We start from the raw sequence: 144,179 nt of genomic DNA on the forward strand, positions 1-144,179 counted from the left end.
TTTCATCTGCTATTATTTTTTAAAAACTAAAATTCTGCATAAATAGTGATGTTTGCACTATAGAATAATCCTTTCTTTTCACTACTTGGAAGCAAAGAGGTGGAGTGTGAATGGAGCTGAGGCAGGCTTATTATGACCCAACTGCTAAGGTCAGCTGGTTGCAAAAAAATAACCAGATAAAATTAGCGAAGTAAAGCAATTCATTATTCAGTGACAAAAATAGCAAAAGTGGTCAAACAAAGACAAATAGGGCTGAAGAATGTTACTATAGCAAAGGACCAAATAAAACCAAGCTAAGGCTAACAAGGATCTTAAATTAACTCAACAAAAACAACACAACTAACCTCCTTAGCCAAACCTAAACACAGTAGCAACACTCACTACAAACAACAGAAACGGGTGCCTCAAAACACACATTTCCAAACAGGAAATTCATGTTGTGTGACTTTCAGCTTTTAGTACGATTTCCTTGAGTGAGTTACATTCAAATTCACCTCTGTAAAGTTATGATAACTCGGAAATTAGTCATAGAGATCAAAATTGTTGTTGTGCCAGGCTGTAAACATGTTTATTTTTGCTGTACAGCTGGTGAGTTTTAACATGGGGATCTATGGGTACTGATTCATTTTTGGAGTCAGCCTCAAGTGGCCATTTGTGGAACTGCAGTTGGCTTAATTTGTCCGTTTCATAGTTTGCCATTTGATACCAACCAAGGATTGGTTTGTCAGAGATGAAGAGTACCATCACAAACTTCAGGGGAAGAATTCCAGTCTCAAAAAGAAAGTGATGCATGATGAGGCCTATGTCATAAGCACGCATCAACAATGTTGATGTAAACTGTCGCTGCCAGTAGGGGGAGACCGAAGGTCCGTACTGCAGGTTTAAATAAATGTCAAAATTCTTCCATCACTTTTCTTTGGTGACAAGTCACAGGACACACACACGTACCTCAGGCAGCTGCAGATTTGGTTTCTGCAAATAAAGCCACCATGTCCATGTCTCTTATCTCTTATTGTGTGATTTCTTGCTAAAAATGCACACGTCACACCTTCCTGACTGAATGCTATATGACAGCTGGTATTTTTACAGTGAAGTCTGCCTCCACTGCCCTGAAAAACCGATTAGTCATGTTGAATCTAAAGTATTTGTCAAGGTTATATCAGGTGAATGTATGTGGAGACTTTCATAGTGCTCAGTCTTTGGAGGTAGTTGGTCCTGTCTGTACAATATATGAATATATGTCTCTTTCTTTGTCTCCCTCATTTCGTCCTATCTTGCTCATTACACAGCATGAAGAGGGTTTATTCTTCTTCTTTCGGAACTCAGCGTACCCACAGTGGGACAAACCAGATTTAATAATAAAAAAAGAAAAATAGATAAGAGGAATAAAGATTAATAGACACAGTGGGGTAAGTAGAGTGGAGGAGGAAGCAACTCATGCCAACTCAGAGTGGTCCACTCTTTCATTTGCTTCAACTCGCCTTTTCCGGCCTGAAATATACTGATTGCAGAAGGATTTAGACCCATCACAAGTGTCACTGAAAGCCAAATATTAGCATTTATGGCTGCATTACATGAGCGCCCTGATTATGGGCAGAACATTATCCAAAATCTCAGAGGGACATTAACATTTGATTGCAGCACACCATTAATGAGGACAAGGTCAGGCAGAGTCCAGAGCAGAGCAGGGTCCTGTCGTAATCTTTACTTTAGAAGAAGTCCTCCGACATCTGCTAATTAGCACGCTCCTGCACACGAGTGAAAAACGGCACCACCTCCCTTTCCGGACGAGTGGGTGGTTAATCAGCCTTAGCTGCAGATGTGTTATTTCTGATAGGTACAGGAATGAAACTATATGATTTTACGGAGGCCTTGGGGCCGTCCCTCCGCCAGCTGGCCCCTGCCCACTGGAACACTCTCCTCCTCCTCCCCTGATCCTCCCTCTCTCCCAGCAGCAAACTGTGTGCTGCTACTGACCCTAATCCCAAACCGCTGCTGTCACTTCTGCTTAGCCACTGCTTCTGATTACTCTACAGGGGTATGCCATAAAAACCCACTTTCTCCATGTTCCTCAGCTTAACCCATGGAGCAGCTACTGCCAACGAAATGTGATCTCGCCTTTTGCGCCATGTTCGCTGGCAATTTTACCAGCGTCTGTGGAGCAACAAAGACAGCATGTGAATTCCACAGGTGTGGAGTTGCTTTCTGTGTTCTTCCAGCCTTTAGGCATTTCATACCTTTCTGTGTCTCACATAGGAAGCCATTTTGAGAGGTTCCACATATTAAGAGCTACACATGCACGAAGGATGCTGCGGCTCACCTTGAGTAACCTTAAATATTTGATGAATTTGAGCTTACCGGCAAAAGACTTCATAATGAAAATACAGCTCTCTTAAAGTGCTTCATCTTCTCTTTGACATAATATCTCACTAGTACAGTTTCCATGTACGCAAAAAAAACAAAAAAACAGGAAAAATGCCATCTTTGACAGGACACTCAGTTTTCCCAGAGAATGAAGAAGAAACCCAAATCGAGGCTGATCAAAAACCATCCAACCATTATGAGCATCCTTTGAAATGTGTGCCTTTTTCCTCGAGTCTTTAGAAGGATCTTCTTAGCTAAACATTTCAGTTTGATGATGCTTGGGGATCAAACAGATGAGGATCTATTCGGTAAACACTTGAGAGGAAGTTACTTCAGACTGAAAGCTGGTTCCTCTGGAGACACTCAACTCTGTGGGCTGTTTTTCTCCCTCAGTTTGCTTCTTCTCAGTCATGAAAAAACCATTTAGAGGTGGAAAATGCAAGTCAGAGACTATATGTTTTATGGCATGTACTTGTCTGTGTGTGTTGAATGTGTTTCAACTACAAAAATATTCATATTTAGTTAATTCATTATTTGATACATAGAGATAATATACACTGCCTTAATTCCTGTCCAGAGTTGCATTAATTTTCTAACAAGATCTTATATTGACGATGGGAAAGTCGGACCACTGTGCAAAATCTTCTCCAGCACATCCCGAACAGTGAGGCTGAGGTCTGGGCTCTGTGGAGGTCAATCCACGTGTGAAAATGATGTCTCATGTTCTCTGATCAACTCATCCACAATGTGAGCCCCATGAATCCTGGCATGGTCATCTTGGAACATGCCCATGCCGTCAGGGAAGAAAAACTCCACTGATGTAAAGACCTGGTCGTTCAGTCTATTCAGATAGTCAGCTGACCTCATTCTTTGGAAACATAACGCTGTTGAACCTGACCAACCCCAGATCATAACCTTAACTCCCACAGGTTTGTAGGCACTAGTCATGATGAGTGCATCACTTCATCCACTTCTCTTCTCACCCTGATGCAACCATCACTTTGGAACAGGGTAAATCTGGACTCATCAGATCACATGACCTTCTTCAATTGCTTCAGAGTCCAATCCATATGCTCCCTAGCAAATTAAAGCCTTTTTTTTCTGATTAGCCTTGTGGATCCCTGATTTTCTTAGAGCTACACAGCTGTTTAGTCCCAATCCTTTGAGCTCTCTTCCCATTGTGCATGTAGAAATGCTCTTCCTTTCACTATTAAGTCGTGAGTTCTACTGCTGATTTCCTATTATAATCAAAGAGTTTGTTTGGACCGCATTTGTTCCTCAAAGATGATGGTTCTCCACTATCCTTCAGGTTTTAATAATCCGTTGGATGAGTTTTAACCCAATTTTTGTAGTTTCATCTCTGTAGTTCTTTTCTTTGCTTGATACAGGACAATAATGTGACCCTTCTGAGACAGGTTAACATCGCTTCCATGACCACAGGATATGTCTTCCAACACGGTTGTTTCAGAAATGAGAAGCTCCTCACTGCATCAGCTAGGGTTAAATAAGTTATTGCCTGCTGAAACGTATTCATCACTGCAGTAATTAACCAATGCAATGGAAAGCTCGTACTTATTTGCTTAGTTAAATCCAAGAAGCACCTTTTTTTGTACAGTCAGTGTATCATTAAAGTGAGTTCAAGATTGCTCTTAAATCAATTAACTTGATGATAAATGAATACTGTTGTCTTAGAAATCTTCAATACCTCTGTGTATACAAAACTAGCTTTTGCAGTCAGCTAATCAGTGCCTCTACTCCTTCCAGCTTGTAGAACTGGTGCTATTAAGCCCCAGAAGGAGTCACTGAAGATTGGGCATCTGACCAGCGTGTCTCCTGTGGCTGAATGCATCCCACTGGAAATTATTATCCCACTCTGAAGAGACTCTGGGGGCCACCCAAATCACGGAAACATGATGCAGAAATTGCGTAGTTTTTGTCCATCTGACAGATGCTGCTAAGAGAAAGCTGTGGAGGCTACTTTTCTTTGCCAGCTGTGACCACAGCTTTTGCTGATAAGAGACAGAAAAAGGTACATCGGTCAACAATATTATTTTGAGCGAAAATATACAGGGTGACCCAAAAGTTTGGAAACAAAGTTTAACTGCAGTGTCTATTTGAGTTGGGGTGCATGAATTCACTCTTATTTTACCCATTTTTGTTATAGCATAATAAAATAACTTAAAAGCATAGTATTTGCCGAGTGCAATAACTCGGAAGAAAATTAATAGAACCATAAGGTCCAGGTATGCTGGAGCATAACTTCAAAATGCAGGCCATCAGTGTCAGATTTCAAAACTCTTGATGGTAAAGTATCTGACAGTTTAAATTTTTTTAAACATCCAAAAGTACTATGAGGCAACATTTACTGGCCAGTTTGAGGAACCTTCATAAGCATGAATGAAGATACATTCCAGAAGATACCAGTGTAACCAGTGTAACCAGTTGGTGGAAACGTTGTATAAGAAACAAACATGAACATGTCGAAATATGTTTGTTTTACACTAATCTGTTACTCTTCTGAATATATCTGTGTTACTGATTTATTGAAATAACATTATATTATTTGGATTATAGACTTTTCATTTGTTTCCAAACTTTTGGGTCACCCTGTATGGGAAAATATGCAACCAAAGAAGAATAACAAGCAGGGCAAACAGGCAGTTGGGGAAGTCAAAGGTTCTCTCTCGCCATTGATTCAATGCCTAAAAACTCATCTCTGCTCATCACAACTACATATTTAGCAGTTGGGGTTTTTTTTTACACGAAAATAACCCCTTCATGCTTACACGGTGTAACGCTACACTGTTGTTTCATTTGCAGTAGATAGATCTATAAATATACAAATCAGTCCACACTTCCTTCTCCACCCATCCCTCCACCTCACCTGCCCATGTCTGCTCACCTTCACCTTTGCTCAAACACTGTAAAACCATGAATGCTACACAAAGGAAAGGTATGACAATGGAGTAATTCAGCAATCATCCTTGTTATGCTATCCTACTCTGACATCTGTTCTCTCATACACTATTAGTAGGCATCTGCAGAAGCAAGTTAACTTTGCTCTTTAAAAGTGGCAGAGAGATTCAGCTAACCTAGCCAAAGCTAACAAAATCCATAAAACAGCACCTCTAAAGCTCACAAATTAATATAAATGGTTTGTTTAATCTTTAAAAAGCTGAAGTGTAAAATGGATGATTACACAGACATTTGTGCTACAAGCTGGTATCTAGGAATTTGAGAGAAGTGGGAATTCACTAATCACAAAGGCTCTACGGAGAAGACACTGTTGTTGCATGATGGGAGTCCAATGTTTTGGATATCTTGGCATCTGTTGCATCAATTTTGACTCTTCCTTCGTAAATTTGTCTCATCCAAAACCAACCTCTTTATGAAAGCCCAATACAAAGGTGCTACAGCACATCCTTAAATCTAAAATCATTGTAACTTGGTCTGCAGGTCTGTCAGTGTTCATAAGCTAAAACAGGCACACACTGAAAGCCAAAGAGGTAAAAGCTCATTGCTTTTCTTTCCTCCCCTGTGCAGTCATATTGCAGAGGTACAGTGAGATCATAAGGCAGTGTTAGGTTCAGCAGCAGCAGAGGTTCTCAGAGTCCAAATGCACCTGATTGGTTTTGTAAATGAGAGCAGGCTGGCTGGCATTACTCACACATTCATCCTGTTTCTGCAGGACATGTGGCTTATTTCCATGAGCCAAAATACGTCTCAACAATGACTCATAGCTTTACTTACGGCAGGCCAAATGCATTCAAACTCCTAGTGGGGCTCACCTGGGTAAACTGAAAACAGTTCTCCTCTGTGCACTTCTTTATTCACCTCTGATGTGTCGTATCACGAAGCTCAAACCCAAGTCATTGATCAGGGGAGCGGGGGAAACTTGTTTAAGATTAACAAAAAAAAAAGTGCTTTGCCAATGCAGGAGCTCCCTAGCTAAAAATTTTCCAGGGTCGATGTCACGACTGCATAACCGTCACTACAACACAGAGAATAGAAAGAGTGGGGGAAAGCAAAAGAGGGGGTTTAAGATAGGGTTTGCTGAAGAAAGTAGCTGAAATATACATCACAGGATGCTGCTCTTTTGAGATCTCGCTGCAGTCTCGGGAGGTGCAGGGGTGGGAGAATGGAAAACACGCTCTTTAGTCATAGAGAGATGAAACTCAAATACTGAGCAGCGAGAGATGGCAGGGATACAACAGCGGAAACTGTCTTAATGTAGCGGTGTGTTAGGTGGTAGCGTGAATTTCAATCACGGCGCAGAGTGAAATTAATCAGGGACGTGGAGGGCTCTTGACGATTCCAGCAAAAGTGAATAAGATCACAGGAACGTCACAGTGCTGCATATTACAGGATCAGGGGTAGACAATAAGATAATCTGCTGCCGGGGATGAGGCATTATTATGAATAACAACGTCTGTGGGTGCGTGTGCATGTGTGTGTCCATGAATATTCTCTTTTTGTTAATTGGAAGGTACAGCTCATGAGCTCACACCTTGTCAGAGGTGTTCACCTTCGAAAACTCTCCTGTTTCTGCAGTGTCTCACGCACACACACACATACACTTTTCTGACACTTTCTCTGCGTATATTTGCACACACACACATACATGCACGGTCATGTTACTTGAGCATCCCTGTTCCCTGTCAATTCATCTGCTCCCCTGTGTGCTTGTGCGCTTTTATGCATGTGCAAATGTGTGTTTCTGAGTGTGCATTTGTGTGCTTTGGTAAAACGCTGGAGCTGCTCTGTATTCCTTACTCCCCACTGCGATGCAGAGGCTCCAGACTGAGCTATGACTCATCACGGGCTCTCGGCGAGATCTCCGAGTTCAGACACAAAAGAATATAGGCCGATGGAGCGGTACAGAGACGTACTGAGAGGAACGGGCTTAGCGAACACATGATCACTGGCCTGAAATTCACGGCCAGGTTGTGGCCATTCCACTAAGATAACCCTCTAAATAACACAACGAGCAGAAAAGGAGGCTGAGACGCTCTGCAAAATAGGTTAAATAAGGTCGTAACGCTTTAAATCCACCTGCCGCAGATTGAAAGGTCAAAGCCACGTGATCACACAACCTTGCAGTCTAACTTGCTGCTTGTCAGACAGCACAACATATCAAAGGGCTTTATTTGGCCACCACTGAAAGCGTGTCCACTGCTGCCTCCCAAGAGCTTTGGAGGCAAGTCTGCAGAGAAAAGGGGCCGACAGTCAAACGGACAGACAGCACAGTGGCGTTATCACACAAAACGCGTGTTACATAAACAAGCTCAGATCCTGCTTCCAATTTGAGCCCAATTACATGGTGCTCACAGGCCATAGGGAGAAACACAGATCTCAGGGCAGATTAGGGATCACTCCTGCACACCCAGCACGGGGCTCTCAGTAGAGGCTAAACGCTGCCATTCTGAAGTGAGCTCACAGATGGGCAAAGTGGGAAGCAGATAGAGGTGGATGTGTGTGTGTGTGTGTGTGTGTGTGTGTGTGTGTGTGCTGGTGATGAGGGAGGCAGTGAATCTATGAGGGGTCGTTCATGTGTTGCAGCTGCATATGACAAGGAGCGGTAAAGCATGTTCGATAAGGTTTGCGCTATAAAGCCCCATCCGATGAGACTGTTGTGGTCGATTATGTACACTACCTTTCAAAAATTTCAGGTAAGCCAGACAATTTCATGTTTTCCATGAAAACTCACACTGGATCATTTGAACATTTAGTTAGGCGAAGCCACATAAGACAGTTTAGAGAAGACAATTCACTATTTGAAGACTCTGTTAACGCTTCCTGACTACTTACACAGCTTTTCCCTCCTATTCCCATATCTGGGTGTTACTTTATTCAAAATCCACTTCACTATGGGAAGCAACAACAGCAGCGACCTCTGAGCAGCAACTTTCATGGTGAAACTGACTGTTTTTGCAGATAAGGGACATCATGCAATACGGTACGTCTGCCCGGTTCTTTTGGTAAATTCGCCTTTTAATGACAGCGCTTGCCTCACTACATGCAAAAGTTCCACTAAAAGAATTTCCTCCCACACTATTTTGTGGAGCCATTATCACTGCACTCTGGACTTAGCACCAACCAAGACGTTATTGGTGAAAGAAATACAAAGAAAAAATTTTTTTTCCCCCCATACAGCAGACAAGTACGGAGCCCCTAAGGTGCCACGGAGGAAAAAAATTATAAATCATGCTTACGAGATACGTATTCATGCGCACGCGATACTAAAGCGTGCGCACGAATAAATATCTCGAGCCCATGCTTTAGTATGGCGTGCGCACGAATACGTATCTCGTGAGCACGATTTATATTTTTTTTCCTCCGTGGCACCTTAGGGGCTCCGTAGACAAGCAATGAGGTGCAGTCAGACCATTCTCCACAGCACTGTGGCTTTGGGGAATGACCTGATTGTGCACTGTTTCTTTGCAAGACATCAGAAGTCAAAAAGGTCCTGAATGACTCTATTAATCTTCAGCATTAGGCTGTTCAAAGCTTTTCATAAATGGCATACCTAACTCAAAATGTCAAATAAATGTAGCAGTAAAAAAATAACACAATTCCCTCCGAAATATAGTGGAATGGAAGTACAAGGTACAAGTATAATAGAAAGACTGGAATGAAGACCAGGTACTTCAAAACTGTGCTTAACTACAGTACTTCTACTTCGCTTCCCACCATTTCTGACGACTACTCTACATTTTTGTCGTGACTCCATGATATAGCAAAGCAAGTGGATAATGTGCAAAAGCAGGTTTTTTTACAGTACAATCTCCTTGCTAAAAAGAAACTAGTGCTGTTTGATGTGATGTAACAAACACAGTCCCAGCTACAGTTTTACAGGATGTACTGTATTAATCTTTACAGCCGTATAAATTTTTAGCAGCTGGTAAAAGAAACTGCAAAATATCAGTAGAGGATTGGACACTGACTTCTTTTCAGCCCTGCCAGATTATTCTGTCACTATTTACGGGTGCCTCTGTTTCTTTCATGTGTTCCATTGTGAGACAATAGACCTCTTTTCACATCAGACATTTTAATTGTCCTGGCAGGTAAAGCACTGGTGTAATTAATTAACCTTAACAATGGCTTTGTTCCATTAAGTGTCACAGCAAGCTATTCCAGCATGAACAATACCAGCACCTCCCCTAAGTGGTATGCAGTCATCGCTAATGTCATTACAGAGACGCGTGTTTCACCACCTATAGCATGTTAGAATGTCTCCATGAAAAGGTCAATAGTCTGCATGTCTTCCAGCGTGAACTCACTGCAGTGTCATAGGTGTGTTGCTGTGCCTTAAATATGATCATTAGCCAGTCTTTACATTGTCTCTGTAACACAGTGCTGACTTCTTTCACTGTACTGTACCATTACCAATATGAAAACCCCTGCACATAGTTCGCCCACATAAGTGTTTTCACTTAACTAACTAGATGTCCTCTCATGACCTCCTCATACACGCCCCACACACACCTCTAGCTTCTGTTAACTTTATGCTTTGGTATCCTAAGGCTAAAAATTCAAGTCCATCCGCTATCTATACACCGCTTAATCCTCACTCGGGTCAAGAAAGTCACAGTGTCTTATTTTATGATGATCAAATCTTTTCTTTTTTCCCATCAAATCTGAAAAATCTTGTCAAGCCCCTAGTGCACTCAGTTATTTGTCTTGTTTCAATGTAACCAGTCTTGTCTGTCTCATAGAGGTATTCAATCTGTTTTTCAGCTTGAGTTGAGGAGAAATAAGTTGCCGTTTTACCTCAAATTCTCAACAGTTCGATGCATATGTAAAGCTGCAACACAGGCTTAAATCGAGCAAATTTAAAGATTTTTTTGTCTGGAGCTGGAGTCTGGTACATTTAGGCACAAGTTTTTATTCTTTCATACATTCAAGCCCACTCAATGAAGATTAAATCTATCAGCACCAAAAGGTCTGTGCAGGTTTAAAGTCATTTTTTTTAAGTGGATAGATGCATATTTGAAGAAAACTTCTCTACTACTTGGAGTTGTGTCTAGTCAGAGACTTTCAGTTCAATTCAATTGTATTTCTATAGAGCCAGTTACAATTCAAACTGTCTCAAGACGCTTTACAGAATCCATATGCCTGAACCTGAAATTTGACACTGCACTTTCATTACCACAGTGTCAGAGATTCTCACACAGTGTCCTACAGCATCTGTGCCACCTGCATTATCGTTCTCATTTCTTTCTTTCTTTAAATTAGTCAAGATAGATAGATTAGATAGATATACAACATTTTTTTTCCATTTTATGGAGTCTGGAAGTGCGGCAGTTGTGTTAGTCACAGGAGTTTCCTCAGGTGACCTCAGGTAGTTTGTCACTTCAGTCTCATTTTTTGCATGATGTGCTTACATTTTGGACCAAAACTGATTGAATGGGCTCAGATACAGATAGCGTTAAAATACACTCACAGAATTGATTACATCTTACGAGGCAGATTCCTCACTGAAAAGTCTCACAGTCTCACGGTGTTGAGTTTTTTACACTGAAGGATTTTTATGGAGCTATCAGATGACCTGTGAACTGAAATATGATGCTAAAGGGTTTGAGTTTGGATTGAAACCAGATTTGATCTAAAAGTTAATTTCCAAAACAAATATATTAAATTACACGATCGACATTTCAATGCGAGATGAGGTTTATGGCAAAGCTGCCTTCCATATTACATGTAACCGTTTTTTAAAGCTCGATTGCTGATTTGAGTAAAGGCCCTTTTCTTGTCAGTGAGTTTTTCAATACTGCAGAAAAAAAAAAAAGAAGTTACCAAAAGTATTTATAGCAACTGCATCAGTTGTGCATGCTGGCATAGCGGCAGGACTTATTCAGACTCCTAGATGTAAAACATGATCACTGATTTTATGAATCACACCCAAGCCTTTTTTGCTATAATGTGTTTACACAGATTTGGTGTTGGCTGCAGTTATAAAAAGAAACAAACAGGTGGTTGTTTGGAGCTACAGTTTTACCTATCAACAGTGGAAACAGACAGAAAATGTTGATGTCAGATGTTACAACACATTTTTCTGAATATTTAAAGTATGTGCTAGTTTGGACTAAATTTAGGGTATGCTGGGGTCCTGGTCATATTCTGAATGCTTTGGAAGTGTGGTCAGACACAATGAAACACCAGAAGTATCCTGTTCAGTTGTGGTTTATTGTAGACATATTGCAGGGCACTGAAGGCTGGCAGAGATCGATGTTGGTTTTATATCTAAACATGTACCATGTGTTATCCTATGCAATACATTATCATCTTACAATAAACCAAGCCTGCTTGTCTGTTACTGATAACAAAGCAACAACAACAACAACTACAATTGTTCCAACCTAAATAACTCAAGCAATAAGCCGCTGCAAATAAATGTAGTAAGACCAAAAGAACTTGTGTTTTCACTCAGACAAAATGCTGGTGCTGATAGAGAGTTCAGAGCTCTGCTGCAGGTATGTGCAAAGGGGCCACGCTTGGAATAAATCTTGATCAGTCACAACATTTGAACCACTGACAGCTAACGTGAATAACATTGATCATCTTGTTACAATCCAGTGTTCTGCTGGGAAACTTTGGATCCTGTTGGTTTGACACATACCATCTACCAAAACATTGCTGCAGATACTACTACTACTACTACTACTACTACTAATAATAATAATAATAACTCAAAAAACACTCAGAGAGCGCAGTACTCAAGGCTATTCATTCCTCCATATGGCATTGTCAGAAATTCAGCATTGTTTTTGTAGAAATGTAGCATTTATTCAATAGTTATTGAAGATCAGAAATCATGGTGACATGGAATGTGGCCATTTAATATAGATGTACCCACAAACAACATGACCTTGTGCTCAGTAGAGGCATGTGCTATGCATGTGTATGCTATGTACAGATACCGAATCGCATGACCTAAACATGTAGCAGGCGGATGGAATTGATGGGACTCGGAAACAATTCCAAAATTTAAACAATTGTTCCTTTTATCATTTCCCGATGGATAAGACCCAATAAGTCCACAGCGGTGGATTTGTCATAGGATCACAGTCATGTCATCGTCAGCAGGCAGCTCACGTAGTGTTCACTTGTTGCCAAAGTTACAGTGACGCTGCATCGCTATCTCGCAATGATACAGAAATCTAAAACAAATCCATGGATCCAGACTATAAGTCGCATGACTGCCAAAATTTAATCAATTGGTCCTTGTGTCATTTTTGACCTTGACTGAAAATTTCATGCAAATCTGTTAGTCCATTTTTGAGTAATGTTGCCAACAGATAGAAAAACAGACAGACAAACCAATGCCGATTGTCACATAACTCCCCTGTGTTCCTTGGTGAAGTAATAATAATGATGATGATAATAATAATAATAATAATAATCAAAATCATAATAATAATAATAATAATAATAGATTTTATTTGTAACACATTTTAGATTGATGACACACTGAAAATCACTCCAGCGTGTCATCAGAACTGCAGAGACAGTTGCTGGCTCTGGCCTCCCGTATATGGAACCCATATACACACATCTGTGCCGGCGGAAAGTGCAGAACATTCTGAAGGACAAACTCCATCTAGCTCATGGCCTGTTTCGGTGGGGGAACTCAGCCTACAGCCTGAGACAGAGCAGACTAGTGAGCATCAGAGCCCATACAGCACGTTTTTAAAACAGCTTTTTTCCAGCCACCATCAGACAAGTGGCATCAGACATCAGAGAGGGGAGGCACTGTAACACGGACAAATACGCAAAACCCTCAGAATGTGCAATAAATACCTTTGCAGACAAGTGTTTTATTGATTTTTGTGTTTTTATTTTATCTATTTATGCTCATATTTGCACTGATAATGTGCTTTAGTGTGATTTATTTCACAAAATTTTTTTAATTGTTGCTAACGTACAAGAATTCCAATGTACCTGTACTGTGATGTACCTGTGCAAATAACAATAAACTCTATTCTATTCTATTCTATTCTATTCTATTCTATTCTATTCTATTCTATTCTTCATTGTAAAACAATCTCAAAGTGCCAATTATTGCCAAGCACACTTGGACGGATGCAAAACTACTCAGGAACACAACAAAGAGCTCAGGGTGATGATCCAGCCACCAAACACGATTCCATTCTGATCAAGCATTAAAAAGGCACTTGAACAAGCCCGACCCTCGATGGCCCCATCTTGCAACACACCGGACCTTAAAGATCTGCTGCTGGCATTCCAGTGCCACACACCACAGGACACTTCCGGATGTTTTAATGTTGTGGCTGATTGGCATATTCAGTACATACTCCATTTCCTTTTGAAATCGGTGTTAACTCACTCTCCAAACTCTCCAGATGCAAACCGAATGAACATCCACAGGATGCACCACAACACCTCCAATCCAGAGATCCCATCCCACAGGATGCAAAGGATCTGCTGCCAGCGTCCCAGTGCCAGACACCACAGGACACCCCCATGGGCCCCATGATGAGTTAGAGTTGTTTTGACACAGGACAAACCTACCCAGTATTAGGCAGATGGCTTTAATGCTGTGGCTGCTTGGTGTATGCAGACTCTAATCAAGCCAGAGTCCTCCTCCTTTCTGTTCTCCTCAGACAGCTCCTCCTTCAGACCTGCTCTTCACAACACAGTCGAATGAGGAGCAGTGACTCTCAGGTGCAGCAGGATAGCAGCTGTGCTCTTCTCACCGAGCACATTCTGACATGTCACAGTAGGAAAGGTATATGTGTGCACAACATAATGAATATCAACTGGATTCTGTTTAGCTGCTGCAGGTCCAGGGACCCGGTATTGTGCATGCTGGCTCACTGTCACACTGTCATGGCTTAGCGAAGAGAACAAAGTCATTGTTAATGTGATTAGTAACACCTGTGCTTTTCGAGCCTGGTCTCATTCCCAACACGTCACATTCTGCTGCTTTGTCAGGAGGCCTTGGCATTTCATTCGAATGCTCCGGATACCCATTAGCTTCGATTTTCAGTGCACAGTCTAGTCTGATACATCCACAAAGATCTGTGAATTTCAGAATACAGAAATAGACGCCATCAGTCTGTAGTCAAATGTTGTCCTCACTGTCTCTGCCTATCATCTTGTGAAAGAGTGTATATTAACCAAAACCATGCTCTTTTTCTAAACTCAATCAAGCAGTTTGGTGCCTAAATATATCCAAACAGTGAGTGAAAACAAAATTGAGCCACAAAATGAAACAAAAACTCAGTGATAAAAGTAATGGTCCAAACATAAACCTCAGTCTCCTGAGTGAATGTCCTGTGACTTACACCTCCTCCGCCCATGCGACCTCTTTCTGAGGCAGACACCTAAGGACACTTTGTGTGTATCTCTCAGACGCAAGCAGCTTTGCCAAGCATTTGGCAGCATTTGATGCCCTTGGAATGAAAACAGGATGACTTCTCCCACTATGACAAGTCAAAATGCGTGCTGTAGAAAACAAGGGCCCCATATGGTTCTCAACTGTGTCCTTTTATCAAGGCTATTTCAATTTGACAGGTGAGCCACGTAACACATTTCCTCCACTTGTAAACAGATGATAACTCATAAACAATGAATATTCAGCACCCAGAGAATACCTTAAAACAGAAGATCACTGCAAAACAGGTTTCTGTAGTCTTCACACTGTTTCAATAGAGCTTAAATATTTACGGTACTGTTCAAAACTTTGGGGTCAGCCAGGCAATTACATGAAAGCTCACACTTTTATTTATGTTAACATAGTTGCACAGGGGTTTTCTAATCATCAGTTAGCCTTTCAAGAGCATTAGCTAACACAATGTAGCATTAGAACACAGGAGTGATGTTTTCTGGAAATGTTCCTCTGTACCTCTATGTAGACATTCCATTAAAAATCAGCCATTTCCAGCTAGAATAGTCATTTACCACATTAACAATGTCTAGACTGTATTTTTGATAAATTTAACGTTATCTTCATTGAAAAAAATGCTTTTCTTTAAAAAAAAAAAAAAAGTACATTTCTCAGTAGCCCCAAACTTTCTAACAGTACTATATATGCATCAACCCAAATTTAGGTTATAGAAAGCATATGTTTAATATGAATATCCTTTGAAAGCCTTACAAGTGAGCTGTGGAGGTTCTCAGACCCCAGTTTGGAGAAGTAGTGTCTTAGTCCAAGCACTTCGTGAAAAACTGGGGAGTATGTTAAACATAGTGAGCTAAATGGCTTGTGCTTAGAAGGTTTGATTGAAATTCAATTTGCTGGGTAATGGTCCCGATGGTCCAAATTTGCAAATTACAAGGAAATCTGATTGACATGGAATGGGCCATAAGAAGTGGATGGAGTTATTTTTAGTTCAAGCGCAGCAGCACAGCGGAGAGCAGTTTGCAGGTACTTGTGTTTAAGCTATTCAGTGCTGACTTCTTTGCAGTTTTACTCCATAATAATTATACATAGTTTTATTCAAACTTTTTTCACTCTATTTTGTCAATTAAAAAGCTTCCTCTCCTTGTCATTCTTTACCAGTTTCAGCCACTTGGTTCTGCACTATCACTTCGTATTTTCGTGAAATTATTGATTGCATGATTTAAAAAATTAAACAAACAAATAAAAAAAAAAACATTATTTCCACTGATTGTACATACTTGATAGTGTCAAATCAAATTCATCTAAAGATGTATTTCCCAAGGAAAACTGATGGGATGTATTTCAAATTTTCTTTTTTTTGTTACAATGTTGACTGTGTTGGAGTGGATTCTCACTTATAGGCTTTTATGTATTATAGTAAAAGCAAAAAAAGCTGCATTAATGATCATAATTTATTCTACATACGGTAATTTTCTGTAGTATGTTGCATGATGGTAATATATGAATGCAAAGAGAGTAATTTGATTGGCACTAACATTAAGTCATAATAAACGATACATGTAATCAGCTTATTGCTGGTTTATCATTGTGCACATTCAAATGGAGTTTTTTTTCCAGTATATCAGTGCTGAGTCATAATTATAGCTGTGGTGAACGAGCCCTCACAGACATCATTGCATTATATAAGCCACACATGTTGCTGTAATGAGAATATTAACAGTTGATCACTGTCTAATACTGAGCATTAAAACTTTAATGGAGTATATACTGAACACACCACTCAGAAAATTAAAACTACCGTTCTAATATTGTGTCGATCCACCCTTGTCTATAGGGTCATGGACATGGGACCTCTGGTGGTGCCTGTGCTACTGAGATGTTGGCAGCAGATCTTTTGGGTCCTGTCAGCTGCAAGATGTGGCCTTTGTGGCTTGTTCAAAAAACATTTTGGATGCTTGATTGGACTACTGTCTTGTTTGGTAGTCAGATCATCGCCTTGACCTCTTGGTCATGTTCACTGAGCCTGTCCTGAGCCGTTTGTGTGTTGTGATGGGGAGCTTTGTCCTGCTGTAGGAGCCGTTGCAGTAGAGTGTGTGCTTGGTTTGTAATGTTAGTGCAGGTTGTAGGTGTCAAAATAACATCCATAATGCCATAACCCAAGGTTTCCTAGCAGGACATTGCATTGTAATAAGCATAATCAGTGTTATTCACTTCACCTGCCTGTGTCACATCTGCTATTGTTGTGACTTTGGTGTGCAGGTGCTTAATAAGCTTCCATAGATTGCATTATAAAACTCCAAATGACAATCAGCTTAGGTTCAGTTGATCAGTGTCGGACTGTACGTTTTCAGTGGCTTACAATGGCTGATATATAAAAACAAGGCATCCTAATAGGAATGATTTCAACGTAGTCATTCAAACTCTGCAGTGAATATCAAAAATGTCCAAAAGATTGCACAGTGTTTTAAATGTGAAGCAAAAGCACCTTCGTGTTCTTCAGGGATTACTTGATTAATATGCAGATTTATGCACATCTATTGGAAACGCAGCAACTAGCGTCAAATTACACGTCTATTGATACATAAATGGTTTTGAGCCGCGGATGAGCCAAAAAAGGGGGGGAAATGGCAACATGAGTGTGATTGCTGCTGCACAGCAATCAGCAATCACACCATTGAGAATGCTTATTATGGCTATTTTACATGTGATCAGTTCATTAATGGGATGCAGTCTTATCAATCTCATAGCAGAAGAGGTTTTTAGCAATCGTTTCATTTTTATATATCAGAATATATTCAAGAGCAAAGTCAACCAACCAATCAGTCTTATCAATTTATTAAGTTTCTTATTAACACTGCAGTCACATTTTCAGCTCTATAATTTACTGAAAGCGTTCCATCACCCACGCTGAACCTGATTTTAATGAGCCTCATGTCTGTTCCTGTGACTGTAACCTGCCACTCCCTGAGGACAGGAGCACTGAAATTAAACAACACGTTTCCAACGCTGGGGGGGGGTTCAATAAATCCCGACAACAGCTGATTTGTCAGTGCATCAACATGTGAGGGAATCTCATCATGTTTTGTAGCTCAGTGCAGCTCCTTCGCTCTGCAGTGGATTTGGTGGTGAAACATGGTTCCATACTGCCATCTTGTGTTGACGCGAAGCCGCACATGTTGGAGTTTTCTCTGGCCGTGTGAGGAAAACATTGCTGTGCTTTTACGAGTTTAAGTGGTGTGACTGTTTCCAGAATTAGCTGGCTATGGACACGTCACACCCTTTACTCTGGAATACCAAAAGCAGCCATGTGGATCTTTACCTTGTCACAAGCTTGAGAGACAGATAAAATGAGAATCCAGTGTGGTAGAGCTCAAGATAAACAGACATCCTCATAGATAGAGCCACAGAAATCCTTCAAATCAATTCACTACATGCTTTTGAAAAGGCCTCATCAATTCTTGGCCAGTAACCTCAATGACTTCGAACATTTAGCTGCCCAGCTGGACCGTGGCGTCCTCCTCCCGCTGCCATCCGTTTGATTGGACCACTATTGATATTCCATGAACTGTGAGGAAAAAAATGATTGCACACATTATTTCTCATTCCTGTGTGACTCTTCTGCCGAGACAAATGGTGTATTGTCTCACTCACGCTGCTACCCCCTCAGATCTGCCACCCTGAGATCAGTTTTGATGCTGTCATAACTTTCCCCTTCTGCGCTCCTTCAAACCTGATTCATGCACGATGTCCTGCAGGGAGGGTAACAGGCGCCGCAACATGACTCATCTTATCAGTTTTTACACTGATGTATCTGATTTTGCAAAAAAAATAAATAAATCATGCAGCCATGGTGCATAAACACGCTGACTTCAACAAAAAAATGTCAGAGGTGCTGTTGATGTATATAAAAAAAAGACCACTGGTTATTTGACTGGGGTTGTTGTGGGCTGTTTTTTGTAAGTGTGGGCTTTAAAGATGCCAGCTTTTGTATATAAAGTGGTTTGATCCTCAAGTCAAGAAAAATGACAAATGAGAGTGCACGGAGTAATGCAAATCAGATGAGTCACAAGCAGCCGGTTACAGTATTTTGCCATTACTTTGGCTCAGATCAGTTCCGGTATGCAAATCTCTTGCTGAATTCTTGCCTTGAAACACAAACTCGTGCCCCTGCATCCATAGTGCAAAACATCAAATCCAATGCTCAGTACTCAGAATGGTACTGGCACATTAAATGAACATTTCTCCTTATTTCAAACCCAGATACACACCAATGGAGCAAAACAGTGAATTTCACTATAACTGAGTAATGTATTCTAGCATCTTAGACCACAGTATATGCTTACTGCAAACATATATGTAATGTAATTATCTAAATTATGTCTTGAATAGGAATAGACTTTGCAGTGAAGAATGGTCCTAATTATTATTTTGCTCTGAATGAGTGTAGGATTTATTACAGTGTATATTCAGACTTCACAGGTCAGCCGTGATGCAAATGGTAAAGCATGCATTATTATTTTAATTTATGTTGGCATTTTAAACCCCTTCTTTTGTTAATGTGTCCTTGGGCAAGACATTGAATCTCAAGTTGCTCCTGAAGGCAGGCAAGTCTGCTTCATGGTAGATATGCCACCGTTGCTGTATGTGAATGGGTGAATAAGAAACGCACTGTAAAAATGCTTTATTGAATCTAATGTTATAAGGCGCTATATAAGTGCAGACCATTAATCACATAGCATAAATTGATCTCTTTGTTTTTACTTCTACTTGTATAAAGTTGATTAAATTACTAACCTCATGCATACTCTGTTTTCAATACTGTTACTGTTTCACAGCATTATTTGGATTTTTAAGGACTAATTGACGTGAACTTTAAAATTCAAAGAAGATGTACTGTAAATGCATTGACTAATTTAATAGGGATATATTATTTAAATAGGGATGCACAGTGGCTTGGTGCTCAGGGTTTTTGCCTTGTGGCTACAAGATCCCCGGTACGGGTCACAGGATCTTTCTGCATGGAGTTTGCATGTTCTTCCTGTGCGTGCGTCGTCTTCACCGGGTACTCCGACTTCCTCCCACAGTCCAAAAACATGTTGAGGTTAATTGTTCATTCTGGTGTGAATGTGAGTTTGGTTCTTTGTCTGTGTATGCAGCCCTGTGATAAACTGGTGACCTGTCCAGGGTGTCCCTTCCTTCAACCTAGGTCAGCTGGGATAAACTCCAGCAACCCTAATGAGGCTTAAGCGGTGTATAGATAATGAATAGATGGATGGATGGATATATCATTTAAATATACTGTGTGATGTTGTGACCTGTTTCTAACCAGAGGGGAACCATTCCTTTCCTGGGAACCTCGTGAGGACATGAGGGTCAGTTTCATCACATTCAAATTTCTGAACTGATTAACTTTCATGTCCTAAAGTAATGATGAGCTGAGACATATTAAAATGGCAAGTAGAACTACCAGTTAACTTTTGACAAGACTCATTTGCAAACTAAATATAATTTCAGGTGATGACCTCATGAAATTGGTTAATAAACTGACAATAGCATGCAAAGCTGTCATCCACAGAGGCTACTTTGAAGAATCTAACTTAGGAATGTATTTTGAGTTGTTTAACACTATTGTGATTACTATATAATACTGTACATGTTATGTTCCAGCTTTGATGTCTTTAGTTACGTCCTACAATGGAAAAAAATAGTAAAATTAAAAACAAAACAAAACATTTTTTAAAGATGTGCCCAAAACTGTGAGTGGTACTGCATACATTGGTGCATTTTCTGTATATGTATGGAAGCCGATACGGGCATGTATTAAAATGATAATGTAATTCCACAATAGCATTATCATCTTTTACATATGTATGTATGTAAGTATAAAGTGCATGCACTGTTTGAGTACACTTAAAATGGAATGTAATAATTCAAATTGCATTTCTGTTTTTACATAGTTCTGTTTTATTTTTACATAATGTATGGAGATTCCATGACCCTGAGGTGAAAATGAAAAAGCTGTTTGTCAGTTCTTTAAATGCAATTTACATTTTCCATTTATGCAACCAATATTCAAGTCTATTCAAGATTTTTTCAATGAAGATAACATTAGATTAATCAGAAAAACAGTCTAGACATTGTGAATGTGGTAAATGACTATTTCAGCTGGAAACGGCTGATTTTTAATGGAATATCTACATAGGGGTACAGAGGAACATTTCCAGCAACCATCACTCCTGTCTACTACATTGTGTTGGCTAGTGGCACTGAAAGGCTAATTGATGGTTAGAAAACCCTTTTATTATATTAGTACAAGAATAAAAGTGTGAGTTTTTATGGAAAACATGACATTGCCTGGGTTATCCCAAATTTTGGAACGGTAGTATAAAACCTAAAGGCTGTCTTGCCATTGGGCAGCCCATTTATGATCAAAGAGTCTGAACATAAAACACTGACAGCAAGTACTCGACAAGGTCAAAACCTGCACTTTTGATATGCATTACATCCCTCTCATGATCTGGAAGCAGACATGGTTGAACAGAGGATCAGGATTTATAGTATGAGGATTATGAACACACAGCACTAATATTGTTTTCAGCTTGGTCGCGCAAAAGTATTGACTCAAGGTAACACTGTCAGCCTTTTTGATCCTTATAATCTGTGCTGTTACTCATCCAGAGAGGAGGATATAGTCACACTACATGATAAAATATTTAAATGAATATGTAGGCAGTGGTTATATAACACTGCTGCGGTGCTTGATGGAAAAACTGTACTGTTATATATCTGTGTTTGAATCTCGTTTATGTATTTATTATGTTATGTAAGTTGTTTAGTTTTAGGAATGTAGTAGCGTTAAAACAGTACAGGAAACACTGCGCATCACTCGTGTGAGGTGAATCAAGCAGACTAAGAATACAAACAGCTACACAAAGTTAGTCCCGTCAGAGCCAGAATCAGATGCAAAAACTTTCCTTTTCATCATAGTTTAATTTCTGGGTAATAAAATGATATTAAAACTGTTATCTTTGCCTCGCCTTGGAACCGCCAAAGAGCAAAGTTGTAAATTTTTAAAAGAAAGCGTCTTTCGGAAATCACCCATTAAAGGTAATTGTGTGTGTGCAGGCGAGTGTGGGGATCTCAGATCATCTTCTCACTCTGCATACTGCTGACTCAGAGCTAATAGAGCTGCAGGGAATTAAGACTCACGTTCTCCCCCCACCCACCCACTGGGACACTGATACCCTAACATCTGCAACACACAAATGCATACATTAGCATGACTGCAGGCAAGCTATTCTATCCCACTGTGCTCCTAATTTAAATGATGCGGTTTTTCAAGCTACCTTGTTACATAATGAAGCCATTTTCATATACAAATGTTACAAGCAATGGCCAAAATGTATAAAGAATGTCAACAATACACACGTCAAACCTCTTTTATTGCTATCTTTCATATTCATACACCAAATAAACATGCATAGTGTTACTATTTATTTACAACAGGTTAAGCAAACATGGGCCTATATTAACATGGTACTACAGCATATAAATACATTTCACGTTAAGATGTGCCAGGAACTGTGAGGTTGGTAGCCACTGTCACCTGGAAGATAAAATTGACGAGTCCCACAACAGGAAAAGAAAGGGCAATCCAATGGTAGCCATTTCCCCAGTTTTTCTGTTGCGGGAAAGTTACTCCAAATATGTCCTGGCAATTCTGCCCATATTGTCTTGTTCGCTCCTTCCTTGGGTATTTATAACCGTCCAAAATGCTGTCCATTTGGAGCAAAACTCACGCTGATAATGTAGTTGCAATCGAGGAGCCATACCGTGCTGATACTCTAGTGCTTGGCGCTCTATATGCATCCACACCTACAGGAAGCTTTACTGGTTGCTCTTGTGCTTCTTTGGCTCCATATTGGCATTCATTTATTGTACTAGTCACTGAGAAGAATACTATCAAAACTTCAACGGTGGTGCTATATTGTAAAAAACCTGACAATCTGTGTTTTATCACGTTGGCCTTTTCAACGTGTCAGTGCTCACTGACTTCCACAGCAGAGACACAGCTCAGCTGGAGGCAAGACAACATCGTCACTGGTCACTTGTTCTTTCAAAAGTTCAAAAAACGGAAAATGAGAACAGAAGTCTGAGCACTTTTGGAACCAGATGAGACCCCAAATCAAACAAACTATACATCTAATCCTCACAATAGCCTCAGTTTAGCATTGAATGGTGATTCTCCTCCATCATGATAAACCAAAGTGAAATCAAACAAAGCAGAAGAAACAAAGTTGTACTTGATAATCATGCAGAAGGAACATGAACTAAAAAATTCCTAGTTTTATTATTATCAGGCAAAGAGAACAATCAAAAAGTTTGATAACTGATGGTATATTCAAAAATATATTCAAACATGGAAAGCAATGGAGCTAAAATAAGTCCATGAAGCATAAATATATAGTGACGGTATAGCTTGTCTTTACACACAGACAGGTAGTTCTTCAAAATGGATCCTTGAGACTTGCATTCCAGCTAAATGGTCTAATAAACTGCTTTCATTTAAATGAGTGAGAGTATGTCACAGCAATATTGAATACAGCAAGAAATAGACATGCATCTCTGTCGTTCAACAGAATCCTGTCTGGAATATGAAGTGTTATGTTTATCTGCTCACTGACTGCATGCTATTTGAGAATTCTCTGATGAATAACAAACATGATATTAACATTTGAAAATGCACTTAAAGTCTCGTAGGAACTAAAGGGAAACCAAGAAGAACGGTGAAATTAAATTGGAATCTTTGGTTCTTTGGTTCACGTCACTGGTATCACCCGAACTGAAACGCTCAATTCTCGTAACGTGGAAGGTGACAATAGCTTTAAAAACTGAGAAGAGGAGTTACATCTCAAGCATAGCATGTCCAGGCAGATTGCCATGTGGATAATATGTAGATGACGACATCCTCTTGAAATATTTTGTCCGTTTCATTCATATTCAAATCACTCTACAACGTCTAACACATCAAGCTGTGGCTTTATCTATTACAAAAGCACACTGAGAAACACTACCAGGAGTCCATAAAGAGAGAAATACTGCGCACATATATATATATATATATATATATATATATATAGTCAGTTATTATATGTATATATATATATATATATATATATATATATATATATATATATATATATATATATATAGTCAGTTATTACGGAGACCCAAGTGTTGCAAAAAAACATATATTGAAATAAATATTCATGTGAATAAACAGAGATCTATACATGATCCAATAAGCTGCAACAGTACATTATCAATATGTTATTTTATCTCTTAATGATTATGAGATACAATTTTACTGCATCAAAATGTTTTTTTTCAAACAGTCACTTTTTGTTTCTCATGGTATTTTTCATTACGACAATTTAATTTTATGTTAAGTTTAGTATTTTTTTTAAAAATATTTCTCATCTTACTTCAAATGCTGCAGTGGATGGATTTTTTTCTTAGATTAAAGCAAGTAGCAACTTTTCATATTTTAAACCAAATCTCTAGTCACATATGCCGACAAAGTGTCAAGGCAGGCTCGCCAGCTATTTGCTTAACTCTTGATGGCTAGAACAACCAACAACAAAGGCTGTCTTTAGCTCATGATAGAATTTTAAATCTTTCTTTTGATATCACAACACTGACAAGGTAAGTAATTCGTCAGCTAGCTAAAATGGCTAATCCTTGAACTCAGTTTGATAGTGGTCAGAGCTATTGTAGTCACAAGCAGCAGCTTCTTAAATTAATTTTATTTTTGAGACTATGGGCATTTGATCACCTAAACGGTAAGGGGGCATGCTCTGGTCACAAGTAAAGTGACACATCTTAGAACAATTAATCTGGTTTTGAAAAGAATAAGTTCTAAAAATAAGAAAGTAGGAATAACATTTCTTAATTAATAATGCATTGACTTTTTATAATTTCTGACATTTATTAGCACATGTATATTGTTCTCTCTATTTAATTACAAAAAATATTTTATAATATGCTAGTCATTTATGAAATATGGACTCTTTTTTGCATTTCATATGTCAATGGCTCCTGGTGCCTCCTTTGTGAAAAAGATTTGTATAATAACAAGTGCCATAAAGTTGCTCTTGGTGGCCAGATTTCCAGAAGACAACTGAAGGGATCAAAGGCCACTACATTTATAGTGTCAGTGAAAAGATGGTAAAACACAGGCAAAGAGAAACAGCACTGTTTGGTGAATAAAAAAACAACTAAAAACTAACGAAGGGACAATGAAAGGAGAGATTTCAACAGTGAGCAAATGATTATCCGTGAGAGACTACTATTTAATTTTTAACACACTCTCCTCAGAGTTAGTTCTCCACCTCCCTTGTCTGTCTTTTTCATCCATCTTCTGCCATCTATTATTTTTTCTATTTCTCTCTAAAAGTTGTACCTGCAGGCAGAGATGGAAGATGAAGTTGTAAAATATCAGTGATCAATCCATCACAACAGAGAATCCAAGTGGAAGGGGAATTTGCTCTCACTCAACAGTGCTGACGAATTCTGTCATCAAGCCTTAAATTACAGCTCCATCTTAAAATGAATATACTACAAGGAAGATAGTCTGGCCATTCTTATCTTAGAAAGCCATTCTCATCTTCAAGCAGATCAACATTTATCAAATCTCACTTTGTCAGGGACAGCTAGGTCCTATTTTTAGCAAAACCAACTCTATGAAATTTAAAGCAGTAGCTCAGTTTAAGTACATATTAATATTTAAAATGGAGCTGCAATCACTCGCATTCCTTATTCACCAAAAACAACCCTGCATGAGTATGCTACTTCACTCATGAATCCAAATGTAGAAAGTGTACACACTCATGTCAGAACACACTTAAATAACACTTACTGTACATACATACAGTAAAATACACGTCTTGTCTACGTACACTCTCCGTTTCACACTTTCTGGGACACATGTTGCACTCGAGCGAATGCTAAAAGTACAGATAATATGTCCAGTAGAGCAGGTTGACCATGACGAAAGACAGGGGGAATGTGACTCTGGAGTAGTTGTCTATGTGGTGGGGGTTCTCGACGTGACAGCAATTTATGGAGCGGAGAATTTTGCGGAGGGTGGCCAGAACAGTGAGGCACCAGTTGGTGGGCTCTGGAGGCGACGCCTCGGGCTTCGGCTCGCTGCCCGAGGGGCTGGAGGGCCTGACGGCAAGTTCTGTCGAGGCAGGAGCTGAGGAAGGAGTGGCGGCGGGTTCCTTGCGTCTCTTGGCTCTGTTGTGAGTGGAGATGGTGGTGAGGATGCCGTTCATTTCGTCGTCGAAGTCGTGCATGTGGTGGCCATACTACAAGAGAGCAAGAGCCAAAGGAAGAGTGAGCGTTGAGAGGAAACTAAAACTACATGTGAGAACTCGCAGGGGCTGTTCAACTTACCCCAAAGGGCTCATGATGACATGATGGTGGTGATGATGATGGATGACAGCAAGTACCACGATGAACACGATGACTGTGAGCACAACCACAACAACTACCAGTAATGAAAAATAATCAGGAGGGTCTCACCATGAGCATGTGTGCATCGCTGTGGGTTAGGGTGCAGAAATGTGCCACGGCATATTCAATGAGCGCTCCAAAGATAAAGCTAAAGCAGATTCCCAAGTAGACATCTATGGCCTTGATGAAGCAGTTGGCATTAGGCAGTGATGTGCGGGCTCCCATCATCAGCGTGGTCATGGTCAGTACTGTGGTCACTCCTGGGTCAGAAAACACACACAGGCACTGGTCAAGTATGGATTCTATTGATCAAATATGGAAAACAAAGTGTGCTAGATTATCTTTTGAGGATCAAAATCTTTGTCAGTCTCAGCAAATATTAGCCTTGTTACAGGGTAAGACACAAAGTTTGAAACAAAAATATTCAGGGGCTTCAAAGATCCTTTGCCTCAGTGTTGAGAATGTCTTAATAGTTATGTGGAGACAGTAGCGGTCTATGGGCCTCTGGTGTCAGCTATAATGAGGATTTGACTACATAGGAGATACAGTTCAATAGGATAAAGTCATGAGGTCAGTTTCCATTCAGCTGTTTTTCTGTGCACTTTCAGCTTGAACCACCAAAAGTTCAAAAAAGAAACTTGCTTTTTGCTCGTGTTTTTTTGCCCGAGGTGAAAGAGAAACTGTGTCGATGAAAGGAAAACTTAAACATCCATTGAAGCTTCCACTCCACTGCAGAGACTTAAAGTAGCACCATTATGTTTTCTCCAGCATTTCCAACCACTTTAGGCTTAACTGGAGCTCTTTAAACTGAGATCTTGTGTGTCCTGGTTTTCTACAATCCCCTATAGAAGCAGCACCATCAGCTGTGTGTATCAATGACTGACCCAACTTCTAATATTTGCATAACAGGAGAGGATGGAAACAAGCCACTATTTATTTAACAGATTTTCTGATAATTTGTTCAAAATCTGTGCATGAAAACACACCTACTGTTCATTTTGGTGTGGCTTTGTTGATATTATTCTCTTTGGAAAATCACACAGACACAATGTGTGTAAATGTATTAAAAAAGAAAAAGACACAGAAGCCAAGGGACTTAAACAGTGAGAGCTGCTGACAGCCCGACTCATAAGAAGAAAAATTCAAGACCTAAACTCTGTGTTGCACATCCTCTCAATAATTCCATTTCAGACTTAAATACTGCACTTCTGTTAGTGACCTTACTGTGCAACGAATATGAGCAGCACATAATGTTCCCTTCAATTTTAACATATAGCATACTTGGGCAATTAGATCAAAGGAAAAAAGAGCAGCAACAGCACAAGGAACAAACAAGGTCAACCAATATTTTCATTAACCTCATCAAACATTCCTTTTACATCCTGTATGCCATGAAGTGGAATATTTTGTTTTGTGAACTTAGTGTTGAGCCCCTAGGAGAGGTATGGTGGAGCTAACGCAACAAAATATTGATGTTTGAATGTTCTCTCTAGACAACACAAGTGTCAGAGATGCTCTCTTCAAGCCTTTACCATCTAAAATTGAACCCAAAAAAGCTTATGTTCACTGACTGGGAGCAAAAGTTCAACTTAAAGTAAACATTTACTGATGACTGACATTTGTGGACAGTAGTTGCTCAAGACAACACATCCCATGGAAACTGTTGACTTTTTGACATATTTGGAAAAGCAAGTATTTGATTCTCTTTGAAACAGTTCCATGAATAAAAATGATCTTCTCCAAGAAATGATGCACAAAACTGACATTTGTAAATTTTTTATTAGATAAAACATAAGTCGGGTGGAAAAAGTTAGTACATCTATAACACCAAATCCATAGGATCAGGGGCATTTAGGATTAGAGAAGGAACCAGTCTTATGTAAGCCTCTCACATTAAAGCTGTGCTCTTCTTTTTCTACTTAAGTGTGGGGTGTCAAAGATATCTCAGGTCTTCAGAAAAAAAATGGTTGTGAGTGTGGCAAGGGATTTGAAATGATCCCCAAATGATTTGAAATTCATAATTTTACTCTAGTGGGGTGGTTTCCTTGGGAGTTTCAGGATCTGCTTGGTGGATTTTCCTCGAAGCAATATTCTCGGAGCTGAAGAATCTCCTGACCATCCATTTGCCTTTGATTATTCCTTTTGAAAGGTGATTCATAATTCCACATTTGGTCACAGTGGTATTGTTGTTGATTATGTCTTGCCCTTTGGGGAGTTTCTGATGGTTGATCACCCTTGAAGTCCCTGTTATGGTCTCGTTGATGACTGGACTTCAGTCTTTCTGAGTTTTGTCTGTTTTTCCAACAGCCTTGTTGAAAACTTTGTTGCTTGTAGTTTCTAAGACCATGGTCACGGCGATGGGTTAGTCTTCTTTATATTTCATCATACTTGCAAGCTTGTAAAGGCAGTTGGATGCCTGAGCTTGCATCATCAAAGGTCAAGTCTGAGTCATGTTTTGCCTTGCATAAGACTGTTGTCTCAGCTTGTTTCATGTTTCTCAGACATCCTCTTGTTTTGATTATGAGCCTTTATGGCCTGGTGATGAAGTTGCTGGCTTGTCATGGTTTAAATGCAGGGTGTCACATCCAGGTCGTGGCTCTGGGATGGATAGAGGTTTTGTAGAAACAGGATCTTGTAGTCTTTGTCTTCTTCTATCTCTGGTTTATTTCTGGCCCCAAAGTAGGATTTACGAAGATGTTCATAGTATGTTTGAGGAGTTTCTTTTCTGCCCTGCTTGATATTCAGTGCGGCCATCAAGCCATGCTCTGATTTGGGATCATCAAATTCTTTCATTAGTGCTCCACGTAGAAGCTTGTAGTTGGCCTTGACCTTGTTTGATTGGCAGTCCATGAAGCTACGGACCTCAGGATTAGAGGTTGATTAGATAGAGAACATCATGGCTGGTTGTCTGGTTCAGCGTTCTCAGGTGAAAGTCAGCGTCTCGTAGATAAGCGTGGATGTCATGGCCACCTAAAGGACTTCAGCAGTCTCATAATCAAGAGTCATAAACTCTGATTTCATTGACCTCCAGTTCCCCAAACACAGAAATACATGGTAGAACCAACAATAATTATACATAAACATTTATAAACTAATACTACGAACAAAAAAAATAAACAACAAAGAAGTAACAACAACAGACAGTGAATAAATGAATGAATAAATGCAGATAAACAAACTGACTGTGATCATCACTGGAAGCAGTTGGTAGAAAGGTGATGAATTTAGAATCACTCTGGAATTGGAAAACTAGGTGTAATTTGTATATTCATCTGTTTAGCAGAAGGAAAATGATACTTGTATAGCCTTTAGGAGGAGGGGGGAGGCTGCAGCAGGATGTGTAGGTGTAATGATCTGCTGAATGAGTTGGTTCAGGAACGCACAGACAAGGAGGCCCTTTGGAATGTTTGCACTGTCAAAGTGTGTCGAAGTAAAAACATGCAGGAAATACCCACACCATTGCATTATTAAAGTTAACCTAAGAAGACCAACTTTATGTAAAACATAAGAAAACAAATCCCTAGTTTAAAGTTAAGCCACATGTTTCTGGAAGCCATCAGAAAACAACCCAGTTTTAAGCCTTTGTTTTAGTCTATGTTTTCATGAAAGAGTCTATTTCAAAAGCCTTTCTTTCTCTGAGTGAGCCCATGCCCTTCTTATGCATTCCAGTGACTTTTAATTATACAGAAATTTTTGGAGCCTAATTCAAATCAGCATCTAATCAAACGTGGATGTGCTCCTCCCAAGGGATGATGTTGAGCTTCACTGTACAGAAGAGGTCAGAGGCCTTTAGAAACCACATTTTAGTTAATTTCTTAAATGTTCAATATTTATGATGATCACAGATCTAAAATAACACAGAATAGGTGATTAGAATGACACCAAACATTATATATTTTTTTTTATCTCATATGGTTCCTGAGATAATAAAAGGCATAAACCCAAAAAGTAAACTTGCAAATTGTAGACTTACAGATGCTGCATTTCCTTAATGTTCTGATGTAAACTGTTCAATTCCTTTCTACATAACAAGTTCTGTCTGCTATGTAGGGTGATTAAAGGTCACTGTGAAGAATGCAAATCCTCTTTTCCAGAGGTGTGGTTTTCCTCACAGTTGACACTTTATGGCCCTTATCAGACTCTGGGGAAAGTAGGAGACATCCTATTGTCTCCAAGAGAGCTGTCAGTGGTATTTTGATAGTAAAAATCCAATCTGCAAATATTCCATTTGGATGTGAGTTTTGGCTTAGCTGTCTTCTGAAATGGTTTCTCACCAACTTTACAACTATGGGAAAGTTATTCTGGATTCTCGGTGTGTTGCTCTGGAATATTCTGCTCCCCAGTCTGCTACACTACAGAAAATCATTTACAAATTGTCTGCCAATTTCCATTGTTCAGGACTGGCCAACCGAGCAAATTCAGCACAGAGGAGACTATTTGGCACTACAAAAGTCTTCAAGAAGCCCCAAAAAGTCCATGACAGCATGTGAAGGAAACTCTTGCAACTGTTAAGTCTAAGTGCTGAATCTACAATTGGAAAGAGATCCCTCAAATTGAACCTGCATGGGACGATTGCCAGGCAAAATCCATTGCTGTTTAAAGAGCTCAACTACAGTTTGGCAGTAAAGATACTGATCTTTGGAATACTGGGTTCTGGAAAGATGAATCAAAAAGAGAGTTGTCCGGTCACAGTAACAGTGGAAATGTTTGGTGCAGAACAAAGACAGGTTTCCAAGAGAAGAACCTCACACCAACTGTGAAACATGCTGTTGGAAATGTTTGGAGTTGCTTCACTGCCGCAGGGACTGGGCAGCTTGCAGCCACTGATTCAACTATGAATTCTGCAACATATCAGAGAGCGCTTGAAGATAATGTTAGGCCATCTGTCTGAAAGTTGATGCTGAACCAAAAGTGGACCTTTCGACAGGAAAATCAGCACATTAAGAATCCAGCAAGGAATTGTGCAAAAAAAAGAAGAAGAAATGAAGAGTTATGGAACTGCCCAGTCAAGAAAAAAATCTGAATCTCATTTAAACATTGTTTGGGTTTGAAATGGGCAGTACATGCTGATTTCTTCTTGTAACTGAAATTCCAGTAAGTCAGGGTCAGAGACTGATGTACAATTATGCAAAATGCCTTCATCTAGTTATTTCAGCTAAAAGGGGCAATAATGACATCTGATGCCAAGATTATACTGAGTATTTCCACAGAAAAAATATTCCATCTGTTGATACTTTGGTTGAATTAATAATTGAGAAAGCGAATTTCTAATGTTGTGCTGTATTTAATCTAAATCTACAGTCAATGGAATAAATGTTTGCTCGCACAAATACGCCTGTGCTTATTTTTTTTCACATTACAGTACATAGGGTTTGGTGCAGTGTCAAAGTATGACATTTCCCCAAGTGCAAACATTTCTACATTTGAGTAGACAAAAAGAGTTTTTACTTTTCACTTTACCTATGCAAATTCGTGCTGGAACAGAGGACAGGGAAATCCAGAAGGAAACCCAAGAGAGGACAACCAGCAGGCTGGAGGGGACGTAAGTCTCCAGGATGAAGTAGAGAATGCTCCTCTTCAGCTCAAAGTGGAAAACCAGCTTGGGGTAATGGCCTATGCGTAAATAGACAAAAATATCTATTAATGCAGTTGTGGTGTGAAGAAGAAAACAGTGCCAATAAATATTTAACATCATGTCAATGCTGCTTAAACATTAGTATGGCTATGAGAGTAAAATTAAGCTTTGAACATCACTGATACCAGTTTCATAGATGGCCTCTGACACAGATGTGTAGTGATCTTCTACTGTGTACTGAGCCAGCTGGAGAGAGTCTAAACCACTAACAGACTCGTTTCCTCTGGTCCAGTAGAACATCACATCATTGATGTTGTAGCCCCCTGTAAAAGAAGGAAGAGATTTTTTTTTTAAATGAAAGCTGCACCAATCAGTGTTTCTATACTAGCAGTGGGCTACAAGAAATGATTTTTCTTGAGTTTACTGAAGCTCGAAAAAACTTTTTCTTTCCCCCCTTCCAATTTATCCAAAGTCAGCTCTCCTGTTTTGGTTTCGGTCAGCTAAAAGGAGCACTCAGACACATAGGGTGACCACAAACCAAACATTGTTGCATGTCTTTTGGGTGGGAATACTGGCAACTTTTTGCTAACACATTCACCATTAAGCTTTACTGGGTCAGCATTACACAGTACATAAAACACACAGCCTGCTACATGCTCTTCCTCTGGAATAATTTAGTGATTTGTGTCACCACAGCTTGACAGTTAGAGTAACACTAGTTACCTTTAAATTACCAACACACAGTAACATACCCAGATAGCAAACTATGGGTGAATCAATGTTGAATTTAAGTTGAGACCTAACGTCGAAATTATACAGAAAGCGTAAGGTTGATAAAATGTTGAGTCAACGTTTGCTTACATAGATTACATGTTTGCAACCATTGATTCAACATTAATTAAACATTGACCTGTCAAACATTTTAATTAAACCAAAATACAGCGTAGATTCAATGGTATCTTTTAAATACAAACTTCAATGTTGACAAAATGTTGTTGAATCAACGTTGAGCCAACCATCAGTCTTCAACCGTAACCACAATTCAACCTTCTTAACCCTAATTCAACATTGATTTAACATCTTTTGCTATCTGGGTAAAGTGTGATTTATGGTTGAAAAGCAAACGTTGACTCAACATTTTATCAACCTTGCGCTTTCTGTATAATTTCGACGTTAGGTCTCAACATAGATTCAACATTGATTCACCCATAGTTTGCTATCTGGGATACAAACACATGCAGGGTGGAATACAATTTACACATTACTTTCATAATTATTATTTCAGTGATGACAATGATAATATAGACAGAATATTAGTGGCTTTCCTTTTACTAAACTCCAAAGCAGCAGTGGTGGGAACAGCTGGGAACGTTAATTGCTAAAGCTATGGTATGGTCTGATCCTGTTACAGCTGAGTTGGTTGAGATCGCAATCCATAGTGGGTGGTAAATTCCCTCTAATGCTAAATATCAGCACAAGAGAGACATTTGGCAAGAATCAAAGGGAATGTGAAAACACCTTTGAAACACTAGTTTTAGATCTCGTGTTACCCCTGAGAAGCAAGTGTTGTACTGTCTGCACAGTGCAACACTTAAATATATCTGCCACTGAAACATGGCATGAATCTGGCAAAGCATGCTAATACAACACTTTATATATTATGCTAATGGTTCATGTATGGAGTTATATTTGGAATATGCCTCCATTATTCACTTTAACACAGTTTGACACAGGGAGATCCAACAGGAGTTGTTAATGGAAATGCATCTCTGGCGTTCATTCCATTCTTCAAAGAGGACAGCAATAGATGAGGGGGAAAAGCTTGGTGAAGGGCTTAACTGTTGCCTCGTACCATAACAGACTAATCATGCATATTGCACTGGGCCCTAGAGAGACTAGATAACCCAAATAAAACTTAGAATAAGAAGGCATGCAAGATGAATAGGATCAAAGATGCCGTGTTTGACTGTGGTAACACTTTGGATAGAACAATGTCACAATGTAACATACTGTCAGTTAATAGGAACTAACATGACCATCATGTTCAAATTGATTAAAGACAAAAAGGTGTGATTAACAAGGCTAAGCTACTTAGGTGCATTTTTCTAATTTATCTGCAGAGGGAGCAAGAGAATAAGAAGACGTGCCGTTGACTGAAGCTGGAATACACCCCTGTAATCTGCTGTGCATGAAATGTTCAGTAATATGCTATTCCTTCTGCCATTTAAACCCATATGGAGTCATGTATTCCTGATCAGATCCATGATACCAGCAGCAAAGTTGCCTAACTAAGGGCAGTCATGACTTTGATGCTGAAAGGTCCTACAAATTGACCATTTCTTCTATCGTTGTACAGTAACTCATTGTTTTTCTGACCTAAAGCCCTGATGTTACTGTACAAATTAGAGACGCAGATGTGCCGTGACATGCTGTGCAATCTAAACGCCCCACACCCTCCCACAACGACGCTCGCTTTAAAGCTGCCTCCTATGCTGAGGATCCACTTTTGGCACAGCATTAAAAGAAATAAATCCTTGAATATACATCTTCATGAAGAGACACAGAGACAGAGCAAGAGGGAGATTGAAGGAGAGGAGAACAGAAAAGAAGAGAGCAAAAACAGCACAGATAGAGAAGCAGGACGAGAGGGAGATTGTAAGGCAGCGTGGAAAAGAGACCGACACAGAGAGAGCGATGCAGATATTTTGCCTGGAATTATTGAAGCAGTGAAGGAAGGATCCATCATCCTCTCAGTTGCCTAACTTTAACCTCCAGATGTCTTTTTGTCTGCTAAGTGGCACTGGAGCTCAAGCTAAACGTATTATTTGGCACTGAGGTCCTGGTGGGCTTCTGGCAGGGATCAGACTTAGCTTAGCCTGGCTGGCTGTCATTTAATGGCATGGAGCAAAAGCATTCTGGAAAGCAACCACGGTAGATGAGCAAGGAAACAGAGAAGATTCCTTATTCCTACCATTTCTTGCAAAACCAAAAAAGCCATCTTGTCATGTAATTAAATTTTAATAACAATTTTGTTCTGACAAGAAACAAAGTCCCGCTCTGTCTTACAATAAGGCAAATTGATCCTTTTTTTGGAAAATGTCAACAAATTTCATCTTTTTTAACAAATGAAGAATGAGTGTTTTGGCAGAGGTTTACATCCTTAAGGTATTAAGGGTGAGTTTAAAGAATTTGTAGGATTAGATGGATTTCGTACGAGGGACTGGACCAACCCTTAAAACTGGCATTTGTGGACTTGTGGAAGAAGGGTTGTTATAAGGAGAATATTTGAATCAGTTGAGGACAATCAGGAGTTTAACATTTTTAGGATGCACTCACACATCTGTGCATCAAAGGTCCCTGTGAGTTTTTTTCTTAATCTACACTTAATAATCCATTTTTTTCTCCCTTTGCAGTTACACTCAGATTTATCCTGTTTGTTCGACTGGTGTCCACCTGTGGCAAACTGAATTGATTGGACTCAGACGAGAAAAGGAGATGGTTGTGTATTTAAAGATCCTGCAATCAACAATGCATGTCACCAAAAAACAAGAAAAGCACTCAGAGAGCACAGTATTCTGCCAAGGCTGGTCTGCAGCAGTCGATTTGCAGTAAGATCGCAATCATGTGATCCTCAATAGGCAGCTGACGTAGTGTTCACTTGTAGCCAGAATTACAGTGACGTTGTGCTGCTATTTCGCAAGGATACAGAAATCTTTAACAAATCCGTGGATCCAGACTATAAGCCACATCACTGCCAAAATCGAATCGCTTGGTCCTTGTGTCGTTTCTGACCTTCCCCGAAAATTTCGTTCAAATCCATTAGTCCGTTTTTGAGTAGTGTTACTAACAGACAAACAGACAGACAGACAAACCAACCGTCACATAACATAACTGGATAGTAAAAATCTATCCATGAAACAAAATCCATTTAAAATGAACTGCAAAGCACAATAAAATGTGCAAAACACAAAGGGCTCTGAGTACATGAATAAACAGTAGGAATCGTATTATATTCTCATCTCAATCACAGCAAAAAGAATAATGAGGAACTGTTGAACTGTTCCTTGAAGGTGTAGACAGTTTCCATGAATTACCTTTGAGCCCCCATGTTTGTTTTTATTTAGGCTAAGGAAAATACTACACATGGGGAAATATATTCCATCATGACCACAAATGCCCTGGTTTCTGTCTGCTGCGCGACATGAGCATGCAGCCTTTCGAACACACAAACAGGCAGCGTAGAAGATGAGAGAAAGAGATCTGTTTGATCCCGTGGTTTGATCAGACTCGCTTGACATCACGCCCACCCACCAACTCCCTGCCACCGCTTCAAGGAGCACAGACGAGATTTTCTTTATGAAGTATGAAGTGTTCTTACAGCTCTCCAGTTGTAGCGTGCAGGTCTGCTTGTCCATGGGGTACTTGGTCAGGTCCATGTTGCAAGCCACAGTGGTGGTAATCCTTAAAATAGAAATGTTGTTATTATGGGCATGAAACTAGCTAATGGAGAATATCAAGAAAAATGTCACAGATGTCATTTGGTTATACACATGTCTGATGTAGTGACCATTTAAACATTTGTGTGTATATTTTGTTTTAAGACTGCAACTCGTTTGCCATGCTGTGTACCCGCGCCAGACTGTATAAAGCTCCTTGCAGTATATTTTGACCTTAAGCACATCGATATTTGACGAATGATGTAATTTTGCACTCATTCTTAGAAATTATCCTTAAAAGTCCAGTGGGTGCAATGCACACATTTGAACATATTGAGTTAAAAGTTGCTTTCAGCTTCTCATTTGGTCTTTTCTTATTTAGCAGGTTTTAGGAGTCTTAGAAACTCTTAAGAATAATGTAGGAGTGCCCAGTAAAGGCACCGATTGCACTCCTACATATGATGATGAACCTTTTAGATTATAGATAGATGCTTCCCACACTGAGGAATGAAAACACTTGGATGTATTAAGTCTGAAGGCAGACATGTGTTCACATGTTGCTGTGAAATTAAACATTCTCGTGAGCTGGAAATTTATGAATAGAAACATTTAAATAGATTATTTAAAAAAAAGAGGCACCTGCAAGTAAATGTACCATGACAACCTGTAAATCAACCCGTATTAAACACGTACTTCACTTACAGAAGGTTTACGATTTTTTTGTTCACGACATAATTCCACGTGTTCATTCATAGTTTGGATGCCTTCAGTGAGAATCGACAATGTAAAAAACCATGAAAATACAGGAAAAAAAAACATTAAATGAGAAGGTGTGTCCAAACTCTTGACTGGTAGTGTAACTGTAAGGAAAACAGGGTATTGTCTGCAAGCTGTCCTCTTGCAAGCGTCAATATACTGCGTCATCGACTGTTTTCCAAGTAACAACGTCTTTAATCTTTAATCATGACGTGGAGTGGATGAAGTCCTGATAAATGATGGGATGCAGCCAATACACAGCACCTCTGAAGGCCTTTCTGCTGGCTGATTCAGTTCATTTTTGGACACGACTGCAGTCCTTATCTTCACACTTAAAAATCACTGCAGTCAGCACTTTTAAATTACACCAACTTTGATAAAACTTTCTTTGAGCGTCTACACGCCCACATTTTAAGCACTCCTTACAGCGATTTATATTTTGGCTGATAAGTCAAAGTATGGAACCATTTTTGCTCACTTACTTGAAATTCTTTAAATATTAGTAGCAACATTGAAGAATGAAGGAGACAAATTTTATGCATACAATTGATCTTGCTGAAATTTCTATACAATAATGAGCTGTAGCACTCTGACTTACAAGATGGAAAGAAGATGAACCCACGGAAAATCCATGTTGGTACCAAGCTTCTTGACCTTCCACAACAATTTTCCACAAGCCTTTGTCTAATTGGCATGTCTCGTCTTTACTGCACCGACACCTGGATTTCTGACATCTGGCTTTGTGATGATTTTACACAACAAATATGAAACTGAAACTTCTAAACCATAAAAGCAGCAGACAGCTTTCTTTGTTTGTTTTGTCAAAATCATCCCGGCTTTAATTGCTCAACCTTTGGCTGCAATCACCTCAGTGCTTTCTCATGTATTTTCCCCCAGGCACAGCACTGAAACATTTACCACAGCTGTCAATTTCCTCTTGCACCTCACACTTCTCACTTCGGTCTCTCCTTTTTTCACAGCCCCAATTCCCTGAGGTGGCCATCTCTCTCCTGACTATCTTTTATGGCTTGTTTTACCCTCGCTCGTCCTGCTCCCTGACTGTTAAGCGCTAACCTCCTCCACAATTCCACAGCAAAGCGCAAAGAGTGGGCAGTTGTCTGTACTGAGGCAAAGGTCCATGAAAACAAGGACACACACACTCACACACACACACAGTCAGAATGAAAGTTCAACAAACAAGAGCCTCACTGCAGAAGAATTTCATGCATTTGTTAAAAATAAAAACTCACGGAGTCAAAACTCACATGTTCACATGACAGTTCCAATGTATCAAATTAGCAGCTTCCAATATACTGTACACAGGAATAGCACTCAATGAGTGGAGTCAAATCTGGACTTTGGACAGCTCTAGGTAAATCCATGCATGAACTGAGGTTGAAGCAAGTCGCACAAAAACAGTAGGATGTGTAAATCCTACCATCACAAGCTTAAAAGATCTGAACACATTCATCTAACAACCTTTCTATCTATAACCTGTCTCCTTGGCCCAGTATCTAATCAAAATGCCAAGTTAATGCACGTTTCAGACGCTTGCCAAGAGCTTGTCAGATGTTAAGCCTTGCACACAGTATCTGTTTCACATATCCAAATGGGACTTTTGTTGCTTTGATAGCCCACAGCTCTTTCTATCGACAAACCACATGCTTCTGTACTCATACAATCCAATATCCCCGTAATAGAACTGACACAACTCGCTGCTTTGCAATCACATTATCTCAAATTCAACCCACGCTTCCTCCCTCCACCAATTTCTTTTTCATTCCCTCATCTACTTTTTATTATGTGTTTGATTATAAATTTTAAAAACACAACACAACAAACCAATCAGGCAACAATCTCCATTTGTTATCCCACCTCAGAGCGTAAAGCACGGTCCCGTTGGGGAAGATGCGGATCAGCCTGTTCTCCACAGTGATGTCATGGAGGAAGGACTTCTTGGAGTCGACAATGAATGTGTCAGGGACCCAGAGGAGCTCCACCAGCCTCCCGTCCAGGCTCAGGCTCTTGTTGCCTTCAAACACCAACCGTTCATCCGTCCAGCGCTGGCGGAGGAATATGGTGGCGGTGTAGTCCTGCAGGATGGAGGCCCAGAGGTCACAGCGAAGCTAATACACTGTTCTAACAAGCATGTCAATAATATGCTGACAAATTCAGGTTTTTGCAAAGCAAACTTTGTGCATTTGTATTTCATTAGTCAGCTTGGGACCTTAATGCATTGTTTGTGTATCGATGGCATCAAGAGTGCCTGAAGCAACAGTGATCCAGAGCAGTGCTGCAAGTCAGCAAATCAGCTCAGATTTTTTGGACACTGAACATATTTTTGTGCTGGACATTCATTCTTAGAGTCCTGCTGTGACGAAATCTGCAACCATGTAATCAATATCATGTGCTGTGTGTCAGTTATTGACAGCTGTTAGTTCGTGTTCTTAACCAAACAACAGCAGCACTCCAGACAAATGAGGGCATTTCAGCACAATGTAAATGAGGCATAGATCGGTGTGGCTTTAGTGCCATCTTATCTTATCTTTTCCACCTATGCCAATCATTGTAGCCTCATTAATAGCTTATGAGCACAATGAGCATGTTGACTCATGTTGAGGACTATATTCAAAGGAATGTCATATTCAAAGTGTGACAGTCTTACCATGTTGATCTCTGAGATGGTGTCAATGCTTGCAATGTCCAAGCTCATACCCACCGTCACTGGACCATCTACAAACAAAGAATCAAGTATTAATAAACCTACCACCATATACCTTACATGCAGCATAATCCCTTTGATTTTATGCTTTAGTGTTTATTGGATTCTGTCTAATGACCGTGAATGATTATATGACAGAACAGATTATACGGAGAATGCATAGGGATGTAAGGCTGTACAGTAAGGCATACTGTTGCATAATGAAAGGTTATTGAAGGACAGCATATTTAAAAAAGCTACGGACCCCCACATCTCTGCAGGCAGCTGCAGTCTGTCGAGTGTGAACCTCCTTGAGGGAATTAGTTCTCCCTGATTCACCATCAAAGAAGGGATAACTTTGCTGCTCTGCTATGTTTCATCTCCCATTCTCCTCTCCTCTCACTTATCAATCTCTATTTTTGGGAGAGAGTAATGAGTCTGAAGTCATATTGCAGATACTGTAAGCGCTGATGTACGTGCCTACCATAACTGTGCATTTCCTGCATGTAAGCAAATAAACTGTAAGCAAGAGTTTGTGTCTACTTCGAATGGAGTTTGATTTTATAGGAATAAATAAAATGAGTGGTCTCTTTGCATTAAAATCAATGCAAGAATGGAAATAAGTATGCTACCAAAAATTCTGAACTCTGTGTAATAGTAATTATGACTAACATTTAAGTAATGGGCCAATATGCTTCAAAAATCTAAATTGCATAATCAGAAAGCATGGTGGAAGCAGCACCTGAGGCTATCTGGCCTGAGAATGATTCTGACAAGCAGTGAAACCCTGCAATTAGCAATAAAATGTTAGCGTCTGTGTAAAGCAGTAAAATACATGTTCTGAGTTTGTCAAACCACAGAAAACTGTCATTAACCTGAGGGCAGTCATTGACAGGGTTCACATCAAGTGGTAAGTCACAAACTCCACCGCAGATGGGCATGAGCGTGGTGTGTGGCGTGCAGGCAGGTGTGGTCAATCCACAATCATCAGAGTTGGCGTGCGAGCTGCTGGGAGTGATCTCCTCACTACCTTCTCCCCATAAAAGACAACCTCAGATCACTATTCAGCGCCGGACCGTCGACCAGCCTCAGTCAGTCGGGATTCTTGTCCTGTCTAGCTCCTTGTCGTAATCCCATATATTTACAACCTGTTCTCGTGTTTTAATTTCTCCCTGGCTGCTCACAAACCTTAGCTTGGCTTCAGCTTGCCTTCAGCACAATCACCTCCAGCTATCTGACCCTCATCATGGCAGCACCTCTGCACACCACACCTGTCTGCCGAACTGCGATACGTCCGCCACACACCACTTGAGTCCGCCACGTCTGTACCTGCCAAGCCAACCGCTCACACTCCGAGCCCGCCATTTTCTGTAGATCTAATGTTTATCTTGTTCCTAGCATTTAGCAATGATTCCTGTTTTGCCGAATTATCAGCAGTAGTCTTATATTTGTGCTCCCATTGATTTAGACTTTCCTGGCGAGGTATTACCGAGTTTTGGGTTAGTTCTGCTAAGTTCTGACCATACGCTGGTATAGCTTTTCCCTGCCAGCCCAACAGTAGTGCTGTCTGAGATATTGTCATTATCTTGCCTTTGCCTGCAGAAGTAGTCCTGCTTCCTGTTGTTGTTTTTGTGCCTTGTATAATAAAAGTGTTTTCTGATGCCTACGCCTGTCAGCCATGTCTGCCTTGTGCTTGAGTCTCAGATTCAGCTCCGTAACACGGTACCCCTGAGGGTGAAAAATTAAGCCAACGTGGAAATGACTGCAGTTCCTCTAATTTTCCCTTCAATCCCCTTAGACCCCATGTTGAAATGACCAACTTTACAGCAGAAATAAACAGCCTGATCTCCATAGCTAATTTCTCGCTTCATCACAGTTGTACAGAGGGAGAATTTTTGTGTAACTCACCCATTTAATATAGTAAGCAGACACTATAATAAACTAAGCACACAAGGCAACCTGCACTCTTTGGTGGGCATGAACAGCCAACGATGCCGCCAAATATCAGTGGGAAAGGAGGATCGAAGACTGGGGAGAGAGTTACTCAGTCTGAACTCCTTCACCAGTAACAGTGGAGTGTCCATGGGTTCCAGTTCTCTCTGAAGGAAGTTTGTAATACTACACAGTGTAAAATGCTCATTGCACAGATGGGTGCTGGTGGTGATCCTTAGCTCTCCATCAGTGTGGTCCTTGACAAAATTAATGCACCTCCTTCATCTCATCCTTCTTTTAAAACTAAATATGGAGACCAAGCTGTTCTGCAAACTCTGGCATCCAGGGAAGACGGTATTAATCCTATACAATAACTTTCAGGCAAGCTCACTTGTCCTTAGAAACATTAGGCACAAGATTTTGAAATGGAGAGCCTGATTTATCATGTGTTTCAGTAAATGCTGCCTGATTTCAGTCCTTTTTTTCTTGTTAATGGAAGTTAGTATTCTATTTATAGACATTTTCTTTGTGACCTTTCTGTAAAATGAGTGAAGTGTATAATATGCTACACTGCCATGCTTCAATGGTGATAGCAAGATTAGCATACATGCCGGTATCTTTACTACAGTGAATTAGTTACGAATCACCCACATGCATGAATCATGCATCAGTAAGAGCCTAATTTTATGAATGATACATGATGATGAAGAAATTGGAAAATAGAAGAGCATGGCACAATATTTAAATATTTTAGAGACCTCCCAAAATTTCACAACTCATGTTTCTAGCTAATGTCCAAAATGAGAGATTATGAAGACAAATAGCATTAAAGTAGCAGCAACAACCACTTGCGATGTAAAGACACAGTGAAGTATTGGTGTCCTTAGTAGAGAATGAATTCACACGCTCTTTCTTCTCTGTGTTTTGTTTAGGCAGCTGATCAGTCCTGCATGCATGGTAGTTCATATTAATGCAAGCGAAAGTGTTGGCTCCTCTGTGCCTATAAACAGAAAGTGCAGTCTGGAAAAGTAAAAATGCAGTCTGGAGCATTCAACTGGTGCAACCAAAAAACAAAGTATTTAAAAACATTATTTCATTTGCATGCTTACCAAAATTTATGTGCACTTGTATAATCTTCGGCCCCATTCAATGTATTTTACAGTGCTAGTGTGGACCAATGGTTGTGGATGGATTCCTTTTTGGTTGACTCTAATGTACACAACTTTTGTGGGAGCAAATGAAAGTAAGCAAGCAGGAGGTGTGGCCTATATATCCCTTTGTTTTAGTGTGAGATGCTGGCATTTAGCAACATGAAGTGGTTCTGACTGTTGCATATAGAACCTTAAGGAGGAGCCGAACTCCACACACTGCATTTGCTGAAAGTTGGTTTATCCAGCCAGAAAACTGTAATCTGTAGGTGTAGTAACAGGAGTGGGTAAGCCACTGATGTCAGTGCACTCTAGGTTTTTACCATTACAGTGTTACAGGGAGGAAAAACGCAAAGTAATACTCCAGTTTACAGTCTAACTCCACAGGCCAGGTCTGCATTTCTTTTACACACACTTCGAAAATACACTGCCCATCCAAAAAAAAAATGTTTCACACTCTAATTTTTCATTGGACTACCTTTAGCTTTAGAATGATGCACATTCGCCATGGCATCGTTTCAAAAAGCTTCTGCAGTGCCACAGTATTTATTTCTGTCCATAGTTGCATTAATTTTCTGCTCAGATCTTATATTGATGATGAGAGTTGGACCGCCGATGTCTCTCCTGCACACCCCAAAGATTCTCAGTGGGGCTGATGTCTGGACTCTGTGGAGGCCAATCCATGTGTGAAAATGATGTCTCATGCTCCCTGAACCACTCATTCATAATGTGAGCGCCATGAATCCTGGCATTGTCATCATGGAATATGCTTGTGCCATCAGGGAAGAAAAACTCCATTGATGGAAAGACCCGGTCATTCAGTACTTTCAGGTATTCAGCTGACCTCATGGGAACATAACGTTATTGAACCTGACCAACCCCCAATCATAACTCTAACCCTCACAGGCTTGTAGGTACTAGGCATGATGATTGCATCACTTCATCTGCCTCTCTTCTTACCCTGATCACTTTGGAACAGGGTAAATTTGGAATCATCAGATAACATGACCTTTTTCCATTACTCCAGAATTCAACCTTCACGCTCCGCCTCAAACTGAAGCCTTTTTTTCCATTTAGCCTCACTGATCAGTGTTTTTCTTAGGGCTACACAGCCATTTAGTCCCAATCCCTGGAGTTCCTTTCGCATTGTGTGTATGGAAATGCTCTAGCATTCACTACTAAACATACCTATGAGTTCTACTGTTGATTTCTTATGATATGATTTCACCAAACACTTAAGTGATCTCCAATCACAATCATCCAAGAGTCTGTTCCAGCCACATTTCTTCCTCGAAGATGATGGTTCACCAGTATCCTTCGGATTTTAATGATGCGTAGAACGGTTCTTAACCTGATTTTAGTAGTGTCAGACATCTCTTTGTTTTCTTTGCTTAATACAGGCCAGTAATTTGACCCGTCTGAGAAAGATTAGCATCCTTTCCATAACCACAGGATGTTTCTTCCAACATGGTAGTTTAAGAAATGAGAAGCTCCTCACTGCATCAGCTTGGGTTAAATAAGTTGTTGCAGCTGAAACATATTCATGACTGCAGTAATTATCCAATGGAAGGCTCTTACCTATCTGCTTTGTTAAATCTAGGTGGCAACTTTTTTGGGGGGCAGGCAGTGTATTTCTTTTTATATGTACCAACTCTATTTCATTTTAACTGTGCTGTTTGTGTGGCTAAGAAATGCTAAATAAAAATGTAAACATGACGCAAAGCCTTTCTGGGTATTATATTTGCCCTCAGGGAAAAGGGAATGAATGGAATCAATGGAAGTTTGCACAGTGCTAGTACTGCAAAGGCATGCGAGTGGGTGTATGAATCTGTGTATTGTGTTTACCAGTGCTTTTACCATTACTGTGCACATCGTTTGTGTTCTGAGGCAGGAGGACTAGTGATTATGCTGAACATCATTCGCCTTGGTAAAGTCCAAGGTGTTATTACAGATCAAACAGCGAGTAAACAAACCATAATCACATTGTGACGGATTCCCGCAGCCCAGAACAGTAACACTAGCAAATAAGGGATTTGCAGGGAATAACATAACATTGTTCTTCTGAAAGTTTCCACTAAGATAGACTTGGTTTCTCTACTGCAAGCAAATTAGTGGCTGGGTGGAAATTGGAATCTCAATCACAACACGTATGAGCAGCTCTAATCTCAGTTAGCTGGCTAACAACATTGTATATTTTGAGAATTCTATAGATATTATTATTTAAGTAAATTATGCATGAGCTTATATCGTGGCCTCATATCAGTGTTGATGCACTGCACAAAGTATTGAATGACACCAATTCCAAAGGTAAATTGCAGTACATTTAAATATATGTATGTCAGCATATATTACTCAGAAGAAACACGCTCGCACAAAATTGCAATATGAACCCCTCGTGTTCTCTGTCAGACACACATTTCCCCGAGTGCTCTGTCATTTCCACAGCTGCATGTGTCTGCAGTTTCCTTACTGTCAAAGAAAGGCCTGAGGTACTTGTTGTATCCTTTCATCAGCCTCTGAATCGTAGGAGGCAGAATCTCTCCTTCCTTCACTTCTGCATTGAGCATCGAGCTCTCTAACAACCTGAGAACAAAGACAGAGACAGAGAAGAGCAGAAATAAGAGTTACTCTTCAGTTTCTCCTCCCGTTGTGCACTTACCAGGTGGATTCCTCTTCGATATTCACAGAACCTGCAAGGTGTTGATTAAGTTCCTCAGCAATTCCTACAAGCTGTGCTGGGTGGAAGAAAGGGCAGGAGATTAAAACAGCAACTTTGAACTGAAAAATGGGGCAAAAAGAATACAAGTTGCCAGTTTAAATAATGATATCACTTTGAATTTTCTGGTCCAGAATATTTTAAACTATCCATCTCTGTTTTTTTCATCCTCTTATGCCTTTGAAAGTGAGTGTTCACTTTCATGAGTTCTTTTCCCCCTTTTCCTTCTGAATGCTACCCTTAAAGGCACCCTAAAGTGTGGGAAGATGATTATATTGTTGGCAACTGCGGCAGGGGGGAAGGAACACTCATTGCGCCTTCCGTAGTGGTATGTGTGTTTATGTATAAATCCGGCTCTAAATACAGAACGAATGCTCTGTAGAGAGAAAGCCCCGGGGCACGTGACATGATGTAAGAGAGTCTGAAGCAAGACAGATCAGGCCATGTGCAGAGGCAGAAAGCGTTCATCTCCATACGCTGGCAGCATTTCAGAATCCCCTCTGTCACTTGTATGCTGCTGTCGTCAAATGTGTGACAAGGAAAGAACACTGAAGCAAAATGGGTCAGATTTTGTATCACACACTGTCGTCCACACATTCAGGAGACTTTCGTCATTAAGCTGAACGTGCTGTATGTTTTAAAGCATCAGTATTTCATTGAAAATTAATTGTCCTGCCTTGGTATGATTCCAGTGAACAACCTAATATAATTAAAGTTTAGAACTTAGACCAGTGCAGCTGCTGCTAGTGTATTTTATAAACCCTGTTGCTTGTCGTTATGTCACTGCTATTTAGGTGCTGGAAAACCAACGTCCTCTTTCTATTTTGTGTCACAGTAGTTTTTTTCGGAGACATCTGACTTTGCAGGACACAGTTTTTTTCTTGATGATGACCTTGTTTGTGTGCTGAATGATAAATATAGAAGCATCTCAAGATGAATGCAATGATTTATTGATGATACAGAGCTATGTGTATATCCCATTAAAGTTTGCTTATTGTATGTAAGGAGACACAATCATAACAGAAGTTTAAGTGTGATAATAGGACTGTGGTGTCTAATAATTGTACAAAGGATGGAGGTAAAAGTGAACGCTACCATGTTGACATGCTAAAAAAGAAAATGTTAACTAAAAATCATGAAGATTCCTTTTCTGGGAGACTCAAGCCTGTAAACTTTCATGGTAATCCATCGATTCAATCTTTCTATGCACACTTTACCCTCTGTAGGTCGTGTTCAGTATAAACTACATCCTCATGATGGCACAGGAGCACAGGATCTGGATGTTATCAGTCTAGTTAATGGCAGTTATCACACAGCATTCTTGTGCATATGGCCCAGCAGGTACATCCCCCACGTTCAGGCCGGCTCAGTAAAGCTGTTGTCATCCATTATGATCATGATAAGAAAGTAGTGCTGATAACACAGGCAATCTCTTGCGATCGTGTGAATAAGTGTGTGTACCATCTGAGATGGAGCCATCACACTGGAAACAGATAAAATGGAGCTTTGTGACACATGGTAAATGTAGCAAAAGAGTGTATTTAACACAAACTAGGATCCTTTTCTAAACCTAACCAGGTAGTTGATGTCTAAACTCAACAAAACACCAAGTGAAGAGCAGCAAAGTGACAGCAAAGGCAAACTTAGAAGAAAAGTAGAATTATGGTCTTAGAAAATACTCAAACTAAAGGCCCCAGGGTGCAGATCCATTTGGACTTGGTCACCATCAACCTTTCATGCATTCACATATAGAATTCTGTTCCTGCTGATTCACAGCTCCAGCACCAATAGTTGAAGTAAGAACTGAGCTCCATTAAATGAGGTGATATAAGATTACTGAGTCTACTAGAAGGTGCAGTAAGGGTCTACTGGCCCATATGTGTATCATACTTTATGATCATAATAGCCATTTAATAAGCTCATTACAGCTAAAACAGGTGATAAGAGGAAAAGTCAGGGAATCTCTGTAGTCAGTGGGTTCTTCAGATCATGAATGTCTGAAACTCAATTCATTCCATTCAACATTAACAGAACAATTTCTGCTTTGACCACAATAATAACTAGAGTCTCACTATCAGATGGCGAGAATATGTGATCTGACAAACTGAAGAGATATACCATCTATCATGTCTCAAGTGTTATCTGACTGAAATAAAGTCTCTCTCTGGTCATTGTTGTAAGTCTACATTGAAGTGAAATGTGCAGATCTCAGAAGTCTATCTCCTCCATCTCCACCCCTCTCCCCACTTGCTGCAGCTGAGCACACTAGCTCACCAACAACCCTGCTGAACACTGTAAAACTATTCTACACTGTACAATGGCAAGTTGTAATATTAGAATTATTCAGCGTTATGAAATCAAGGATGTCCCAACTTGTGTTTTTGAGACTGTCATGAGAAAACTGCAGCTTCACAGTAGAAATATTCAGCCATGATGCTGGGTGCTTAGCTTCTCATGTTATGTCTTCTAACATATAAATGCCATATGGACACGTTAACGAGGTAAAGAACTTGATTTTCACCAAAGGGGTCCAAAAATGAGGGTTTGCACTTTGCATGTTCGAATTTTGACAGCATCACAGTTTGTGACTGACTACGACAGACACTACGAGTGATGAAAAGGTACAATGTTTTTTTTCTGTAAAAAAAAAAAAAAAATCACTTCCTGGTAGTATCCATACCAGTCTCTGTGAAAATCCCTGGTCCTTTTCATTTCTTCCAACAAGACAATAGGCTCTCCTCCTGGTGAATCCACCGCATGGCCTGACAATTATGCATCTGAACTTGACAGGCTTTCACAATAGAGGAAGAGCACAGAAACAAATCCTTCCACTCATAGGCGTCAGTTTAGGCGGGGACGGTGGGGACGTGTCCCCCCCACTTTTTGTCAGGGGTTATTTTGTCTCCAACACATTCAAATTATTCACATGTAAGCCGTTGTAAACCCAGTTATTTTCAGTAGTAGAGAAAATTCCGACGCTCCTGAACGCACCATCCGCACTCGGCCGAGAGTTGCACAGACACGCAGCACACCTTCGTGAGGTTAAAAAAAAAACAAAAAAAAAACCGCGCAGATGCTAAATTTGCGCCTGTGCCAAGTGGAAGCTCCGACCAGAGGCGTGCAGGGGCAAAATTTCGGCCCAGGAGAATTAGTACTATAGCAGCCCACAGACCCCGCTACCTGCATGTAACGATAGCTCTACGGCTTGAACCTCCGCCTTTGGTGTGGTGGTTGTGAGTTCGAGCCCAGCTTGTGGCATTTTGCCGCCGTTCTTCGACATTTTCTCAAAGTGCTGTGGTCTCCGTCCCCCCCACTTTTAAAAACAAACTGACGCCCTTGCTTCCACTGAAAACTCAGAACTTGTTTCACCTGACTGTGTCAAATCAGCTTAGACAGTGGGGTAACTTGCTCCCAGCACACAGTTGCGATGTTGGCTCGCAGCCTGTTGTTTCAGCAGGCCACAGCACTGGATGGGAAAGCCATGTTAGTGATGGCAACGACAGCTCTCTGCCTCAAGCATACGATGTTATCAATCTGGGTCACCCTGTGTAACCCTCGTTACCTTTACAAATGGTTTTGCATCCATTTGAGTGGGTTTGTGTGTGTGTGTTTCTGCATGGCTGCAAAAAATCGGTCTTCAGTGACACAGATGAGGTTAGTAACAAAACATGAAACATCAGAGCGAGGGATGTGATGAAGGCATGGAAATAACATTAACTTGTAAAAGAACATATTTTTGAATTGTATACAGCAAAAAACAGGCAAATACAGAAAGCAAACAAATGTGTAAAGCCACATATGCAACTGACAACCAATAACCGATAGGGACAGAGCTATTCATCTTTGAGGTTTATCAGAGTTTCACAGTCTTATAATGAATCGCCGCTGCTTTGACCATAATGTGTGATAAGAGCTCCCAGCTCCTTTCACTCTGTCCACTTCTGTAAATCCCCAGACTCTAACTTTTGGCTGTCTAAACCTTCACCTGCCAGCGGGGATGAGACCTCAGATCTCCAACCTGCCAAACAGTCGCTATCCACTGAGCCCTGACAGAGCAAAGAAAGAAGAAGGAGGTGGAAGTTTAGAATTCATCAAGAATCACAAAGGCTACTAATCTTTTTGGTGTTTTTCTCATGTTCAGTGCAGTACAATCATGACTGCATGTGGCTGTGTGCCAGAATGCCAAACACACACACACAAAGTCACACACATGCATGCACACACAAACACCCACTCATATTTATGTACTGTAGCGTCCCTCTCTCCAAAGAAGAAAGCACAGTGTGCGGATTGCACATTTTCCCAGTATGCATGCTGACAGACCCAACACACCTGCCCACCAGGCTGCCTATCAAGTATAACAAGATGACACACTGAATGCCCACAGCAGAGCAGAGGAGGCCTCTGCCATACTAAGTCACAAGCTTTTTCTTTGCTTCAAGTCAATTTGAAAAAAAAAAAAAAAAAAAACATTCTATAGGCATGTTCTATATGCTCTCTACATCTCCATTAGCTTAGAGCAGTGCTGTGCGTTGGCAGTCATGGACATCCACTGGCATTCTGGCACTGTTTGCGTCAAACATAGTAAAATCAATGCTAATGTGGTTTGGTATAATGATGTAGAGCACGTCAGTGTTACTCAGTAGCATGTCAACTCACACTTCATGCAAGCCCACCAGCTTTCTTTCTTCTCACGAACTAACACATGCAGTTTCTACTTAGATTGCCTGTGGGTGAGGCTGTGTTTTTCTTGTCTATGAGTGTAAGCCCCCTGATGGAGTGACAGCCTGTCCAGACTGCAACCTCCTCTGACCTGTCACATGCACAGAAAAGCTCCAGCCAACTCACGACCTTCGACAGGCCGAGATATATCTAAAAACAATGGTCGGATGCAAAGATTTTGTTATTCTGTTGTACAATTCGCTACAACATCAATGTTTTGAATTAGCAGTTGGTTTGCTGACATGAGAAAGAGGATAAATTAGTCACCAGAAATATGCGACAGAAAATTTCAGTGAGGGCTGCACAGTGGTTTGGTGGTTAGCACTGTTGCCTCGCAGCCAGAAGATCCTGCCTTCCTGGGATCTTCCTGCATGGAGTTTGCATGTTTTCCCTGTGCATGCGTGGGTTTGCTCTGCTTCCTCCCACAGTCTTAAACATACTGAGGTTAACTGGTAACTCTAAATTGTCCGTAGGTGTGAATATGAGTGTGACTGTCTCTATATGTAGCCCTATGATAGACTGGTGACCTGCCTAGGGTGTCCCCTGTCTTCACCCTAAGTCAGCCCCCCATGACCCTAGTGAGGATAAAGCTGTGTATAGATAATGGATGGATAGAGATACTGATGACTGACAAGTGAAAGCAAAACTTCCACATAGTGGGCACTCACAGCGGCATCTGGCGAGATACCAATTCGACTCCTCGCTCAACAGTTGGACGTCGAAATGAGCATCACTGTTGCATGACACCAGTTGATTTCTGAGGGCTTTATCTGTCCTGACACTTGTAGCAGCAACATTATCAACACAGACACATGACACTGTGAATCTAAACAACACCTTCTAATGTGCTAATTGGCCAATCACAAGCAATTTTTCCTTAGTCCTCTGAACTTTGTGGGGAGGGAAGTGAGCGGAGGAAGTGCTGATCATTCTGTCCTCGGTTGTCATGATCAAAATCTTCACAGTAATGAGCCCTTTGGTTTGATTGTTCTTCTGCTCTGCTTCTCTCCTCACTCTCGGTCTTGTGTTTTCTTTATTTTTCTCCTCAGCTCTCATATCTCTTCACATCTTTTTCTTGAAGCATTAACAGTCAGCGTCTCGCTTGTTTTGCTGTATCGTGATGAAGTTATTTCGCAAAAATATTTCAGCCGCTGCATGATCTCTAGCAATACTGTATCTATGGTGAGAAGCAATAATAGTAAAGACCTACTTTAACTGACGGCTGTGCAGATGTTAACCACATGAAACCAAGGAGTAAAGGAGTGTGTCAATTGTGAGGGAAGGCCCATTACACTGTTCTTTGTGGTGTTATAAATGAAAGTAATGTAAAAAAAAAACAAACAAGTTTCTATAGTATGCTGTCAATGAACATTTTACTAATGTGCTCAAGTGTCAACATTTGCTAGATATGTTAATTAATAACATTTTCAACAAACACATTATTATCCATCAATCCATTATCTTCTGCATATTCAGGGTAGGGTTGTGGTGTCAGCAGACTAAGCAGAGCTTTCCAGACATCCCTCGCCTAAGCAGTGCTTTCCAGATGGGAATGCCTGAGAAAACCACCAAAGGAAGGCATCCAGAATGCATCGCAATCAGATGCCTGAACCATCTCAGCTGGCTGCTTTTGACACAAACGAGCAGCTCTTCTCCAAGGTCCTCACACTGCCCTAAGGCTGAGCTCAGCCACACTGTCGATGAAGATTAGTCCCTACTTAGTACAGTGATGGAGGATTCTGAGAGCTGCTATGGACAATAGCCCCTGAGGGGGTCTCACAAGGCAAATCAGTCTTAGGGGAGGGACAAGACGAAGAGCGTTTCAAACACCTCAATGAAGTGGCAATAAAAAGGCCCCCTCTGCAGCCAAACCTGAGCAGGGAGCTCATCGATGAGTGTCTGGTGGCCAAGCCGTCACCCATGGGACTTGGACATGAAATAAACACATAATTAGTTGGATGTAAATGCAATTTTATGAAAAAATATTCAGTGAAGCTGGATTAGCTAGTGTGCCATATAGAGATAGTTGGCACAACAAACATTGACCCCCAAAGCGAGGGGATCAGGTGGCTCTGTTTTATTGTGGAGGGCATTTTGCTAACATACTTTCTCTTCTCAGAGGGAAGGGTCACTACAAATCAATACAGAGTTGTTCTGAGGGAATATCTGAGTAGAGTTCCAGAGACTTGTGCCGAGACGCACTGTAGCTGTTCTGGTGGAAAATAGTAGCCTAAAACCTTACAGAGACACTGTATGTTGGTTTTTCCTTTAAGTTATCACCTGTCTAAATGAATACTGCTGCACTATCTCATGTGACTACTGTTGTGGACATGAGCTGCATTACTCAAGGGAAACACAAAAATAGACTGCTATATGTATGTAGTACAGACACAGTTATTATTCCGCCAAGGAATGGAGTTATATGATGATCGGCGGGGAACAAGTGATTAGATTTTAGCAGTGATGCGGCTTATAGTCGGGATCCACAGATTTGTTAAAGATTTCTGTATCATCGTGAGATAGCGGCACAGTAACTTTGACAAGTGAATGCTATGTCAGCTGTCTGCATCAATTCCTGGCACCCGCTATATATTTCGGTCACGCAATTCAGTATCCGTACATAACGTACGCATGCATAACACAGGCCTGTGCTCACCGCAAGATAATTATTTATTTTTTTATTTAGTTTGTGGGTAGATCTATATTAAATGGACTGATTCTCTGTTGCCGTGATTTCTGAATACACAAACTGAGGAATGAACAGCCTTGGCAGAGTACTGCGCTATCTGAGTGCTTTTCTTGTTAGAAATGTGCTTTTTACTAAGAGATTCAAACTTTGAATGATTAAGTAAATATATGTGTAATACTTTAGCTGAAGTCAGACAGAAGGAATTCATGGTATTTTCAAAATTTGCTGACTATAAAAAAACAAGTTTCCATTGACTGGTGTCTGTGGATAATGGTGGCCCAAGAAATATACTGTATGTATAATGGGAACATGTTAGTCATTTCTATTTATTCTACGTAAAATAAAGTACTTGCTTTGTAGCAGAATAGTTGAGAGATTCATCCAGTAGGTGTCAGCTTCAACACATCATCATTTCAGTTAACATGTCCTACAGTGTCTGAAATATTCAGCAGCTACTTGGCTAGTTAATTAGTATTTAGCTCCTTGGTGACTACCCATGATGGTAAAACTGGGTACAACAAAGTACATAGAGCATTTGGCCAGCTGTAGCCATGAGCGACCTCAACCACATGGCCTTCATGCCCACATACATTCTATGGCCTATAGGCCATGCTAATGTGTCTTGTGTTGTGATGTGGCTGTGTGGGTGGAGGAATGGGTTCAGACAGAATCATACAGGGGTGACAGGGTGGCTTACAATGAGGGACTCTAAGCCTGTGGGGGAATTCGCCTTTTCAGATTCTGTTTCATGACATAGCCTCCCACCAGATCCCCCTGCCCATCCGCTTCCTCTTCCTCCAAATCTCCAGTGCACACAAGGCATCAGTCCAAGCAGCACTAGCACATTTCACAACAGATTAATTCAGATGAGCATAACCCCTGCAGAGAGCTGAGTAACACTCTTTGTGGGCCCTTTTCTCCCCTCTCCTCCTTCCATTCTCCCTCCCACTCAGCAGTACACTCAACTCCAACCTGCTTCTCACTCTTATTTCATTGATTTCATGTCATTTCTCGTTCCCCAGACTCCCTCAGCCGGCCTCGTCTCTGCTATAAAAAAATCCCTGAGGACATCAGCATGCCATAACGCTGAAGCCTCACAAAGGAGTACAACATGTGTGTTCTGTATTCACACAGGGAGCAATTTGACTGAATATTCTTTCAGCAGCATGTCCAAATCAGCTCAGTGAACTGGGATTTGATAACGTGGGGGTGCAACTCTATCCCACAGACTTTTACTTTTTTTTTTTTTTTGGTTACACATGCCCCCAAACTGGCAACATGGTCCCTTATTACATTTTTAAGAGATTAATTAATTTGTGATTCAGCTACCAACTCTAAGACACATTAATTTCTTAAGTTTCTTTTCTTTTACTACTAATCAATTTGATAACAGAAAACATTTCATCACTTATATGACATGCTAGATGGTAGAATTCTCCTTTGAAGAATCATCATCATCATGGATGTATGAAAATGAGTTATTCAGGTCCTCAGTTGACCTTCAAGGTCAGAGAATCAGGCTTATTCATATTCAAATGACAACTAATGACATTTTTGTCTTAATTTTCCCTCCATGCAGGGCTGAAATTACATTCATTGAAGGTTTCAAGTGTGCAGTACCCTTGTGACTTCCTCGGTACAGTAGACCGCAACTAGGAGGCGTCCATTGTCTTGTGACAGGCTGCCGGGGGGAACAGGTAGAACATATGGCATTAGCTCAATCCTCAAGGTGCGCTAGAAACGTTAGATTCACACTGGATGCTTCACCTGTCAAGTTGCATTAAACATCGTCTTTTCTTCTTTTTGCAGCGAATATTCATTTTTTGCCGCTGTGAAATGGGATTTCAGGGAAGTCGCTGCTGCTCTCATATACAGAGATTATTCTTTCACTCATCAGGGACTTTCAAGACTTCCTCAGACCCCTCAGCCACTCCAGGCTCTGAGATGTGGAGGCAGGCAACGAGGCACTGCGAGAGAAAAAAAAGAAAAGAAAAAAAAACGACGTCCTCCTAAGTTCATATCGCAGACTTGTGTGGATAAAAGCAGCTGTTTTTCCTTTCATGCTATCCCAGGCAGCTCCCTAAGCCCCTCCACACAGAAGAATAGAAGAAGTCCCCTCTGCTACACTCTGAACATTTACTGTCTTCGTAAGCCTGCTGAAGTCAGAAGAGAAAAAAAGTGGCATAAGAAACATGTGAGCGTGAGTGCAAATGATATCTACACTTTTAGATGCATTTGGCTACTTTACTTTTGTTCATTTTATTTTAGCTTCTAGCCTCAAACCTTAAAAAACAGAAACCAGCATCATTAAAAGTTGGATGTAATCAACTGGTGTAAAAAAAAAAATGTCTGATGCACATTGTCTGGGCGTCAAGTCTTCATATGCTTCCTGATACGTTTGCTTCAATGTTAAACTACCACTTCTTATATCACTGCAGATACTGAGATACAGCATTTTGCTCATTTCCTTATATTATTCGAACAGCGTTTTCATTAATATTACATGCAGGCCTTGGAACTTGCTCTGCTGATTATTGAAGGGGCTGCGTGCAATTTGTCAATGAAGCTCTCTATCCATCGCTCCCAGCCAATTAAACTAAAGTATTGCTCACTTTGCACTATCAACTTGTCATGGCCTCGTATGTCCACCCTGCACTCAATCAATTACAGCAGCGGCACAATCAGAAATTAGCCGCAGTATCAGGAATCACACAGTGAATTAACTGGGTTATTCATGTGAGTTTTACGGCCTGTTTGTTTGTGAACCGTGTGCCTAACGCACTAGCTGCAGCTTTTCTGCAGACGTGCTCCACATGAGCAACTTGTCATTTACACCAGGTGCTGCTGCAAAATTCTGAAAGTTTCTGTGTAAAGGGATGTTTTTTTATGTGTGTAAACCATAAGAATGTGTCATTGCACGGGTGAACTGCATCGTGACAATACTGAAAATGCAGACACATATGGCTGTCTGAACAATAAACGGCACATGATTTGAAGTGGATTTTGCTCCTCACCGTCATAACGGGAATCAGCCATGAGTAATTGATTGAATGTCTGTCTCCTGAGTGGGCTCAACCCTAGTGGATGGCTGGTAATCATACAGGCTAGAGGTCCTCTACTCCTTTCTTTAATGCTGAAAGAAATTATGCCCAGTGCAGCGAGATAATGCATTTTCCACTGACTGCAAAACACTGATGCAAATTTGAATGCCTCTTAGGAGAGAGGTTTAACTGACATTTAAAAAAACCCTCTGACTTCCAAGAGCCATACCCCGCAGAGCTTGAGAATGATGTTAAAAAACACGGCCTGAAAACTGAGTGAGCTGAGATTGAATTTTTTTTCCTTTTTTTTTTTGGTCTGCTTTAATTAGAGAGAATGTGACTTTCACAAAATTGCTGCCTTTTAAAAGACTTGAAAAGGGATTCATGAGTAGTCAAGCATTTTATCCAAGTTCCCTCTCCTTTAGTGCAAACAAGACGAAAGTTTTTAGTCACTTTTAGAGAGCAGCCACACAACAGGACTGCTGGTGCTTTGAAGAAGGCGAACGCAGGATGTGATGTTTTGTCAGACGCAATATATTTAGTCTTTTTCAGACAGCGACTGTGATAGATTAAGGGATTAAAGAGCCAGCTGTTTTGGACGTTATCAGCCCATTAAATGGCTGTTATCATCACAGATCATTCTCATACAAATGGGTCAGCAGGGACCTTCTCTATCCCCTAGTCGTCTCATTCAATACATCATCACCCTATTATCACTTGAGGTCCATTATCACATCATCTGACGACAGAGGAGCTGCGATATTACACTTACAAACAAGAACAACAGGCCACAACTGAAAGATGCAGACGTAAGACAGCAAACTTTTGCCCTGGAGACTTAAGTGTAACTACCGTCTCATGCCATAGTTGTAAGTTCATTTTTACCTCAGTCTCATTTCGACTTGTGTTACCACTCACAGGTTTCTCACTCAGAGTCTACTTGTGTTTTCACAGTTTAATCACTAAATCTATTTCCTTCGGCTTGGAAAATAATCACGGTATGGGTTAAAATAAACTCTGTTACTATTTCAGCCACACGTTACAAAGCTCTATTTTTTACGTTTCCAGGGTAACAGCTCCAACAGAGATTTTAGAGGCAGAAATCTGCAATGTTGCCAACGTTTCTTTCTGTTTATCACTGATCAGAATGGATCAGTGGAGAGGAGATCCTTATGGGGTAACCCTAACCCTAACCCTAACTCATACCTCATGAAGCTCATCCAGAGAATGCCAAGAGTGTGCAAAGCAGTAATCAAAGCAAAGGGGGGCAATTCTGATAAATCTAAAAACATGAGTTGACTTATTTCACACTTTTTTGTTTATTAAATAATTTCATCTGTGTTCATTCATAGTTTGGATGCCTTCAATGAGAATCTACAATGTAAAAACATTTTGCGTACTCTGTCAGGTGTTTTGCAACCTGTTTCCATCCTAGCTCCTCCTTTTCATGCTGCGTCTGACTTAATCAATGTCATGTCTGGTGATGCCTGCTGAATCCCTGGGGATGTTTGCTGCTGCCTCTCCTGCCTCGGGCTTTCAATGCACGCACATGGAATGGCGAGAAAGTGTGTTCTCCCCACCACAGGCTTTCCACGTATGCATGTGGAAGGTCAGGGAGGACCCACAACAGAGTCACACTGGCCAATGTAAATTGCTGCAGAAATATTAATAATAACTATTTTTTGCCCAGAGTAGTCCTGACTGAACTGACACATCTGTTCAGAAAATAGTTTGGCACCTCGAGAAATGTGACTTACCTGCATCCCTGCTGGGAAGTAAAACAGAAAATTGATTTCCATCTACAATAATCCTACAAGTCAACATGCAAAATTATCAAGCTAACTATTGAACATGGAAATCAAGATAGAACTACTGGTGTAGTGAAAAGGAAAACACAGATGCATCATTGCACACTGATATGAATCCATCTGATATTTCTGAATGATCAACTCAGGTTCATCTGCATTTGGTCACTGCTTTCAAAAAGAAAACAAATATCCTTCTTTCAAGTAGAACTAAACTTTGGGAAGAATCTGAACTGTAATAACGTCAAATCTTTACAGAAAAAGTCAAAATCAAATCAGTGGAATTGGACTGATGCTGATAGAAACTTGAGGTGCCATTCTGCAAAACCTGAACTCAACAAGTTGGATTTTCATCGGGAGAAATCATCAAAGATGCATTTTATGCCTCTGCGGGTAATTTATAATTACTGCTGGAAATTTCTCTTGCCCATTTCAGAGTTATGCCATTACTGAGGAAAAGACTGATTAGTTATGAAGAAAATTTAACCATCCAGAAAAATCCCATCAGCGGGATAATTAGCTGTTTTTTCGTTCCAACGCCAGATGAAGCACAGTAACAAGCATGCTAATGGATTCCTTTCTACCAAATGTGTGAGCACAAAACATAAGTGAGGGGAGAGTCATGCAAATTTATCCTGGGTTCAGAGCCATCAAGCAGTAAACAACGTTACTGTAAAGTTAGCTGTGTGCGAACTAGGAGGTTTCATCTCACATTTTTATCCAAACTTATAAAAGAGTAAAAATCTTAATGTTAATTTATTCCATTGTGGGAATATGTGTTTGGATATTTAAAAATAAAAAAAAAAACAAAAAAACACAACGTCTGCTGTGACAAAATTTGGATTGCATAGCACACTAGCATTCTATCCAACTGTGTACCAATAAGTGTAATCCCTTGATATTTATATGCCACTCAGTGCACTGGGTTGTAGTTACGTTATATTTCCAAAATGACCATTGTAAAGACAGAGAAATAGAAGTTCAAATATCATCACAGTCGTCCAGTTTGGACAACAGCTTTTCCCCTAAGCACAGATAAAAAATTAAAGGCTGTCAAAAGTAAGTCAAACTGGTGAAAAAGGAAAATAAGACTTGAGGATGAGGTGGTTGTATCATCAGAGGGCACCTTAAATCACATCTCTGTGGCAAACAAGAGTTAGTGTGCAGCGCTGAATAGAGTTTTTCCAAAATTTTGCATGCAGCAACAACAATGGAGTAGTCGAATATCTGCAGGGAAAGTTTGATAGCATCCCATCCTCATGGGACAAGTATTACCTGGAGACCTGGCATTGCAGATTCACATGGGATTAAGATCACAGACAACATCCACAATTAGAACAAATTACTAGAGGTCCACAGATAATACTAATGCAATTTATTCTTGAAAAAGAAACCATAATTTCTCATTTCTAAGCATACTTTTCTTTAATATTCTTTTTTAAAACTTTCATGGATGAATTATGGATGAAAGATGTTACTGTATGCTGCATTAAGGTAGCACATATGCTCAGGCCTAGGTATTTATACTCTGAGAAAAAACAGTAAACAGGACGATACTAAATTGAAAGCAGAAACATGCTCAGTGACACTATCTAAAAGAAGCAGACATCTAACAGCAGTTTCATAACATGAATGCGTTTTGAGTGTCCTCCAAAAAGTTAACTGACCTCAAATCTTTGCCCATTTCAGCAGTTCACTTTACAGAATATCACAACTTCAACTACAGAAACAAGTTTGAGTGTCTGCAGGTGTCTATCCTGGAAATCCTGTCTTTGAAAACTAGAGGGAAGACTCAAACCTGGGATTGCATTAGATAAAAAGGTCATAACCGTTCCCACAGTTATAGCGGGAGCACAGGTGACTGAGAAAACAACACAAGGGATTACATGGAGACAATGATGGATTGTGTAGTTAAAAGCAGAAACTAATGAAATCAAAAACTTGCAAAGGAAGTGAACTTCACCGACTCTAAACTGATTTCAGTGTAGAGAAGCAGCTTTGTAGCTGATGTCTTAGAACTGGTGTTCTGCTTTGAAATAGATCTGGCCATGTTCACAAATAAAAATCTTGGAAAAGAATCACAGCAACATGATCAGGTTTTTGGTAACAATGTGCAACATATTTGAAATTCTGCAGCGCCACTGTAACTACTAAGGTTTCATCAGTTCAATATTTAGAGATAGGCTTAAACATGGAATATATTTCCACATCTAGGAACTTTGTCTATCGGCTGTTTGGTGCTGGGCAGGTAGTGTGCAAAAGATATTTACAGAATTCTGTCATTGAGAACAGCTACATGCTTTGGTAAGCAAAACAACCCTATGAGAGCAGTGAGAGTGAAGAAATATATCAAACCTGTCCGCTGGATAGTTAAAGAATCCACTAAAATCCTGATAAAGCCCTGCAGAACTGTAGATTGATCACTGCTTATGACACTTTCCACACTGTCTCAGAGTTGTGACACTGTCATTTCATTAAAACACTAAATGTACCTGCTTTACAATGGTAAATGGTCTGTATTTATATAGCGCTTTTACTATACCTGCAAGGTACCCAAAGCGCTTTACATTATACATCACATTCACCCATTCACACACACATTCACAGACCGATGGCGGAAGCTGCCATGCAAGGCGCTAACCACGACCCATCAGGAGCAATTCGGGGTTAGGTGTCTTGCTCAGGGACACCTCGAGCACGACGGGGCGAGGATCGAACCGGCAACCCTTCGGTTGCAAGACGGCCACTCTACCCACTGAGCCATGCCGCCCCAATGAACCATACAAAACGATTCAAAGCAGCAAAATGATTTGTGATTTAGAACATGCATTCTAAACCAAGGGCTTCACAGTGGAGAGGTGGTTAGTACTGTTTCCTTGCAGCTAGAAGATCCCCGGTTTGCATCCTGGCCTTCCTGGGATCTTTCTGCATGGAGTTTGCATGATCTCCCTGTGCATGCGTGGTCTTTTTCTGGAAACTCTGGCATCCTCCCAAAGTCCAAAAACACTGATATTTTTTAATTGTCTGTAGGTGTGAATGTGATTTTTTTGTCTGTATATGTAGCCCTGTGATAAAGTTGTGACCTGTTGAGGGTGTCCCCTGCCTTTGTCCTAAATGAGCAAGGATAGGTTCCAGCCCCTCCATGACCCTACAGAGGAATAAGTGATGTATAGATAATGGAGATATGTAATCTCTCCAGCAGCTTCTTAGTCTAGCCTGGGGTTTCCTCCCAGTTGAGTTTCCTTGGAGTACCTACGTACAAAGGTAGGTGCCCAGAAGGCATCCAAATCAGATGCCTGAACCACCTCAGCTAGCTCACTTTTTTAAGTAGAAGTGGCTTTCTTCTGCGCTTCCTCTGGGTGTCTGAGCTCCTCACCCTGTCTCAAAAGCTGAATCCAACGATACTATGGTGGAAACTCCTTGTGACCACTTGTATCTACAGCCTTATGCTTCCCATCACTACCTAGTGCTTATGACCATAGGTGGAGTCTGGAACATAGATTAACTGGTAAATCAAGAGCTTTTTCCTACAGCTCAGCTCATGTTCTCAGACTTCAAGGTGCTGACTGTCATCCTGCCCACTACCTCATCTGCAAACCACCCAGTGGACACTTAATGTCACAGTCTGATGAATAGAATCACATCTTCTGCAAAACGTGAGACTCTGGGTACAAAAACCTGCACCTTGAGATCCTGTCTTGTTTCAGTTTCTCTGCACAAAGTCACATGTTAAATACTAATGATATTTAATGGCGCTTAAAGTAATGTAACACACAACCATTGCTGTTGAGGAATTAGTAAATATTTTTTTCAAGGAGAAAAATATGCAAAATGACTAATTGATTTCACTTTTCATGTCACTTGATTATTCAGTACTGACTGTGAGTGTTACCACCTGTTAAAAACTGTGAAAAATCTTTTCAAGTGTCTCAGCCTGAACTCGCTGTGCCCCCTGATAATCATTCAATTATAATGTTACTTTTGAACATTATCCTGGGATCACTGGGAAGTAAAGCCTGTGAAGCTGTAGTGAGTGAAACAACCAGACCAATCAGTTTTCAAGAGGTTTTTAACCTTGAGAAAGCAGTTCTGTTGGTGAGGGAGATACAAAGTAATCCTCTGTGATCTTGAGTTTAGAGTCCCTGTCCGATGGGATAAGCTATCAGCTATAGTAACATCCCTCTTAAGGCAAGCATGTGCTCCTTTATTAAACCGTCTTTTACACAACCACTGAGACTTTGGGAGCTCAAAGGAAGGCCAAAATAAGATCTCTGGTTAGTATTAATTAAATGACACTACAAAGCACTAAGAATGTTATCTGTGGAGCCTGCTTTGTAGTCCTGTAATGTGAAATGGACCTTAGAGCTTTGGAGGAGCTTATGCAACTGATACTGTACTTACAGTATGGGCTTTGCTCTTTACAAATGGGAACAGAAACATTCAAAGAAATTCACAAAAAACACAAATCACATGCGGATATTGGACTAGCATCTGTCAAGTAATAAGTGACAACTTAGTAGATTTATTTATTGCTGTCTACAAGAGATGGAATGCTGGTCTCTATGAAGATAATATCTATTATTATTTCTAATAATATTTAAAAAAAATCATAGGACAGTCTGGAAAATATGATATATTCTCTACAGTCTGAAATGTGGAGCTGGGTTCGACTACATGATGTCTACTCTAAATTCTAAATTTACTATTCATTTACTGTAAACATGATAGTGAAGTGGCAAAGCAGAAATAAAGTGAAAATGAATAAGCGATGTTCATGTCATGTCAAAACTATATATACTTTGCTCCTATGAGTACCAATATGCAGTAGCTCTGTGTTTTGACATGCAGTCTTTACTTGTTCAATGTCAAATATAATCATGATAATACTTAGAATTAACTGCACTGAAGAATTTTATCTCTAATCTTTTTTATGTTGTCCTTGTCTCTCTCCCTCTGTGTGGGTGTTTTCCTCTCCTAGACTAGAATTTGATCTTTCAGTTGATCCTAAAATTATTCATACCCACATCATTTGAATTTAATAGGGTTTTTTTTCTTGCTGGAAATGACAAACACTGAAAAGATGGCGGTCAGACTTTGTGTTAGCGATGTTAATGATTCATTTGAACACTTCATATTTTTATATCTTGTCCAAAATTATTCAAGAAACTTTTTGGGCAAACACAGCTTCCATACTAGTCCAAATAGAGTTCGGAATTTCTACCATTTCGAAGAACTGAGAGCTGCAAATGAAGTAATTGTCTGGACAGTAACAAGGCAATTGCAAGCTGACATGTCTTTTGTTAAGTTCCATCAGTGAGTGAGAGCTGCACACTGTGGCTGCTCACAAGACTGGGAAAGACGATAAAGCCACATTCAAGTGTTTTCAAGTCAAAGTTGCAACAGTGCAGCATTTAATCGAAACGTGCAAGGAGTCCCATACTGAAAAATCTTAAAGGATATGGTAAGAAATCAAAAGTGACTCCTGAACTGGCAAGAATGGTAGCGTGAGAGGCCACAAAGAATTGAAGGATAAACAACAAGATCATCCTGATGAATCTGAGCAACTCTGGTACCAACATTTTAAGACCGACACTTCAGCAGACACTGAACAAGGCTGGTCTCAGTGGACACCCAGCAAGGAGGACCCCACTTCTCCAAGACAGACACACAAAAGCTAGCCTTGGCAAAGACGAAGGCTTTCGGTCACCAGTCGGGTGGCTGGATGAGATGGAAATAGACGTGTCTGGACACAGGACCATAGCTTGTGTTTAGTGAAACAACAAAGAAGCGTCCAAGCCCAAGAACACCATCCCCACTGTCAGACATGGTGGAGGAAATGTGATGTAGTTTTCAGATAGCACACCTCAGGCAACCTTGTCAAAGTAAACATCACCATGAAAAAAGAGGATTACATTGAGATTGTAGATGAAAACATCAGGCAATCTGCAGAAAAACTTGGCCTCAAGTAGAATTGGATGTTTAAAAAAAACAGTGATCTGAAACAGTGCAGACCTGAATCCCATCAACAATCTGTGGAGGAACTGAAAACCTTGATGGAAATCCTCCAAGATTATAATCTTTTTGTGTTTATAATCTAGAATTTGGTTATTTTCTCTACAATGTACATCTACTATGTTGTCTTCTCTGTAAACACAACATCTACTGGAAGAGATCTTTCCTTAGCCTTAACATCGAGATTTCTTCCATTTTTTTTATGTTAAAGGGTTTGTGAAAGACCTGTTTTTTTTTAAATCTAAACTGAAGGTCTAAAGAAAGTTGGCAGGAGTGTGAATTTGCCATATTGGGTGTATATATCAAATTAACTTGACTTAGCTTGGTTGTATTTAATTCCAATTAATAACTGTCAGGTACTCTTGTGGATTTAATTATGTTTTTGTTAATTATGATTTTTTTCATAGACCAGGCAATTCATTTAGTTAGAAAGGAAATAAATATATTTAATTTGCCATATTGGAGTGTGATGATGCCTCGGAGGATGGAGCCTCATCACCAGACACTGCTGCAGAGAATTTGCAAATAAGCTTCGTTTTTAATATGGTCTAAAAAGGGGCATTAAATTTGTTCGGGATCTATAAGTAGGGAGCAAGTTGATCTCATTTTCGCCATTATCGCAAATGATTGATTTGCCAAAAACAGCTTCTTTAGACACCTGCAAGTTAGATACTATGTCCAGAAATCCTTCAGTTCTTTCCCAGACCTACCAAATGATGATGTTATAGACCGTATCCTCTCATTCTCTCCAGTCAGCAGAAGTGTAATATCAAGTTGATGTAAATTTATTTACATCTCTCCATCTTTGCTTGACAGAATTAGGAGACAATGGGAAACTGGCTTGGGTGATGAATGAAGTGACAATATATGGAGTACATCTCTTACACTAATTTATAAATCTTCTACATGTGCACTTCATCGTTTAGTTCGGCTTTATAGTGCTGTGTGCCCATCTAACAAATGTAAGATTGCCAAAAATATATCCCAACACAAAGCCCTCTTCTCCTCACTGTAAAGGCCAACTTGCAGACCATATTCACATGTTCTGGTCTTGCTCACAACTCCACACATTCTCGCTCATCATTTTTGACGCCATCATTGACGCATATACAAAGAATTATGGAATGGTAATTTCACCCAGCCCTATCTGCGCCATATTTGGTGAGTTGCCACAAAATTGCCATATTACCAGCAAGGCCTGCAATGTCTTTGAATGCAAGAAGGATTATTCTGCTCTGCTGGGTGGAGGAAGAAGCAATCTAATCCCAGTTTTACAAGCTGGATAAGGGGCATTATGTACTTTCTTAAACTACAGAAAAGGGATAACGAAGCTTCAGTATTGACTGTCTCTCAGGACTTTGGACATGCACACTACTGTTCAAAAGTTTGGGGTCACTTCGAAATGTCCTCATTTTTGAAAGAAACACATTTTTTTCAATGAGGATAACAATAAATTAATAATCAGAAATCAAGTCTAGACATTGTTAATGTGGTAAATGACCATGCTAGCCGGAAATGGCTGATTTTTAAAGTAATATCTACATAGGAGTACAGAGGAGCATTTCCAGCAACCATCACTCCTGTGTTCAAATGCTACATTGTGTTAACTAATGATGTTGAAAGGGTAAATGATGATAAAAAAAAAAACCTCTTGTGCAATTATGTTAGCACATAAAGTGTGAGTTTTCATGGAAAACAACAGTAATCTTTGCTCTGTATTTTTGTATTTTGCATATTACACATGTGTCCGTGGATACTCAAAAGTCGTTAAACGTGTAAATACTAAAAAGAAAAAAAAACTCTATGGTATCAGAGTTTGCAAATAAATTCAGATTACATTCCATGTGAACAGATTCATTCTTAAAGTTTGTGTTCAGTCATTAGTGAAATTACTCTGAGTATCAAACTTACACATCTAGATTTTTTTTCATGAAAATGAACCCTTGTGGTTCTACAAAATCCCCGCTCCTTCCTCCACTCACTCCTCTACTACTACACCAGCTCACCTACAGCTCTGTTCATCTCTGTAAAATTACTCTAAGCTAGACAATGGAAAGTAGTACTATTGGAGTAATCTGGGCATCTATGAACCAAAATGGATTCTGAAGAAGAAGAACAATACGGAAAGCTCCACTCTGCTGGTGGACAAGATTGGGTTCCCTAGATCTGTATGAAACAGAAAGAAAAATCGTGTCTTTAAGACCGTCATCGGAAGTCTGCACGGTACACTAGAGCTTCAAAGGGGAATTGCTATGATATGGCAATTAGTGCTTATTTTGCTTGTGATATGTCTTCTACGATACAAGAAACACAATATGAACATGTTAACAAAGTAAATCATTTGATTTGTTCCAGAGAGTTTTTAATTGCCAAGTCCCTTTAACTGAATTGATGTCATTCACCAGCTTTCTTGCTCATCAGCTTTCTTTTTTTTTTCACCATCCCAACCTGCCGGGGTACGGAATCGTGTTTTAGAATTCCTGATTTTATTCGCATATTTTCATACGGTAGTTCCCACAGTTCCACAGACTCTGTCCAGTGTCATCCTCTCTTGCAGCCAACAAAGTAACATCACCTACTGTAGGCAATGACAGTCTTTCAAAAAATATCTCCATAACTGTCATTTCTCCATGACCTCTATGACATGTCAAACCATTCTCTTTATATTTCTGTCACAGTACAGCCTTGCACTGATGATACATCATTGACACCTCTGCTATTAATATCTTGCAATGGTCTGGGGTCCTGTTACACAACTACTGACATTGTTATCCCTCCAACAACACAATTTAAGTCTCAGTGTGAAGTCTTCTTTTAACCCTGGTAACCCTGACACAAACAGAGTGAAATAAGTAGCCTCATGGGGTAAATTCGGGATCATGAATTCTAGTACTGTGCACCTCCTCATAACCAGATGGCTCACAGGGCAAGTTGCGTAAGGACTTGAAAATTAAGCAAGTGGGTGTCAATGTTGCAGGTTAAGAAAAGAAAGAAAAACAAGCCCCATGGCAATGAATTGCAGGAACATCAATCAGGCAAACTGGTGTTCTATCCTCTTTGAGTCTGACGTCAGTGAATAACGGTGATGTTGAGTCGATGTGCTGGCTTGCAGTGCATCTCCCTCTTGTCTGTCTGTCTCGCTAACCTAGCTGGGCAGTGCATCTCTTGGTCTCTCCGCATCTTGCTTGCAGCCGCTTTCAGGATCATACTGTGACTTTGTGACTTATAAAAGTAAGTGTGAAATACAACTTTTTATTGTGTTTCATAAATGCCAACGGGCAAGGGTATTTATAAAGCTGCATTGTGCTTGGACAGGCATTGTGTGTGAAACTCGAAATGAAACTTATGCTTTCCAGCAGCAACATCTGTGGGGACCAGACCAGTCAATATACAGGCAAGATGGCACTCCCCAAAGGCATTTTATAAACAGCAATTTCTGGGCGATTCAGTCTGAATGGGCTGATCAACTTGCGTTTTTTGCAATGTAATCTACAATCTTCAATTGCTATGCTTAAATATGTTAAATGTATAGATGCTGCATCAGTAAACATGTTTGTTTAAACCTCATTCTGTTCTGTGTAGACGTAGTTATTCTTAGAGCAACAGAAGGAGTTACCTGTTTGAAATGAATTGCAATGGGACCACTGAGGTGCAGGTTTGACAGTGTGGCAAATGGTTTACACAGCTCACAGGTCAGATAGGATGGACCCTTAGCAGAAGTTTGCTGAGGGCCTTCAGGGAGGACAGGACCAGCTCTGCACTATAGCTTCATAAAACCTTTTAATGGTTATGTATGAGCTCTCAGGTAAGGAAAAGATTGTGGTCTAATTTAGTAGAGGAAAAGCCCACAGTGACTTGCAACTCAGGTTTATTTACATTTAATCAATCTTTTATAAACCTTAACCATGTGCGCTTTGTGCTTTAGGCTTCTGCAATGTTATAATGCTTCACTCAGTTAAAAAAGAAATGAAGAAAGATCACTTCTGGACGGAATTCAGTCTGTAATTACAGTGCACCTAATTGTAACTCTGAAAACAAGAAAAAGTTCAACTGACAAAAAGTTTGTTTGTAACAGAGAAAAGAGACAAAGGATCCAGCTTGGAACACTTATGAAGAAATATCACAGAAAACAATTGTAGGTAGATTTTGGGATAACAAATGGTTAGATAGAGGTAATGATTTTCGAAAATGAAACAATTAGAGACGAAGCTGCAGTAGACAGAAATCTGGAAAGGTAAAGATAATGATTTGAGATGAAATAACCTATTTAAGGAGCAAACGTTAACAGCAGTGCATGATAGAATATCAATAAGTATGATATATTTTGTAATCACAATTAAGGTCAGATACAACGAGAATAAATTAGAAACAAAGGCATGCATTTAGCTGAATATGTGAAGTCTTAAGTGACAGCAAACAACATTACACGCAGAATATATTCAACATATCAAGCTAAAATTTCACAGATATCAATATTTTATGCTTTAAAAATATACACTATTTTTGCTACTCTTAGCTCATGGCCATGTCATTGTCATTTTTTCTGAGCAATTTCTGGCACAAGAATTTCCTGCAGGATTAGCAAAGAATTACTTGATCTTATCTCACTGCAGCACACTGAAAGGTCAGCACAGACTTTTTGACGACTGCAGCCGAAAAACAAGACAAAGTTTGGCCATCTAAAACAGCTCTGAATCAGGGGTAGGTTAATAAAAACGAAAAAAAGGAAATGTGAATTGTGATTGCAAATGTACGGTGTAATGAGGCCAAATTCTGGTCTCATGCAGGAAAGTAGGACACACCTTTCAGCAACCGCCTAGATGGAATTGTCTAATAGGAACATCATATCTGGGATGGATGCAGCACTATTGGCCTTGGGGAAATCTTCAGGCATTTTCATATTTTACAGATGAAAAATCCTAAAATTCTGATTATTTTTAATGTTTAGAAAAAGTTCAACTGATTCCTCCAGTTCTGTATGGAAACATTGTTAAATCTGCAGCAGGGAGCGAAGTCAACTCCTCATGCAAATTTAATATTAATCCTTTGTTAACGAAGGCTCGACTTGGAAAAACACATTAACCCTGTTAAGCAGAGGAGCTAAATTCAGTCCCCAGTTTGTCAGAAGGCTCTTGGTCCTTTGAGAAAGTCCCTGCAGTGGAAACAACCAACAAAATCGAGGAGTTTCGTAAGCTTTCACAAATCAAAGTGGTGGAGATTTCACAGATCACTGTATCGCTCCCCAGTGCCAGCAACGAGATAACGACAAGCTGCTGTTTCAGAAATAAAGAGGCCAATAAGTATGTGCAGCCCTGTGGTTTAGAACATTTAACGCTGTTGTATAATCAGCTCTGCAGTGAGAAATTTCCTAGCTGAGGGAAAGCATAAATGACACTGATACCATGACAAAATACTGTGGAAATGAGAATGATGGCGAAACCCAACAGAGAGAAGATATTATTCCAGATAGGGGACCTATAATTACATGTAATGAAAATGAAAAAGTGGTTTCTGGTTAGCAGAAAATGATAAATGATGGATTTCACAAAGGCAAGGCAATTACCAACAACTGTTGTAGCAAAGAGAAAAGTGGATTTAATGTTTAAAGGAATTTCAATTGCCTCATTATTTAACTCTGAGGAAAGTCAGGGCTTTAAAAAAGGAAAAATATTCTCTGTTAAAGATCTTTTTATTGGTCTGCCTCCCACACACACACACAGATAATCGACTTGCGTACCAAATTCACATCAGTGGAGCATAATTCAAAGCCATGTGTAAAATCTAACCATTTAACAACACAGCCTCAAAAAAGTGAAAACTGTCTTTTTTATTTTTGTCTTAATTGGGAAATTTTCTCAGTAACTGCAGACCTACTTTTAACCAATCTGTCATCATAAAGTAGGGAAGCTGGTGACAAACTAATGACTGTCGTAACATGAGTTATAATGCAGCAACTGAAATAACCGTAACAATTCTATACGCAGTTCTAAGCCACTTTGTATGAAACTTTAGTCTGACCTTAAGTCTTTTTGTCTTTCAGTCAAGATTTAAATGTTCTGTGGCATGAACTCTGAAGCAACAGTGGTGTTATATTTTGGTAGTTCTTGACATCAGTGAAGTGACATCAGTGAGCAGCCTCGAGCATTAACTTGTCACAAGCAGTACAATCGGAGATCACTCTTGTAAATCAGCATGCCAAAGCACTTGTTGAAATCTGGTCTCAGTGTCTGATATGATCTGCAGGAGGCTCCCGTCAAGACACTTTGACAGTTCAGTTCAAACCCGTCTGCCTTCAGTACATATGACATATTCATATAAATAAATAATGATTAAAAACACAATTTATTTCACCATTTACATGAAAAAGTAAGCACACGGTACAATGTTCTCTCAAGCCAATTACTCCTCCTTATGCACCTCTGAGATGTTCCCCTATTGTGGTTTCCCGTTCGAGACGTTCCTGTCATGTAATTATCTCAGCATAGGGGTATGCTAATCTCTCTAGTGACAATCAATAAAAAAAGCTGACACAAAATGGATTTCTATACAGGAATAAGTCCTGTCTCTTCAGTAAAAGCAAGAGAAGCATAGTGTAAGCCTTTAATCTGCCTGTAATAGGCTTCAGCAAAATGTTATCCATGCTTTTCTGTAACCAGCACTGTGAAACCATTGGTGCCTATATGCAGTATTATGGTGCTACTTTATATTGTTAAGCCTCTATTGAGAGAGATTAAATGAGAAATCAAGCTTGACTGCTTTGGTGCTGCAGCCTGCATTTGTAAATACAGGTTTTTTAAATGACTTCCAGAGGAACACAGTTACCGCTGGTTACACAATCAGAAATATTCCGTTCCTGACGCTGTTGCAACAAAGACATGACTTGAGTTTATTGTAGATTATATATATTTGACTAAGCCCTTCCCTGAATAGTAATTGTTCAGTTAAAGGTGGCCTAACGAAGCATGGCAGGCACATGGAGGTTTCGATTTGTCCACATGTTGATGCTGTGCACATTATAATCTCAAGAGAGGTACACTGCATTTAAAGAGTTTGGATGGTATTGTTTGTTTTATAGTATATTTGTATCCACATGAGTAAATGTACACTATCATTCAAAAGATTGGGGTCACCCAGACAATTTCATGTTTTCTATGAAAACTCACATTTTTATTCATGTGCTAGCATAACTGCACAAGGGTTTTCTAATCATCAGTTAGCTTTTCAACATGATTAGCTAAAACAATGTAGCATTAGAACACAGGAGTGATGGTTGCTGGAAATGTTCCTCTGCACCTTTATGTAGATATCCCATTAAAAATCAGCTGTTTCCAGTCAGAATAGTCATTTACCACATTAGCAATGTCTAGACTGTATTTCTGGTTAATTTAATGTTATCTTCATTAAAAGAAACTGCTTTTCTGTCAAAAATACGGACACTTCTAAGTGTCTCCAAACTTTTGAATGGTAGTGTATGTCATATAACAGGCCGTGGAGCATGGTTAAAGTTTACTCAAAAGACTCTGTTCATGAGTGGCACATCCACTGTGTGCTACATTCCCGCTGTGTGGAAGCTGCTCCTGGGTGCTACCCAGGTAGCCGGCTGAGTGTTGGTGCTCTCGGCTTTGTTCTGGCAGTGACTCACCAAAACTGAGCCAGCTCCGGCCCAGTTATGGCTGTCACATTTGGCTTGGCTCTTTGTGCACATATTTTGGTCCAATTGCGGAAGAGAAACGGCACTTTTAGCCACATTTGGATCAATTATGAAATGTGATTGAGTTTGATGAGCTGCAGACAGACAGACCAGCACCAGTTTAGGCTGACTGTTGGAGGCTGACAGGTCAAATAATGTAAAATAAGTCAACGAGTCAAATATCTGTTATTTACGACTAATATGATTGCATCTTTAAATAGTGAAACAGTGACCCTTAAAATAACCTCTTACTGCATGTCAAAGCTGAATAAAAATATACTTTGAAATGTCAACTGTAGCACACTTTTTCTGCCCATTTTATGTACAGTTGAAAACAAGATTATTATTATAGAGCACTGTGGCCATAGAGATGTTACTTATGTTTGGAGAAAGAAGAGAGAGGCATATAACTCAAAAAACACTGTCTCCACAATTAAACATGGTGGCGCCATTATGCTGTGGGAATGCTTCAGTGCGTCTCGAACTGGGAATCTTGTCAAGGTTAAAGGAATCATGAAGAAAGAAGGATATATGGAGATTTTGAAAGAAAACCTCAAGCAGTCAGGTACAAAACTGGGTCTGGGTCGTCGCTTTGTCTTCTAACATCACAACAAGCCGAAACATACGTCGGTCCTGGTGAAGAATTACCTCCAGAAGACCAAGTTAACAACAGCCAAGGAAACACAGTTGACTATTAGCATTAGGAGGGCTAAAAATTTTGACCCTGGTAGTTTTTGATTTTTAAATCATTTTGTTTCTGTGTGAAAAGTAAAATAAGTATCCAAAATAAAATTAGAATTTTTGGAAAAGCTGTGCTAAAAATTCCTTGAACTGTTTAACAGCACTTGTTTTTTTTTTTTCCTTATTAAAATTCCATAGGGTCGGGCTAATAATTTTGTCTTCAATTGAAGAGTTCATTTGCAAAAACAGATAACTCCGTTTTGATAAATTTTCAGAAATCTTTTTTTTTTATTGTTTACTTGAGATAATATCAATCACACGGAAGCTGAGTGGATTTGACTCAGCAGAAAAATACACGATAAAACAGAGAAAAAATAAATTATTAGTATTATTATTATTATCTCAAGTAAACAATAAAAAATGAGTTTTCTGAAAACGGAGTTACCTGTTTTTGCAAATGAACTCTTCAATTGTAGAAGCAGTCTGATATGGACATTTTTCATCATGCTATGGCACTAACTCTACAGCGCAATACAAATAGTGCTCTTTCTTTTCTATTAAGCATAGACCACAAGCTGGTGAGGATGCTGACTTCTTCCCTGGGATGTGGACTTTTAGCCTGGACTCTTAGTATTATCAAAATTCCAATTGTGAAGGTTCTTACTCTAATGAAATACTTGTGGAAACATAAAAATGTCCCAAGGGGAATGCCGCCTCACAGCAAAATATTTATTAGCTATGCTGGCCCATAGCGCAAAAACATATTAGTTTTACAATAAAGGCTATAAAATTGTGAGACGTAATCTTGTTAGCGTATTCTTTTCTATTGGTCTAAGGGCAATTATATGTTTTTCATATGTCTGGAGAGACTATGTTGACCAGGCGTGGTACTTTCTGTGTATTTACAAAGAGTGTATTTACCTTAATTATCCAGCTACTCCATTGACTATAATCAGGTGAACCACATTCTGGATTACAAGAGGGCACCTCATTTATTCAAATGAAATCTGCTCGGAAAAAAAGAAAAAGAGAAAAGAAAAAAGTCCATCCTTTGTCAATGAGGTACTGGGGTGTTTAGCAGACTTCTGACATTCAGGTCCAGTGAGTGGACACATTAGCATCTTTCTCTGTGAAGCCTGTATGTGAAACCCAGAGACCCTGTCGCTGTGAGGTGCATCACTACCCGATGTGAGTTGCACATGCGCACACAGAAACAGTTTGCAGCATGCAATATCTGCCATCTGCACTGGATTATGTAAATGCATGAAGCACTTTCTCACAGTCTAGGGACATATGCTCAGGACAGACTGAGTTCACTGCTGATCTCAGCACAGAAACACCTGCAGGAGCGCTGATGGACCAACAGTGATATTAATAACCTATTAAAGCTGGGTATCAGAAACTGCCACCTTGTAACAGCACGGCACAAAAATCATAAAACATACATACGTTACAAAAGTCCACAATGAGCTAAACATACACAAAATGAATGAACAAGGTTGTCTGCTCTGTAGACAGCATCAGTGCTGTTTTGTGTGTCTGTTTTTGGGCTGAATTCTGAAGAGTTCTGCTGTGACTTTATCCACTTTCCAAATGTTATAAGATAAAAAAAATGTACATGTGTCAGATTCTGTGGATTTATTTGCTGTTTAGTGAAGCTTTTTTAATGGTAAAAATGCTTTGTGGGCTAGTACACATGAAGCGATTAATGCAGAACTTGCAGTGAAATGGGTTGATCACTCCGATTAGTCAAAATTGCCAAAGTGTAATTCGTTACCACAAACCAATCAATGCCGAGTATAAAGAGCCACAGCCCACAAAGGTGATGGCAACAAGATGTTGGTATGTCATGTACAGTTCCTGAGATTGGCATAATTTCACTGTGAATACCAAACTAACCATCTAAAATGGACACTACGTTACAAAAATATGAGCCTTGGTTCAGGCTTTCGGGTGTGAAGGAGCCCTCGTAACAAAATAAGAACAGATGAATCAATGCAATAAGAAAAAATGTCTTCATTGCGCATGTGTGGTCTGTATCACTGTCATGTTAGTCAACAATCAGTAAATATTTTATATGCCCGTTGTGGCTGACAGCCTCAGTCGACTTGATTTTTTTCTTAATAACAAGTTCAGCTATGATCCACAGACGCTTCTCTTGAATTCCTTCCTTTGTTCTTTTTACTCGGGGAGAAAAACAATGCTCCGTTGCTGCCACAGTTTTCGGTGAGAGCCACAGGGACATGAGAAAAGGAAGATATCTGAGGCTGGATTGACACTCAGGCGTTTTCTTACGGTTGAGCGACACTGGTGGTGCTCTGAATCCTCGACATTAAGAAAAACATCAATCTTCCCAGAGAGTTCCACCTCATGTCTCCATGAGCCTTTTCTGCTAGATAAATGTGTGACTTTAACGACCCCTTTATGAGCTTACATTCTGTAGCTTGTGACCTGTAACGAGGTCCTTGTTTGCTCTGAGGTGAGGGATGTGGCGGTTTCGACAATGTCAAGGTCACAGGGCATCCTCATAAAGCTGTTAGGTCAATAATGTAGCAGCGCATGTTGATAGAAATGCTCGCAATTCATTTGTATTCAGCCAGCGGAGGCCGAGCAGCCTCTCCTAATCACACTAAAGCTATCAAAGCTTCAGAGATGAGCACCAAAGGGGTTTGCTGGTGGGCTGCAGAGACCGGTAAATCAGCCTTCCAGGGTCTCCATATACACAATGTCATGGAGGTCACAGCAATTACACACTGAACTGCTTGTTAGCATTTGTAATCAGGATCAATTTGTGTCTGTCAAGCACTAAATGAAACAGATGTAAAAACAAAAATAGTCTCCTTTGTCACGTATGTACATGATGGATTTTTTTTTTATTTTTGTGTCATACATACAAGTACGTCCAGCCCTCATGGGTTTACAAGACACCAATATACTAGCATTGCAGCAATACATCCAAAAGACACATTATCCTGCTGCTCAGTTCACAAACTAAATATGTTGCCTTTTATCCCAGGCCTGGCAAAGAAATTCTGCCAAGAGAAAGGTTTCCCATCTAAAACATAACTCAAGTTTTTCATGGCCCACCAACCAAAAGAAATCAAAATAAACAGAGGACATCTTACTGAAAAGTAAGATATCTTTGTATACAGCACAGTAAAACATATAATGAACCTCATTCTCAACTTCACCTAAATTACACAGCAAACAAAGTCTGTCATTCTCTGGAGTAGCACTAACCTCCCAGTGTTCCTGAGCATAACTGTGCACACACTGGTCTATGTTTTTTGCCTAAATTATACTTCACATAAGCTTCCACACTGTATCTGTTCTTTATGAGACAATAAGTTCGCAATTTTGGTTGAAACCAAATATCAAAAGACCACTTTTCTCTATACGTAAGAAACGTATTAAATGATGAGTTATTCAAATTAAATAATGTGCATGTGTAGCAGGAATATGGAATTGCAAAAAGAAGGGATGGAATTGCAAAAAAAAGTCTGACTGTTCTTCTAAAAGCGGAACTTGTCCTCACGCTCATCATTTATGAACAGTTGGTAGTCTGAGATGAAGTATTTCCTCCTTAAGTGTGACAGTTTGACGCAAAAATGCTTCAAGTCAAATTTAACTTGAATTTTCTAAAACACCCCACTGTTTCATGTAATTTATGAAGTAACCTGTTCTCACAACCATTTTTTCAAAAGATCAAATTCACTGAATTAACCTTTTAATTTGCACATATTATTTTGGTACGTGGTGCTGACATAATACTGTTGGGAATTGGATCAACCTAAAATTATTTCACAGCTTTTCTTTTCTTCACTGGTTGATTTAAAACTAAATTCAAGTGGAGCTAACAAAATGAAATTGACTGGAAAAATGTTCTTTTTCTTCACCTTGACTTTAGAACTTCTAGTCTTCTCCTCTGTTTTTAGAATGCCTGTACAATTTCAGACAGTTAAGACAATAATTAAGACACTCTATAATTAAACAAAACTTTGATTGTTGACCAAATGCTAATTCCAGTAACTCATTGCAGTTTGTTGACTGAACATAATTCCTTCAGAAGCTACCATAACTAATTAAGATTGACGCAAACTAATCTGCTTTTTTTTTTGGCGAGCCCAGACATTATTTTGCTGGAGCGTGTCAGGCTGAACATTCTTTCGCTGAAACACAGAAAAAGCTCCATTGTTCTATTTTTCCAGTTGCAAACAGTAACACAAGACAAAGCAGGCTGAGCATCACAGGGCAAACCTGCATGCTATTTCAGATAGGAGTCTGTGATGGCTGAGTCTTGGAACTGCTTTTTGTGATGTGTTTCAGCTTCAAAGTTCTGCACAACGGATTCGTCTTCAGCGACTGCCTTCTGTCTGTGTTCTTCATTCCTATTATTATACATTATATAAGATACAGTAAGAGTCTGCAGCCATGGGAAGCTCACTGAGGCTCGACTTAAACACAAAGAAATTTGAGCTACATGCTAACATCAGGATATTTACATGCTTATGACACAAATGCTAGAAGGTTGATGTTCCATGTTCGCTATCTTCCTTTCACCATGCTGCTAGCATAACAAAAAGAAAACAAGGGACCTAATCTGAAAGGGAGCCGACGACGCGTGGCCTAAATAGATTGGTTAATAATAAACTAGACTGAAACAGACCCAAGTAGCACGAGAATCCATCATCCATCACTAGAGACAATCACTAGTAGTTCTGTCATTGTCCTGCAAATTATTGAACAGCTGCTAAGACTCATTTTTTCAACACACACGCACACACACACACACATTTTTCTTATGTAAAGATAATGATGTAAATCATAGCTGATAGCTAGTCCCCTTGAATCAGTCGGCTATTAGTAATTCCTTAAGGAACCTTCCTGACCTGAATATAACATGAGTCGCGGTAGACTTGGGTGAGGGGTCAGATCTCAGTTTCTCGTATCTACTTTTCTGTTAAAGCTCACAGGTTTATGAAATTAAAGAGCCCATGTACACTGCCCGGCCAAAAAAAAAAAAAGTCGCACACTCTAATATTTCAGTGAACTGCCTTTAGCTTGGGCTGCACAGTGACGTAGTGGTTAGCACTTTGGACTTGCGGCAAGAAGATCCCCGGTTCAAATCCCGACCTGAGCCTGGGATCTTTCTGCATGGAGTTGGCATGTTCTCCCTGTGCATGCGTGGGTTTTCTCCGGGCACTCCAGCTTCTTCCCACAGTCCAAAAATATGCTGAGGTTAACTGATTATTCTAAAATTGCCCATAGGTGTGAATGTGAGTGTGATTGTCTGTCTGTATATGTAGCCCTGCGACAGACTGGCGACCTGTCCAGGGTGTCCCCTGCCTTCGCCCGAGTCAGCTGAGATAGGCTCCAGCACCCCTGCGACCCTAATGAGGATAAAGTGGTGTATAGAGAATGGATGGATGGATGGATGCCTTCAGCTTTGAGATCGACACACATTTGCCTTGGCATTGTTTCAAAAAGCTTCTGCAATGTTACAGCATTAATTTCTTTCCAGAGGTGCATTAATTTTCTGCCAAGATCTTATATTAATGATGGGAGAGTCGGACCGCAGGACAAAATCTTCTCCAGAACATCCCAAAGATTCTCACTGGGGCTGAGGTCTGGACTCTGTGGAGGCCAATCCATGTGTGAAAATGATGTCTCATGCTCTCTGATCCAGTCATTACCTCCGCCAGGAGGATATGTAATCACCGGAGTTTGTCTGTCTGTCTGTCTGTGTGTGTGTGTGTGTGTGTGTGTGTCTGTTTGTCTGTTAACAGCGTAACTCAAAAAGTCATGGAAGGATTTTCACCAAATTTTTACAGGATGTCCGGAAGAGCACAAGTAAGAATCGATTAGATTTTGGAGGTGATCCGAATCACCGTCTGGATCCAGGAATTTTTTGAAGGTCGAAGGACAATTGAGAGATGGCCGCCGGGTGGCCAGGCGGCCGCCTCTCCGGACATCCTGTAAAAATTTGGTGAAAATCCATCCATGACTTTTTGAGTTATGCTGTTAACAGACAAACAGACACACACACACACACACACACCACACACACACAGACAGACAAACGACATGGCGGAGGTATGGGCTCTCCGAGTGCCTTTCTAGTTCATAATGTGAGCCGAGACCGTCCTCCTTGAAAAAACAACCACATAGGTCGTCTGTACACGCCCGTATTACAACTGAGTGTTACATTTTGAAGTCAAGCGACCTCTAGCGGTTTAGTAAATATCGACACTCCGGTGTCTCAGCTGAAACGTCACCATGAACAAACTTTGACTTAACACTAACCCTAACCCTAACCCCAACCATAACCATAACCCTAAACCCGTCTTGTGAAAGTGAGGGCAAAGCCATTTCACGAGGGAAAAGCCGTTTCGCGAATTAAATCCCGTAATGCCTTCCTGTCCCTCGTAGGGGTGCTAACCTAAATACGCTCTCATGGGTCGTATTCAGGGGCATGTTACATATGACCTGTGTGGTCATATGAGTTTGAGGGCTTGTTGTGTGAGCCCCATGAATCCTGGCATTATCATCTTGAAATATGCCCATGCCATCAGGGAAGAAAAATAAACTCCATTGATGGTAAGATTTGTTCATTCAGTACATTCAGGTAGTCAGCTGACCTCATTCTTTGGGAACAAAATGTTGCTGAATCTGACCAACCCCAGATCATAACCCTAATGCCCACAGGCTTGTAGGCATGAGGCATGATGAGTGCATTACTTCATCTGCCTCCTTCTTACCCCGATGCACCCATCACTCTGGAGCAGGGTAAATCTGGACTCATCAGACCACATGACCTTTATTCATTGCTCTGGAGTCCAATCTTTATGCTCCCCAGCAAACGGAAGCCTTTCTTTCCTCTGATTAGCCTAGTTAATCAGTGGTTTTCTTAGGCTACACAGCTGTTTAGTCTCAATCCCTTGAGTTCCTTTTGCATTGTGCATGTGGAAATGCTCTTCCTTTCACTATTAAACATAGCCGTGAGTTCTACTGTTGATTTTCTGTGATTATGTAAGAGTTTGTTCTGACCACATTTGTTCCTCGAAAATGATAGTTCACCACCATCCTTCAGGCTTTCATACTGCATTGGATGGTTAGTTGTTTTCTTTGCTTGATACAGGCCAACAATTTGACCCTTTTTAGACAGATTAACATCCTTTCTACGACCACAGGACGTTTCTTCCAACACGGTTGTTTAAGAAATGAGAAGCTCCTCACTGCATCAGCTAGGGTTAAATAAGTTGTTGCAGCTGAAACATATTCATCACTGCAGTAATTATTCATTGGAAGGCTCTTACCTATTTGCTTAGTCAAATCCAAGTGATGATTGTCTATTTTTTGGACAGGCAGTGTATATAGACGTTCACAAGTTTGTAGTTGTATTCATTTATTTATTTATTTTGCATTTTGGGGTATGATCCACTAGAATGTTTGATAATTAATTGTCTGCTGTACATTGCTGCAGCGCCTCCTTTGAGTCACTGTCTGCAAATGCTCCATTTTATTTCCTGTCTTTTAAAACTATGGTGCGCAGGATGTAATAAGTTTAATCCTGTGCTCTCAAAATATTGTAACAAATGTAAAATCAATGAAGGCTCATATTTCCATTGTATTTTTTACTGTTGCCTTGTAACTGATTTCTGGTGCAGTGTATGTAAGGAAATTGACATTATTTTCAAGAAGAAACTATTCCTGAAACCCATTTCCTGCATTTTGGGTGTTCCGCTTACTGCAGTGAACCTAACCCCTTCAGGTGTTGCTATTTGATGCCAGGAGATGTGTTCTCCTGCACTGGATATTAGACACTGTCTCTACTACCTCACTTTGGATCAGGAACATTATGGAACTTGTCCCTCTTGAAGCAATAAGCCTCTGGCTGAAGGACAACCCATTTAAATTCTTCAATATGTAGAAGCCTTTTCTGGACTATATTGGTGAGGATGGGGTCCAGGCTCTACGAAGGGATCTATATGGACTAGCATGGACTGAAATATCTGAGCACATTCACTTTTAGCTTGCCACTGTCTGGTTTATGTATCTGATGTCCCTTGAAGTATTACTTTGCACAATGTCTTCTGCGCCTATGTTATATGCCATCTGCATGTTTGCACGTGTCTGTGTTTCATCCTTAATACCTTGATGTCTGTGTGGGAAATGTTATTCATGGTCTCATGTTACTAAAATCAAAACTAAAAAAAAAAAAAAAGCTATGGTGCGCAGGATTTTTTAGTGTCATTGGGCAATCATTCTATAATCTTTCACAATGTTCTAATTCCAACAGCCAGAGAGGAAACTAAGATTTGTGTGTCTCCTCCTGGCTTTGTTTTTTCCAGACTTTAGGAAATGTAGTCTGTGACATGAGACTTTTCCGATCGCAACTTCTCTCCCTCAACAGGTAAAATAATACAAAGGGCAGCAAAGTCTAAAGTACAATGTGGAGAACTATCTGAGGAGTATCATGCACGTTGACTGCTTTTGTGCAAGCAACTTGCCATGGGGCTTAGGACACAGAATTCAGAGGAAAAAACAACAGGAGAAGAGCTGTATTTATGTATGTATCTTTTTTCTCTTTTTTCTCTCTCTCTTACATTTTTTTCTCTCACAAATTTGTGCTTTTAAGCTACTACACAAATAGCTCAACAACAAAAGCATTTTAACACTCGTTATATATCAAAAGCACAGATTAGCGGTGTGGCTCTATCAGAGGCAGCTCCTATGAGGAAGCTGCTCATTCTCTGTTAGCAGATTTGTCAAACGAGCTGCTAGGCATGTGCTACATGGTAATGTAGAGAAGTAACGTAAGAAAGGCCTTCAAGGAACTTCAAAAAAGGTATTTCTGGCAGGCATGGGGACAGTATTTTCTGTGGGAGAGAATAACTCTTTGCCGTAGGCTTGAGGAGCTGTACATTAACAAGCCTTTTACATGCACAACAATGCCATAACAAGCTCAAGGAGAAGGACAGATGCAAAAAGCAGAATATGTGCTCTTTAATTTATTTCATCACTGAACAATTCACTTCTGGCATATGGTGTTTATACTGTTTGGTAGCAATTTGGGAACCTGCTACAACCCCACTATCCCACAGCTGATTGTGGAAGAAAATGCGGCACTGTACAGAGAACATCTTCTAGCAAGATTCAGTGACAGAAACAGAGGGATTGCATTGCCTAGAATGTGCAAAGTGCACTCTGCGCTTTGGGAATACACTGTAAGAACAGAAGAGGCTCCTTGTCATGGTAACAGGCAAATGTGCACGAAAACATCCCATCATTCTCTCCATGTGACCTCTGCAGGGATTATAACACCAATTGTATGCAGTGAGCGATGCATGTGGTGCTGGATCTCATCGGTTCTGCTCAGCAGCATCAAGAACGTGGCAATGAAATTCCAGCGCTGCTTGTCAGATGCATGGGGAGTTGTTATTAAGTATTGATGGTTCACAAGATAATGACACAACTGAGGACCTCTCTATCTCCTGAGCTCACTGAATGCAAAGCTTTGGCATGATTACAAATTAGAATCTTACATGAGTTTATATTGCTCCAGGGCTGTAAAGACAGCTTTGTGCTTGTAGATCCCAGAGGTTATAGTTCCTGCTCTGTACGTCGTCTTACCTGCTAATGAGGAGGACGGTGAACACAGTCCCTCCAGATACAAAGAGAGCCATGACTGCTGAAAGAGTGAGGATGCCAGGTGGAGTTTATCTGAAATGAGAGTACACAAAAGAGAAAAATAATTTAAAGTGATGCAGCTGATGAGTGGAAAACATCAACTTTGTTTGCTTTGAAATATTGTCTTATGCATCCCAACGGGGGCTACACAGTGGTTTGGTTGTTAGCACTTTCGTCTTACAGCTGGAAGATCCCTGCCTTCCCAGGATCTTTCTGCATGGAGGTTCTTCGGTGTCCTCCCAGAGTCCAAAAACATGCTGAGGTTAATTAGTAATTCAAAATTTTCCATAGGTGTGAATATAAGCGTGATTGTTTATCTCTATATGCAACCCTGTGATAGACTGGTGATCTATCCAGTGTGTCTCCTGCCTACTCTCTAAGTCAAGCTGGGATAGACTCCAGCCGCCCCGCAACCCTGATGAGGATTAAGCGGTGTATAGATAATGGATGGATAGATGCATCTCAATGGGGATGCAAGATAGCACTTGTGCAGAACCAGTGACTTCTTCATCTCTGATTCTCAGCTGGTAGATATCACAGATGGTAAGTGCCCCCTTTCCTATTTTTAATCTACAGTTCCACAAATATTTTTTTTTCACTTAGATGATTTCTGTCACCCAGGTAATGGTGGTTTCTCTCTGCCCCTTGGTTATCTTTCACCGATTCTCCCACAGACACTTTCTTGACATATTTCTAAATCACACAGTAGCGAGCAGCAGCGACGTTCTGCCTCAGGCACATTCTCTCAGCAGCATAATGACCTCTCGTTAATGACTTCACCCCAACTCCAAGTCTAGCTTGAAGCTTAAGACTTGGGTGAAAAGCAATAAAGCAGATTCCTTCTGAAAGAGTCCTCGTGTTTCCGGTATCCCTGTGCACTCACTTTCTCTGAGTGTCTTAAGATGAAAGAAGACAGAAAACCTTCGGAGACCAGAGTGACTTAATTACGGAGACCCGGCCGCAGTGGACGCCAAGCTGGGCTCAGGAAATATCTAATGTAAAGTAAAAAAGCAAACTTCTTTGGCTGTGGCCTTAAAAGTGCCTTTGCAGCGGAGTGGATATTTACTACAGTCATACCTGCGAGCGGTAACATAACATTTCTGAGTACAGATCCGGTTGCATAACACAGAGTGCATATTTTTGTAGCAGGTAGGATGTGTCTTCATCACCGAGTGGTTTTACAAAAACAAACAACAACATTTATAATACATGTACAGTAACAAAACACAACACTATACATTAAAAGCAACTGGTCATAAAAATTTTTGAATGGATAAATAGTCAGTACTAGATTTTTCATAGCCCTGCCCTCTCCTTGTTCTTCACCCCAGCTAGATGTACTGCAGTAAATGACATAACTGATCCTAACAGAGATGCAAGAATGTTTGCAGTTTTATCTCACTACTAACAAGCACATTCAGCAACTAAATCATATAAAAGTTATATATAAACTGCATTTGATCCCAATTCAGGAGATAAATATATACATTTTTACTCCACCAAGGAACAGGGTGACGATTGGCGTACATTTGTCTGCCTGTCTGTTTGTCTGTCTGTACTCAAAACAGATTTGCATTAAATTTTCAGGGAAGATCAGAAATGGCACAAGGACCAAGTGATTAGATTTTGGCAGTGATGCGACTTATAGTCTGGATCCACAATTTTGTTCAAGATTTCTGTATCACTGCGGGATGGCATGGTGTCACAACACTGTAACTGTGACAAGAAGTGAACACTGCATCAGCTGCCTGCTGACAATGACATGATTGTGATCCTACTACAAATCGACTGGCGCGGACTTCTCAGGACTTACCCATCAGAAATCATACAACGACTGAGCAGCCTTGGTGGCGTACCGCGTTCTCTGAGTGCTTTTCTTGTTCACCAATGTTTTGATGCAGTTGAACTATCTCGTAGCTGTACATTTTAAAATTGAAGATTTTGATTTTGAATAGCAAAATCATAGAAATCATAGAAAGCTTAGTTGCTCTCTAGATACGAGATAGATGAGAAGATCAGTGCATCAGTTCATTTGCTGAACCCATATTTTCCTGTAGAGTGTAGTAGAAAACCCTAATCCTAAACAGTAACCCTATCCCAGCTGACATTGGGAAAGAGGTGAGGGCGAGCCAAGACATACTGCCACTACAGAGTGACAAACAACCAAGCACATTTACAGTCACACCTATGGCCAGTTTAGAATCACCAGTTCTCAATCATCTTTGGACCAGGAGGTTCAAACCCACAGCTGTGAGCTGACAGTGTTAACCACTGCACCACTGGGCCACCCCATGAGAAGATCAAAGCCACATTAAGATCTGTGCATTGAACACAGTGCTAAAGCTTAAAGATTGAAGATTAAAGCACAGGCTTTTTTTCCACACTTTCAGCAGGTGGAAGCAGCTAATTATGTCTTAATTACTGAGCTTTCAGGTGCTGGTAAACACATTTTGGTCAGACTAGCTGTTTCCCAGCTACCTTATAATTAAAGAGCTTTGGGGGATTTTTCATTCCTTTACTGTATCATATCACTGCTTTTTGGTGCATATAAGAGGTCTGAAAACCTATAAAGCATACAATTTATGCCAAGGAGGGCATTGTCACCAACAGAAAACTCAGCTACTTAGCTGCCTGAAACACTTTGCTTAAAGTTGAGCCATTTCAATCATTTACATCCCCATGTAATACATCAGCACACTGCCTGCTGGTGGGTAGTTTGGTCACTCCCTAAAACAAAGGATGAGCAGCTTCCTCACCATTATTATCTTGTTGGAGCCACATCGACTTTGTAGTCGATGTGGCATCCCAATAGTCAGAGATCTGAGGTCACCATATGTAACCAGCGCTGCCTTGCTTTCATTAGGCCAGGTAACCAGTTAGTGCAGACTGGAGGGCCTTAATCAGACGAGAGCGATAATGCAGCATTTTTTTAAAAAACGGGTGAAAAGACGTGCTACAGCGGTGTACAGTATGAGAAAAATAACGTTTGTTTTTTTTCAGTAGAGAGGCATGTGAATATATTCTAGTAGACCCCAAAAATGCAATTATGCACCTTTAAATGTGCACAATGTGGGCTTTAAATCCTCTGTGGCCTTATATTGTTCTTAAGGGACATCTCAGTTCTAACTCTCTTCTCAAAGCATCAAACTATTGTAAAATAGTTAAATGGACAGTAAACTCCAACAGTAAAATATAATATAAGAGCTGCATTTCATAAACTTTTAATACTCAAATTTAACAAACTCAGGAGTCAAATGTAGGAAGTACAAACAGTCTGACACATACTGTATTTTTCTGTTGTTCTGGGCTTCTTCAGCCCAGCTTTTCTTATTTAGTTAAACACTTTCTTGACTTCTTTCACCGGAATATTCATTACAATGAATTTTTACCTAATAGATCCCTCGTGAGGATGTAACATTAAATAAATCAGTGATATGTTTTGTCAGTGGTTACTTTGAGTGAACTCAAGTGAGAAATGAGTAATAGCATAGACTCATTACAACTTCTTTTGAATTTACAGCAAAGTGTGCACCACTTGAGACCAATTTAAGCTAAGTGAAGGATGCTAATCACTAAATATTGCAGCTTGTTGCTTTTGGACTGGTGCACTGATTTATACTCCACCCAAACAATATAAATTGGGCAGCAAATCAAACACAGTTACAGTTAGGGGAATAAGTGGGAAAGTTATTTCATCAGTATAAAAGATTAAAAACACAGAGTTAAATACAAAAAAATAGTTTTTTCTGCTTATGCCAATACAAATTACAAGGTGATTTTTTTTATATGTTAAATACCTTTATTCCATGATGTATTTATTTTTCCCAATGCCTTGTGTCTGAATCCCGACTGAAAGCTGCCATTATAAATGATTATCTATACATGCAGCTTAGTAATGCATTAAAGGGACTGAATAACACCTACTCACGTGAAAGCAGTTCAGTCAGTACATTACAGCACTTCACAGTAACCTAGAGTATTATTCAGGGCCTCAGGGATACCCATTTAAAACACGGTAAGTAAAGTTTTTGCAGTGAGCAGCACGTCTGACTCATTCTCACACAAAGGAACTGCTTAGAACTAATAAAAGAAAATAATAGTGTATCTGAATGGCAGCTACTAGGTTATTGGAAATCCATACGTGTAAGCACATTAAAATCTAGAACTACATCATTGCCTTTTGGAAAAGAGACTGAAAATGGTTCTTTGAAAAGACTAGTCTACAACATGCCAATATCACCTATCATTTATTACCAGCTGACACTTTTTAAAGCTTACCTTTATAATGCATTTATCTCATAAATCACAACAACTTTGAATATTTATTAATTCTTTCAAAAAATCAATGCAATTTTTTTTACATTTGTTTTCCCAAAAAATGAAGACTAGAATGCTATCTAATAGCAACATAAGAGGCTTCCATCACAAAACATATCCAACATGTAGTTTATCTCTGTTCCTAATGCTCTAATACTCAGTGAGTGGGTGTGGTGGGTCAGACAGTGAATGAGAAAACTGCACATTAATTCTAGTTCTACAATCAGGTGCAATTGGAATCATCTGTTACCTTCTGTGGATGCCCTTTTTCATCTTTTGGCAGGAGTAAATAGATAGACAGGCTTCTGAGCCTTACTTCCCCATTTACGGTATGCAATAACCAGCCTCAGACCAAAACAAATAGACCGATGTGAAATCATGCTCATACAGTGCTGGAAGATTAGGCGAAGTTATCGGTGCTTCGGGCTGAACAATCTTAAAACATTTCTCTGTCCAAGCTGTCCTGGCATCTGTCTGAGCTCAGTGACCATCCCGATGAAGACCCAATGCGGGAGGATGGTTAACAGTCCCCCAAAGTGATGCCCGTCTCTCAGCTGTGACTTCAGCTGTTGGCAATTTGATTTTAAGCCAACTTGAAAAGGGCAGCGGCAAATATAAAAAGATGTCAGGCAGAACTGAGTCATTTCATCTAATTCTATGGCTTTTCTCTCCTTTGTTGCTCTTCAAGGTACTTAGTTAAGGCATAGCGAATGACTCACATCAATAGCATGTCAACCTTTGTGGCCTCCAAGCTGCTAGTCCATACCCAGATCCACCCTTTCCTCCAGTTATTCTCATTTCCTTTGTATCTGTGACTTACTGAACTGGCAGCGTTGTTTATTTCACTTTCTCATTCATCTAAACCGTGAAGAGGTTTTCCTGAAAATATTGGATCGATTCTTTAGGATTGCGACAATCACAAGAAGGGGACATTCCTATGGACTCTTCTCATGAACATGATAAACATGACCCCTTTCAAGCAACCATGTGTTGAATCTATATGAAGCCATGGCACAGTTTATCCTCACAATTTTATGTCCAAGAAAAATGTTAATATTCCCCACAGCCTCCTCTTTTCGTCGTTTCATTTCCTTCATTAAATTACCTGCTCATTATCTTGCTAAATGGCTAGCCTTAGGTGCTTCTAGACAGTAACGTCCATGTTGCCGCTGCTTAGTAACGGTCTTCTCACAACTTGCAGCCAGTGCTACAACATGAAGGCCTCACATTTAGGATACACAGCTTCTCATGTTGTCATCATGACAAGCATTTGATGGCAACATCAATTCCATTTTAGGACATTTGAAGCACTGTTTAGCTAGTTTAAAAGTAAAACACCGAATGCTGGCACTGAAACAAAATGGCAGACAGCACGCAGTGCACTGTATAGTAAATAGGGATTACTTTTAGCACAGCCACTGGCATGTCACAGCTTCAAAAGCACAGGTGTTACTAATTACATAATAATTACTTTATTCCATTAGGGCATAGCTGTTGTATGCTGGCTCAGTAGCATGAATAATTAAGACGCCACTGATGTATGTAGACATACACGAATCAACCCCAACACTTCAACCACCTGCTTAGAGTGAGCAGGTCCTCATCCCCAGGCCTGGACTTCACAGACCTCCAAGAGTGTCCTGTTGTATCAGGCACTGAGACGTTTCCAGCAGATCCTTTAAGTCCTGGAAGTTCTGAAATGGCATTTCATAGCTCCCACTTGTTTTCCCTGCACATCCCACAGATCAGACTGAGAGCTGGAGACCAAGTCGACACCTTTAACTCTTTTTCATGTTCCTCAAACCATTCCTGAGTAAAGTTTACTGCCTGGCAGGGAGTATGGACCTGCTGAAAGAGGCTACTGCTATCAGAGAATAATGCTGGTATGAAGGGGTGTATGTGTTCATGCAGGTGTCACAGCAGCATCCACATGAATGCAAGGTTTCGAAGCAGAATGTTACCCAGAGCTTCACACCACCTCTGCCAGCTTGCCTTCTTCCCACAATGCATTCTGCTTCTATCTCTTCCACAGGTAAATGGTAAATGGTCTGTATTTATTTGGCGCTTTACTATATCTGCAAGGTACCCAAAGTGCTTTACAAGATACGTCACATTCACCCATTCACACACACATTCACACACTGATGGCGGAACAATACACACACGTTCCGGCTGTCCACATAACGTAAAAGAAAATGTGATTCAGCAGATCACACAACCTTCATCCACTGCTCAGTGGTGTTTTTCCGACACTCTTGTGCCCATTGTGAGTATGTCTGTGGGTCAAAAGGTGTGAGCATGGGCACTTACAACTCCATATGCAGCAAGTTGTGATGTTCTGATTCTTGGATATCATAGTTTATGATAACATAGCTCTTCTGCTTATTGTTTGCTCCCCAAATACATCAATAAGCCTTTCCAACCTTGTTTCACCATCTGTTTTTCCTTGGACCACTTTTGGTTGGTACTAACTGCTGTTGCCCATTTTCCTGCTTTCAACACGTAACTTCAAGAACTGACTGTTTACTTGCAGATGAATATATCCCACCATTCGACAGGTCCCACTGTAACATTATCAGTGTGTTTTTCACTTTAGTAGTGAATGGGTTTAATGTGGGCCTGTACAGTGGCTTGGTGATTAGCACTGCAGCCTTGCAGCTAGAAGATCCTCGGTTCGCATCCTGGCCTTTCTAGGATCTTTCTGCATGGAGTTTCCATGTTCTCTCTGTGCATGTGTGGGTTTTCTCCAGCTACTCCGGCATTCTCCCATAGTCCAAAAACATGCTGAGGTTAATTAGTAACTGTAAGTTGTCAGTAGGATGAGTGTGATTGTTTGTCTCTATGTGTAGCTCTGCGATAGACTGTTATCTGGCCTTCATCCTAAGTCAGCTGGGAATGACTCCTGACCCCTGCGACCCTAATGAGGATTAAGCTAATGGATGGATGGATGGTTTTAATGTTCTGGCAGATTGGTATACGCCTGTGCTCTTTTACTCTTTTGCTATTAATTTACACATTTATCAAACTAAAGCAGGTGATTCACACTTTGTCACCTTAAATGGTGGAAAATGAACAAATGTTCAAGGTAAAAAATGGGAAGTTATCATGGAGCCACTCCCTGGTGACATGCTTTCACTGTTCTATTGTTGCCACCATCACATCCTGCCGACATTTAGTAAATCCAAAGTCAGTGCTGCCTTCTGCCCAGAATTAAAGCTCGTGTCTGGAGTTTCCGTTTGTTTTCAATTTATGTATCATTGTTTAACAAAGCTTAAATGTGTTAGTCTAGTTCGATACTATAATATAATGTTAGTATGACGCGATATGAAAATTTATTCATGAGCTCCGCCTTCCTCTCATAGACCCCCATGTTATTCCAAAAAGCGCCGGTCGGCAGCTAGCCAATCAAGTTCGAGCTTCCGCTTTGTCATGCTGTCAATCAACGGTTATGCGCACAGCAAGCAAGCCCTTGCAGAGGTGGGCGAGCTACGCATTACGCAACCGCGCGCACATTTGTTTTGCTTGTGGAGGAGAGAGCATCAGGGATCAGCAACTTCCAGAAAAGTTACCAATCCCACAGCTTGTCAGGCCAAGAGACTGCAGGACGTTTTTTGGCTCGGGGTGCTCGCGTCGCTCCCCGACCACGGCCTCCATAGCCCGCCTGACGGCTTCGTTTAGATGCCCGACCTCTGGAGGAAGATGTTGGGGCGTCTGGGACATACTCTTCGTCAGAGGAGTCATGCAATTCTGAACTCTAGATAGAAATAAATAAACAATGTAACACATATACACGCGTAAATGCACTAAGTTTGATAAACAACGTCATCCAGAGGGATACACGAGTGTAATCACATATTGAAACTTTACTCATTCGTCCTAGCAGATTCATGTTATTTTGGTATTAGGACAAGTTAGACTCAATACAGAATTCTAACGTAATTCCTTTATTATTTACTAAATGTACTAAATGTAGAAGAGTGGAAAACAGCAAAACAGGCAAGATGCTGCAGCACGCCGGGCACTCCTCTCATGTACTGCGCGCGTGCACAAATAAAGGTGCGAAATCAGAGGGAGGGAGGGTGGGACCAACAGTGTTTTGGGAGACGCTGCGATTCAAACTCCGGACACGAGCTTTAAAGCCTGCACGCCTCACTGAAATTGGGATCATCTGTACAAGTGCTGTAATTGATGTGGCACTGAAACTGAGTCAGCAGCCGGTCCTAACCAAAAGCTTTGTTTTAGAACAAAGCTTTGATGATCTAAAGCAGCCTTTGTATATTGTATCTAGCTGGTAGGGCACCTTGATCTGACAGGTAATCACCATATAAACTCCTGGTGTAAAAGTACAATAAAGGTGCTCATCATCACCTACTTGTGGCTTGTATTCTACACACACTAGACTGTCAGGTGATCTGTTTATGATAGCCTATATTTTGAGCACAACGTCATCTTTCCCTGTGTACGAGTGGCTTTAATAAAAGAACAAAAAAATAACTAATATGTCAAAAGGCAGCTTGGATCATCAAACATTTTTGTTCCTCTATGCTGATTTTGTAGTTAGTTTGATATGCTGTCAGACGAATAGTTTGCGCTTACCACCGACACATCCAGTGATGTAGAAAAACTGCCAAAGAAAGAAGATTGATTATAAAAAAGAACCAGAAATCAACTTGATGCAGCCGTAGTTTTCTGACATTTTATCATAATCTAAAAGGAAGCACTGAGGTCTCAATCATCAGGATTTGAAGCTGTTACAGAGACCATACAGGACAGAAAGGACGGCAAATTGAAAATTTGCAAAGTCCAGCATAGTGTAAATATAAATGAATGTAATGTGTATTGAAAGTAAAACTCCTGAACAAAAGTCTCAGCATTTCAGACAGAGCGCCACGATGCATTCAGAGTTAAATGCAGCTCCCAGTATGCGTTTTTTATGTAGATCTCCGAGATTTCTTCAGAGATTCAACAAATGCATTGAAACAAAAAGAGCTCCGAAAGAATCACTAATGTGACAGTGATGGAACAGAGTATACTGAAGCATTTCATTGTGCTGTAGAATCGTTTCCTGTCTGTCATCAAAGTGTCTTAGTGATGTTGTTATGGTTGGGTCTTTAATGTTCTTGCCATGAGTCTAACCAACATCTAAAAGGGACTCAGCTCAACACAACTCCCGACAGACACCCTCTCGGTCTCACTTTCATTCCTTCTCACTCTTTCAAATGCACCAATGCAACGTCTCAGAGAAACATTAGGGACTCTGTGGACTTCATCTAGGCGGAGGCCGCTCCTCCCCAGTTTCATCTGCAGGTTTAGAAGCTGCGATTCAGGCTCTGACTAAATTCTACTTCTCATCATATCAGACAGGTCTCTCGTGTCTGTCACTCTGCATTATTATTAGGCTGAGCTAGCAACATTGCTGCCTTAACATACACTATGGGGAGGAAATGTGCAGGCTTGCAAATACAGCAGTGATGACGGTGGAGTGGAAGATGAGGAGGAGTGAGAAGGGATTGGGAAATCATTAAAAATGGAAGTTGCCGAGGAGTGCAAACATGTCAAAACACCTGTAGTCTACAAAACTTGAAGCTTGTGAGATCATTATAAAACAAGACTGTTCATTCCCCGATGAGGCATTGTCAGAAATGCAGCATTGTCATCATTGTCGTCGTCTAGATATCCCCGAAAACGGGTACGAAATTGTGACCTAAATATGTAGCGGACGGCGGGAATTGATGGGATTTGGAAACAGCCCCACAATTTAATCAATTGTTCCTTGATCATAAGTCCAAACAGTCGATTTGTAGTAGGATTACAATCGTGTGATTGTCAGCAGGCAGCTGATGTAGTGTTCACTTGTGGTGATGTAGTTACAGTGATGCTGTGCTGATATCTCATGCTGATACAGAAATCTTTAACAAATCCATAGTTCCAGACTATAATCTGCCTTACTGCCAAAATCGAATCTTTTTTTTGTTTGTTTGTTTTGTGTCATTTCTGATCTTCCCTGAAAATAAATGGATATGAAACAAAAAGACAGAAAAGACCAGTAATCAGACACATCGATCAGCCACAAAATTAAAACAGTCCGCCTAATACTGTGTAAGATGAAACGGCTCTCATCTATCAGTTCATGGCCCTAGAACCTCATGGGGTGTCTGGCAATGTGATGTTGGCAGCACATCCTTTGGGTTGCAGGGTGGGGCCTCTGTGGATCAGACTTGCTCTTGTGGATCTGGTGGATGGCTTCATCAGATCGGTGTCTGGGGAGTTGGAATGCCAAGTCAATGCCTTGGGCTCTTTGTAATATTTCTCAAGCTGTTTCAAAATCTGTTTTTGCGGTGTAACACTGGGTGCACTGGGTGGGGAGATGTGTCTGGTCTGCAACCATGGTTAGATGGGTGGTACATGTCAAAGTAACAGCCACATGAACCCAAAGTTTCCCAGCAAAGCATTTCATTCTCATAAAATAATTTGTGTTAATCCTTCACCGGTCAGCTTTAACGTTGTGACTGATCACTGTATATACCTAATCAGACAATATAGTATTCATATATAGATAGATATGGTCATGTGGTTTCAGGTAATGGAGTGACACCGTATTTGGTCCATAAACAGGAAGAGTGCATCCATCTGATATAGAGGAGCACGTTACCCAAAATGTACCTCTTAGTTTAGTGGCACATTCTGAAAACAAAAAGTGCTCATTTTCATTTTGTAAGTGCCTTCAAAATCCAAAAACTGAGACAAAATAAGACAGAAAGACAACCAGTGACGGGGTACATGATAAAAGCATGTGGAGATTTAGAAATATTGAAGAATTTGTCAAACGTGACAAGAAAAACTCATTAAACTCAGCTCCTGCATGCCTCCCAGAAATAAATGTCTGAGATAAACAAAAATTTAAAAAGCCTATTTTTTTTTTTGTTTTATTTCTACGGAAAACTGGGATTGCTACATTTTACCCTGGATTCATTCCTCTGCCTGTGACAAACAAAATGCAATGTGACATTTCATTTTAATGAAAACTATTGTAACAGATCATTTCTCTTGATGGAGCTCCTGGGATCTGTGACACCTACAGTACAGTATGTATTATTTGCCATGTACAGCAGACACTACCATTACTGTGTAGACGAAACTAGAATCCCTAATGCTGATGTTTAGGGTGAATGAAAGAGCCTTGTGTATTGGTGGTGTATGTGGGCTCCACACTTGAAATTAAACTAAAGGTTCCTGGTTGTGTTTTGAGACTTTAATATGCTAACGTGCTCTAACTTCTCTGGCCTTTGTGCTTCTTGCCCTTTCAGAAGTCACCATAGATAAGCCTCTGAAGCCTTCTCTCAAACATGAGTTGTTTTGGAGAATATGCCAACGCTTTAGAATGCAGACGCTTGCAAATAAGCTTCACTTGATGTTTAGTAAACAGGTATTAGATTAAACTTAAGAAATTCTCACAGATCGAGATGAACGAGAGTCTTTCGTGAGCACGGGTGGATTAAAATATCTAATTGCGATTTTTCTGACTGATACTGTGATTTGATTTGCAACGGGACATTTAACAATCAGTTGAATGTTTACTGCATGATGGATTTAAAAAGTGATGGAGAATTCCCACATGAGATAAAATCAAAAGCATGACTGCTACACATGGGAGGCAGCATGAATTTGCAAAAGCACTGACACAGGTTCAGGTCAGATGCCCTACATTACTAATAATGTCTTGAATCACAGCCTTTGCAGTTTGCTAATTACAATGTTTTAAACTGCAACTTCCTTCTAAGGTGAAAATAACTGTTCAGGCCTGTTCGCAAGCCACTGAAACGTGCTCTGTGTGCCTGTCTGAGAGCTTCTATTCTCTGCAGACCACACCTCTGATCTTTGGACACGTTTCTATCAAGTGTAATCCTTGAAAAGAAAAGCCTGAGGGAGACCGGTTGATCTGAAGGCACATGAAGACACCCCAATGGCACATGAATGGACAATACCAGCAGGATTTATTGCATCAGATTAGATTACCGATGACACACAACACCGTGGCACCGCGGTCAAAGCAAGGCCCTGCATGACACGGACCACAAAGTGGCACAGATGCTGCAATGATGCACCTGCGCTGCTAACCAACCCAGAAAGTGTAAAATGTTGCTTTGAATTCAGTGCGGAGAAAAAAAATAGGGTCACAAGTTGTGGACCTGACATGAAAGATGTGCTCCAATGTACTCCAAATGACTGAGATGAATTACCAGGCACCCACTCCAGTGACACAGGGCAGTGCTCCCATTTAGCTGGCCTGACCACAGAAAGCAGTCAATAAGCAGGTAAAAAGAAGCAAACGGAGAAAGAGAACCGAATCAATACATAGAAAGAAAACTAAGCACAAAGAAAATGCTCTCAGATGTCCGAATTTGTCATTTAACACTGCAGTTTTTACAATTATTCCTCCGTTCTGTCCATCTGACAGAGGGGGAAGAAAATAACACTCCCAGCTCTGGAGTTTTGATGATAACAGAGAGCCTTTCCCATTATCTCCACACAACTCTGTTTATGTAAATCTCCTTCCTCTCCCTTCCTGAGCCTTCTTGCGGTGGCTGGCCTGCACTGTGAGAGACGGATCTGAAAGGCAGCTGGCAGTTTACACCCAACAAGTGGAAAAAAAATGAATAAAAATCTCCACCAATTAAGTATGCCTTACAATCTGTGCTTGTTCCGCTGATTACCGGCATTATCGTTGTGGTAAATATAGTTTGAGAAATTAGACGAGGACTTGGGGAGAACTCACCATAAGGCTTCCAAGGAGCATTAGCATGATTTTAATTACAGTTTTTATCGCAGTGGAATCATAGCATTGCTGGGAGCATTTGTCTGTTGACTTGACAGCCTAACTGTTTTTATCTGATACAGGGTTGGTGGGTAAAATAGACGTCACTATTGATTAGAATCATCTAGTACAGGTTAGCTTGGAAATGTCCACAGGATATAGTGGTTAAGTCTCCCGAATGCTCTTTTTGTGTATCCCAGTAGCGCCCACTTCCTATAAAGACATTTAGCACAGTATCTTTGGGTCTTAAATTCACCTTCTTGTCATTTTGATAGCTGCCATCCTTAAAAATCACCCAATTAAAGGTGGCAGTTTGCTTTATGAGCGTGACCACAGCTGGAACAGGCCAGCTTGAATCTAAAGGAGACAATCTTGAAGGAGAAAAAAAAGGCCCTGGGGAAAAAATCAATCACCGATTAAGAGGGCTGCGTGGTTAAGCAAAAAAACTTGTTAACCTTCTAACCCTCTTTCACATCAAGGAAGAAAATTATTTACGCACTGATGCACCAGCAGCTTATACCGGCGGAATTAATTGAAAGCAGTAGAATTTAGGAGGGAGACGCACGAACTGAGACACGCACGTACAGACGCGCGCGCGCGCACAGACACACACATAGAAGCAAGCCATATATTTGGCTGTTAAGTAACACCTTTTCGAAGCTCCGAACTGTGCGCCCCCGAAGATTTCTGGAGCTTCTCATTTCATGTGGTCTGTCTAAAAGGATCACAGTGCGCATCAAAGTTTAAATTGTCAGCGGACTTTGGTCTCCAGTCTGTCTGAAGCGACACGCTCCATTCCAAGGCGCGCTGCTGAAGAAAAGCGCACGAAGAAAACAACAAACGTCGCCCAAATTCCCAGAGCAGCAAACACGAACAGGTGCCACCATCATTTCAAGCAAAAGGGGACAAAAAAAGATAAATGCACCAACAGATTGATAAAGCCGAACTTTACCTGTATCTGCCGATCGAAGCGAGCATGTCACATTTGTCCGCGCATCCTGGAAATAAGAGTCCGTAGTAGAAGAGTTTTCCGTCAGACTGGTGTTGCTGTAAACGCCACTTCCATCCAGTGTTTTTTAAAGACAGCACCTGCTGATCAGCGCATACATATGCCCGCACAAACAACTGGTTGTGCTCTGTCAGCGTATTCCCATTAACCACTATGTGCTGGACGCGCCGCTGCGCAATGACGCACGCCATGAAGTCGCAGCTGATTTGGAGTCTCCAAAGCAGCCCGAGATGAATCCCAGAAAATCTGACATGATGCTGTCTGCTGTGCCTTACGTTATGTTACAGTATGAGAGGGGGGAGACGATATTTCGTACCACTCCTAAAACCATGGAAGTGCTTTTTTTTTCTTCTGGTCTCTCATCCCTCCTTCACAAGTGACAAAGATTCACTTCAATGGGCTCTGAATATTTGCTGCAAACCACATATTTCACATCAGAGAGATCACACTGTCCAACTGTATGTACACACGTGGACAAAATTGTTGGTACCCCTCAGTTAAAGAAGGAAAAACCCACAATTCTCACTGAAATCACTTGAAACTCACAAAAGTAACAATAAATAAAAATTTATTGAAAATTAAATAATCAAAAACAGCCATTACTTTTGAATTGTTGATTAACATAATTATTTAAAAAAACAAACTAATGAAACAGGCCTGGACAAAAATGATGGTACCTCTATAAAAGATTGAAAACTATTTGACCAGAGTGACATGATTAACTCAGGTGTGTCATTTAATTGACATCACAGGTGTTTCCAAACTCATAATCAGTCAGTCTGCCTATTTAAAGGGAGATAAGTAGTCACCCTGCTGTTTGGTGAAAAGGTGTGTACCACACTGAACATGGACAACAGAAAGCGAAGGAGAGAATTGTCCCAGGACATCCGAAAAAAATTATAGACAAACATCTTAAAGGTAAAGGCTATAAGACCATCTCTAAACAGCTTGAAGTTCCTGTGACAACAGTGGCTCATATTATTCAGAAGTTCAAGACCCACGGGACAGTAGCCAACCTCCCTGGACGTGGCCGCAAGAGGAAAATTGATGACAAATTGAAGAGATGGATCGTTGGAATTGTATCCAAAGAGCCCAGAGCAACCTCCAAAGAAATTAAAGGTGAACTCCAAGGCCAAGGTACATCAGTGTCAGATTGCACCACTCGTCGTTGTTTGAACCAAAGTGGACTTCATGGGAGACGACCAAGGAGGACACCACTGCTGAAAAAAACTCATAAAAAAGCGAGACTGGAATTTGCAAAAATGCATGTTGACAAGCCACAAAGCTTCTGGGAGAATGTCCTTTGGACAGATGAGACCAAACTGGAGCTTTTTGGTAAGGCACATCAACTCTATGTTCATAGACTCAAAAACCAAGCATACGAAGAAAAGAACACTGTCCCTACGGTGAAACATGGAGGAGGCTCAGTAATGTTTTGGGGCTGCTTTGCTGCATCTGGCACAGGGTGTCTTGAAAGTGTGCAAGGTACGATGAAATCTGAAGACTATCAAGGCATTCTGGAGAGAAATGTGCTGCCTAGTGTCAGAAAGCTTGGTCTCAGTCGCAGGTCATGGGTCTTCCAACAGGACAACGATCCAAAACACACAGCCAAAAACACCCAAGAATGGCTGAGAGAAAAGCGTTGGACTATTCTAAAGTGGCCTTCTATGAGCCCAGATCTGAATCCCATTGAACATATGTGGAAGGAGCTGAAACATGCCATTTGGAGAAGACACCCATCAAACCTGAGACAACTGGAGCTGTTTGCTCATGAGGAGTGGGCCAAAATACCTGTTGACAGCTGCAGAACGCTCACTGACAAATACAGAAATCGTTTAATTGCAGTGATTGCCTCAAAAGGTTGTGCAACAAAATATTAAGTTATGGGTACCATCATTTTTGTCCAGCCCTATTTCATTAGTTTGTTTTTTTAAATAATTATGTTAATCAACAATTCAAAAGTGATGGCTGATTTTGATTATTTAATTTTCAATAAATTTTTATTTATTGTTACTTTTGTGAGTTTCAAGTGATTTCAGTGAGAATTGTGGGTTTTTCCTTCTTTAACTGAGGGGTACCAACAATTTTGTCCACGTGTGTAATCATTCCATCTCTATTTTGGTACTTTGAAGAAATCAAGTGACAATAATCGCGTCAGTGCCCGTTTAACGCTTCGCAGCAGCACTTAGAGCTATTGTACTTTCTAATTGGTCTGACATAAACAAAAATGCTCTAAAATGCAGGAAATAAGGCTCACTGGCTAAAAATCCAGATGGAGGAGTTTGTGCCAAGGATGTGGTGTCTGATGGATGAAGTTCAGCGACCATCTCCAGGCCTCACCTCTTTGCTGCTGCTGCTGCTGCTGCTGCGTGGGTATACTGGGAACTTCCATCCACAAACGCCTGGAAGGGAGTGAAGGGCAGTCAGTCAGGCAGCAACTGATCCGCTCTTAGCTCACATGTGTGCCATAACTGATGGAGAGCTCAGTCAGTGGATGGCAGGGCAAGAGAGTGACACAGTGGTTGCAAAAAGTGGGAGAGGGCTGAGCCATTCTGCTGGCAAACAGCCATTCAGCTGAGGCATGGACAGTGGATCCCTTCCATCCATGGCTGTGGAGGCTTCCACCTCCAGGGAGACTTCTCTGTAGCTTACCATGACCTCTGACCTTATTGTGATGGGGTGGAGTGGGTGGGCAAAAAGCAAAGAGGACTGTCTCTATGGGGATCATTAAAACATGAGCTGACAGGAGCTTTATACCCCACGCATTGTATTTCAAAGAAGCATATGCTACCGTTCAAAAGTTTGGTGTCACCAAGGCAACTTCATGCTTTTCATGAAAACTCACACTTTTATTCATGTGCTAACATAATTGCACAAGGTTTTCTAATCATCAGTTACCCTTTCAGCACCATTAGCTAACACAATGTAGCATTAGAACACAGGAGTGATGGTTGCTGGAAATGTTCCTCTGTACTCCTATGTAGATATTCCATTAAAAATCAGTCATTTACAGCTAAAATAGTCATTTACCACATTACCAATGTCTAAATTGGATTTCTGATTCATTTAATGTTATCTTCATTGAAAAAAAACTGCCTTTCTTTCAAAAATAAGGACCCCAAACTTTTAAACGGTACAGTGTGTTCAAGACAGAAACAGAAAGAAAGATCTAATCTTTCGGTAGCTTTTACTTATTTTGGGAATGGTTGAGACCATGAAATAAGAAAATGTGGAGGAAAACAATGACAGTCAGAAGAACTGACATTTTAGCAACCTTAGTCACACTTGTGCATTTACACTGAGTTGCCAGAGGGTGCTAAAACATCTAAAGGTCGAAGTGGTGCAACCTTGTGTCACACTGTTTAAATGTGACGTCTTTTTTTCTTTTTTCCTTTTTTAATTTTAGCCCAGCATTTTTTTCACGTCGTCTTTGCAGTCATTCTGTATTTCTTTTTTTTAGTTATAAGCGATTTTATAAAAGGAAGTAGTGTATCTGGGACTGCACAGTGGCTTGGTGGTTAGCACTTTCACCCCGCTGCCCGACCCCCAGTTTGTGTCTTGGGCTTCCCAGGATCTTTCTGCATGGAGTTTGCATGTTCTCCCTCTGCATGTGTTGGTTTCCGCCAGGTACTCTGGCCTCCTCCCACAGTCCAAAAACATGCTGAGATTAATTGGTGATTCTAAATAGTCCGTACGTGTGAATGCGAGTGTGATTGTTTGTCTCTATATGTAGTCCAGGGTGTCCCCTGCCTTCACCCTACGTCAACTGAGATAGATTCCAGCCCCCCACGACCCTAATGAGGATTAAATAGTGTATAGATAATGGATAGATGGAAATAGTGTATCTGGCATTTTAACACTAACACTTGAAGTTGTGGTGAGACATGACTACAGTCTAGCTTTACAACACAAGCATATAAAATACACATCAGATTAATGAGAATTAACCTCCTTTCTCTTGGTTTGCTCCACCGTGTTTTTTCACACTCTACAGATAAATTGCCACTTGCTACCTCCTATTGACCTTGTTATGTGTTGCGTGCCTAAAATACTCTGAACATTCTTGAAGTTCCACCAGGGACCCTCCCATTGTAATTCTTTATGCATGTGGAGAGCAGGGGACAGGTGAGAACTTGAAGGCCATCCAGCTCACAACCCTTTGCTTCCAACGACAGGCTTCGCTTGTGATGAATCTCCCCCTCGTATCTCTGCCTGTCACATTTGAATCCTGCTGGGGTATTTCACCACTTCCACCTGAGCCCTCATTCATCTGCTGCTGCTGCTGCTTTCAACAGAACCATTTCACCCAGGGTTATATTGCCATGTGCATGTTTTATGCTTGATTTATATGTGCCGAGTTCTAGCACTTAGACCCAGGTCATCAGAATAGAAAAGATTAAAGGTGCACCCTCAAACCAGTGCTTTCATGCTTTTGTCCGGTGAACTTGAGCTCTCAACAGGTCAAATGCCTGATGAATCATTCATGGTGAGTGAAGCAGCCGTATACTGTTTGCAGATCTGTGGAAGATTGTATTGTTATTTCAAGAGCGGCACAAGCAAAGTCAGTCTTTGGCAGCTAGAGTTTTGTCTTTATTCTTTCTCTATATATTTGCCATTTGGCCAATACAGCATGCGATTTGTTGCTGGGATATTAGTATGGTCATGCATTATGCAGCGATTCTAAAAGTGCAAGCTTTATGTTTAAACAATTCATCTATTTAAAAAAAAAGAAAGAAAAAAGATGTTTCAATCAGTTCCAAGGTGCCCTTGCTTTCTCCAGCTTGGAGATGGATTTCTTCAGAAAGCCGAAGAAATTGTTCATTCACAAGTTATTGCAGGAGCTGTAGGGGTAGGATTTACAAAATAGCCTTGGAATCTACCCTTGACTCTAAAAGGTGAAGCCCAATGTCTATAAGGCACCAATTTCTCTCATATTATTTCTGAACCAAATGTAATTCAGTCACCAAAAATACCTCTTGATCCTTTGGATTCATTTAGAACCTTCAGAATTCAGCAGGGACTGAAAAATGTACGGAATCTTGTAATAAATGGAAAACAAAAACATTATGAAATAACTAAATAATGACCAATGTATAAAATACAGAACAAAATAGATAAATAAAACTACAATTGAAGTAACTGATCATTTTAACCCTTGTGTTCTCTTAGGGTCAAAAATTACCCAGTCACTATGTTTAATAGCAGAGAAAACCCCCGAAATAATCGTTTTTCAACTTGAAATTTGATGACTTTTTCTTAAGTGATCCCAACAGAAAAAGTGAAACATTGTTTTTGTTCATATTTTCATCAAAGCTGTACACAGACACACACATGCACACACACAATGAGAAATTGAGATTATATATGCTGCTAACAGATCTCAGAAAAACTTCAACTTTCATCCATCCATCCATTCTCTATACACCGCTTTATACTCATTAGGGTTGCCGAGGGGTGCTGGAGCCTATCTGTGCTGACTCGGGCCAAGACAGGGGACACCCTGGACAGGTCATCAATCTGTCGCAGGGCTACATATACAGACAAACAATCACACTCACATTCACACCTACAGGCAATTTAGAGTTATCAATTAACCTCAGCATATTTTTGGACTGTGGGAGGAAGCCGGAGTACCCGGATAAAACCCACGCATGCACAGGGAGAACATGCAAACTCCATGCAGAAAGATCCCAGGCCCAAGCCGGGATTTGAACCGAGGATCTTCTCGCTGCAAGGCAAAAGTGGTAACCACTACGCCACTGTGCAGCCCTCAACTTTCATATGCACTGTTATTTCCTTTCAAAAATGCATTTAAAGTTTCTATCTGCACATTTCTAGTACTTTCTTATGATATACAAATACTATCTCTTCCTGAACAAGTAATAATTTCACCTAGGCAGTACCTTTAGCAACAACAATAGTGATAATAAATTTCTACTTTAGGAAAGGAAACAGTTATAATGAGTAAGCTGTAATAAAAACGAGTGGTGTACATTGATTAAATAGTCTTTCTGCCTTCTGAAGAGGGAAAGCCCAGGCATTCACAAAGTGTGAGGCATGACAGGTTATTTCTACTTGGAAAATAGATTTTAGGTTGAAAATTCAAATAAGCTGCTTTATTTTAGAGGCTTAGTGGAGGCGGGTCATTTTTGACTGTTAGGACAAGGGGAGTATAAAGGACGTTGAGACCACACGAGGGTTAAAACAGAACTCATTTTACAGAAGAAAAAAAAAAGCAGTTTCATAATTTTTATTTCATACCAGGCATTTTTTTATATGCCACTTATCACAACGATGTTAGCAACACCACCCCGTTGCCATTCAGTTCATCTAACCGGAGCAACCACAATGCAACAGTAGACTGCTGCACATACACATAATACACAGACACAGAAACAAAACCGTTCAAGCTTTTAGTTCCTGTGTCTGTGCATTGTGTTTATTTACAGCAGCAGCTCGATGGATAATTCAGGATTACTGTGGCATTGTTGCTGCTCTGGCTAAATGGCTAATTTTGGTGTTTGCTGATCTCTCTTGCTTAAGAGGCAGTGTGTGTGCGACTTGCTGAAAGCTGATAGTCGTGAGCACAACATCCCATTATGAAGTAAAATTAAATAAAGTGTCCTTGAGGGAAAATGCCCTCATGAAACAAAATCCTTCAAAACAGGTTATTTTGAAATGGAAAGCTCTTTCATTAACCCAATGAGCCCTGGGCTGTTTTCTGGCTAATTTCACTACCTTTACTTTAAGGCTCTTATCTTCTTTCCTAAAAGGACTAGCGGTGCATGTGGCATGTTGTTTTCCTCAGAACAGCCTTGACTATCATCATTTGATAGGATAATACTTGCAGATTTTTATATTTGCCTTTTAGTCAAGGAAAACATAAATCCCAGTATGAAATTTAAGTGTTTTTGTTGTTTGTATCTCCCCAGAAGCTGGCAGTAGAATGATCTTTTCATAGTTGTTTATGGGAGATTGTCTGGAATATGTCAGTATCAGAACCATGGTGGAGGGATACTGTAATGATTTAGAAATGGTGAAAAATATGGGTTGAGTGTGACTGCAATGACTGCATTGCATGTTTAGCATATCTGAATACAAACATAACTATGAGGGGAATTGAGGGGTTCATCAGTATTTCAAACAAAAGTAATCCACATTATGCTGGATGCACAGCTGAATGCAGGTTGGAACTGTGATTACATCTGATTTAAATAAAAGATAATTTTTTCTCGTCGATACTTCATTGCACAGACAAGCAACTAGCATTCTGGAAAGGAAATAGAAAATGGCAACTACCTGTATAATACTACTACTAGAAGAAGAAGAAAAGCACTCAAAGAACACAGTACTCTGCCAAAGCAGCTCAGTTCTATTATTTCCAACTGATGAAATCTTTAAAAAATTTGTGGTCGATTTGTAGTAGGATCGCAATCATGTGATCATTTGTCACTTGTGTAGTGTTCACTTGTTTTTATAGTTACAGTGATGCCATGCCGCTATCTCACAGTGATGCAGAAATCTTTAACAAATCGTTTTACTTCTTCCTTGTGATATTTCTGACCTTCACTGAAAATTTCATCCAAATCCATCCATCCATTCTCTATACACCGCTTTATCCTCACTGGGGTCGCAGGGGGTGCTGGAGCCTATCCCAGCTGACTCGGGCGAAGGCAGGGGACACCCTGGACAGGTCACCAGTCTGTCACAGGGCTACATATACAGACAAACAACCACACTCACATTCACACCTACGGGCAATTTAGAGTTATCAATTAACCTCAGCATATTTTTGGACTGTGGGAGGAAGCCGGAGTACCCGGAGAAAACCCACGCATGCACAGGGAGAACATGCAAACTCCATGCAGAAAGATCCCAGGTCCACTCTGGGATTTGAACCGGGGATCTTCTTGCTGCAAGACAAAAGTGCTATGCCACTGTGCAGCCCTCATCCAAATAATAGAACTGTGCCAAATCTCTGGTAAAACACTGTAAAAGAACTTTTTTTTTTTTTTTTTTGGAAAAGTCCCATTTTGTTATGGACACTATTTACAGTTTTGGCCTTGTCTGTTTGTTTTTTCTTTCTTTTCTTTAATTAATGTTTTTTTCCCTGTAAACTATACTAAGTAATATCTGTAATTTACCAAAACAGGGAAAATCTGTCAAATTAATAATTTTAGTTAAAAACACTAAAAAAGGTTTAAAAAAATTACAATGTAGGTGAAATCCATGCTATATAGACGAAGTGTTTAATCCCACAACATGCACCCTTTTTCAAATTTTTACAACATATGAACTGACACTACATTTTGATTCATTCAGCTGTCAGTCACAACCACAACAATACAATTCCTCTCAGTTCGTAGTCCTGCACTGGCAACATATAAAATATAAGCCACTACAGTCAACTTCAACAATGTCCAGTTCATTGTCTGGCCATTGTTTGGACTGCACCATGGTATCTAGTCCAAAAGTGTTCCCTACCAGCATGCAGTCGACGTCCTCTCTGTAGTACAAGACGATGCATGCTGGATTTCTGGACATCTCCTCTCTAAAACATCTCACATTTTATCATTTGATCTTTTTCATCCTCATTACGTAGCGGCTTCTCAAAGGAAGCCTCATGCTATCAAAGCCGCGTTATGTCTGGCTTCACAGGAGCTTCTGTGCAACCCTCATTAGACAGATGCTGTTGCCAGAGGGGACCGTGGTATCTGGGGTAAACTCTTAGTGGCATCCTTGCTTTCCTTTCACAGGAACAGATGTCAGAGGGAGTGAGACTGCCTTGTCATGCCACCTGAGCTTTCCATCCTTTCGTTTTTCTGGTGTTCGTATTAAATTGTTTCTGTGTGCAGTGTTACGGCTGCGGACTGAAATAACCCCTGAGCACAAAGTGGAATGATGTGTCACAAAACAGCCGTGCTAAGTTAATGAATAAACCAAAATATGCATGTTGCAATGATGTGTCATTAGCAGAGAAAGTAATTATGGAGCGAAAAAAATGATGTCAATTTGCAGCTAAGTAATGTTACCCTATGCATGCCATTTATTTTGCATCGCTAGAAGGGATTTGGGGTCATTAAAAGTATGCACACCAAATGTTTTACTTTGTTTTTGAATAAAGGAACTCTAAACAGGGAGATAAGACAGGTATGATTTTTAAAAAAAAGTTACTCAGAGATGCAAGTGCTGATGGAGCAGGTAGAAGTTCACCACGTATAATTGGTTCCCACAACACATTTTCCTGTTTTCATCGCCTTTTCACCTCCTGTGACATCCTTTATCTCTCACTCCTCTCTGTAAATATTTTTACCCGTTTCAACCCTCACTCTCTACCTTTGTCTTTCCCTGCGTCTCCTCCTCTGATTTTGTTTTACTCGCATGCCCACACACACCCAGGAAAAGCTTGGCAGTGCTTATTGGGCAGAAAGAGAATCCCAAAGTATTCAGGCTGTGTAAGCATCAAATATAAGGATTTTGTGCTAAAACACACATCTGTGAAGAGGATTAAAGCAAACTTTCTTTCATCTCTCAAGAGCAATATTCTTTTTTATCTCATTTCCTGTCAAAACAGATGATACATGTGTCAGTTTGTTAATGTGACAGACTGGATTTTATCTTCAAAGAAAACTGCCACAAATATAAAATCCATAACACAGCAAGTAGACAAATTGAACAATATTTAACCTTCCTTTCTCAAACTGAAGTAAATAAGAAGCTCTAAAAAAAGATGAGAACAAACATTACACCTACAGTGGAATCATGCTGAAATTATTGTACTAAATGTGCCTCCGTGAGTCATCAGAGTCCACTGGAGACAATCCTATTTGGAGATCTCACACTTTCAATTTGTTTTATTTTTCTCCTCCGAACAATTGCATAATACTATTGCTTCACCGAATGCACAGAGAAAGTCACAAGGTCTCAAAAGTAGCACAAGGGTTAGTGACTAGTCCCTCCAGATAAGAGATTTTGTCTCTGCTGACATGCCAGAGCAAATGTAATTCCAGCTGATGCAATTCAACTTGAGGATTATGGTTTTCTCCAGTGGTCACACCGGTTAAAAATGCATTGAAAATGGAGGAACGTGATCCTGAGCTGATGCTATGATTTTTCTCTGTTTCATTTTCTCATGTTCAGCTTTCCAAATTTACAGTATGCTTAACTGAAAATCAAAATGCTGCTGTGCTCTTAAACCAGCGACACCTTTGTTCTTTTGGAAGAGATGCAGAATTTCAGAAAGCAAACCTGACTGTATGTGAATGCGGCCTGCACTGTGACATAAAGCCATGTCTCACAAAAATCGCAGCTAAATCCCCTTGTCACTGAGAAAAACACTCAGAAAGTGCAATACTCTACCAAGGTTCAGTTCCCCATGTGGTATTGTCAGAAATGCAGCATTTTTCTTTGTAGAATGCAACAATTTTTTATTTTGTAGAAATGCAGCCGGTTTTATTAGTTTTTAATGATCAGAGATGATGGCAACATAGACTGTACATTTAATATAGATATACCCACAAACAAAATGACCTTGTGCTGAGCACAGGAGTGTGTTATGCATGTGTACGTTATGTGTAAGGATTCTGAATCGCATGACCTAAATATGTAGTGGAAATTGATGGAACTTGGTAACACCCCCACAATTGCATCAATTGTTCCTTGTATTCTTTCCAACAGATGAGTCTGGACAAGTACGCAGTGGTTGTAATAGGATCGCAATCATGTGATCGTCAGTAGTAGTTCACTTGTCATAGTTACAGTGATGCTGAGCTGCTATCTCGCAATGAAATAGAAATTTTTAACAAATCCATGGATTCAGACTATAAGCCGCATCACTGCCAAAATCTAATCACTTGGTCTTTGTATCGTTTCTAAACTTCCCCGAAAATGTCATTGAAATTCGTTTGTCCGTTTTCAAGTAATGTTCCAAACGGACAGACTAACAGACAGACAAATCAACACCGACTGTCATATTACTCTGCCGCCTGTCTTGAATAGTCATGATGTTTTGAAAGGAAACATACTTTCTCCCAGATATCACAAATGCTTTTCAAAATCAGATTGTTTTTGCCTTTTATTTTACTGTCGTCCTGGTGCTTCTTTTCAGTCAGCCAGTCATACATTCAGTGGTAGGCTAATCACACTGGTAACTCAGAAAATGGGGGGAAAGCCTCAAATATGTTGTGACAGGGTTATATTTTAACCAAAACTGTGCAATTTTTTGAAAGTGAACCACTTAGTTAGTGCCGAAACTTAACCAGGCTTGTAACATTACCACTGAGTAGTTATTGTTGTGAAAGTGTCAACCAAAGTGCAATGTTTAGCTAAACCTAAGCATGTAGTTTTGGTGCTTTAACCGAACCAAACAGTGAGTGAAAACTAAAAGTAATTGAATACAACTTTACTTTTAGAAAAATGGTTGCATATGGGACACAAACTCCTGAGTGAACAACCTGTTGCTTCCTTTCATCTCCAACCTCCTTATCTGCATTACTGTTCAAAAGTTTGGGGTCACTTTGACCTTTAAATATTTTAGCACCCTCTGGCAACTCAGTGTAAATGCACAAGTGTGACTAAGGTTGCTAAAATGTCACTTCTTCTGACTGTCATTGTTTTCCTCCATATTTTCCTATTTCATGGTCTCAATCATTCTTAAAAAAAAGTAAAACTACCTAATGACTAGATCGTTCTGTTTCTGTCTTGAACACACTATACTGTTTAAAAGTTTGGGGTCACTTGGAAATGTCCTTATTTTTTGAAAGAAAGGCCATTTTTTTCAGTGAAGATAACATTAAACAAATCAGAAACACAGTCTAGACATTGTTAATGTGGTAAATGACTATTCTAGCTGGAAACAGCTGCTTTTTTTTGGAATATCTACATAGGGGTACAGGGGAACATTTCCAGCAACCATCACTCCTGTGTTCTAATGCTACATTGTGTCAGCTAATGGTGTTGAAAGGCTAATTGATTATTAGAAAACTCTTGTGCAGTTATGTTAGCACATGAATAAAATTGTGAATTTTCATTTAAGACATGAAATTGTCTAGGTGACCCCAAACTTTTGAAAGGCACTGTATCACATTTTGTGGACTTTCAAACTAAAAACCTTTCCCTGCTATGCCACAATCTTACCTTTCAGTGAGACACTATGTTTGTTACATATCTAAATTACATTTCATTTAAAATGGAACATAATTTTTGGGGGACATGTTTGGTAAAAAGGGACTATCTTGTCTCTTCTGGCCATCTTGTAAGGTTGCTGGTTTGATCCTGGCCTGGAGAGCTCATGTCGGGGTGTCCCTGAGCAAGACACAGAACCCCTAACTGCTCCTGATGGGTCGTGGTTAGCGCCTTGCATGGCAGCTTCTGCCATCAGTGTGTGAATGTGTGTGAATGGGTGAATGTGATGTATAATGTAAAGCGCTTTGGGTTTTAGGTATAGTAAAGCGCTATATAAATAGAGACATTTTTACCATAAAAGCATACTTTGTGTCCTTGATTGAACATCCATATACTAACCTGTGCAACAAGTCCTCAAACTCATACAACCACACAGGTCGTATGTAACGTGCCCCGGAATACGACCCATGAGAGCGTATTTACATTAGCGCCCCTACGGGAGACAGGAACGCATTACAGGATTTAATTCGTGAAACGGCTTTTTCCTCACTTTCACAACACGGGTTTAGGGTTAGAGTTATGGTTAGGGTTAGGGTTAGGGATAGGGATAGTGTTAGATAAAAGTTTGTTCATGGTGACGTTTCAGCTGAGACACCGGAGTGTCGATATTTACTCAACCGCTAGAGGTTGCTTAACGTCAAAACGTAACACTCGGTCGTAATACGGGCGTGTACAGATGACCTATGTGGTCGTTTTTTCTATGAGGACAGGCTCAACCTGTGAACTCGTTGCAGTACACACTACAGTTGTATTTACAAAACAGCTCAATGAGTTAAATGAATGTTTTAATATTTTTTATTAGCAAATGGATGAAATCACTTCTGGATTTGCTAAAAAGAAAATTCTGAAAAAAGTTTCAGCTGTTGCTTTTCCATTGTTATACAGAGTATAATACCTAGTGTGTAAGGACAAAAACTATTTATTCTGAGCTTTTTTCCATAGTCAACATATCATTTCACATAACATATTTAACAAGTTGCTATATTGCAGGTGGACTGAGTCATGAAATAAGAAACAAAACAAATGTCTTTGGTAATTTCGTCACCACCACAATAAAAGCACGAACGTGCACATTAACATGCTCCACATTTTATACACCCCATACAGAATCGTCAGTCAGCTCATATTCATCAAATGTTTATTGGAGCAATATTAGCAAGTGCCTTGCCAATGTGTTTATTTTGTTGGACAAACAGACCAACTAAATACCACAATGCATCCAGGCACATGCACAATTTACTGCTGATCCATGTAGAAAGTGTTTTGTTTCCATGGTAACACTCAGAATATTGACATCTGTGGGGACGGAAAGGATATGAAGAAGCTTTAAAACAGCACACTGCAGCGCTGATGTTAACCAGTCTGGAGTCTGCATAGAAACATTTCAAACACCATCAGAAAAGAATCGCAGCAGGATGAGCCGGCATCAGTCCAACACATTCACTTCACTGTACCTGGACTATTGTTCAGGCAGCATTTGCATTTGAGCAAATCTTGGCACCTCTGTAGCCTTTGTGTGACAGAGTGGAACTGTCTGGCACCTCTTTGTGTGTGCATTTACTTTCTTCCCCACCTGTCTCGCTTCACCTTTCTCTCACACACTCCTTCCCTCTGAACATTTAAGGGTAAGTCCAAAAACTTTTGAAAGAAAAGACAAAACAAAGACTGCAGGTCCACAGGCTTCACAGTTGTGTAAATTATTTAGACGGGTTGCAAATCAACCACATACTGTCCTCCGGCTGTTCTGTAAAGTAAATAATAAGCTGCCAATATAAAAACTCAAGTTACCTCATGCTGCATCTGTATATTTCGACTTAATAGGCCTGATGAGGGCTTGCTGTGAGTGTACGCAGCTCTATTCTTAGTGACTGAAAGTTGCAGCTGAACTGAATGCACAGATTCAAAGAGAAAAAGACACAGTATACTATGCTAGTTGGCTCAGAAAAGTTTGGTGCAATGATAATCTCCCGGGAAACAACACAACTTTTGGCTGGTGTGTTCAGGAGTTTGTTGCTGGCACTTGAGCTTTCTGTGAGATTGCAGCTGCTGAAATAAACAATAAGAGGGCACCCAGAGACATGTTTAACCAGCTGGTAGCGCATCACACACTGGCTGGACATTGTTCGAAGGGTTTGGAAACCGAACACGAAGAGGTCAGAACAGGTTAGAATAACAAGAAGCTGCTGCACAGCAATTTGCTTTGGCAGATAACCAGAATCCGGTATCATGGCGGTGTGTGTGGGTATGTGTGTCACGCCTCAGAACAATGTAATGCAGTCTCCTGTGGAAAAAAAAAAGAAGAAGCACCACCTCTAAAAATCACAGAATTCATAAACAAAAAAACACACCATATACAGAAAGTTATACAACTAATACAACCTATTGTTTGGGATTGCAGTACACAATAATGTGCTGTTGTCTGCTGAATTATTCCACCTGAGGCCGTGCAGAGGCCAGCCTGCAGGTATCACACCTGTGCAGCATACTCTATGTTTTCCAGTTCACCCCTCCATGTATGCCTTGGGATAAAATTTAATTTGCCTCATAAATTAACCATCTTCTGCATCTTGCATCAAAGTCTCACTTAATTTTAGGGTAAGAAAGGAGGTTTTTGCACGTATTTTTTTCCATGCTGTACAAATCTTAATCCAGAGTGGAAATGTGGGTCTACCACATACCTTACATTTGTATTTGCCTGTAGAAGCAATATATAAACAGTTAATAGGCTTATCTCACATTCTAATATAGTAGCGCATATGCAAATGCAAGTCTTTTAAATGCTGAGATCTTTGAAACATCTAAAATTGCTGCACAAACAGCTAATAAATGACTGACTGTGCATTACAACATACGTAGCTGTAGACATCTTTAATGATATATGATTACACTTGGGAATGAATCCTGATAGTATTTTGTAGTAGGGCTGCAGCTATCGATTATTTTAGTAATCGAGCATTCTATCGATTATTCTGGCAATGAATCGAGTAATCAGGTGCGGCGGTTGGCATGTGCGTTACAGCATCAAAAGCGGAAGTGAGCGCACTGTGCAACAGAAATAAGAAGACATCTGTGGTGTATTGTACACTCAACAAAAATATAAACTGCCCACAGTAAAAGGTCACTCTGAAAGGTGCAGTTTTATCACACAGCACAATGCCACAGATGTGGCAAGATTTGAGGGAGCGTGAAATTGGCATGCCGACAGCAGGAATGTCAACCAGAGCTGTTGCTCGTGTATTGAATGTTCATTTCTCTACCATAAGACATCTCCAAAGGCGTTTCAGAGAATTTGGCAGTACATCCAACCAGCCTCACTACCACAGACCACGTGTAACCACACCAGCCCAGGGCCTCCACATCCAGCATGTTCATCTCCAAGATGGTCTGAGACCAGCCACTCTGACAGCTGCTGAAACAATGGGTTTGCATAACCAAAGAATTTCTGCACAAACTGTCAGAAACCGTCTCAGGGAAGCTCATCTGCATGCTCGTCGTCCTCATCGGGGTCTCGACCTGACTCCAGTTGGTCGTCGTAACCGACTTGAGTGGGCAAATGCTCACATTCGATGGCGTCTGGCACGTTGGAGAGGTGTTCTCTTCACGGATGAATCTCGGTTTACACTGTTCAGGGCAGATGGCAGACAGCAGGTGTAGCGTCATGTGGGTGAGCAGTTTTCTGATGTCAATGTTGTGGATGCAGTGGCCCATGGTGGCGGTGGGGTTATGGTATGGGCAGGAGGTGTGTTATGGACGAAGAACACAGGTGCATTTTGTTGATGGCATTTTGAATGCACAGAGATACCGTGACGAGATCCTGAGGCCCATTGTTGTGTCATACATCCAAGAACATCACCTCATGTTGCAGCAGGATAATGCACGGCCCCATGTTGCAAGGATCTGTACACAATTCTTGGAAGCTGAAAATGTCCCAGTTCTTGCATGGCCAGCGTACTCACCGGACATGTCACCCATTGAGCATGTTTGTGATGCTCTGGATCGGCGTATAAGACAGCATGTACCAGTTCCCACCAATATCCAGCAACTTCGCACAGCCATTGAAGAGGAGTGGACCCCTCCCTCCATAAAACAAAACTGCACCTTTCAGAGTGGCCTTTTATTGTGGGCAGTCTAAGGCACACCTGTGCACTAATCATGGTGTCTAATCAGCATCTTGATATGACCCACCTATGAGGTGGGATGGATTATCTCAGCAAAGAAGAAGTGCTCACTATCACAGATTTAGACAGATTTGTGAACAATATTTGAGTGAAATGGTGATATTGTGTATTTGGAAAAAGTTTTAGATCTTTGAGTTCATCTCATAATAAATGGGAGCAAAAACAAAATTGTTTTTGCTAAGTGTACATATATAGTATAGTACAGGAGTATTGTACATACACAATATAGTATAGGGGTATTCAACTAAAACTCAAAGCCAACATGTATTTAGTTGGTGATGCAGAAATCACATAAATATGGTTTTATGTTTGGTCCATTTAAACTGCTTGCATTGCTACTGATGGAACAAAAATGAGAAAACTGATCAGCTTAATAGTATTTTTTACAGAGAATATTCAGCAACATTAGTTTCACTTTGATTTGATCACAAATTCAAGTCATTTCCTGCATTATGGCACAGTTTCAGACCTAAATGCGCGTCAATACAATATTATGTTTGAACATATAAAGCTTAATAATTTTATTGTGCAGCTGTCAAAACAAAATATATTTTGCATTTGCTTCACAAAGCACCAGCCACAACTGGAATGTTTCCGAAAATGCATTCTGATGTGTACAAAGGATTGCACCTAGAAAACAGTCGATACTGATAAGTTGCTCAACGATCGGGACTGAGGATCATCACTGCATTACTGGTTGTATTATATAATGCAATACTATATGTTGATACAATGTAATATCTGTTTATACACCAGTATATACACCCGTTAAAAGGGCCTCAGGATTCATAGTTTACAGGATGCAATAACAGCAGAAATATCGCAAAAGAAACACATTAATAAACAAACGCAAACACTTAAAATCACTGCGCTCATAGCTTCATTTTAAAGTGTTTTCTAAACCTTTCATTTATTATTTATGAAGTGCTTGAAGTGAGACTGTAACTTCTGGGAGAAGAAGTAACAGTCTTCTTCCTATTAAAAAAAACAAAACAAAACTGAATTCATAGGTTATAAAATGCAACACTAATCTTCAGTACACTTAAAGCTTTTGCAGTCTTAAAGTTTGCCAGAAATGAGTGGTAGCCAAAAGGTGGCTTATGCAGTGAATATCTCCTGACAGATCGCTAACTCTTCGTTCTCTTTGGCAACCCTGTCTCCCAAACGGTACGATCAGACACAACTAGAACACATTCTCATTTCCATTTCGAAAGAAACTTAATGTTGTGTTGAACCAAACAAAATATCATAACAAAACTGAACACTGTAGCACAGTCGGAAAGACTACTAAAGTCAGCAACAGAATTTTCATCCAGGAGGCCAGAGTTTCCATCCACTGAGGAAGCATTATTTTTAGACCTTCTGTAGAGATTATTCTTTTCAATTTCATTTATTGCCTACTATAGTAAGCAGCCATTATTTGGCTACTGCATCTCAGACATCTTGTATGCACATTTGCATCAAGGAAAAATATATGGACATTCACATACACCAGTCAGAAATTTGGACTGCATTTGTAGCCCTGAAAGACAGGTGAGCTGTCCAGGGGGGTCCCCTACTTTGACGATAAGTCAGCTAGGATACACTCCAGTCCCCCCACAACCTTAATGAGAATTAAGCGGTGTATGTATGGATGGAATGATAGCTTGGTTTTACTGTGTGTGCTCTGAGAAAAAGATGTTTATACACAGCTCTGGTTCTGTAAACGAAAAGCACACTAAGTAGCTGGAACCACTCACACAAATCTTTTTTTTCAGCATGTCCAATGCATGTTAGTGCAAATCTTTACTGATACACAGGATAAGAGGATCCTACATCAATAAACCTCAACATCTTTCTCCACAATCACAGATTTCACACTTAGAGTTCCTAGGGTTTTATGGTATTCAGTAACTTTAGGTAAATGCTGTTGCATAATGTACGTTACTGACGAGCCTGGCTTATTTTATTAATCCATGTTTATTACCACTTGCATTGTATTATATATTATTTAAACTGTATCCCAGATGTGTATGTTTTTTGCCATGTTTAGCTACCACTTATGCTGCACTATGTAGAATTATATTCTATACCGTGTATAATTGTCACCTACACATAACTATGATATTAACTGATCATTCAAGATATGTGCATAACAAGAGATCACTGCAGCAGCATTAATTTCACCCATTGTCACTCCAGTAGCGAGTTTGATTGTGTCTAATATATGCTTGTGTTTTTTAGTTTAGTCCTTTATAACTTACCTTATATTTATTATATTTGTTTATAGTATTAACACTTTTATTTCTACACTGTGAATGGATGAGACAAACATTCATCATTTTGTGTACAAGATACATTGCTGACTGACAATAAAGCTGAAGCTGAGTTGAGTTACTCATTATTGAAAAACTGCCACTTGTAGTCATGGTGACAAAGTGTTTTCCATAAGAAGAGTTCTAAAGTCTTAAAACAAGTTCTTCACACATGAGGAAAGTGAGGGGAAGACTAAATGGTCATGAATGCCAATATGAGTGATTGTCAGCTTTGACTGATGGTCGATCTGTGTTCGCGCAGTGATGGACAGGTGAGCTGACCAGGTGCTGAAACACGCTCAAAGACTGATGAACCTTATTGGAGAAAAGCTACTGGTGGAAATAAATAATGATTCAGATATTGAAGCAATTAGAGAACATAGTCTTTTTGACATAAAAGGAATTAAGGGGTCTGGGTGTAATGGATGAGTAGTTTGGCATTGACTGACAGATGATGGATGATGACGGCTGATGTTGCAGCTAAACCAGAATTATTTACACGCCTCGTCACAGCCTGCTTCGCCTGCATTAGGGGACTTTCTGCTCCACATTTTTTACAGGCTGTAATTAGGACACGGTTTTACATAAAGTGTCACCATGAGGGAGAATCCATCATACTGTCTCTGTCACTATTCTGTCAAAACACAAACACACCATGACACAGAGGAAAAGCTTCACACATAATATATAGTAGAGTACAGGGGCAGTCATATGGAAATCAAGTTATGCACTTTGCATAAACATATGCCAAAAATAGCAAATGCACTTCAGCATAGCATCTCAGACATCCCGTATGTTCATTTGCATCTATGAATAACATACGAACATTCGCACATGCGAATAATGACTCACTGAGGTTTGAGTAGTGAGCTGCAAAGAATAGCTAATAACCTCAAGACTCGCAGCATGAGCTCCTTCTCCAAAGTACCGAAGGAGCGTCTAAGAGTAGCGTGTTTTTGCACCAAATATTTGAAGTTGCTTTTCAAAGTGACTAAAAATGTTCAAAGTTACCTAAAATAGTTTGTGAGAGATATAAATATGCTCAAAGTGAAAATGAACAATTAAAGTCTCATAGTGGAGCCTCTTGGCTTTAATAATAAGGTAGCACGGTCTGTGTGTGCGTGTGTAGGTGTGTGTGCATGTGTGAGTGTGTCACTGTGGATGTGTGGACACACGACAGCCAAGAAGACAGGGAACTTGCAAGGACACATTTCCAGAAAGGCAATTGTCTGTATGTCTGTGAAGCATGATTAATAACCCACACTTTTGTGGAATGAGGGGAAGAGAGTCTTTCTTCAGGGTATCTTTGTGGCTTCAGCAGTAACATGTATAACAAGCATCAATATACTATCCTGCAGCTCCTCGTACTGTAAAGAAATATACAGTGTTTAATCTGCAAATGAGAATCCGACACTCTACCAGCAACCAATTACAGGCAGATTATATTATTTTATGACCCCTGGAATTAATAGACCTGGTTTACTTCAAATAATGGCAGTTCTATAAAGATTTATAGATAGAAACTGCAGCTGACAGAGCTGTGTTCATACTGATGTAAATGAATGCCTGTTGACCTTTCCAGCTAAGCCAAGAATCTCAAAAGTGCTATGAGAAGATAAATGAATCAAAGACCATTTGATAAAGCAGCTTACTCAATGAATCCTCCTCCTTTCCTTTTCTTTTCATATGACAGGTCCAATTAAAAAGACGATAGATTTAACTCCCTGTTAAATGATGACATTCAATCAAGGTTAAATGTATGTGTTGCACCAGTGGATTTGCTGGAACATAAACACTATTACTGGTGAAATTTTAATTTCACTGCAAAGAAGAAAAGAAAGAACAAAAAAGCAATAGAGTTTCAGTGAAAGGTAGTTTTATTCTGTTAGAGTCCCTCTCCAGTCATTATTTTCCATGAACAATCTACCTTCCATGACTTAGATGTAACTTTTACATTGTTGCTTCTTTTGTTTTTAAAGTTATTTTTTATCCTTTTGTTGGCTTTGTTACTCAGCTGCGTTCCTTGGATGTGATGGTCAGTTTGTCTGTTTGTCTGTCAACAACATTACTCAAAAGCGGACTAACGGGTTTGGATGAAATTTTCAGGGAAGGTCAGAAATGACACAAGGACCAGTTGATTAGACTTTGGCAGTGATGTGGCTTATAGTCTGGATCCATGGATTTGTTAAAGATTTCTATGGCTGTGTCCGAAATCGCATACTAACGTACTACATACTACATTCTCAATGAGTATATACTGTATACTACGTACTATAAGCATGATTAGAATGCCGACCGTTCACACTGTAGTATACTACTCCGTTTCCCATAATGCATTTCAAACCTCCGACGACAAAAACCGGAAGTACGGCTATCAAATATCTCGGCTGAATGCCGGCTTCAGGTCGATTTTACGCTAACAAACGGTCGCATAATTAATGTGGCAATTTCAAGCCGGCACTCCTCATGCAGTTATTAGCCAGATTATGCGAATCGTTTCAGTTGTAGCTGCAGGCTACTGGAGGTAGCTGCTACTTGTTCTATATGCAAAGCGAGCTGCTGTAACTAGCTGCTAGCATTCAGTAGCACGTTGTGAGGCGTCTGACAAATTTAAAACGTTGGTCAGAAAACGCCTATTTCTCAAATCTGTGGTGTGATTAGGATGACTACTTAACCACATAAAATAAAATAAAAATCGCCGCGGTCTGGCCACATATCCCACGGAGGCTTGCATTTCGGTGGATAGCTCGCAAAGCATTATGGGGCGGTTGAGTATGACTAGTGTGGTCACCGCGCATACTTAAAATTTTTCCGGATATAGTATACATCCGGGTATTTCTCGCATACTCAATCTATTCATACTATCCAATGTGAACGCACTACATACTTATTTTGACGTCACACTTAGTATGAGTAGTACGTTAGTATGCGATTGCAGACACAGCCTATATCATTGCGAGATAGCAGCACAGTGTCACTGTAGCTATGACTACAAGTGAACACTACATTAGCTGCATTCAGGGCCGGATTGGGAGTGAAACTCGGCCCGGGACTTTTTGGACCAGACCAGCCCACCTGTGCAATCGAACACCCCACCCCACCGTCGTTGTTGCGCCCAATACGAGCTGTGTTTGTATTGCAGGAGACAGCTACATTTGGCTAACTAGCCAATTAGCTTCTAAGGCTACCGTGGATAGACCTTGGGTTTGGGCTAAGAGTTTACACCACCGATGCTAACAGCTTGAGATTTCTCTACTAAAGGCAACATATTCAGACATCCTCGAAGATATTGTGAAATGCAGGATTCTTTCATGCTCACCACTCCAGCCTCGCTTTCTTCACATCGATCTGCATCCTCATCCTCGCTTGTTGGCTCAGCCACTTCATCAACAAGTGGCCCATGTGCCTGTGATGGACCGGCAGCGGCTACAGCAAACATTTCTGTTATTGTTTTACTCTGTCTGGCCGACGCTTCGAGAGCTTTTCTTCTCTGAGCTTTTCAGCCCCTCCTTTACGTTTTTTGACGTTCTTCTCCATCTCCAACTGCCTGGCTGGGCTTTACTGCACATGCCGCGATATCAAGTCTGAACTCTACTCAGCCCAGAGCTGTCACCTGAGGGCGAGGCTGAGCGTGCGTGTGGTGTGACGCATGTGGGCCTGCGTGCCTGTACAGGGTTGATGAATGGTTGGACGCTCATCCCATTTGGCCGGATATGGATAAATAAACACTTTTTTTTTCTGCCTTTTTATTGTGATAGTCGCAGTGAAGAGTGACAGAAAATGGGGATAAGAGTATGGGGAAGACATGCAGCAAAGGGCCGCGGGCAGGAATCAAACCCGGGCCGCTGCGTTGGCGACCAGCCCCTGTACATGAGTCGCCTGCTTAACCTGATGAGCTATACGGGCACCGGACACCTGATAAACAAAATTATTTAATAAATACCGGCGCACCGGCCCAGATGTGGAGCAGCCCTTCGGTCAAACGACCGAATGAAATAACGTTCAATCCGTCCCTGGCTGCATGCTGACGAACTCATGATTGCAATCCTACTACAAATCAACCGCTGTGGACTTATCGGGACTTATCCGTTAGAAATCATAGAATGACTGAGCAGCCTTGGAGAAGCACCATGCTTTCTGAGTGTTTTTCTTGTTAGACAGGTTAGGAGAGAGGCAAGCAGGAAAGTAGGGAGAAGAAGCAAATGGCCATAAGCTGGAACCGAACCCATGGCCGCTGCATCAGGGACTACAGACCCTGTTCATGGGTCTCCCACTCAACAAGCTAAGCTATCTGGGTGTCCTGCATATTTTAAACTGTAAAGATCTTTCCACATTCACAAAATTATCATGTGAACATGTTACTATTATTAAAAACTTGATTTTCACAAGATGGAGTTTTTAGGAAATACAAAAGTTTCCAATTCGTTATCCAAACTGAGAGACAACCATTCAGCTTTCCAAATGTTCTAATTGTGTCAGACATTGCCTTTCCAGCACATATGGTACAATGGAGAGGGATTAAGGATGCAGTCCTAATTAAATCATTATAAACTCTAAATAATTGATTGATTCACACGCAATGCAGCTCATCTCTGATTATAGTTGTAGGGCTGGTGTAGTAATCGTCTATTTGCAGAACACAATTAAATAAAAATGCAATTAAAGGCTTTATAGGGAGGTTACACACACAACACATACACACACACAAAAAAAAAACTTTAGTAGTGCACAATGCTTATACTGTTATTGTGCAATTGGCACAATTATGTAAAATACCTGCTTCCTGCATACTCTCCGTTGTCATCTATTTTCTACTGTCTTGCAGCAGTGTGTTGCATTCATGGATGCCAGGAATAGAACAAACTGCATGTTAGGCTTTAATGAGAATCTGTATTCATGCCAGCAACTCATTCAGGCATTGGTTTTAATGCTAATGGGAGTGTGTTAACATGCACACAATGGCATTGCTAAAGTACTGGTGTTTAGCAGATACAATCACACAAAGCAGCCTACTGCTGGTGGTAAGGTTGTTTTTTCTTTTGCAGGTATACGGTCATACAACACTATATTGGGGACATTTAAAGTTTGATATGATCATGCTGCTGGACAAAAAGTTGTTCTAGCAAACAACAAATAAAACATGGAATAAAAATGGTACAATTGAGGTGCAAGCTGAGCCGATCAAGCCTTTGATCGTTTATTACCTATTATTGATGAATATGAAGCACAAAATTGTAAAACATATGGTTAGTTTTTCAAAAATTTTGAAGCCCAAATGTCCTCCAATTCTGGAATGACCCATAAACAGAAACACATTCTCACCAGTTGCACTGAATCACCATTTGCATCGAAAAAACAGCAGACTGATCCAATTACTGAAATGAAGACATAATCACAAGTGAGAGTTCTGAACTCCAGCCTGCAACTAATTGCGCTGGATGCCATGCTTAACTTCCACAATCATCAGATACCTGTCAAGTCACATGCCGTGTTCAGTCCCTCCAGTCACCAGCAGTTTCGCGTCAGAAACTCAACTGAACATTCCCATGTCAGCCAGCTCCCCATTCTTTTCCTCCGATATGTCAACCAGTCACTCCCCTGCTGCAAGTAAACCTCTGCAGATTCCCTCTACAGGCATCAGCCACCATTCCTAAGTGACTTGTTACAATTAAACCGTTAACTATGCAACTGTGTGCATGTTCTGTGTTTAGTTTGAAAAATCTCAAATAGTCTAACCTGTTGTGTTAAGATTTTTTTCTCCTAAAAATAGGCGAATATGTCTTATTTTGAATGCTGGAACAAATCCCAACGTGCCTTTGACAAGTAAAGGGTCTCATTACAAAAGCTCTCAGGATAACACAAAACAACTTTGCACGGACATTTAAAATTTTACAGCTGAATTGCTTGCATAAAAAAAAGCTGCCATGGGACATCAGAGATATAAAGCCTAGCTGCTGTGTGTATGGTATTAAAGGTCTAATACAGTTCTTTGACTGCATTTCAATGCACATCATATTGCCTGGTACCGGCTGAGAGAAAGAATCATTCAGTATTCTGTACACACAGCTTTAGAGTCAGTTGTAATGAACCAAACAGCATGCAACAGGCAAAAGAATCTGTAATGATATGAATTCTAAAGAGGGATGGAGCAGTACATGGCCTTTCATTGACCTATGCCATATTATGCACTTGAAGCACATTTAAATAATAGCCTGTCCTCCACATGAAACATTTTTATCTGTGAAAGCAGAACAAACTAGCAAACAGGCAGATTTACAAAACAGCTTACGACAGCAATATGCTGTAATGTCAGTGCAGCAAGTAACGTAATACGTGCATTAAATTACATTTTCACCTCATTATAACATACAGTGTTTCAGTGGAGAAGTCATGAAGATGGCTTGGCATAGTCCAAATTATCATCAGAACAATATGCTGTAAGGTCACTGTTGCAATTTTATTCAGATTTCTCTTGTGTTATGTGACAGTACTGAGCACATTACCTTTGATCCTTATGTCCAGAGGGAGCTACAGCTGCAGTGGGCCTACCATTTTCTGCAGCTCAAAATGCCATAAATCTAATCCTGCATCACTATTACTAATATTAAGATGACTAGCAGAGATCCGTTAGTTCTCTGCAGTGTTACAACTTGCTGCTGCCTTGGCCATGACTATGACAGCTGTGGCTATGTAACTGTACAGTCCTGGCTGAAGCTGGAGCTGTGATTGCTGGGAAATGCTGTTGCTGGGATTATAGCTATGTTGATTGCAGTTATGATTATTGCTGTGGCTGTGAGATTACCAAGGCTATGACATATATTTTTAAATAGGGGTTGACTGATTATCAGATATGACATTCAGCATTTTTCTGGTTATCACTATCGTTATGATCTTAAATTGATTCTAGAATTTTTTTTTTTTAAAGAAAGAGAAACAAATAATTTCAAAATGAATTACTTTATTCCAGATGCAGCTGCTTCTCTCTATCTGTAATCACCACTAAAGCAATGTCCCACCCACATCACTAACTGATTGGTTGCAGGCCACCCCTTATCAACACTGAATAAATGCCTAAAACTTCTCTTTTTATCAAACATATGTAAAACATAAATAAAGGCATTTCAGTGTAGAGTTGTGTTTCTTGCTCCAAATGTACATCAGTTCCCCATAACTGCTATCCATTTCCTTGATGACTAATAATCGATAATGGCCCTGAAAAAGCAATATTGATTGACCTATTTCAACAGGTAACATGCAGAGCTTGTGCAGGAGTAGTGAACAGCTTGTACTGACTGCGTATTATGGTAAAAGTATTCCTGCCAACTCCTGCACTATAAACAGATGCCATAGCACTGTTGTATCTTAGCCATGGCTTTAGAAATAGATTTCAATTCAATTTCAGTTCAATTTAATTTTATTTATGTGGTGTCAATTACCAGGCATACCCTTGGAAGAGCAAGGAAACATATAACACACATTGGTAAACATGCATGATAAGAGTAGCATAAGTGATACATACAAAGTACAAGCCAACAATGAAACTGATTTATAGGTTTACTGTTGTGATGTCAGGCTCTGGCATTAAATATTCTACATACACTCAACAAAAATGTAAACGCAACACTTTTGTTTTTGCTCCCATTTTTTATGAGATGGACTCAAAGACCTAAAACTTTTTCCACATACACAATATCATCATTTCTCTCAAATATTGTTCACAAATCTGTCTAAATCTGTGATAGTGAGCACTTCTCCTTTGCTGAGATAATCCATCCCACCTCACAGGTGTGCCTTAGACTGCCCACAATAAAAGGACACTCTGAAAGGTGCAGTTTTGTTTTATTGGGGGGAGTACAGTCCTCTTCAATGGCTGTGCGAAGTTGCTGGATATTGGTGGGAACTGGTACACGCTGTCTTATACGCCGATCCAGAGCATCCCAAACATGCTCAATGGGTGACACGTCCGGTGAGTATGCTGGCCATGCAAGAACTGGGATGTTTTCAGCTTCCAAGAATTGTGTACAGATCCTTGCAACATGGGGCCGTGCATTATCCTGCTGCAACATGAGGTGATGTTCTTGGATGTATGGCACAACAGTGGGCCTCAGGATTTCGTCACGGTATCTCTGTGCATTCAAAATGCCATCAATAAAATGCACCTGTGTTCTTCGTCCATAACAGATGCCTGCCCATATCATAACCCCACCGCCACCATGGGCCACTGCATCCACAACATTGACATCAGAAAACCGCTCACCCACATGACGCTACACCTGCTGTCTGCCATTTGCCCTGAACAGTGTAAACCGGGATTCATCCGTGAAGAGAACATCTCTTCAACGTGCCAGACGCCATCGAATGTGAGCATTTGCCCACTCAAGTCGGTTACAATGACGAACTGGAGTCAGATCGAGACCCCGATGAGGATGACGAGCATGCAGATGAGCTTCCCTGAGACGGTTTCTGACAGTTTGTGCAGACGTTCTTTGGTTATGCAAACCCATTGTTTCAGCAGCTGTCCAAGTGGCTGGTCTCAGACCATCTTGGAGATGAACATGCTGGATGTGGAGGTCCTGGGCTGGTGTGGTTACACGTGGTCTGCAGTTGTGAGGCTGGTTGGATGTACTGCCAAATTCTCTGAAACGCCTTTGGAGATGTCTTATGGCAGAGAAATGAACATTCAATACACGAGCAACAGCTCTGGTTGACATTCCTGCTGTCAGCATGCCAATTTCACGCTCCCTCAAATCTTGCCACATCTGTGGCATTGTGCTGTGTGATAAAACTGCACCTTTCAGAGTGGCCTTTTACTGTGGGCAGTCTAAGGCACACCTGTGCACTAATCATGGTGTCTAATCAGCATCTTGATATGGCACACCTGTGAGGTGGGATGGATTATCTCAGCAAAGGAGAAGTGCTCACTATCACAGATTTAGACAGATTTGTGAACAATATTTGAGAGAAATGGTGATATTTTGTATGTGAAAAAAGTTTTAGATCTTTGAGTTCCTCTTATAAAAATGGGAGCAAAAACAAAAGTGTTGCGTTTATATTTTTGTTGAGTGTATGTAGCTGGTAGTAAGATGCAAAGAGTGTGTAGATGAGCATATCATGTATATTAAGAGCAATGCAGAGTAGATTGGGAGAAGTGAGCAGCTGGAAGCAGTGGGCTGGAGGAAAGACAGCAGCAGCATCTCACAGTGGACACGATGGAGACTAAGCCTGTTGGTGGGAGACCAACCACAGATCAGAAGCATCCAGCTCTGGGGCCAAGGGCACTCAGAGAAAGGAGACAGGGGCACACAGAATGCAATGCAATACTGGTAAAGATAGTCAATACATAGGTAATGAGGGAAGGGCTTAGTGCAGCAAGAGAGGTCCCCCAGCAGCCTAGGGCTATTGTTGCATCACTAGGGGGAGAACTAAGGGACGCTGACAAAGAAGTCAGTTGTGAGTTTTGGCTTTATCCTAGCCACAAGCTACTAACTTTAGGCCTGGTTATACTTCCTTGTGGATGCACATCCCAGATAGCTCCAAACAACTGCAGACACCATAGATGCATAATTGCCTTGTAATGCCCTCCACCTCCAGCTCTGCTTAGCGGCAGCCTTTCCTTTCCCACTCCATTCCCTCATTTTCTTGTCAGGTGGACATGAGCAAGCAGGCAGGTGCACAGTACTGGATAATAACCTGAATGAACACACATGCAGTGAGGAGTCATTCACCTACAAACTCTCATGTATGAGAATGTGCTAGATGTGCAAGTAACATAAGTAGGTGCACGTGAATTTACAGATATAATGAATGATGATAGACTGTAAAGTGTACAGTGTGTAAAGTGGTTTCATCAGCAGGCAAAGTGATGAAGTTCTTTTGTGATCTGTCAGACGCGGACGCATTGACAAGTCTTATTGCTGTGGGGAGGGATGATCTCCCGTACCGTTCCTTGGATCAGCAGGTTGCGTCAGTCTGTTGCTGAAGCTGCTCCTCAAATTGTCCACAGTTTTATTCAGGTGGTGGGAGGTGTTGTCCATGAAGGCCAGTAGTTTGGTCAGCATTCTCTGCCTCACCACCTCCTCCAGGGTGACCAACTGACAATTGACAACTGGCTGGGATTACCTGATGAGTTTATTCAGTCTGTTGGCATCTTTCATCTTGATGCCTGCACCCCACCACACTACAGCAAAGAAGATGGTGCTCGCCACCACAGACTGATAAAACATCAGGAGCATGCAGCTGCAAACATTGAAGAACCCGAGCCTCCTGAGGACGTAGAGCCGGCTCAGGCCCTTCTTGCAGGCAGCCTCTGTGTTTGTAGGCCACTCCAGCTTGTTGTCCACACTCACTCCCAGGTACTTGTTAGTCTGGACAATCTCCACATCAGTCCCAGTGATGCAGACAGGAGAGGGTGGAGACTTATTCCTCCTCAACTCCACCGCCATCTCTTTGGTCTTCATCACATTCAGCTCCAGGTGGTTTTTGCTGCACCATCGCATAAACTAGCCCACCAGGTTCCTGTATTCATCCTCCCTCCCGTTCTTCACACAGCCTACCATGGCCGTGTCATCTGAGAGTTTCGACAGATGATAAGGCTCAGTGCTGTAAAAAATCTCATGTACACCCTCTGAAATTCTTATCACGCCGACCCTAGTGGGGACTTGCATGCTCACACATTCAGAGAGTATAAGACTAGCCTTAGGGAACGTGTCCACAGGGGAGCAAGGGTTTGCGCCACTTCCCAGAATTTGATGGCTTAATGTACATACAACTAGGCAGTGTCACAATAAATGACAGATTCCAGCAAACCAATACAGGCTACAACCACACACATGCACTGGCTGCACCTGATTTGCTGTAGCTACCGGATTCCAAACAGAACCAATTTGGTGGCTCATTTGGAGACTTTGACTTGAATCACAAAAACAGTTCAAGGCAAAAAAAAAAAACAGATTATGCAGCTTCCAGATCTGTCTTCATTTTAGGTAACAGGGGTTAGTTTAAAGGTCTTTCAGGTATTTCCTAGTGCAGTGATTTGCAGTTGGATGTCAGTGATTTGCGTAAAGCAGCCTCGCCTAAAGTTCAACGTCTGCTATGAGAATGCATCGCACAACTGATTACAACAGCCACACTTACCACTGCAGCCAATAATGCAACGCTTCCCATAGCCGCAATCATAACCCTGTATCTCAGCAAAGCATGGCTAGGCTTTTTGTCACTGATTTGCATCGCCATAAAAACAGCTACAATCGTGGCTTTGGGTCCAAATTGTGTTTGAGCACCCAATCACGTGACCAGGCATAGTTGCTCCCAGATGTGTCATATCTCGTGTCAAACAGCAGCATGTATAAAGACAAAGCACAAGCGTAGCTCAGGAAAGCATTCCCACCATTAATATTCAGGGGCACTATGGAAACATACCCAGATTTATGACTTTTTCTTCGAGGAAGCTGTAGGGTTTCATGTAAACAGGAACAAATAAAAATTGTAATGTACTGCTCCTCTCTGTAGATATCATAATCAAACATCTCCTCAAGACTGGAATTCTGTAATGTGCTGTATATAAGGTTTATGAGGGCTTGTAAGTGGAGTCAAACATATGGTTTATCATTTCAATGCAATGGGCAAGTTTAAGTCTGTCTAAGTCTGAACCAAGTGTAGAATTTATTGCCTTGCACTGCTCATCTATCATGCATGCACCATCTGTCTGGGGATTCATTCCATTTTTTCTCCCCCCACTCTCCTCAAATGTATTGTCTCTCTCTTTCACCGTCTGTCTTCCTCACATTGGGATGCTGTCTTTTTAATATCAGGATTCTGCCAGTGATCAGGTGACAGGGGTGTACACCATGTCAGATTAGCAAGTCTGCCATATTATCCAGAAATGTGTGGGAGACTACAAAGCTCTGTCAAGTGCCAGAGAGGCGCACTGTATAATCTCTCAGTACAAACTCTGCCGCAGGACACAGCAGCTGCTTTTTTTGTAACGCCACAAAAAAATAAAACCCAGAAAAACCACAGGCAGAATCGGCTGCTGCGGTTTCATACACTTAAACGGCCACAAATAGCTGCATACATGACCAGAGTGACTGCAAATAATTAGTTATTGGGAGGAAAAAGGAATGTCATGAGGAGACGATGAATGGTACAGAGTCAAATGTCTCTCAGCCTCATCTAGCTAGTGCAGCTGTTATTAGACAAATCCTTCCTGTGGGAGGGGAGGACAGATTTAGTTTAGACTACTGCAGCATTGCATAATTTCTTTCCAGCCAGACATGTCGGCAAATTAGAGATACTAATGGTCTACTCCGCACTGGAGACAGTAACGCTATTTCCTCTCTGCATTTTTCATGTAACATGCATGCTTCTTGCTGAGAGTCCATTTCCAAAATGATTTCTGCACTTGATGTTTCCTCGGCACCATGAATACAACTGAATGAACACTTTCTCCTTTTAAAAGCATGGCCTAATCAAAGCCAGAAAGGCAGCGGGACAACATCTAGAAAGTTCACGTTGAAGAGACGCCACTACTCACGTCTCCAAAAACACCACAAATTGATTCTTCAAAGCTCAATGGGTGACCTACTTTTGTGCGGCCAATTATATTGTGGCTCCCTCTTGCATCTATTTTAAAGTGGGTCATGAAATACAAGAAAATCTGAAAATAACTGAACAAAGTTTGGGCGTTTGTACACAGAAGGTGGACTATTTGATTCTATTTTCTGACTGCTAAAAAAATTGTCAGCATCAATTAAACGCGAATTACTCAGACAAACAGAAAGCTGTTGCTTTAAAGATATATGGGGAGTTCAATGTTTTTTTTTCAAAAGCGGAGTATCGACTTCTCTTATACCATGTCTCCTTTCAAATTTTCAGCTCGCACAGTACAGCACTGCAACATACAAAGCTTCCAGAAGGTGCCTTTGTGTTTTAGCCTGTCTGTAAAATCAGATAAATCCAATTTGAATTACTAAAGGAAGCATCATTAGCACCGTGAGCATGTCAGACCAGAAGACTATGACTGATTACTCATGGACGTCCATGATAGCAGAAAAACTGGGAACCTCCTGACCAATCTGCTGCTGAACAATTGCCTGGACTTGATTAATAGGTGCAGAGCAGCTGACAGCAATCAGCCATCTGCCACCCTGTGGACCTGCACAATATGAGAAACAACAGACTCCCATTTTTATTGATCATTTGTAAATGTTACCGGTACATGCATGAGATTTTCTACATGTTACATAATAACACTTTGTCTTTTATATTAGTTCGCTGACAGTCAATAGAGGGAAGCAAGCACACAAATGTAATGATCTCTGCCACCACAGAGTTGCAGATATATGCAAATGAAGTATTGAAGACATCTATTTGCATGCAGTACTTTTCAGAGCACTTGTTTTTGTGCAGGCCAAACAGAACAAAATTACAGAAAAGTGTGACTATGAATGCAATTTAGGGTTAAATAAGACTTTTGTCAACATGTTTTTAAGGCAAAAAAACCCACTATCTGTCACTTGAAGAAACTGAAAAATGACACCATGGGGAAGAAAAAACTTTAATCATAGTTTTACACGCTGCACTATAGCATTAGTCATGAGGTTACAAGTTCACTGTTTATACCACCATTATTTGTTGCCATTATCATGTGTAGTCATTTTCTCAGAGCAAAATGGCTAGGCTTTTGTAATTTGGAGTGGTGTTTTTGATGCCTTTTTACATGTATCTCCAAGAAGGAAATAACATAACACTGTATATAAAGAGCATGAAATAACATTAGCCATTCGTTTGCAGTGGAGGTTAATGAAACCTAGAGAAATATTTTAGGGATGACACCATTCTTTCCATTTGTAATCAGGGCTTGTCAACTACAGGAATCATCGTTGATCAGGGAGTGGCAACCTGATTGGAGCACACAGCTAAGGAGTACAGCATCATTGGTATGTTAGCGACTGTACACATTCTGTTTACCGGTAAAACTGCATGTAATGCATTACAATTAGAGACCATTTGCACAATAAACATTTATTTACCAAAAACAGGAGATGCAGACATTCCTTGGGGGTCTATTAGTCAAATTAATCCAATAACAAGCCAAAACAATGGCGAACTGATAATTGATTAAAAAGGACCAAAGAAAATATGGAAACTGTATTGGTTACATGACAAATGACAACAAAATAAATGCCTCAAAACAACGTGGTTTGAGTTTCCTTGGTGAATGACTCCAGGCCTGCTTTGCCCAAACATCCTAATAGTCACATTTGTCCGGAAAAAAAATCAGTGACATACAATTTTATGAGAGAAGTCGAAGCCTTTTGAATAGGAGTCTATTGGAGTGAGAGATTTGTGGAGTCACCACCAAGTGACACTTTATGGTACTTCTGCATTGGCATCAGTGTTCAAGCTGTGGTTGTTGTGGCTTCAGGAATAGTTGGTGATTTAACAGCTAAATGCATCACCACAGTATGTTTCCCAGCTAGTTTTTAACTTAATGCCTGTTGCATTGGCTGTGTAGGTAGGCGGTGTATAGCTGGTTTATGAGAGGTGCTGCGCAGAACCAGAAATGAGGCTCATAGAAGTACTGAGAATAAACCCAAACAATACAGCTGTAAGCTCAAGGACTCTAAAATGCTCTATAAAGCTGAGAGAACCGAGAAAAGTTGCTACGTAATTTTGTTAATTTAAGTCTGGTTGTCGTAACTTTACACAGTGATGTGACCCACTTTTAACTTGAGTTGTGTGATTTTAACTTAATGTTTCACTGAGATATTTTGCATATATAAAACGTTTTCATGCAAATGTCACATTGTAAATGTGCAAATCATTCACATGCAATCTCTGTTTAGTGTTTTAATCTTTGAGTGCTGGAACAGCTACTGCACTTTTGGTGACACATTGTGCCAATTCTGCCTGCAGATCTGTAGCACTAAAGCAGCAGTGGCATTAGGCAGGGGCAATCGCTCACCAAAACAGTGGTGTGTTTTCTTTATCATTATCAGAATGCTGTTTACAATTGCTACATGCTTCACTCAGATGGAGACGCATGTGTGCATTACATAAGCAGGGTAAGTCTTTCTAGCACAAGTACAACAAAATACTCACAGTCCCTCCCTCTCTTGCTCTCTTTCTCAACCTCTGCAGGAAGGCATTAGGATAACATTAGACCACTGGGAACCAATCCACAGAAAAAGAAATAAAGAAAGACTTGGCAGCAATTTCTGTCCACAACCTCAACAACACGAACAGAGGTCTGAGTGGAATTTCAAATGCTGAGGTGAGGCGTGAAACAGGGGCTAAAGCTGCTTAACAACATGCATGACGTTCCATTTCTGCAGCTTACACCTCCACCACAACAAACAAACTCTGTGTGTTAATAAGCCATGAAGTCTCTGTTCCAGCTGATATTTTACCTTCCGCTCTTTGTCGTCTCTCCTCTCTGACTGGATTTCCAAATTTTCTCTTCCTGGACACTTCGATAAATTGAAGAATATAGGTTCTAAACGCTGGCACTTTCTGGATTAAAGCTGCTGAAAGTCATATAACTGGCAAATTTCATGGCAAAACAATTTTTTAAAATGAAAGAAATCGTTTTTCTATATAAGATTTTTATTGTCATTGGATGGAAAACCCAGTGAAATAGCTTTGGGATGATGGATCTTTAAAATTGGAATATGAAGACATGTTTTTGAAATCATTCCATTTAAATTAGCAAGCTACCTTTTGTACTTTTTAAGAAATTATAACAATTGTATTACTACTCCAAGCTTCCATAAGTAGGTCAAAAAATGACCCGCATGCATTTCCCATAGAATCTCATGGAAACCTGTGATTCTTAGCAATTGTGACTGTCAGGAATATATTTACTGTCAACCACACACACTATATCAGAAGTGCCACCAATCAGGAAGATAATTTTACACAGCAAGACCTGATACATTTAAGTACTATGTACATTTTGCATCTCAGAAAAAAAATTGATGTCATCAAATTGATGTTTTCCAACATAGTTATATATTCATGACTCCTGTGTAAAAGAGTTATGTTGTTATATATCCTCAAATTAGCCTACTTTATTGTTAGCTAATGCTAGCTAGGTAATTAAGATAGCTAACATTACTCTATGTATTGAGTGTGTCTGTGGGCATGTGTGTGTGCTTGTGCATTTATTTATATAGCTACATATTGATTGATAGGTTTGCATGTTGAAACATTCTGTTGCTTTTATGTTTCCTCATCTAGAGTGTCATGACTGCTAGATATACAAGAGAAATGGTCATCCAGACGCCAGATGATGGGGCAGTTATGGGTTTGGACTCAGAATCTGAAATCTGACATCTCAGATGATGAAGATCCAGATTATCGTCCAGCTGGAGGTGTCGATCGTCCACCTGGAAATCTAACTCTCCTAACTGAACAGGATCGATCAGCCAAAGAAGATTCCTCCGATGAGTCCTCTGAAGAGGAGAGTGAAATCCAAATGGTGTCCGACAGAATGAGCCGTAAGGACTCTTACTAGAGCATGTTACCACCCACCCAGAGCAGAACACTAAGGCATAATGTCTGAGAAGTCAGTCAGGGCCTATACCTGGGCTTAACATCACTGTCTCACCAAAACATGCATGTGAGCTCTTTATCACTGATAATATCATACAAGAGGTGATGAAGTACACAAACTTGGAGGGATGGAGAGTAGCAAGAGGAATAGAGTATCCAAAAAAAAGTGGTAACAAAATGGATGTTGACATTCTTCTATTGCTGTTCTGTGTAATATTCTTCTTTGTCATTCATCAAATCTGTTATAAAGTGAAAAATAAACATATTTCAAACATGAAATCATTCTTGTGTAGGCCAACATATAATACAAATGATAATTCGTAAACAAAATGACAAAAACACACATTGATTCTTATACGGGTCATTTTTGACCCACTTATGGAAGACTGTAGTGTCCCATCAATCATGCATTTCAGTTAAATCAGCATATAATGAAATAAATTAATCACAGCTGTAATATTATAGGTTTTGTTTTTAATAAAGCACAGAGCAATATGTCAGGTAAGCCCTGTCTTATTGAGGACATGTTCAGAATATCAGGGTATCAGTCTGGCTAGATTAACTGCGTGCAACTGTGTGCGTGTAACACAAAAGCATGCCCATAACTGCACATTGCCTGAAGCATTACACAGGCAGTGTAGGCCATTTGGCAAGCAGAACTGTAGTCTCTGTCACCAGGAGGAACACACAGCAGAGCCCAGCGAGGGGAAAGAAGTGGAGGAAGGCAAAACGCCAGCGGACACTCTGAAATAATCACTCTCTCCCCTGTCACCCACACACTGAGCTCTGTCAACGCAAATACAGCCACCCACTCGCTCTGTGTCGAGGTCCTACAAATATTACAGAGCCAAACCAACACAGTTCAGCAGGTTTTTTGGAAAAAAGAATATGCCTAGTAATCACAGTCAGAAGCAGACAGTGGCGGACTTCTCTCTAAAGCCCGAACAGGTCACACATTCGGAAACAAAGTAAACACCACCTGCTCTCAGATGTTTAATGAAAAAGCCTCAGTCACACCTGGAAGCTTGGCTGTTGCTGCTGTGAATATCCACATTAATGCAGATTTTTCGGTTTATTATGACTATACATGAACCTTCAAGCTTCTCCTAAGAATATTATTTTCAGTGAGCGAATAAGCAACTATTAAAATTCAAGTTGCACAGCAAAACATAGTTAGAAATGAATCAGTGCAAGAATCAAATTTGCCTCTTCCACGCTGTGTGAGTGCAGTTTGGTCAAATTTGTTTGACAGCGCTGTCTCTGTGACAAGAAAAGAAAAACCAAAACAACTGTCATCCAGAGATGATTCTGCAAAATTCTAACTGGTATGAGGAAATACTGTAAGAGAAAAAAACTTTTTCCAACATTCGACTGCCAGACAAGGATACTGACACATACAGTTCTGCAAATCCCCTAATCGTGTTGCTTTTAAGTACCTGTCAACATCTTTCAAAGGAGCACTTTCAACAACATTTGTGCATGACAGCTATAGAATGTTTAAAGGAAGACATGTGACACCCAGCCAGGGTTCACCAATGTTCCAAATCGTCTCTGTTTGTCGATCATGATTCTCATTCTCACAACTCAGTGGAATCCCAGAGCCTCTGAAATACGTTTGTAACCTTTTACAGATTTCCCCGTCTTTCTTATCTTTCTGGGATTTCTTCGGATTTTGGTTTAGTATGCACACAAATTTCATGCCTCTGCAAATGGTCTGCTTCAGCGATGTTTGATTGAACAGCAGTGGTGGTGATCAGGCCAGGGTGTTTGATAGATTTTTAGATTTTTTTTTTTAGCTATGGGCACAAATACTTTCTCACATATCACCAGTTATCAGAATCAGAATGTGAAAAACTTTATTAACTCTACTAAAGAAACTTCTTTGCTACAGTGGCTCAAAATTGAATTGAAAAAAAAAAAACCTGATGTGGCAGAAAGAGGAGTCTTTGTATGACTGAATGACCACAGGATGAAAGTACATTCTGTGATGTTCAGCACAGCATTTAGTCCTTCTTAGTCTCAGGCTCAGCATGCTTCTCTGGTTAGTCAAACACTGTACAGAGGGTGGCAGATGCCCATGATGTCGTGGAGGTTTGATAACACCCTCCTCTCTACAACTGCTTGCATACTGTCCACTGCCATCCTGTGTGGGGAATATTCATTTTTGCATGTGTATTAAACTATCATGTTTTTATTGCTTTTGCATATTACTTATAATCATTTTAATTACTCTTTGCTTATCAATTATAATCATCATTTTAACTACTTTTTACTTATTACTTATGATCATCATTTTAATTACTTTTGCTTAGTAATCATGTTATTACTTTTATTCATTGCTTGCAATCATCATTTAATTACTCTTTTACTATTACTGATAATCATTATTAACCTTCGTTTGATCATATTATGTGTTAATCATATATTAATGTGCTTGCAACTTGTATTAACTCTATACTCAAATGTATTAAAGTGCTTATGGGTGCATGTTTGAATTCTAGTTCTGGATGTGCAGGTTGTCACATACGCACAGAAAGGCAGAGAAAGGGTGAAAAGTTCAAACAGCCGCTAGATGCTGATGTGGAAAAATTAATCCACTGCTGTAATGAATCTGTGTCTGTGTGTGTATCTGACAGCAGGCCTTTTTTGCCCTCTGACTGAAATGGTTTACAGATAGCCTGTGGTTTGTTTCCTCTGGAATAACTGTCAATATCAACAAAAGTATTGTTTGGAGATAAGGGTGCAGGTGTTCGCGTGAGAAAGCTTGGGGGAGGCTGTCTCCCACAGGGGAGGTGCCGGCAAGCCAAGAGTTTTTGATTAAAATTATTAGGGAGTAAGGATTCGCTTAAACATCGCCTCTTTCCTTAATTGTGTAATACTGGCAGCTGGCAGTGGCAAAAGGAGAGCCACATACACACACATTCAGAGACACCTTTTGCAGGAGGAAGACGGAGGTGATTGGACAAGACCCAAGACATCCGGAGAGGCTGTCTCAGCGTGGGACCAATCAGAAGACTGCAATTTCTTAGTTTAAAAACTCATGTATCAGCTTAGAGATTCATTCTTTCTTGTGATCACAGCTGCATGCAGAGAACCATTGTCTAGCTTTAGCAGTTTTCTGCTATCAGCATCTGAACAAGATAGAATCTGCGTGCACGCATATCTGTCCATCCTTTGCATTTTTTACTAAATATTCTTAACTGAATATTTTGACTCTGAGTCTTCCTTGCGTCGTGTTTTTTCCTCAGTAGCAGTAACAAAAGAATCCGTTTTTCTGACACCTGTCCTGACTGAGCTGAATAAACCTATTGATTAATTACAGGGGTTGTCACTCTCAGGGTTTTACGGCAGCAGACCTCAGCATAGAAAATGGCACAGACAACCAGCACAGACTTGAAACACATTTGCAGCATGGTGCCACAGATGTTGAAGGACCAGAGTCTTTGCGGGAAGAGGAGCCGACTCTGGGCCTGGAGTTTCCGGTCCAGGCAAGTTACCTGTTGAAAAAAATTCTTTACTGAACTCCTGGGTTTAAACTCCTGAACAATTTTCAGCAGCTCACCCCTAATGGAAAGAGAAGCAGTAGTAATAATACTGATAATAACGTTATTTATGTAGCACCCTTAAGAACGGCGCTTTGACAGTTAAAACATGCAACACAGGCAATCAAGAAAGATATAGGAGACAAGTCAGAGCAGTCAATTAGTAAAAATGACAAATTAAATGAATCAAATAAAGGAACTAGGCAGTTGCAAAATTAAAGAAAAAGATTGAGGGTCTAAGTTAGAAATTAAAAATACCAAAATTACAGAATTAAAGAATTACAGAGACAACATCTAAAAGTCAAATAAAACAAGAGAGAACATCTAAAATAAGCAGGACATAATACAGAATAGAACACTAAAACTAAAGGAAGCTAAAAGTAAACTTTGCATGAAAGCAAGTCTATAAAAGTGGGTTTTTAGAAGTGATTTAAAAGAAGTCGCTGACTCTGCAAGCCTCATCTCCTCAGGCAGGTTTTTCCAAAGTCGAGGTCCTGATGGAGGAAGATCGGTCAGCCTTAGATTTAAGTCTCTACGTTAGAACGTCCAGAAGGGATCCACCTGAGGAGCTAAGTCTGCGAGCAGGTTCATACAAGGTCAACAGATCATAAATGTATCTTGGGGCGAGACCCTGGCAAGCTTTCAAAGTGATCAGTAAAACCTTAAAATCAATTCAAGAACAGATAGGGAGCCAGTGGAGGGAAGCCAGGATCGGTGTGATGTCATGTTGTCTAGGGTGACCATACGTCCTCTTTTGCTCGGACATGTCCTCTTTTGAGAGGCTGTCCGGCCTGTCCGGCCGGCGTTTATAAAGTCCTTCAAATGTCCGGGTTTTTGATCTTGCCTAGCTTGAGCGCGTCACAGACCAGTGTATTTATCATTCACGTTGAATGGTTCCTTTGGAAACACGCTCTGAGAGGCGGAGTTTGAGCCAAACCCCAGATCACAAAGCAGTACAGAGGCGCTCCACACTCACTCACTCCTCCCACGCTGACAGGCATGTAGGCACACTGCGAGAGAACACTCGAACCAAAAGAAAATACCGAAACGCAAATGTCATTTCACTGATGAAATGCGAAAAAGTACCCCTGTTTTCGTCTTGGTCGTGTCAAATGGGAGGCAGAATGTACAGTCTGCAAAGCTGGGACTTATGTCTCTGTAGCTAATGAGAAAAGGAAAAAGGACAAATGTTTTGGGCTATTTTTCTGTATATCTAGGTAAAGTGTTCTTTTCTGGGGAATTCAGAATATCTGTTTAACTGAGTTTGAAGCACAGAAAGCCCCCTGACCCATGGAAAACCCCTAAAAATGGGGGGGGGGACTGAAAATTTTTCGCACGCGATCTGGAAGTGTGTCCTCTTTTCAGAGAAACAGAATATGGTCACCCTAATGTTGTCTGTTAAAACCAGTAAGAAGCCTAGACAAGTTGGAGGCGACAGAGGAGCTTTAGAGGAATGCCAGAAAGGAGGGAGTTACAATAATCAAGACGAGATAAGATGAGTGTATGTGCAAGTTTTTCCAGTTCTGGTTGTGTGAGCATCAGCTTAATCTTGTTTTGATTTGAAGGAAGCAAGACTGGATAACTTAGTGGCATCTCCTAAAGTCCACCACCAGCTCATTTGTGTTGCTGATGCTGAGCAGCAGCTGGGCTCTGCTCATACCAGTCCACAACACTGTCCATCACCCTCTGGTGCTTTCATTTCCACCGTGCATTTCACACAGCCTTCTCCCACCTTTCCATAATCTGCATTTTAGCATTTTCAAAATCCCTTTGCAAAGGGAAATAATAATAGCAACCTCCATAATAGCAATCTACACCCTTGTAGAAGATTTAGAATTACGACAGAAACACTTGCACTTTTAAAAGCTCTCAACCCCCTGCATGCAAATGTTCCACCAGAAGAAGTTCCCCCTGACACTAACATGCAAAGGCAGCGTCGTTGCAACCTGGGCGTAAGACGATTGTGATTAGTTTAAAGAAACACCAACAAGCCAGAGTCGGTTTTTGTCTGTATAGTAGAATTATAACAATTCTCCAGCAATGACACAACTAATTAACTACAGAATCATCCAGTTCATTCCCATGTGGAGCCTCGGTATGACTCACCACTATGTCCGACACAGTTCTGAAGATGCACATAATCCAGGACACGATAGGTTCATCAACGTCTTCCTCGGCAGGCAGGCTGAAGGGTGTTAATCGTGTCATAGAACTCAAGGACTTTACAGGTGGGTGCAGTCACAGCAGAGTACTGTCGGTATATGATGGCACTGTCAACACCCACATGCAGTTGGTCAGTGAAATGAGGAGGTCCAATGCCAGCTTCACCACTTCTCTTTGCTGTAATATTTACAATATATACAGTTATCATTGGAACTTTGCATTTTGTGTCTGCTTCGGTTGCCTTAGTTTTATGGTAAATGTATTTGGAAGATCCGTTACAGTTTTAGAGTGAGGTAGCCCAAGAATAGAATAAATCGAGGGAAGATTGACAACTTTTTCATAGCACACACTAATTCAAATAATTTCATTCAATTCACTTCAAAGATTAATAGTGACAGCTCGTCATTCAGTACATACAGGGCTGACTATTTGACCATTAACACAGCCTGACATTCAGCATTTCTGTCTTCAGTTGTGCAGTGCTTTTATTAAGTACAGTTGTGCTCATAAGTTTACGCACCCTGGCAAAATTTGTGAAATAATTAGGGCTGGACCCCGAATATCCGAATATTTGGTCGTGACGGTGGCATCCGAATATTATCACACAATTATATTTGCTCTGAGCATTCATTCTGTCATATAAGAATGGTACATATTTCACAAATTCTGCCAGGGTATGTAACCTTATGAGCACAGTAGTTAGTCCTCAGTGTCACGCTCTGCTCAGTACAAAGATAGCTAAGGTTAACAATTCAGCAGCCTGTTGTTTACGTCTGAGTTACGAGATGTTTTTGTTGTTGTCGTGGTCTTTTTAACGAAGAAGTCACATACTCTCAGTCAACAGGGTGAAGCTGCTCTGCTAAAAGCTGTTGATTCTGTGTGTGACAATGATGATTCACTGGAGTCTGTTCAGTTTAAAGACTCGTTAAAGATTTGTTTATGCATGAGCTGTCCAGAAGTTTCATATTTACCGTACAGTTATGAGAGTGGTGTCAAACTTCTCATCAAACTTTCAGCAATAAAGTAAAAAAGCATATTTCCTTTTAAGTGCATTTAATCAAAAGGAGAACATTAGCTGCAAAACTGTAGCTGGGCCCAGAATCTGATGAGTTACAACCCACCATCACTCGCTACATGCAGTGAAGGGCAAACTGTCCGTTGGACGTAAATCGTGGGATGTGAAAGTGTCCAGTATGGATGTAATTCGCAGGGACATTGGGATAGGCAGGAAGAGCACAGAACATAAATGTAGACATCTCCCAGAATGCTGAGGAAAAAGTGTGTTTCTGAGGCCTTCAAACAGGAAACAGCAACTTCACATCTTTCAGAAGTAGCAGTAAGTGCTGACTCCTCCATTGTGTGACATGTTTATGCTTTACAGTCTGGTTGGTGTGAGACGCTTGAAAGCTACATCAACAGAACAAGATGGCAAAAACTTTAGTGTCAAGCCTACCTTGAAATTACATGTCATTGCAGCTAAGAGGTGCTTCAATTAAAACGCTGACAGGATTCAATACGCTATATATTTCTCAGGGCCTGTTATTTTTCCATTTCCTCATGTGTGTTCTGGGTGATTGACAGCAAACAGGGTCCAGGGTATTGTAGTGCTGATATGAAAACACTCTACTGAGGAATGTTGAAGTAATATTAATAATAGAAATGTTGACCAAACCAAATAAAAAAAGTAGTTTCAGACTGTTGCTGTGCTGAAGCTGTTGGCAAACTGGAGGAGAAAGAGTCACAGCTGCTCAAGGAGAAATAATAAGTTAGGATAGTGGATTGGGTTCGTCTTATCTGAACAGGTAAACGCGGCGATGCTCTGTTTTCATTTAGATAAAATGCAACAATTCAGCAGGTTATTTTGGTGCCAGGAGCAGTTTTAATGGGCAAACTTTCCGTGTGAAAATGTGCCTGCACTGTATGTCCAGGAAGGAAAGGCTAGAAAAGAATCTCGCCTCGCAAACTGCTCGATACCAGCACTTATTATCATCCAGCCTGCAGCTTTCTCCATATGTAAAGGAGAATAAAGCCACTACTTGAGAGTGGCACTGTGCGTGTGTGTGTTTTTGTGTGTCAGGGAGCAATAGCAAGCGAGAGAATGCTATGCGAGTGAAAGCGAGTGTAACAGGCAGCGGCTGAGATTCACTGATCATTTTGGGATGCGTGTGGTAGGAGGACAGAGAGTGTGGGTGGAGAAAGTGGAGAGGATGAGAACGAGAAATTCTAATTTGCTCAGGGTTGCATGGCGAATATTTTGTGCTCATATGTTTACAGAAATACAGGCTGGTGGAATACTTGCTGCTGTTTTCGTAGCGCTCACTGGTGCACCCCAAACGTAGGCTGTGTCACAATACTGTGAGTGTGTATTGTAAAAATGCTGCAATAGTTACTATGACGAAGGCATTTTGTTTAGTCACCAACATGCATACATATTTCAAAGTGTCATGTTTTGAGCAATTGTAATTGGAAGCATTTTTCTTGGAGCTGGAAGTTGACAGTTGAAAAGTTTTCCCTCGTTGTCCTTCATGGCTAACTTTGGCCTTTGAGCTGATGCATCACTACTGTCTTGAGGTTTGTGTCACACATGTCCCACCAAATTATGAATGACTCAAGGAGGTGTAGCACTTAGGGACCAACACTCATTTAGTCAGTGTGTTCTGGCAGCTGCCATGAAAAAGGGGTAAGGAGGAAGGGCATGGTAGAGTCTGGTTCAAAGATTGTTCATGTCACATATGAAGATGTCATCATCTTCTCCAAAAGCTACTGTAGTTTGTACAAAATCGCTAAATAGGAATTAAATTTGCATTTATGAAACAGCTTTATCTTTATAGCTCAAAAAATATTCATCATGTCTCCTTGTTGATATTTAAGTTTCTGATTCTTTTGTTCAGTGAGACGCTTCTGAGGAAAGTGAGAGTGTTCGCCAAAACTGTCAAGTAAGGTATCTGTCTATTCACCTAATGTCTGAACAAAAGAATCAGAAACTAAAATAAAGCTTTATCTTTAGTGTGGCTGCTGTTTGAGCTGAAAACTATGCAATAAAGGTGTTATTGGTGAAAAGGTGAAAAATTTGGACATCCTCTTGTCTTTTCTCATCTTGATTAGTGTAACTCCCTCCTTTCTGGCATTCCTCTAAAGCTCCTCTGTCGCCTCCAACTTGTTTAGGCTTCTTACTGGTTTTAACAGACGACATCACATCACACCTATCCTGGCTTCCCTCCACTGGCTCCCTGTCTGTTTTAGAATTGATTTTAAAGTTTTACTGATCACTTTGAAAGCTTGCCAGGGTCTCGCCTAAGCTACATTCATGATCTGTTGACCGCTTATAAGCTTGCTCGCTTAGATCCTCAGGTGGATCCCTTCTGGTCATTCCAAGGCTCAAATCTAAGGGTGACCGAACTTCCATCAGAGGCCCTCGACTTTGGAACAACCTGCCTGAGGAGAAAAGGCTTGCTGAGTACCTAACTTGTGTTTTATGTTCTATTTATTTCAGATGTTTTCTCTTGTTTTTTTTTAACTTTAAGATGTCATCTCTTTAATTCTCTCTTTTTTTTTTAATTTTTAATTTCTAACTTTAACCCTTAATCTTATTCTTTAATTTTTAGGCTGCCTAGTTACTTTGTTTGATATGAATGCTAATCTATCTAATTATTAATTGAATTTACTGTCATTTTAACTATTTATTTTAACTGACTGCTATGACTTCTCTCCTATATCTTGCTTGATTGTCTGTGTTGCAAGTTTTGACTGTTAAAGCATTTTGAGAATGCTGTTCTTAAGGGTGCTATTTTAATGAAGGTATTATTATTATTACTATTATTAGGCTGCTGTATTAAGAACCAACATTTCATTAAACTGTAATGGACTTTTTTTTATTTTGAAGTAATGCTTTATCTACTGGAAGTGGACAATACAGTTGCCACATTTTTTTTGCCATATTTTGGCAACATATTTTGTGACTGTTTGGAACACACTGTGCAGACAGATGGACAGTGCAGCAGTAATTAGACTGGGCCCCAAAGTCTTGCCCATTCTGTAACATACTGTGAATTCAGCCTCTCAAATGTTCTAGTCTTCGACCCTCACAGGAGCAAGGGATTGATACTCAGAATAAAGATTTTGAGATATCGTCTAATTTCATTTCCGAATCAGGAGATTTAAATGAATTCTAGACAGATGTGGTGTTTACGCCGAGAAGACAAGCCAGGCCGCACATCTGGATGGATGTGATGTTGTCAGTGGGATCCCTCTGAGCTCACTGGAAGAAAGTTGTGATGAAAATTAGAGATGGAATGGTGAAAGTGGCTGTGATAATTGAGCGCTGAAATGACAGTGACAGAGAGAGGAGCACATTTTAAGTCCGACCAATAACAGAATGGGTCACAGAGGTTATGACGAAATTTGATTGGTTGAAGTGAAACATGTGAAACCCATCATTAAAGCATCAGCAAAGCTCTGGATCTGGAGCATGCAAGCCTTTTAACAACACAACACCTCTTATTATGACATGTTTTATGTCAAAACATAGATGCTTCACCTTGTTAAAAAGTAGTGCAATAGCCATGTGCATCAGATCTCATCTTTCATGATCTTGACACAGGTGTCAGTTCAAGGCTTTGAGTTAGCTGATGCACACAGATTCCTACAAGCACTGTATTAGTCTGATTTGAACTGTTGGCTTCCTCACAATCAGCCACAGAAACCCCGCCATCTATGTAGAGTCATCACTTCTGCAGTAGACTACAAAGTATACATTATTTCAGCTATTAAAGGACCCATATTGTGATCATTTTCAGCAATTGAAAGAAAGTCTACATCTCGTGAATGCGTTGTTAAATTTTTTAAGTCAAAGTACCACAAAGATGGTTCATTTTGCCATGACTGTATAGCCCCTAGTTTCATCCATGTTCTAATCCGGCTGTTTCATTGTCTGGAGCTTTAAGTCCATCTGAGTTGCTGGTGTCCCTGCATCCTTCAGGAATAAGGCAACTGACAGACTTGAAAGAATGTGCTCCTACTGCTTCAGCTTTCTCTTTGACCAATAATTTTATAAGGAAATATCACCAGATTCTCAAGACAGCTTTTGTTTTGGAGACATGTGTGTGGTAAATTTGTCAGACAACATTGTGGTCATACAATGCCATCCAAACAAAAAAGTCACTTTCTTGAAGATGATGGTTCACCACTATTCTTCAGGTTTTCATAATGCATTGGATGGTTCTTAACCCGATTTTAGTAGTTTCAGAAATCTCCTTAGTTGTTTTCTTTGCTTGATGCAGGCCAACAATTTGACCCTTCTAAGACAGATTAACATCCTTTCTAAGACCACAGGATATGTCTTCTGACATGGTTGTTTAAGAAATGAGAAGCTCCTCACTGCATCAGCTAGAGTTAAATAAGTTGTTGCAGGTGAAACATATTCATCACTGCAGTAATTATCCAATGGAAGGCCCTTACCTATTTGCTTTGTCAAATCCAGGTGGAGATTTCTTTTGGACGGGCAGTGTATCTTCAGTAGTTTCAGTAGTTTAGCATTGCAACGCAGCAACTTGGAAATGGTTCTGAAGTGACTCCTAGTTAACATGAAATCTTAAAGGGTCGTTTCATACTTACTTTATTGTCTGACAACAGAAAAATGTGTAACTGAGAACATCGTGATCAGGAATGTGGCTGTATTAAAATGTACTCAGCTATGTGTGAGCACAGAAAGTTGGAGAGAATGAAGCAGATGTAGTTATTGCACAGATGTAGTATTACAATTTCCACAGAGCTTCAACTTGTGGGCATACAGTCAAAGCTAATGGCGACAGTAGTCACCTTAGCAGCACTGCGTCTTCAGTTTCTCAGATTCTGGGAGTGCATAAAGACTCGTCCACTCTTGTAGCCAGCAATAGAATACTTAGTGTGTTTTGTTTATAGCTGAGACATTTTAAAGTTAGCAGAAGCAGCTCTAAAAAGTAAATAAACCTGGTGGGCTGCGAGGCACCTGCTCAATCTAATATATCTGAAAACAGTAGGCAATGAGGGGGCAGGATTAATCAAATATTTCGCTTGAAGACCATTGATTCCTCAATGTCTACTTAGAAAGTGAACAAAATTCTAATTAGTTTGTAACACTCAAGAACACAAAAAAAATGTTAAGGGACTTCATATTATCGCAGCTTTTACTTTACTCCTCCAAGTTTTTCAGACATGCAAACAGTATAAAAATGGATTTTCACCATATGGTACCTTCGCCTGTTCACTGCAGCTCTTACATCTACTGATGCAAACACTAGGAGCTGGTTGTCTGCTTGAAGTGATGCACAAATTCTGGTAATAACAGTCATCTATATCAGAAATATAAGGGCACTTATAGTGTCAGGGCCTTCTCCTCCCCCCGTCCTTCCTGACATCCAAATCCCCTTTCCCTATCTCTCTCCCTCTCTCTTCCTCTTCTCTCTCTCCACTGCTGCACCGGGTGGAGCGCAGCCTCACGGCTGCCTCCACTTGGTGATTAGCTTCTCTTCCCAGAATCCGGGCAGCTGTGGCTCATCCACTGATTACACCTCTCTCCATAAAAGACCGGTTCCTGCACCCACAATCCGCCAGATTGTAAACTTTGCTACGCAGTCAGTTTCCCTCTCACCTCTCGTAGTTTCCATTAAAGTGAAAATTACTAACGTTTGTTATCCTCTCCTTCACCCAGAGCGACCCAGCTGCCCGGATCCCCTCCCGATCTGTCTGCTCCCCTCGTGCCCTTCTCGGCTCCTCTCCTGCTCCATGCCCTGCTTCGGACTCCCTGCTCGGCTCCCATCCTGCATCGTGTCCCTCCTTGGATCCCCTCCTGCATCGCGTCCCTCTCCGGATTCCCTCTTTGGTTCCCCTCCTGCATCCACCTGTTGCCTCCTCGCTCCCGGATCTCCTGTACCTGGCTTCTTCCCTCCTCCGGCACCCAAGGCTTCAGTCCTCCTGCTGCCAGACGACCGCTCGCTCCCCGACCGCTGCACTCTGGTCCTCCCGGAACCTCCTCTGTCCACTGATCCCCGACTCCGCCACTCTATCCCCGGACTCCTCTTCACCACATCCCCCTGGACCCTCTCCTGGCTCTCCACTCCCCCACGATCCCTCACCTTCCCACAAATAAACCTTCTTTAGCCTGTCTCTGCCTCAGTCATGTGGTTTCTGCTCGGGTTCGCCACCTTGTTCCGTGACATATAGTAATAGACTGTTTCTATGACACAGTACAATGCAATGCAATGGCATGCACATACTGAACCATTTCAAAACTGATTCACTTTGA

General features: G+C 40.5%; 1 protein-coding gene across 1 annotated transcript; it reads right to left on the reverse strand.

Moving 5' to 3' along the window:
- Positions 1–22,156: 22,156 nt before the first annotated feature.
- On the reverse strand, positions 22,157–96,325 carry LOC110957750 (gamma-aminobutyric acid receptor subunit pi). Its single transcript, XM_022203939.2, has 10 exons — positions 95,927–96,325; positions 81,786–81,875; positions 45,267–45,379; positions 39,681–39,748; positions 38,891–39,108; positions 36,202–36,284; positions 32,009–32,146; positions 31,709–31,861; positions 26,318–26,508; positions 22,157–26,100 (listed from the first exon to the last, which is right to left on the reverse strand). Exons 2-10 carry the CDS (start codon positions 81,836–81,838, stop codon positions 25,738–25,740), a joined length of 1,380 nt encoding a protein of 459 aa, XP_022059631.1. The 5' UTR covers positions 81,839–81,875; positions 95,927–96,325; the 3' UTR covers positions 22,157–25,737.
- Between the last annotated feature and the right edge of the window lie 47,854 nt (positions 96,326–144,179).

The sequence above is a fragment of the Acanthochromis polyacanthus genome, chromosome 15 (genome assembly GCF_021347895.1).
Source record: "Acanthochromis polyacanthus isolate Apoly-LR-REF ecotype Palm Island chromosome 15, KAUST_Apoly_ChrSc, whole genome shotgun sequence".
Lineage (NCBI taxonomy): Eukaryota > Metazoa > Chordata > Actinopteri > Pomacentridae > Acanthochromis > Acanthochromis polyacanthus.

What these genes read in the sequence shown, in the direction of transcription:
- LOC110957750 (XM_022203939.2), bottom strand. Translation starts at nt 81,838, where the DNA reads ATGGCTCTCTTTGTATCTGGAGGGACTGTGTTCACCGTCCTCCTCATT. An exon ending in CACGCTACAACTGGAGAGCT is followed by an intron (nt 32,147 to 36,201) that starts GTAAGAACACTT and finishes CTTCTTTTACAG; the next exon opens with GGGGCTACAACATCAATGAT. An exon ending in TCCAGCACGAATTTGCATAG is followed by an intron (nt 26,509 to 31,708) that starts GTAAAGTGAAAA and finishes TTTCTGACCCAG; the next exon opens with GAGTGACCACAGTACTGACC.